Source organism: Polyodon spathula, chromosome 12 (assembly GCF_017654505.1).
Source record: "Polyodon spathula isolate WHYD16114869_AA chromosome 12, ASM1765450v1, whole genome shotgun sequence".
NCBI lineage: Eukaryota > Metazoa > Chordata > Actinopteri > Acipenseriformes > Polyodontidae > Polyodon > Polyodon spathula.
In genome coordinates this window covers 16,806,934-16,927,355 of record NC_054545.1, presented here as the reverse complement: position 1 = coordinate 16,927,355, position 120,422 = coordinate 16,806,934, and the positions used below count along the sequence as shown (strand labels likewise).

Below are 120,422 nucleotides of genomic sequence, written 5' to 3'. Positions count from 1 at the left end.
TTTTTTTTTTAAATAAAAATATATTTCTAAAAAAGTGTCAGAGAGAACTATTTTTTCATCCTCAGCACATGATTCCACACATTGAAAGTTGAGTGGAAACAGTATTCTGCTCTGCTACAGAAGTAAATGCATGTAGCAATGCAATCTTCTCTGATCTTCAAAAACAAAGAATGTAAAACAATTAAAATATCAAGTCAATACTGGTATACATTTTTTTGCACATTATTACTTTATTATTACAATTGTGCAACACTATTTGGCATCGACACTATTTGGCACACCGGGACTGAATAGCCTAATTCCATTCAAAACATGCAACAATATGGCTGTGTTAGGCCCACCACCTGATTAATATAGATAGGAGAGTTGAAAGCTTGCATGATACCACATGTTTTAGATGGAGGAAGGTTGTTCAGTCCTGGCACTTATGATTGTGCCGACGAGCTCAAAGCAGCTCAGAGCCAGGTATGTAGATTTAGGGAAAATTCTAATGGTAACTTAAAGGGGGTTCTGAAAAATATAGCATTATACATCCCCACTTTTCTGTTCCGTACCACATCATGGATCGTCTTTACCTGTGTTACCTGTCTGACCATGTGGGCAATAATCCCTACACTATCAGTGCAGTAGAGTGGACATTTTCAAAAGACCTTTGAAAAAGACTTTCAAGTTTAAGTGTAAAAAGTTGTCAAGATGTTATAAAAATTCTAGGTACATTATTTAAACAGTTGTAGCAACACATAGGGTCATGTAACACTATTTTTTTTTTCAGAATACCGCTACTTACTCTTTAATTTTGGAGCAACAGAAACCTCAAACCACTGAGAATGATTCCAAACACCATAAAATAGTAAAGTGAATATGAAAAGGCAATTACAATGATATCTGAAGTGACTAACTCTCTAAAATGAACTGATGAATACTTAAAATAGCATACCGGTATTGTCTTTTAAAGAACAGAGTTGAAATGTAAGACTGTAATGTGAACCTCTGACAATAATTAACTTCTGATGGAGAGTGATTGTTTCCTACAGGGAGACCAAACAAAATTGCACCTGCCTTTCTGAGATGTTCCTTCCACACAAAACCCATTCCAGCCTGCCACTTGAGCCTGAATTGAGTGCCTGTTGTAGGAGATGACATTCTGCATAAAGTATTAATTATGTATTTGATTATAAGTTTCTTGTATGTTATTTTCATATTTTGATATAGCTTAAAGCACGTGTAACTAGCTAAGCAAGACATTTGCAGTTTCTTGTATCCTGGCGTCTGGGCAGATAGCCAAAGTTAGCAGGTATCTAATCACAAAGTGTGGACACAGTGTGAAAACAAAACACCACAAACAAAGAACAGATTAGGTGAAGACAGTCTGCAAAATGCTTAAATGTGACGCACAATAGAATGTTATAGATTAGGGCGAGCCCCCCCTTACCAGATGTGCTGAAGGTGTGGGATAGTAAAGTGGATCCATATTGATTGAAAAAAATGGGGGTGGAAATGCCAATATTCTTAGTATTTAATGTAATGTTTTTGTTTGAATCATCAGCTGCTTCCTTTAATTGACTCCACATGACGTCTGTGTTGTGATGCAAGCGTATGCATTGGTTCATGCTGTGACCTGCGTGTCTTTCCTTGCTTGTATTTAATGTTTATACGATTGTATTAACAGTATTTCTTTTATGCATATGAAGTTTTTTTGATCAAAAATCATTTGTTGATTCATTTTCCCTACACTGTTTTGAAGCGCAAAGGCAAATTACCTGCTAGACAGGTTACAGGTGAGTGCACTTAACAAAAGACAAAGTCAGATATCTACAGGTAATGGCCGCTGCATTGGATATTAATGCTATTATAAACTGAACAAATGTCTTTATGTATGAAAACATTTTTTCAGTGTGTTTTTTGGTTATTAAGTTTGAAGAGTCTAAAGTCCCGCTAGTTTTTTTCACCTGTGGGACAATGTCCTCTCTGCTCAGAAGCTGATCATCTGAGGCAATCCTTGAGATTCATAATTAAATGTATTGACTGTTGAAAACTACATTACCAACACAATCTGTTAACAATTAGATTAAACACACTAGGTAATATATACTGTATTAACCTACTTATGATAAAATAACAAAGAGATAATCAAGTAAAACCTGGTCTCATTTGTTAAATATTACGGCAGAATCATCTTTCAATGAGCCTTTAAACAAAATGTAACCCCATTTCATTAATATGATCGAATTGATAATCCCCAATTATTCAGCTGCCATTTTGTATTGCAATAGTTTATAAATAGGTTACTAAATACAGGTCATGATGGGGTTTAATTTTACAATAGTATAATTCACTAGAGCCTGTACATTTTAATCCCCACACACATGCTTCCCATTCTCTACTCTGAATAGATTAGTGAAATCTTTAAATGTATTTTCAAAGACAACAGCAGTTATAAAAAGTTTATAAACAGCTAATAAAAACAAATATAATTTATTAAATTGTTCATTAGCTGGTTCTTATTGTTTAATAAACAAACAACTCCACTAAAATAAAGCATGAACCAAATGGCTAGATTTAGCTGTCTATTGGTTTCCTTGGAGATACCTGGATTATGAAAAAGCAGACCTTTTTGAGAATCTGGTTTATTTACATTTGCTAATGCTTGTCTGAAGTTGTGGGGGGGTGTGGGACAGCGTTCACCTCCTGTTGAAATCTGTTGATACTCTTTAAACCAAACAGTACTACTATCAAAACAGAAATAAAAAAAAAAGGTTATTTGAATTTTTCTTTTCACATGGTATGATAACATCAAACAGGAAACTGACATTTTAAACATACAGCTCTGTTTTATGCCAAGGAAGCAAGACAGAAATTCAATTTAAAAACAGTGTACAGGAAGCAATGTCTTTCACTGCCCCTTTCCCTTTCCCTTTCCTCCCTGGAGCCACACAAGTAAATTAAGGTGGAAATTGTTGAGAAAAAAGCCTTGTATCACTCCACCCCAATGTAAACACCTTTTAGACTCGTCACATTGAATCAGAGCTGTTCCGGCTCCCCATGGTGGCCCTACACCCTATTGACAATGTTATGGCAGGTGTTTCTATTGTTTTCGTTGAGCACCTTGTGCTGGAAGAGAATATTCACATTACAGGGACACTGCGTCTGCTTTCAGCAAGGCAGTGAAGAAAAGCAAGTTAGTCCAGATAGGTCTTCAGAAGATAATGTGTGAAAGAGATAAAAAGAACAGGTTAGTCCACATATCTGTAAACTTACACTGCCTGTACGCTTTATTAGGGATTGTTCACCCGACCGGATTTGGCATCACCCTGGTGTGGGGCATGTTTTCCTGGTATAGCCTGGGTCCCTTTACTTAACCATTTGAGCAGATCAAGTCCACCTAACAATGCTGCAATGCATGGCCAGTTTAAACCCAGCAACCATCTCAGACCAGTGCTGGTCACTGCTGAAATTTGTAACAGAACAGAAAGGTTAAAGGATCTACAAGTCCCTATTAGCCCTGAGGTAACCCCAGCAGTGAGCAGCCCTGGTATATGCTGGTCAGCTGGTGATATACTGCTTTTCAGCTGGTCATGATGGTTCAGGAGACTAGGTGCTGGGTGAGGAGCTGGGTAACCTGGTCCAAAAATAAATAAGTCCATTAAAAACCTCTTCAATGTAAAGTTCATTTTAAATGCTGTAAACCTTGTCTATTTACCTACTGGCTGCCAGTAAGAGGCCAGCAGATGTTTGTTCCAATTCCCAACTTTGCTGTTCATTTCAGCAGGGTATCACTCTAAAAACAATGCCTCGTGAATAGTCCAGGTAGCAAGGATGATACCATATTTATATTGAGCGATTTTCATACTAGGATTCCCATCACATGTACTGAGACATAACGAAAATATCATGTTAGTGTTTATTTACTAAATGGCGAAGACGCTATCTGACTTGAGAGAGGGAACACTAACGGCGACTTCTGCATCAAAATGATGAGTACAGATACTAAACCCGTTTGATTTCAGGTTGTTTCTTCTCCCCTTCACTCCACCCACTTCTTGCGTCGCATTCATCGATGTTGACAACGGCTCCCTACATTTCTTGTTTCCAACGAGCAGCCTCATAGTGAAACAACGCTGGAGGATCCTCCCTTCAGCTTTAACGAGAGAAAAACACAGTGTGATTAATATAATACACCGGCGAGAACCCCAGGCAGTATTGAGAAACCATGCAGTGAGCGGCTTCCAGTTTCATCCGTTGAGCAAATATGGGAGATTATATATTAGCTACAATTAGTGCTTCGTTGCAGAGTTAACAACCCTTAGGGTTCCGCAGCTGATCATGGCAAAGCAGTATGATGTTTTATTCAGACTGCTTCTGCTCGGTGATTCTGGGGTTGGGAAAACGTGTTTGCTGTGCAGATTCACAGATAATGAATTCCACTCTTCGCATATTTCTACAATAGGTAAGTAAGGCTGCACTTTGGTAATGATTAGATGCTGTTAAAGGCTTGATGTATTCTAACGCGTTGTGCATCTTGTTTATGTTGGCTGCCGACAATAGCACGTCTCAAAGCTTTTTTTAAAATTGAATTCTCTCTCGCTCTCTCTCTCTCTCTCTCTCTCTCTCTCTCTCTCTCTCTCATATCTATATATATATATATATATATATATATATATATATATATATATATATATATATATATATATATACATTATCTGTACATACATGTAGTTCAGTATATTGTTTTCTTTAGGTTTTGCTCACGCATCAATTGCGAAGATTCTTGTTTGTTGCGTAGTGTTTGTTGTCTATTGGCTATATGACACTTTTAGTAAGTATGTGTTGTGTTTGTGTTACCTTAATAAATGAAAACCTCTTTAGAAAAATAGACAACCTTTATTGTCTATTTTTCAGTCTTCTCATTACAAATTGTCTTTAAAAAAAAAAAAAAAAAAAAAAAAAAAAAAAGAAGCGCAATGTCATTTTTTTTTAACCTGGATAAATATAAACGTTATTCAAATTAGAATATGCGTAATTTAGGAATACTTCGGTATTTCATAATGGGAGTTCTTTACATATAGCTTATGGTATATTATAGTTTCATCAGTGTCATCGGAATTTGCTACTGTCAATGGGAGACACTAGTGCGTGCATTATTGATAAAATGATGTGTTCTTGTGGTGTGATAGTATGGTTGTATGATATATAAAAACGGACTTGCGGATTGCTGCAGATTTTTTTTTTTTTTTAAGTTCTATATGCTGTCAAATAACCTTTACACGTTCATACAGTAGCCTGTTTAAACAGTTTCGCTTTTCTGTCGAATACATAATATTTCAAGCCAGAGAATCAAACTTATTTAATTTTTACACAGAAATATAATTAATTTGAGTCTGTTTTAAGGAGACGAAAGCGATGAAAAGAAACAAGTTGGTACAGATATTTGTAAACTAATACTTCTTGGACATTTTATTAGGACATGTCTACCCTTTGATTTCTCTGGAGGAATGAATGCTGAAGTTTACTTCAACGACTTTAGTCGTCTCAGCAAGGCTGCAACCTGATGTCAATAGCTTCTTTCAAGAGGCACCCACCCAGCCCGCCAGAATTGTGTACAAATAGCTTGGTAAACTTACACGGTCACCACCAACCCTGAATCTCAATCCTGTGCTGTAGGTCACTGAATCTGATTGCAGCTAGACAATTGCATTGAAACTACTTCATAATCATTGAGCAAACACATGTCCATAGTTGTTAGATATATAAATTATTATATATATATATAATATATATATATATATATATATATATCTATATATATATAATATATATATATATATATAAAGCAAGCAAGCAAGCATCATCCACTTTTACAATACGATTTAGAAGTAGGTGAAATGTTATGTCTAAATCTTCATGTTTTCTAGTTATCCTTAGTAAGGATCGTAGAGTATAAAATGTATTTCTAATACAACTTATATTACATTCTGTCTGGGTTAGGTCATTTCTAGCATCATGTTTTCACCCCCTCCCCCTCCAATAATAATATTATCATGACAATTTCTCGTGCTGCAGTACTTTCTAAAATTAAACACAAAGAGAGAGATACTGAGCTGCATTTGGTTGTGGTGAAATGCTTTTCTCACACAGTTTGTCACATGTTCCAGTTCAGTTGGATGAGGTTCAGAGGAGTGCTAAACAAGGCTTTCAAATCCATGTTCCTTATGTTAAAATGCAGTTTTTTTAGGGTAATTATTAGAAAACTAGGGGCCTTATGTGCTTAGTGAACAAGTAACTTTTGATTTTACAAGCGTTTATCACATGCTGCGCTGGTTATAATTAAATGCTGTATTTTTTCATGGTTATCACAGATTTCACAATTGCTGTTAAATGTACCCACTGCCATGTAATAAAGTATATATAAAAGTATCCAAATACTATGAAAGTATTCATAGAAGTAATTAAACGTCTGTTACAATTAACCGTTGAACATGCTGTTTTATATACACTGCTACAAAAAAAAAAAAAAAAGTTTATTTTACAGACTTTATAAATCGTGACACACCCTGCCGTCTTCTTTGCTGGCCTGTGCAGTTATGCCAATTTGTCTTTGCTTCGGTCTTGAGAAACTTATGTCTTATAAGTAGCTTTTAACATATTTCTTGATTGACACTAATTAGTTTGATTTGCATACTGTATCATTTAACACCCCTTTAGATATGCAATCTACATTGGGCAACACTTTACGTTGTGTCTCTAATTTCTGTGTATTTACATAGTAGTTACTTAGTAAATACAATGTACTTGAAGTGTATATCAGTGTGCTGAGTAAGGTAGTAGCAGAGTAATTTATTATTTTGTGTTAGTGCCATTCAAAATTAAAATAAACAGGGGCTCCCGAGTGGCGCATCCAGTAAAGGCGCTCTGCGTGAGTGCAGGATGCGCCCTATAGCCAGGATGTCACCAGTTCGAGTCTGGGCTATTCCACAGCCAACTGTGGACGGGTGTTCCCAGGAGGCAGCACTCAATTGTCTGAGCGTCGCCAGTGGGGTTTAGATCAGCCAGGGTGTCCTGCGGGCTTTCCTGTTAGCTGCCCAGGAGCTGCGTTGTCCTCCTATGCTGTGGCTGCATGGTGAATCCGCAGTGTGTAAACGGCACACACTTCAAAGGACGGCACACACTTCAAAGGACAGCGTGTGTCCGTCTTCGCCACTCCCGAGTCATTGCAGGGGTGGTAGCAGCGAGCTGAGCCTAAAAATAATTGGGCATTTCAAACTGGGAGAAAAATAACAAAAATAATTGGCAACAACTAAATTTAAATAAATAAATAAAATAAACAATTTTCTGGATTATATGATTAATCATTTTTATTATTTATTATTTTTTTATTTTTTATTTTACATTCAACATGTTTTGAGATGACAATATAAAGAAAATAGTGAGTTGTTATGATCTGCAATAAATACACCAATGTTTACTTTTTGAAGTATTATTGGACTGTTATATACTGTTATTTTAATAGCTTCGGAGTTGGTATGGTGTCAGCGAATCTGGAAACTATGAAAATCTGGTAACCCAAATTACATGGACAGTATGAGAAACTAAAGCTCTGATATAAATTTGGTTAGACACCAAAATCCAACTGGACAAAAATAGTAAAATATAGTGTCTTTTCTCAAATGAATGCCTACAGTTGGAGAACAGTGCAGTGTTGCGTAACTGACTACTGCACTATTTTCAACACATGTGCTAATTAAATTAGTGAAGTGCTCCCCCATTCCCCTGCTTCCTAAAACATGCTATATTAAAAATTGGAAAAATACTTCCATAGCTGCCATCTTTCAATATGCCTTGCAAGATATTGTAAACATCCACTTCAGATATAAACGAACCGAGTGCACGTGAGAACTCCATTGTGAACGCAAACATGGTCCTGAAAAAAATTGAAAAGGGTGGGGGCTCCCGACTGGTGCATCCAGCAAAGGCACTCTGCATGGAGTGCAGGGTGCACCCTGTAGCCTGGAGGTCACTAGCTCAAGTCCAGGCTATTCCATTCTATAACCATGGACAGGAGTTCCCAGGGGGTGGCTCACAATTGGCCAAGCACCACCCAAGGGGGGGAGGGCCTCAGTTGGTGTCCTCAGCTCACCACGCACTAGCAACTCATATAGACTGGCATTTTTTCAAACAACACAAACCAGTTCATCCATTTGAAACAGACCCAGTGTGAATGCAGCCTTACTCTAATCTTAACCCTTTTCTGACACAATTGTGTACTTACATAGATCATGCAAAAAGATGTACACGTCAAGTACATTGTAATTATATATAATAACATTGTTTTCAATTGAGACCCATGTAGCCAATAGAAGTTCAAAACAGATTTACACAATTATTTTGAGCCTGTAATATACAGAACAATGATTATAGAAATATATGGTAACTGTCTGAATAGTGTTTGCTGCCACTGTGCAAGTATAAAAATAGATTTACCACATTCTTGCTGACAGATATGAAAGAAGTCATTAATAATTTCACTGCATAGCCTATTCTGATTTACCACTGAGGACTGCTGGACACTTTGATCTGTCCATAATTGCAATACTTAATCCAGTGTGTGCTGCTGTCTCATTAAACTGTGTTAACAAAGATACTGTAAAGCTTTTATTAGACCTCTTTACAATTCTTGCCAAAGCTTTAAATACATTTGCTTGCTTCTTTTTTAGCAGGAGCCATCTGAGCTTTCATTAATTTCTTTGCACTTTTAAATATTGTTATTAAGAGCCATAGCTCTTATTTCTGTGCTGTTCTTAGTAAATTCATTAGGAATCTTAATACACTTGTAAATTCCTATGAGTTTCGAATACATTAGCTGCTAGTCCTGTGGTGTTCCACTTGAATTCATTTTTTGTTCTTGATTTCAGAACCACAAAAATCATTACCAAATAACAACAAAACAACGACCGTGTTTGTACATTGTGGGAAAGATACGTGTGTTTATTATTTGGGACTGCAACCAGTTTGTTTGTTTCCAGTGCATTACACTTTGTTGTGTATTGCCTGGATTTATTGTTTGGTCACCAGACCAGGATTATAATTAAAAATGGATTACAACTCTCTGTCTGTTAATTCTGTACTTCATCACTCCTGCACCTGTGCACAATCAACCACTTTGCCACAGTTATCGATTATGAAATAACTTGGGCGCACTGTACTAAAATCTGATGCGTTATCATAAAACTCGCAAACGGTCTCAGCTAATCAGGATCTAAGTAGAGTGGTCGTTATCCTACGTGTAGGTGGCGTCTAACAAAAGCAACATACGTTTCAACCAGCCCAAGCGAATCATTTCAAAATATAACCCAGAAGTACATTTAAAAAATGTCTTTATACAGAAAACTGTTTTTTTTTTTTTTTCGGTTGATAACAGCATTAATATCTTTCACAGCAGTATTTGCCAGTACATTACTGACCTTGTCTTTCATTAACTGCCCTTACCGTCAGCTTGGGATGCCTAACTGTCGCCACTGTCAATTATCTGTCAGGTAATGATGGCAGACATTGATGCCTCAATACATAAACAGCGTTGAAACCGAATGACTGCGGCAGCTACATTTATTTCTCATTTTATCCCACTCAGACCCCTTACTCACTAACTTGGTATCATTGAATAAAAATATGCATTTTTAACGCTCAAGCCTAATGCAGTGATACCCAGAAATCTTATTTGTTTTTAGGGTTGTAAAAAGATTGTAGGTGGGACTTGTAACATCTAGTTTTTCCTACTCAAAACAACTTCCTCACTAAATTTGTTAATATCGTTTGTGTCTGTATAGTTTCTGTATGTAGAGCAATATGGTTCTGGTGGCCTTTTTCTTGCTCAGCATCAACACAGCGGGTTTATTATTAAGCTGTATTGCTCGGCCCTCCTGGGTTTTCAATATGCATCCTTCCAGCTTTTTATAGATACCTCAGATGTAATCCAGCCATGCTTGTCTGTAGTGAAGCCGATTCAAGAGAAATTTAATGATTCACGCCTCAGCTATTGAGATAGTATGCAGAGCTGCCCTGTACAGAAGGAAACAAATAGGAAATAAAACCACAGGGGCTGGGGGACGAGAATGGGGGGCACACAGGGAAGGAGCGAAGAAAAGGTCAAAGGAAGCAGTAAAGAAGACACACACACATTAACATGTTTTTAAAGGTGCAGTGTCATGTTGTAAGGGAATGCATTTTTATAGCGTCTTTTATGTAGTACAGCGTCTCAGGGTGCTAACAATTACGAGCGTTGGTTTCCGTTTTAATTTCCTAAATGTTTACACTAGTAGTAACTATGTTTAAATGTTTAAACTGTAACATGTTGTGAATGTGTATCCAATCAGCCTTGATGAGAAACCCTCAATTAGAGTGCTGCTATCGTTTCATGATGCACTGCAACGGGAGTGTCCAGTCACGGTCCTGGAGGGTGACTCCACTCCAGGTTTAACAGGTAACATATTACATAATTAACTACTTCAGCATCTTGATGGAGGATTAATTGGGTTCAGTGAAACGATTCAGAACAGGGTTGGTACAAAGACCAGGAGTGGAAGGGCCAACTTTGGCCACCCCTGCACTTCAACATTATTATGGATGACACAACATGTGCACAATGTGTAAGTGGAAAAGACTTTGAGTAAATATTGAATAAAAACCCACTGTACACAAACTACTGCATACCTGTAAAACCTACAGCTGCCTCTGTATTTGACATGCATATCTTTGACAATGGGTAAACATTTAGGAAGAATTCTAAACTTTTAAAACTTGTAAAACATTTAAATTCATAGCACCCTTAACTACAAAATAACAACATTTTAAAAGTAGCATAAAAAAAACAAAAAACAAAAAACATTTAACTTAAGATAGACTAAACTAGAACTAACTTAAACTAGAGCATTGAAACTACAGTAGGGTGACGTAGTGTGAAACACTAACCAACTGATCTCCAGGTTTGAGATTTTTCATGTGAGATGGACATGTGTGTGCTTAACAGACAGCTTCGTTAAGCTCCTCAGCTCACCTCATGGGCTCGGTTAAGTACTTGTGCGCTACTCCCTCAATAACTAGCAGCTTTCAGGGGAGTGACAGCACACAGAAATACTGTCTCCCATGTAACCCAACACCATGTTCATTTACATGGTCACTGCTGTTGCTGGAGGTTATTTCGAACACGGCATGTACTACACTGACCTCAGCAAGGGTCTGCTTGTAAGGAGAACGCTATACATTAGGTGGGGCTCCTCAGTCAGGATACCTGTGAGACGATAATGTTTGGGAACCTCAATTTGAAGCTATTCATGCAAGTACACTGTATAAGGCTTGGGTAGCTGTGTCTGCCTGCTGTACCAGAATACCTACAAAAGTGATTTTTTTGAATAAAACAAATAATGTGCTATGTTTCCAATTTATAGTCCAGCCCCCAGCGCCCAGCTTGTATTTTCTTTTCATTTTTGCAGTACTATCATAGTCTTTGCTTGTATTTTCTTCTCTTTTAGCAGCATTATAACAGTCTTTGCTAGTATTTTCGTACCTCTTTTAGCAGTATTATCAGTGCTTTATTTTCTTACCTCTTTTAGCAGTATTATCAGTCTTTGCTTGTATTTTCTTACCTCTTTTTAGTAGTATTATCAGTCTTTGCTTGTATTTTCTTACCTGTTTTTAGCAGTACTATCACAGTTTTTGCTTGTATTTTAAGATGTGAATCTTGCCAATAAATGAGTAATTTCTTATGGAAGTTGTTTTACTGTTGATGGAACTGCTATTTATAATCATAGCTTTATAGCATGCGTTATTAAGAGTATCAGATTCCGGGTGTTTAAGGAGTGTTGATATTAACATTATTTAGCTGCTTTATTGAAAGCATCACATTTTGTGTATCTGGCTGTCTGTACGTCAGCCAGATGGTGTCAACTATTAAAATATATTCACTTTTAATGAATCCCAGTGCATTACTGTGAAGAAAACCTTGAAGAGCCATTTAGGTGATAGCTTTCCCAGCAATGTGATAGTAACTGGATGCTATTATTCTGCATTCTGAGGTTGCTGTTTAACAGCACAAACTAAAACGGCAAAACTGATTAATGTTCTTATTAAAAAACAGCAATGCTGACAGCAGTATAAGAAGCGTTTTCTTTCAAAACAAGAGTATGTAATAACAAAGTATGAAACACCCTTGAGCATGACCTGTCTGGGTGATTACTTGAATGCCATTGCCTTATAATACTACTTACCTGTGAATATGAAAATTAGCATGTACAGTTCAATTTTATTGGACTGAAGCCCAGCATTGATGATAATTGTGTCTGAGCCATTTCAGCTGCATTATGATAGATTGTATATCATTTGATTCGAACGCTACGTCTAAACCAGCTATAATGCAGGGGAAGGAGTGCTGCCACCACCTGCCTTGGGCAGCCCATTGGTCTCAAAAGTGTTTGATGTCAATGTGGTCTTCTATGGTATCGCTTGTTACGGAGGGTGATGTGTGTCAGAGGAGGCCACATAAACTGTTACCTGTTTGTTTGACTGTAGCCTGGAGGTATGTTTGCTCATTTTGTCAATATAGTATAAAAGAAAGTAGGGAATAAGAGTAAAATTCAACCCCATTGTTTTCATGTGCATTCATTTCACAAATTGTATTGCATCACCATGCTACCCTGGACTGTATAACATGTTGGCACCCACTTCCGTTACTGAATCATAAGCTTTGGGCCTTGCAGCATACTTGTAAGGGACATTCACACGAATGGGAATTTTCAGTACATGCAAAAACTAGACATCCTGTTTGATTTGTATTGATGTCGGGCTTGTATTAAAAATGCTTCTATAGTTGTTGCTGTCTCTTGCACATTTTCTCAATTGTATTAAAGAAAGCCAAGCAATTTTTGTATGGCTTCTGATAAATTCATGATATCGCCTTTTGTAAAAGACAGCAAGCTTTTGTTGATTTTCTTTTCAATGTTTTAACAGAAAATCCCTTTGTTAATACAGTAGATTAAAATGGAACTCCCTGAACAACTCGTGCTTTTGTGTTCATTTGTAATCCTGGATAGGTGTCCATGGAAACCGTTGGAGGCAAATGCTAAAGTACTTGAGCAGACATGTTGTTAAAATGAAGCGTATTCTTTCTGTTTTAGGGGTTGACTTTAAAATGAAGACGGTAGAAGTAGATGGAATCAAAGTAAGAATACAGATATGGTAAGTACAAAATGGTTTGAGAACTAAAATTGCTTGTTTTTGTTTTAATAGGAAAAAGTCTCTCCAGGATAAACCCTTAAGTTGTAGCTGTTCATTTCCAAGAGGTGTTCCTAGAAACATCAAACTAAACTATCTGTTGCAACAGTTGTCACACATCACCTACTTTATAGAAGACACAAACATTGCAGGACATCAATGACAACAGTGGTCAATAGCAACTTGCAGAGAATCTTAAAGCAGTTGTAGCTAGTAAAATTATTCCATAAATCTTGCCGGTCGTGCACTTCCATTTCATTCATTATAACAAACATATTTTTCAAACATAATATTTCTGGGTTAAAGAAACGTCTTGTTTTGGAAGCCCTGCTTTCAGGTAGTCCTGCACTTCCTCACCATGTCACCTTGTTAAATTGCCCCCATCCCTTCAAGAACTTCTTCATTGTTCTTAGCCAACCAGCTGCTTCCCCTGTACAGCCAGTAACATGCCACTAGTCGAAACATTTGTCATTGAGTTTATTACATTTCTTAAAAGGTACAGCTGTCAGCATCATGTTTAAACCCTCAGTACGTCATGTGACCATTAACTTGTCCACCTTCAACACTCTGCTTCATATGAGTCTGGAAAAATGTCGGTAAGAAATATACCACATTGAATAAGTGTGCTTCTAACATTCACTAGGGACAGTGTTGCACACTGTCGTTTACCTGATGCCCTGAGTTTAAACATGATTCTAAAAGCTCTATTGAGGCCAAATGGGTGCTATAAAGTTATAGGATGCGATGACACAAACAGATCCAAAGTGACCGTACCATACCCGTTCCAAGTTGCTCTTTAAAGCTAAGAGGGCTCATTTAGTTTTTTTAGGATGTTTACTGGGTGATGCTACAATATATTATTGATGGCACAAATTCAACCCTATTGCACTCAATATTTAAGATTGCCTTTTGCACAAGATAACAAGACTTTTGAACAGTTACATTCTCTGTTCTCAAATCTGGAGTATTGTAGAACAAATAAAACAAAATCCATCAAACCTGTACAGATGCCTTAGTGAAAGGTTTTTAGCAGGTGTAACTACCGAACCAGAAAAACAGGTTCAGCAGAACGATGGCATGTCGTTGCAGTTAGAGACTCTTAATTGGGTGGGTTTGCGAACTGCAAGTTTGACATAAATACAAATATTCCCTTCCATCTAGTGTCTTTTGTATAACAAGATAATTAATTTCTGTCTGGCTCTAAAGCACAGGCTTTAAGTAATACTCTACGTCTATCATAACGGTTATGTTTCTAAAAATGTAATGTTTGTAAAACACAAATGCACACACATATGAATTCACAAACAGTGAATTCGTGATCTTGGTATGATTAAGTCATATTTGGCCCACAAAGAATATACAGTTTCTGGCTGCTTTATAATTGGAATCACTTAAACTAGAGATGCAGTTCACTTTGATCCTGTCATGCCTGCAGCACTGTAAAGCCGTGAGAGCAGCACAGTTACAAACAGTCTACCAGAAATAGGGAAAGGCAAAATCGAACAGCATTCGAAAGAGGTATGATAGTGGAGCAGGTGCCACTGAAGCAAGGACAAGTCATGTTGGTTAGGCTGCTGCAAGAGTCGTCAGAGTGTATCAGCAATAGAAAAACAGTGGTCACTGTGAGAGACAGCTGTGATAGCAAGCAGTAAAGGATAGAGGGGCAAAAGACAGCTATAGGTGTAGCTATAGCTATAGACACCTTCCAGCACCTTGTGGAGACTATGCCTATGATACGTTTTTAAACATAGAGTCAACTCTCATTAATACGAATTTCAAGAGACCAGAAAAAAAGGTCATCAGTAATTCTTATGCTCTGGAATCTAAGAGAAATGTGTAGTGTCAGTTTTTATTGAATTTACAGTAACACTGAAATCAAATTTTAATTACAGTACAATGACAAGTATTATATATTTAAAAGTACAGTGCATTTTATTGAATGTAAGGTTGCAAATGAACTGCGCTTGAAATCTGCATGTCCCATTCTGATCACAGGCATTTTTAAACCTCCAAAACAAGGGTAGTGAGAATCCACAGTTTAGCTGTTCATAGGACAGTATTGTTCTATCCCGTTTTTTTTTTTAGAACGGTTGAGGAAGTGTACATGGGAATGTTGAAATCTTTCTTTTTCTTGTAAGGTGGTCCACTTTTGTCTACATGGATAACAATTGCTATCCTTTTTTGCTCTGGTCACTGATTTCAATGCTTCATGGAAATTTGGAGACTTGAAATGCATCGTAGGATCAGTAGTCCCAAAACAGCACTAAAATACTGACAGAGGTACTAATCTGGATGCAGGTTAATACAGTCCCCAATATCCTTTACACTCAGCTGTTTGAACTAGGGCAATTTCTTGTATTCACATTTTTCTTCCTTGGGGTCTCCAACAAATTTCGCACAAATAGGAAATTTGTGTAAAGTGAATTTGTATTGTAAGACGTGTTTTACAGTAAGCGACTGCTAAGTTTGGCTGGGACCATGTAGAAAATGTGTTGTCAGAAAATGTGTTTTATCCAAGTTTGTTTAAACGACAGTTGGCTGTATGTAGATTACACTTTAATTTCTTATTTGTATCCTTAGTGTGGGAGTATGTGATCGTTACAGAATTACTAATGAACACAAAAAAGCCGAAGCAGCAAACCTGGTGCCTCAAACAGCTGAGTGAGTTAGCTGGGTTTGTGGGACAGTAACTGGAGCCTAGCCAGGGCATTGCGGCCGGCTCTGTGATCACTGAGTACTGTTTTAAACCTTGAACATCAACAGTCAAGAGATGTAAAAGCTGAACCAGCGGTTTTCTAGAGTAAAGAAGGCAGTGTGATGCACTGCCGTTACGAATTCTGTCACCTTAAGGTGAGAAGAGATGAGGTTAAAAGCTCTAAAACCAGCAATGCAGATAAGCCAGCTCTTCTGCATTGTGGTTAAAATGCTCCGCCCTGTTACACCAGTTATCACAGCGTTGGCGTGACCCACAGATATTGTGAGTTTACTTGTAGTTAGAGGCTAATGTGTTAAATGTCTACTTCAGCTTTACCAAATCTGTATCAAGTTGAGGTTTCTTTACAAACTATAGTACATAGAAGAAGACAATGTACTGCATTTTGAAATGCAATGAAAACAAGATCAAGAAAAGAGACTTTTGTTCTTTCTGAATTTCAGATTTCCCCATGTCTAGATCTCGTTTTGCTAAGGCATTCCATGTAAATCAACGTTTTACTACTGTATGTATATACAGTACCATACCTTTACAAAATTTTCAGTAACTATAGTTTAGCATTTACCATGCGTTAACAGTTTACTATTCATTTTCCTTGGTTTACTATGCATTTCCCATAGATTACGTCACTTTTTACTATGCTTTTCCACGCTATACCATACTTCCCAGTGCTTCATCGTCCTTTACTTTTCTATACTTGGCTATGGTTTTAACCTGATCTACTCCAGTATCCCTCATCAGGGTGCTTGATGAAATGATGCCTTTACAATATCAGTGGTAACATGAGTATTAAAGTGGGATGTTGACTGTGCTTCTTTCTCATTCTCACCTCTTTCAGGGACACTGCGGGGCAGGAGCGTTACCAGACCATCACCAAACAGTATTATAGACGAGCCCAGGTAGGACACATGTACAAACAACCTCCCCATCCAGTCATTCTGCATTGGTTGCAAATGACTGATATATGGGGTAACACTGCACCTGTGGGACTGACTGCTCATTTCAGTCAGCAGCAAATGTCTTCCGGAGACGTTCTGCATTTTGTTCTAATACTTTATTTAATACATTTGGTTGCTTATTACCAATGTATTGCTTTTGTATACCACTCCGTGTGGCTGAATTTCCATAATTCAGTGTTTTCTCTTATAAACATTTACCACGGCATGTGTGCAGTTTTACCATGCATTTACTGTATCATAGTTTACCTTGGTTTGTCATATTTTAAAATATGCTTTACAATGCGTGCTTGTGCTTTATGAAGTATTCATATATGAGAACACTTAACAGAGGAATTTCAAGCACTTTTAGAACACCAGGTCTGAAGATTACACTTCTCTGCATTCAGCTCACCTGTAGGAAGGGACAAGCTTTATACTGCCTACTCTGTACTGCCTTATAAAAAATACAAATAACCATTACCCTTCAAATGAGTTCAGGTCCCTACAGCATGTTCTTATTGATGTATTATTTAACATTCGCCCAAGGGCTTGTATGTTATTTTCATCTCTCACAGTTTTAAGTCAAAGCTTAAAACGGTTTTCCTTAGCTACTATGAAATAATCTTCAGGCCAAATAATTGTCTTCATTATAAACTCCCTTATTGCTTATGCAACCTTAGCTTCTTAAGCTGAAATCCTTTTAAACAGGGAATTGCACTAAAACTAAATCACTATTTTGAAAAGTTGATACTGTAGAGATTAACTGATATACAAACACTTGCTTTCAAGACCTCAATGATCCCTTTGTCAGGTAAGTGGAAATTTAAAGAAACCGATTTTTGTCAGATTTTTGGAATAACAGTGACAATTCTTCTGATATAGATATAAATATCTGTTGTCAGGTTAATAATTACATTTTTGGGGTAATATTTAACCCTATTTTTTATCCACTTTTGAAACTCCTTTTTGAGCCCCATTCTGTTTGTTTGTCAGGGAATCTTTTTAGTCTATGACATCACAAGCGAACGGTCCTTTCAACACATCATGAAGTGGGCTAGTGATGTAGACGAGGTAAGCTTTTCCATTTGTGTCTTAAGTCAGCAGATTCGGCGCGGGTGTGTCTTCCTTCTAATGGGCTTCAAATGCACTGTTTATAAAAAAGCTTGCAAAAAGCCTTTCTTTTTTAATTGTTTTGTAAATTGTTAGCTTCTCGTAGGATCAATTTTACATAAACCACATGGAGGGATGCCTCATGTTTCCTGTGCTTTAATGTAATTATTTGAATTGTAATTTAAGATAACACCTGCAACCATAGGTCACATTTTTACACCAGTGACAGTATACTCTATATATCTATACACACTCTAGTTACAGCTATCACATGACAGGTCCTGGATTTTGTCAATTATGGGTGAGATGGCTCACTGTGAAAAAGCACTGCTGTTTAGAGTGCAGTGTGAGTAATGCAAGCGTGGTTCAGATCCAGTTTGTGCCGAGTTGCTGATGGGGGCGCTGAAGTGACATTTGCACTCCTCCTGAGATAAGATCACCTGACTGCGCTTCAGTGACCCCTACTGGTCACGCCAGACAGATATCCCCCCACCTCCAGGCTCCAGGCTGTAGTTGACAGCAGGAACAGAGGTCGTCTGTTGATTTTCAGTCTTCCTGATTGGAGGTTCAGTGGTGATGTGATAGGTTGGGTATTCCAGGAATGTGTAGCTAAAGAGGTAGGTGAAATAGGTAGTCAGCCTCTTAGGTGGAAGCTGTTATGTGCTTAATATGACTTTTAATATTAATATAAAGAAATTGAAAATATGCAGCTGGGAATGTACCCTATTATGAGGGGCAAAGGGAAGCTTTTGGAACAGTGTAAAAAAAGAAAGGAACAATTGAATTATTAAAAATGCCTTGAATAGGGCTCTAAATATTTGAAATCCGTTTGAATTCTTGATGAATTGGCTCTTGCTCTTTCTTCTGTAGTACGCCCCTGAAAAGGTTCAGAAGATCCTGATCGCGAACAAAGCAGATGAGCAACGGGAAAGGCAGGTGACCATCGAGCAGGGTGTCAAGGTGAGGAGTTCTTCTGAGCTACAGATAGCTTTTTATCTGCACTAGGAAAAGATCACAGTTTTGGATAAGCACCAATTCATAATGCCTTCACTGACCTCCAGGATTCCCTATAGTGATAACCAACAGTTCAAGGTTTAACACCAGCTGCCTCATCAGGGCACCTCCTCCAAGAGGCCAAGGGGCAAGCCAAAATTCTTTAGATTCATAAAGCAGTGGACAAGATTCATGTGGATTTGAAGTGGATTGAAAAAGGATTTGTTTGTCATTTAAAGTGCATGCCAGAAAAATGACTATGCAAACAAATGTGTTTTTAATACAAAGTGATTCCTCAGATTGGCATACCATACACAAGAGTACAATATTCTATTTTGATTCTAAAAGGAATCAGGGTATTACAAAGGACAAAGGCTGCTAAATGACTGTATTGCAAAGGTAAAAAAATAGGCTTGAAACACCAGACAAAGGTGTACAAACCACTACACAACACACAGCTGGATATACCTATACCCCTATACTGGTAGGGAAGTCAGAATAACTAATTTTATTCATGTAACTTGATGGAGGAAGACCAATGGATGCAGAGTTTCAGTGCTATTGGAACAGCTCTACTATGGTCAGCAAACAATCTGTAAACTCTGTACTCTGTAATAAAGTGTAATGTAAAGTACTTTTAATCTATGGTAAAGCACATTTACAAATATGGTAAGTTATGGTAAATGCATAGCATGACCATGGAAAAAGCACTGAAATTCAGTGTGTGTGCATTGCTTAGAAGGAGGAATAGGCCTGTTTGCACATGAGCAACAATTCTAAAACCACAATGCACTTCTGTAATACAGTGAACAGATGTGTAGTTGTATAACTGTATACCCAGCAGTATGTGTTTGCAGAGAGGTGAGGTGAAGCTCTCACAGCCCCTAGGTACCTCACTGCCTCCTGGGCTGTAACCAGCACCATTGCCCCTCACAAGAACTACATTCACTGAAAGCACCAACATATTAAGCAAAATCCTAATTGATCAGCTAGCGAGATTAAAGAGAAGTAGAAGACACCATTGTATCTATTAGATCCTAATTAGCAAACGCATCACTTTTATCCTCAGAGACATGTTTAAGACTTTGATCTAGAACTAGATATGGGTTTGACTCGAGCTGCTTCTGAAGATCACAGACGCGGTATTTGGCAAATGGATTTCATGTAAAGGGTACTCCGATGTAGGTCCATGAGTTTCTAGATTAAAGAAGCACTGATTAAGCAAGGTTATGAAATCCATTTTCATGCTTATTGTGAGCACTAGCAATATTATCTCTGGCCCCCCTTTTCTTTTATTCTTTGCTTTTTTTTAATACTTTGTAAATTGGTGATGTCTCAGAAACAATGCTATAGTTTAGAAGTGTCTGCAGCTTTTTGGAACTCATGCAATCACGTCATGTTTTAGTGATTTAAACTCACTGCAGAGGTCTAGCTGACCATGTGACCTACAGAAACGGTACCAGGATGCAGCAGTATTTTTTCTTTCTGTAGCGTTGTGTTTGAAATATTTGCAGATCCTGAATTGATGAAAAAACAAGCCAAGAACCAAAAGATTGTGAGCACAATAAAAGGGGAACCAGCAATACTGTTAATAAATCTACCGGTAAATCATCTTAAAGTAATTGTAGCTAAAGAATTCATTTAATAAATGTTACCTTTTTTTCTCCTTCATTAGCTAAATAGGTCTTAACAAGTGCAGGTTGGAAAGAACCCCATGTTACAGGACTGATGTATTTTCATTTTAAAACGTGGTATCTGTACTGCTTTAGGATAAAGGAAGTTCTCAGCTTCCATGCCTTATTGTCTAGTTGTTTGTTTGTACTTCCTGGGTCATTTCACCTCAGCAGTGTCTTTTAGGTCAAAGCCTGTTACTGGCTGAAAGCATGTCAGTCAATACGGGAAGCAGCTGACTGATTATTGACAGGACAAACGCCAGTAAGGGTGGGGACAAGACGCAGGAAGTACATGACAGTCAAAAAGCAAGGCTTGCAACCAGATTTTTCCTTAACCTAGTGTACGACCAGATATTGCATTTTAAAATGAAATGACATTTGCTAAAACAACTGTTTAAAATTTTAAAGGGCAACACATCTAGTAGCTTCAGATTTAAATGTCTTAGTTTTCAAATATTTTCCCATCCAGCACTAAAAGTGTATTGCATGACATGTTAGACAGTTTTAAAGGAACTATGTCCAAGGCTTTCAAGTCAATTATTTGACCTTCTATTGGCATTTATTTCAGAGATAATTTACAGTCATTTATACATTCAGCTAAATTTATACATTACTCAGTGATGACAGCCACCTCATTTATTCTCAACACTTCAGTCTTTAGCACTCAGATATATGGTGCTGAGTTTATTATTTTTCCTTAAGTTGTGTATCAACACCTTTAACAACATTGCAATAAAATTTTTTAAGTGTTTGCAATGGGCGGAGCCTTGCAGAATAATACCACAGTGGTAACATCACATATACAGTATACCCCATGAACATTACTGGAGTTATTCCACAATTAGGATGGCTGAATTAATTGTTTCCAGCCTACCTCAAGTGAAATAACCACAGCAATCTGATCAATGCTAATGGCTCTGCTAGGGGTTTGTCATGGTAATATGCTGCTGTTATAAAGAAATAGCCAGATGCCTTCTTTTAATTATTATTTTTATATGTTTCTGTCTGAGACTATCACTTGTACTAGAGATTACTTGCTTAGAGGCCGCTCTTCAAGTTCTATTAATTCTTATCTACAAACTGCAGCCCAGTCCCAGTGTGGATCCTCCTCTTATGAATATTCCTTTTGGTTCTCTTTGCTAATCCTACCTTTATTACAAAGTGGCTGCACACCAATAGCTTTGATTGCTCACTAACTATTTTTGCTTCGTGTCTGTTACAGCTGGCAAACGAATATGGGATGGACTTCTTTGAGACAAGTGCCTGTACCAATTACAATATTAAGGAGGTAAGAAAAGCATGTTAAATGGCAGATAAATGTCCCTCACAGCTCTTTTAAGCCTGACATTCAGTTCTGAGCCACTCAAGCAGACACACAGAGGATACGCCATGAACCAGACAGAGACAGAGACTGCGACCTTGACCTTTCTTCCCTGAACACCCCCCTGCCTGCTATTCAGTCCTAGGCCTAAAACTAAAATTACTACCTCACAAATGAGAATGCTTCTCTTGTAACAAATGTGGTGGTTGTTTTGTGTATTTGACTTGCTGTTTTGTAATACAAATCCAGGCCTCCATTAGAGGAAAGCTAGTAAATTAACCTGTGGTGCTGCCTAACCCCCTTTTCAGTTGAAAAAACAAACTGAAATATTATAATTTTTAGAATGTTTCAAGTTTTGCAGCTTTCTTAAGCCCTTCTCACATTACATATGTTGTCACACGCAAATGTGACGATAATTATCTCCTCGCCCAACAAAATAAACAAATACGTCTTAAACCTTCCTAAAGGAGCACGCAAAACATAGCACTCTGAGTCCTTCCAGCATTAGACTCTCTCCAAAAAAGAACCGACTGTGTGAGGGAGTCTCATTCAAGTAGGCCCTGACTCCACCCCCCAGTTACCATTTGACCTGAACATTCAGTTTGACTTTGTTTATATTATATTTATAGCCATAAATAAACACAATCACAATTGCTAACCTCTTTTGTGTTTCCCACAGTCATTCACTCGACTGACAGAACTAGTTCTACAGGCCCACAAGAAGGAGCTGGATGTGTTACGAGTGTCGATCAATGATGAACTGAGCATAGCAGACTTGGAGGATGAGGAGGGCAAAGGGGATGGAAGCGGCAACTCTCAGAAAGCCTGCTGGTGTTAGGAAACAGACTGGGAGCACTGGGGTACCTCTGCCACTGCAGCTGCTTTCCAGCTCAATCTCACACAAGCTAAATCAAAAATTTGATTAGCAATGTTTTTCTGTGTTTTTTGGGGTTTTTTTGTCCAGAGAATTAGGTGGGTTTTTTTAAACTGTATGTTCATGCGCTGTCTATTTTCTTGTAGTTATTTTGGTGTAATTTCTTTTCAAATCAGTTAACGACTTTAGCACACTTACAACTACTACTGCCATTTTAACCTATGTTTGTTTTTTCCTATAATGAAATGTATACACACATTGTTCATAAAACAGAAGAACAGTAATCCCTCAGCAGAGTGCTCTCGGATTAACCGTGTTCTCAGCTATAACACACAATCTCTTTGCAGTTACTTTCGGTGTAAGTGTGTTCCACGTTATTATCAGTGTTTTGGGAAATGGAGACTATGATTGAAAATACATTCTTCAGTCTTGATGTATTTTCACAAATATTGCAGTGTTTTTCATAACTGGTTGTCATAAGTATTATTCATATATATATATATAATATATATATATATATATATATATATATATATATATATATATATATATATATTTACTTTACATTACAGATGGAAGCAGAACGACCAGTAAATCTTCTACACTCCTACCTAGATCACTTCCTTAACCAATTAGTGTTTTTCTGCTTATTTCTGACACTTCTTTCTGTGTTATACCAGCAGCGTCATCTGCCTTCACCACAGGTTTGTCCTAGACATTCTATCCTTGTGTGAAATGAAATGTCATGTTCATTGTGTAGTTTGTCTCTTGTCTCTTGCAATTAAAAGACACATCATGAAAAATGTTAAATGAGCAATTTATAGAATGGGTACTGGTTATTCTGTATTAAAAAAAACAAAAAAAACTTTATATTGTATATCTGTGTCGTTACTGCTCATTTGAGAACAGAAAACCTCACAACGAGCTTAAATTACAAATACTTGTTGATTTGTTTCTCTCAGTCTTTGTGAAAATGTAAAACTGAACCTGACATGATTGTATACCTTTATTTTACCTGCAGCTATTTACAAATAAACATATTTAAAGCAAATTATTGAAGATTAAAAAGTTAATTAATCACTCCCAGCGAATTAGAGTCACAAAGATTCTGGTACTAAAGCCAAAAAAATTAATATGACACAGACTTTGTGAAGAGTCTAGTATCCAAGTTTACTGCCATTAGTGTAAATAGAATAATAAACTCTTGGACCGTCTGAAGCACATTCTAGCTCTCTCGCTCTTCTCTCTCTTTCTCTCTCTCTGCCCCACAGTGTTCTCCTCTACAGTGAGCTATGGCCAAAAGTTTTGCATCATCCTATAGAATGAACTAATTTTGCTTCATAAAGTTGAATGAAAACAGCTGAATAATGTTTTCGTTAACATATTGACTTGCAAAATGAAAAACTGACACACATTTTAAAATGTGATATTTTCAAAATGTAACATTCTGTGCTGGTACTATGGCTTCTGACAGACTGCAATATCAGTTTGTAGTTTCTTTGGGGAGTGGGTAAAAGCCGGATGGAGGGAAAAGTCCCCAGACTAGACAGTAAAACTACTCGGATTGTCTTCAATCATACATCAAATTATTACTCCCTCCCCATGCATTACATACCAACAGGAATGATCATTATGGTTTCCCTAAATAAACAGACAAAAACAATAATGATCACCTGTGGTGCTGAAGACATCTCCCAGTTCCAGTAATGCAAGATAAGAAGGCTTTACAATCTCTGCACCCGTCATATGCAATTAAAGTAATCGTTGTTATAATAATAATAAAGCAGACAGAATGGCAGTCCAGTGTCAGCTACCCTCCTGACCGACAGTTAATTCAGACATTTCTGTGACGTCACCCTTCTTTTGATTGATTAATCCTACGAATCTTCTAACTGAAAGTGACTGCGGGGCTTTGAAGAGACGGGGTAGTATTGGTAATTCACTCACTAATCCACCGTGTGCTACGAATCCACAGAAAAGTATTACACCTTTCAAGCGTAGCGTTGCCATTTCACTTTAGCATTGAATTTGTTTGCTACAAAAACGGTAATACTTACAACTTGTGACAAAGCTTCTTTATTTATAGTAACAGTAAGAATGGGTTTAAGAGGACGGTGCCTGTTTGTTTATTTGTTCAGCGGTGTCCCTTTTCCAGTAGGAACACGGCTTCTTTTAACAAAAAATACAAAACAAAAATAAACCCTAGCTCCTGTTTTGTAGCGCTAACTAAACTATGCAGGATATCTAACTTTCTGACGCTATCCGGCTTACTGACTTTAAATATCATATGCACAAATGTAATATACTTTGTTTTAACGTACACAGTATTCAGGTCTATAGGTCAACATAGGGGACCGGGGTTCGTTTTCACAGTGCTATAACGTTAACATTATAGCATGATACAAAGACTGAGATGTATGTTTAGTTGTACGGAAGTCCACAATCTTGGAGTTTCATCTCTATGATGTCACGTCACATATACGACTTAGCGCTAGTTTTTTTTTTTTTTTTCTTTTTTTCATACTGTAAGTAATATGTTAAGCTCTTGATATTCATGTTATATCGCTGAGCAGTATTGAATTTTGTTTGAAGTGATTATCCTGTTGAATAGAACCAGATATGAGCTATCTATGGTGTAAGAGCAAAAACAGTGGGACAAGACATGGGTCTGCAAGAAATACATTATTATTATTATTATTATTATTATTATTATTATTATTAATAAAAACCTTTGTAATTGGAGTCAGTATTTCAAGTAAAACAGAGTTTAGTATCAGAATTTTCACGTGGAATGGAATGCTGCATGTATACACCAATAAAAGTTTCATTGGTGCATTTACACATTTATTAATTTTAACATACAATTAGCATATGCACTCATTTACTTTTTATAGACAATTATATCCATTACATTTAATTGAATTACCACTAGCTGGGAAATACAGTTAGCTTTGCTGCTCATGTGACAGTTCTGAACTTAGTCTGAAGAATTGCTGGACTTTCTACCAATTTTACATACCTCTAGGGGGCAGACTGATGTCACATTGTGTTCATTGCACTGAGATAATCTTTAAAACCCACCTGCAGACTGTCTGCAGAAGGTTAGTTCATTGCAGTTGGTACTATCTTGCAGACTACTTTTAGCCCTGTCCTCCGTACTCACTACGAGATGATCTCCAGTTAGTAACCTGTCCTCCGTATTCACTACGAGATGATCTCCAGTTAGTAACCCTGTCCTCTGTACTCACTATGAGATGATCTCCAGTTAGTAACCCTGTCCTCCGTACTCATTACGAGATGATCTCCAGTTAGTAACCCTGTCCTCCGTACTCACTACGAGATGATCTCCAGTTAGTAACCTGTCCTCTGTATTCACTACGAGATGATCTCCAGTTAGTAACCCTGTCCTCTGTACTCACTACGAGATGCCCTCCAGTTAGTAACCCTGTCCTCTGTACTCACTACGAGATGATCTCCAGTTAGTAATCCTGTCCTCTGTACTCACTACGAGATGATCTCCAGTTAGTAATCCTGTCCTCTGTACTCACTACGAGATGATCTCCAGTTGGTAACCTGTCCTCCCTACTCACTACGAGATGATCTCCAGTTAGTAATCCTGTCCTCTGTACTCACTACGAGATGATCTCCAGTTAGTAACCCTGTCCTCTGTACTCACTACGAGATGATCTCCAGTTAGTAACCCTGTCCTCCGTACTCACTACGAGATGATCTCCAGTTAGTAACCTGTCCTCTGTATTCACTACGAGATGATCTCCAGTTAGTAACCCTGTCCTCTGTACTCACTACGAGATGCCCTCCAGTTAGTAACCCTGTCCTCTGTACTCACTACGAGATGATCTCCAGTTAGTAATCCTGTCCTCTGTACTCACTACGAGATGATCTCCAGTTAGTAATCCTGTCCTCTGTACTCACTACGAGATGATCTCCAGTTGGTAACCTGTCCTCCCTACTCACTACGAGATGATCTCCAGTTAGTAATCCTGTCCTCTGTACTCACTACGAGATGATCTCCAGTTAGTAACCCTGTCCTCTGTACTCACTACGAGATGATCTCCAGTTAGTAATCCTGTCCTCTGTACTCACTACGAGATGCCCTCCAGTTAGTAACCCTGTCCTCTGTACTCACTACGAGATGATCTCCAGTTAGTAATCCTGTCCTCTGTACTCACTACGAGATGATCTCCAGTTAGTAATCCTGTCCTCTGTACTCACTACGAGATGATCTCCAGTTAGTAACCCTGTCCTCTGTACTCACTACGAGATGATCTCCAGTTGGTAACCTGTCCTCCGTACTCACTACGAGATGATCTTCAGTTAGTAATCCTGTCCTCTGTACTCACTACGAGATGATCTCCAGTTAGTAATCCTGTCCTCCGTACTCACTACGAGATGATCTCTAGTTAGTAGGCCTTTAGGCCTTATTTACTTCTATGGTCGTACATGGACACATTTATGATAGTTCACACACCCTAGTATTGTATATTGTAAAGCACTTTGTGATGGTGGTACACTATGAAAGGCACTATATAAAGATTATTATTATACAGACACTATTATAGTTCCAGTCTGGCTTTATTTACAAAAGTCATCAGTCAATCCCTCAACCAACAACTCAATAAATACAATACAAATTAAAAAACATAGAATGTATAAATCAGTTTAATATAACAAACACATGTGGGACCCAAATCTTGGATGTGACTGGTACAGACTCATATTAACAGGTAGCGCCAGACTTTGAACTGGAGAAGGATCACAGGGATGTTTATACAGATAAATAAAGAGAAAGTTTAAAACGATAAAACATATTTTAAAAATGCCAGCAATCTCAATCAATCAAAAGACCAAAGGGTGACATCACAGAAATGTTTTAATCAACTGTTGGTAAGGGTAGCTGACATTCATAAGCCTTGGCTGTTTCTTACATAAAACAAACTATTGCCCTCCTAATGTCACCATATTAATATGGAATGACCATTAATATTGTACTCTGATGCTATTGACAAAATGTTGACAACAGCTGTTGACTTATGAATCTTACAAAATCACAAAATGCAACCCATATCATGTTTGTTCTTACCTGTTTACTGTCATGTAAGAGAGTATCAGCTAATATCAGACTGTTCTTTTCCTTCAAGTCTGAAGAAGTGCACCCAGTTATACCTGATTTCAGTCCAACAGTGTAGGGGTGACATCTGCTGGATGCACTTTGTAGTTTTCTTATAATTTTATTACTGCAAGTTTACACTGAGACGCTCATGAGACGTGGCTTTAACCTTTGGTGGCCTTAGATAGTAACAGACGCCAGTACTATTTATACATATTTATACTATTTATATATAGTTATACTATTTATTCCTATTTATACACTTCTGAGGTGGAAAAGACAGGAATCCCCAAATCACCAAAATTAAAGAGAGAGTTAGTTCCAGTTTATAACAGATTAAAACATCAAGCATGAGCAAAAAGCTGTTTTGAGTCTATCACCCCCAACTCTTGCAGTTATTTCTAAATGTAATTGTTCATTACATTACTTGGATTCAGAGCTGGTTAAAAAACAGAAAGCAGAGAGCAGTTGTAAGAAGTGTAGGAGTGGGGGGTGTACTTGGTGGGGCACCACGAGGGTCTGTACTTGGACCCTCACTGTTCCTCATTTATGGTATGTAAATGACTTGAACCAAGATACATATTGCAAGATTGTCAGATTTGCAGATGACACCAAACTTGGGGGAGTAGTGGAATCTGAATCTGCAGCCCAGCTAATTTAAAAGGATTTGGACCTTCCCTGTGCTGGGTGAACTTGCATATTGAGTGTAGCAATCCATGCTATAAAAAAAATATCTCAGGGTTATAGTGGAGTCATCATTAAAAGTATCTCGCCAATGTGCTGAGGCAATTAGAAACGCACATAGAATGTTAGGCTATATACAAGTCTAGAGAGGTTATGTTAAGATTATACAATGCCCTAGTTAGACCCCACCTAGAGTACTGTTGCAGTTTGGGTCTCCTCGCTACAGAAAAGACATCACTTCAGTCGAGAAGGTACAGAGAAGGGCAACTGGGCTGATCCCAGGTCTTAATGGCTATGAGGACAGGCTAAAATAATTAAATCTCTTCAGACTATAAAAAAACAAGGGAAAGAGGGGACTTGATTGAATTCTTTAAAATCACAAAAGGTATAGATAAACTTAACCCAAGACACTGCTTCAAATTTTGCACAGGATGGCAAGACCACCAAAAAAGAAAATCCATTAACTAAAACCACTGTTGTGCATAACACTTTATAAAAAAGAAAAAAAAAAGAAACAGAAACGACTTTTTTACAACAAAAAAGAATACGAGGGTCCGCATCTATAATAAACAATACTATATTTTAACAGCGTCGTTTCTATCTGAACTATGGTTGTTCGTTACATTTTGTGTCCAAAGCAAAGCGAAACACTTTAATTAATCTCACAAATGCTGACTATTTTAACTAATGTAATAAATTCAGTTCATTTTTAGATAATATTGCTGACTACTGCTTAAACACAACCACAAGCATAAGAACACAGGGTCATCTTTATTTGTGACGAAAAAATACATTCTTGGCGAAAACGAAAATATAATTTAAAACCATTTTAAATATCTAAAAAAGTCTTTAAAAGGTTATCTTTGCATTGCTCTGCGCATATGTACTCATAATATAAGGTTTGACATCGTTATTCGTTTTACAATACTGTAGCTGATTTGAAATGCCAGGTCTGACTTAATCCACCCCCTACTCCAGCTTGAAAAGTAAGTCTAACTTACGTGTTTATTACAACTGGCCCCAGATCTTGGATAAATCTCCATTTATTTTTTTTGTGGGTGTGTACACTAACAAGTGCATGTGCTGTTTAATATTTTCAAACGTGGGCCCCTTTCTGGCCCGTGTAGGCCCCTTGCTGGCCCGTGTGGGCTCCTTTCTGGCCCGTGTGGGCCCCTTGTTGGCCTGTGTGGGCTCCTTGTTGGCCCATGTGGGCCCATTGTTGGTCCATGTGGGCTCCTTGCTGGCCCGTGGGCCCCAGGAAAAAATTCCTGGCCTCCAGGCCCTCTCGGTGGGCCTGCAAGGGGGCATAAGTGGTTGCTGAAAAGTAAGTTTAGAACAGAAGGTAAGAAGCACTTTTTTAGACAGATTTATAAATGCATGGAATAGCCTACCAAGTGAAGTAGTAGGATCTAAAACACTGGGAACATTTAAAAAAAAAGACTAGATAATGTGTTTTTAAATTCGCTCCCCCAGTCTTGATGATCTGAATGGCCTTTTCTCGTTCTAAAACTTAAAAAAAAAAAAAAGAAGCCACCAGCACAGTGAATGTAATGCGCAGTAAATATGAAAGCAATTGTATTAAAAACAAAACTATTAAATATGTAGCATAGGAGACACTTCCATTATAAAATGTATTTATTCTAATATTGCTTTATTGATTACTATACAGCTATCGCCAAAAGTTTTAGGATTGAACTATATGAACATATTTTAGATATTTTATTTATCATCATGTAATCAAATAAACTACAAAATGATATCGCAAAAGTCTACCTGAAGCCATAACAGTAGTGCAGTATTTCATGTTACATTTTGAAATGTCACATTTTTCAATTAGCCATTTTTTCGTTATGTATACGAAAACTACAAAGCGGTACGTAATTCAATATGCTAACGTAACATTATTCAGCTGGTTTCATTTGACTTTATAACAAAAAATTAGTTAATTCTATAGGGTGACGCAAACCCTTTGGCCGTAGTAGTTTTAAAAGTGTTTTGAAGTGTTTAGCACAGAACTGAGTGAGTTGGCGCCTTGGGTTATTTGCATGATGAACACATTCTGCAGCTGTTCAAAAACGTGTTTGCTTTTAACCTCCCAATGGTTCTCAAGTATAGATTTTATTGAGGAAATGTTTTTAATGCTTTTACTGTCAAGTAGGGTTGCCACCTGGCCCCATATTTCCCGGAACACTTTGGGACGGGACATGGTTTTAAGTTGCCCTTAAACTGAAAGCAATAAACAGGTGAATTGAGCACTAAGCACTTGCTGAATTTATACTGCTTCTTAATTATCTGAATCACTGTGACGTGTAGGTTTATTCAAGATATTTTTTTTTATTTTGTACAAAATGATATTTCAGTTCTCAATATTTAAAAGATGCTATTTATATCCTATTAATTAGTAATATTTATCCCTAAATGACATTGACTCTCCCAATTAAATAACAGCACTGATCCAGTGTTCACGCTGTGTGGTGTCAGGAATAGTGAACAGCTGCTCAGTATTAATGATTTCAGTGGGAGAAGGTGATATACTATTAGAAACTATAAAGAAATGTATGTATATTATATGAAATGTATATTTTTAAAACTATTAATAAAATAAATAAATATTGATGATGTACTTATTTCTTTCATTTGTTAAAAGCTATTATTGTATTGTCATGCTGCCTCAAGATAATTAATCACCAAAATCAATTTAGCAAAGGTTTAGGGCTCAATTCACATGTTGATTTCCTTCAGTTTAAAGGCAACTTCAAAATCCTGTTCTGTCTCACAGTGTTCTGGAATTATGGGGCCAGGTGGCGACCCTGTTGTCAAGGTAATTATCATAGTTCACTTACAATATATTTTAATTAATAAATGTTTTATCATGCTTGAAGGGACAACTATTTTCTATTTAAGGTTAAAAAACTCAACTCATACTAAAGACAAAAAAGTGTAGTACGTTATTTATTTTTTCAAACATGTCTTTCCTGGTTCATTTCCCAAAAGTGCTACTTAATTTGTAATAAGGAAAAGGAGGTTGAGATGTTACCGCTTTTTGCTCGCCAGTTTATACTATATCCCAAATATTAAAAAAGCTTCTGAAAAGTGTGCAGAGTTGTGGGTGCAAACATAATGTCTCTCTTAAAAGAATGTTTCTACATGTAATAATTGATTTGTTTTATTAATTTACATGGTTTTAATATTTTTGGTGACCACACGTATTTCTTGATGATTGCACACTGCTACAACCTTCATGTTTAACTATATAGACACTGCTGTGGAAGTTACTTTTAGAAAGTAATCTGTTACAGTTACAGTTTGTAATGAATTACAACGGTCTGGAATCAACTCTTCAGTAATGTTGTTGAAGCTGACACCCTGGGATCTTTCAAGAAGCTGCTTGATGAGATTTTGGGATCAATAAGCTACTAACAGCCAAATAAGCAAGATGGGCTGAATGGCCTCCTCTCGTTTGTAAACTGTCTTATGTTCTTATGTTCTTATGAATTGGCAACTCAGCCCATTGAATTGAATTGAGAGGCAAGAGCTGGACTTGAACACAATGCAAACCATGTGGTTCAAAGACCGTCTTACTATTCAACTAGAGAGCCAGTTCAGTAGTTGAGAGGTATGGCAAGTACGTGTCTTATGCTGATAGGAGGAGATTTATAAGAAATTACTACTCAGGTATGGTTCACATTTTGCATATATATATATATATATATATATATATACTATCAATATAATAATATATATTATATATATATATATATATATATATATCATTTTTAATTTTTTGGTCAGGCTGCTACCAAACCCACTACAACAACAAAGTATATATTTAGACACGCCAAAACATACAAAACAGTTACGAAAACAACACGGTTCTCCTTCCGGTCGATGACTTAGTGTACCGTAGCTCCGCCCCCTTTCTACATACATCCGGCCGGGAATGAATTGTACCCATCCAGTTTGTTCCTTTTCCAAAAAACCCTCACTAGGTCGGAAGGAATTGTCTGTCAATCAATCCATCTCTTGTTCCTTACATAGTGTTCCCTCCAGTGTCTTCTCTATCTATATATCGACCTGGTCCAGCACCCTCACAGGTCGGGAGAGGAGATTTATCACCAAGAATCATTCTGTCTCTGTCACACCTCCCATCTGCTCTCAACCGTAGACGACATTAAGTAAATGTTTGTTTGGCCAAACACATTCTTATCAGTATATCGATTTATACTGGCCAAAAAAAATGAGAATGACCTTAAATGTCGATTGGATCAGTGTGGAAGGTTTCTGTGATTTGGGACTATGGCAAAGTGGCTTGCCGTGCGCAGATGTAGTTGGTGCAGTGCACAGGGATAACACACACAAGACAGTGAAAGTTAAATAAAACAGCTCCTTTATTTGGCTGGGTTGCGTGTCAATAGCACTTAAATAATAAGCACAAGTGCTACACAGCAATGTGTATCGCTCCATGCAAAACAAGGGTTTCAGTCCCTGCTACCAGACAGCGGTGCCCTTTAACCCGACTTCGACCACTATCGCTTAAGGCTGTCGCAGGTTTCCTAGTTTTGTTACCAACCATGTAAACAGGATATCTCCTTTTAGAACCTCTACTGCAATGCACTTCATGTATATTTAATTCAAGTCCAGTATCAGCTTTGGAAACAAGTAGTGCAGTCTGCTTAATACACATCCATGTTTTATGGTTAAGACAGCAATGCCTGACATCAGATTACACCTTACACCTTGAGCTGTGGCTCTAACTGTGCAAACCAGATGACACATTTGAAGAAGCAATAACTACTGTATGATGACATGAGGCAATTTCTACAACTGTGTTTAAATTGTGAAACGTTGCACTTTCTACAGTATGCTGCCTCAATACACTGTACTGCATTCATTAATGATGATTGTAATTAAACTTTACCACCTGGCTCCCCTCATCTCATTCATTCGCCGTATATTCTACCCACATTAGAAACTGGAAACTGGGTGTGTTAATCAGCAAACTGGAATTATCCTAACGATTCTGAAAACCAACAAGACATACATAGAAGTAATCACAGAAGTAATAATATTTTACGAATTAAATACTGTAATTGAAAACTGAGCATTTCAAGTGTATGTCTCACTCGTTAGCTGTCAACACTTTTACTGTAGTTATTGAACTCATAAATAATGTCATTTTGAAGCTTTGTATGAAATAATGTGACAAAAATGTTTTGAATACTGTATATCAGTCTAACTTGGTAAGGGGCAGCAGGCGCAGGTATATGCTTGTTCTGTTTTGTTCTGGTTCAAGCTACAATTTCAAAACAAATGTAATTTCAATTGAAAAACAATTCTTACCAAATGTAGTAAACGTATAAAAAAAGTATAAGGGAAACCATATATTTAGAGTACTGGTTTTGTACATATGGGTCATCCCTTTGTAGAAGGCAGTAGACAATATTGAAACGTCTTGCTGAAATGTAACCCGCCCTAGAGTTTCTGCATTGTATCATCTATTCAGGTGTATCAGAAACAGTATCAGTTTTCTGCATGGCCATTGTACTGAACACAAGAGCCCTTTGTAACTGTCATCATGTGACTGTCTTCTATCGGTTTTAACGAGGTAGCGTTTCTCAGAGGCCCCCACTCTGCTGTGTCCCTGCACTGCTGAAACAATGGCCTACATCGCAAAGACCTTCTACGACCTGCAGGCTACCAAGCTGGATGGGGACAGCGTGGATTTCAACATCTTTCGGGGGAGAGTCGTTCTGATTGAGAACGTGGCTTCTCTCTGAGGGACAACCACGAAGGACTACACCCAGCTAAATGAACTGCAGAGCAAGTATCCTCATCGGCTCACTGTGCTGGGGTTCCCCTGTAACCAGTTTGGATACCAGGTGAGTGCTTCATGGAAACGCAGAGAGAAGTGTGATACAGCATAATGAAAGCAAGGTGAAGCATAAGTAGCATTGGAAAGCCCAGAGAAGGATGGTAAGGCACGTTAAAAAACATACTACAGTAAATGATATTAAAAGCATAGTGCAACTATGGAAAATTGTGATTGCAAACTTTTGCAAGGTAGAAATGAATTCCTGAGTAATTTAAAGAATCTGTTTTGTAAAGTCTGTTTTGAAGAGTAAAATAGATGACGTTGTTGGGCTGTTACTGACACTGAAAATAACAACGGCTCCCCATTGGAAAGCAATTTCTACAACCTCACAGAACTGCTACAAAACAGTAGTACAATTTGACAGGAGTACATAAGAAGTATTAACAGAACACAAAACAACAAAGACTTCTTGTCAATAAAGACTTCTGCCCAAATTTTGGGGTTGAAATACTAACACTTAATTTATTTACCTAATAATCTCTAGGTCAAATACAACTTATCCAATTTCCATTAAACTATTTATTGCTGTTTATTATTCTATATTATTCTGTACGTACAGTTTCACGGTCATCAACGTACATATATTTCATAGCCATCAACTTTTTTTTCTCTTATTCTTTTAATTTATAGCCAGGGATGTATGTTACTGACATTGTTTAATTTAGTTTACAGATTATTTTACACATCCAATTTTTCATTTTCATTCCGTTTAACCTTTTAAAATGACAAATTCTATCTGAATGTTCCACTGCCATCTACCATGCGGGTGTGCGCTTGAATGAAGTTTCCTTATTGGTGGATAAAAGCTCTGAGGGTTTTCATTATAATAGATACAATATTGTTCATAATTTTACTCAACACATTTTTACTCCACACTTTTTACAAATTTGTTAAAGTTGAAATTTGCCAATGCCCCCATGTTAGGCAACCCAGTTAGCAAAAAGTAGGGAAACACATTTTAAACCCTTGACAATGCATTCTGTTTATGAATATCAAATTGCTCTTAATTTTACAAAAAAATAAGTAAACTATTAAAGAAAGGTAGGGAATATTTGGCCATATAACTCTTTCTACAGGGAGTCAGACATCACAGGCACAATTGTTCATATTGGTCGTCTCTATTTCTTTCAGGTTTGAAATGTCTTTAAGCAAAGAGGACTGAAGTCAGATCATTTTGATGTGTGGTGCACATCGTCAACGGGTTGCACTTTTTACTGTGTACGAAAGTAATCAATTAAAGTCTACTAATACTGTCAGATTACAAAAACGATAATGTAAAAACGTTTGTTTTCTTGCCAGGAAAACTGTCAGAATGAAGAAATCCTGAATTCACTGCAGTATGTGCGCCCGGGAGGGGGTTTCCAACCCAATTTCACCATGTTTCAGAAATGTGTGGTAAACGGAAAGGATACTCACCCGGTCTTTGCTTACCTGAAAGACAAGCTGCCTTACCCAGACGACGACCCCACCTCCTACATCCAAGACCCCAGGTTCATTATCTGGAGCCCCGTGAACAGATCCGACATCGCCTGGAATTTCGAGAAGTTTCTGATTGGTCCTGAGGGAGAGCCGTTCAAACGCTACAGTAAAAAGTTTAAAACCATTGATATAGAACCAGACATCCAGAGACTCCTAAAACTAACCAAAAGAACTTAAAGATTCCTATACTCTGTCATTGTCCTTATTTCTCTAATATGGAATCTAATATATAATACAGTGCCTGATGTTTTGAAGTTGACTAACAGATTATCCATACTTCTGAGCGTTACTGAATGACAGTAATATTCTAAAATATACAGTAATAATACTTGAAGAACTGTAAGGGTTCAGAGGTTGTGGATTTTGTGGTTGGCAACCAATTTGTAATATCATGATATTTAAATAAACAGAAGATTAATCCAACTCGTTGCTTTTTTTTTTTAATGCATTCAAGAATAAATACTATTAATTATACCTTGTTTCTATCTGCACCAAGTTACCAATCTGTAAGACTCTCATCTCATTCCAATATCAAATCTGGGGCTACCTGTCACTGGTTCCATCCACACTGCAACCAGATGTTACACACAGATCAAAGACCTCCAATATTTGTCAAATTATTATTATTATTTTTTTTAGGCATTTAAAAATATCACCTCTCCAATATGTCAGTCCTTAGGTAAGCAATTTGTGAAAGTGTGAGGAAAGCTATGAGTTTGAAACCTTGAGTGATTATTAAGTTAGGTGTATGACCTGTAACATGGGGGAGCACTAGCATGCTGTCACTTATACAAGTTTACCACAGTAAATTTTAGTTTAGTTTTAGTAAGGTTTGGAGGTCAATAAATCACACGATTGTGATAGAAGTGGAAGCAAGGCAGGTAAATAATAATATTTCAAAGTGATATTATTTTGTTCTGTATCCACATGCATCTCAACCCAAGTCTACAAACTGGTCTAACTCCTTGATTACCTTCTTCTGCTGGTCTAGCTGCTTTGTCAGACGGGCTATCGGATCCTGGGATTTGCTTTCTGCTTTCCAGCTAGTGCATTACAGAGGATATTTGAAAACACCTGTTTTTAATGAAACACTAAAACCTAACAACGATGTAATATAATACAAGTTCTCTCAAGTTGATTATTTCTCAGTTTATCTCCCTTCACAAAAAAACATAGCAACAGTTTCTGATACATGCTTTAGTGACATGCTCTTATTACACTGTGTTGTTACAGCCTGCTGCTAATAACTGTATACGTGTGTTTATAACATCCTTTGTAACACATTTATAGAGGCATTATTGATTAGTTGTTATGGATCTTACTCTAAAAACCTGGGTTCAAACAATGAGGAGACAAAGGTGTGGCTTTGGTGAGCGCACTTTTATTTTATAGACAAAAAAAAGTTTTACAAAATATAAAAATACCCATCTAATCGAGTTAAACCAAACTATAAAAACATATCTTAACCCTACCCCCAAAAAATAAATTAGGTAGAGATTCTAAAAGCTTTCTTACTGGAAGAAAAAAAAAAAACACAATTACAAAATCTAAAACAAGCAAGAAAAAAAAAACATTCTCATAGACCCAAAATAGAACGGCAGGGTTGTAGTATATTTCTGGTTTGGTAACTTTATTATTTTCTGAAATAATGGTGCTAAACAATTTAACCTGAAGAGCTTTGAGAATCGTTACAGTTTAAATGGATCCTGTCAAACAATTGTAAAACCAGTGAACAGTTTAGTGTTTGCTTGTATTATAAATGTCCCAGTCCTCAGACCCCTGTATGTCAACAGCACACCTAATTGACATAGAAGCTACATTGTACTGTCACGAGGAGGTCCTTCTAGGGGCTGTATAAAAGTGTGATGGACTTACAGCTTTCCCTTCTGTTTCAATTCTTTCACTTGCCTGACCAGAGCTTCATTAATATCTTCAGGATAGGGCTTATTCCAGCACTTCTGTTGTCAGATTCCTGATTGATGTATGGACTCTTATCCTTTAAATCTTGTCCAATTTCTTTTGCCTGCATATAATTGGAAGCTGCCTCCAAGCAACTGTCCTCAGGTATCTCTTCTGGTCTTTTCCTGATAACTCCATTGGAGGGAAGCTGAATTGGATCCCAGCCTTCATCTTCCTCTGCTTTTACAATCCCTACAGGTGATTCCATTGTCAGATATGTTACTAAATTATGCCTCAAGTGGTTTCTGCTGTCACCTGAGTGGCTTATATCTTCAAGGCTATTATTAACACTTATGAGTGAAGTTTCAGGGGTAGCAGATCTGCTTGTGTCACCGATGCATGGGTTAGCAGTGGCTGCAGACTCTTTCATGAAGCCTCTGTATAAAGGAAAATCATTAGTCCATCTTTCAGTGAATGTAAGATAGGATGAACTTTTTCTAGCATCCCTGATCACTAACATGGAGTTATAGATCTCAGTTTCACTAATATTACTAAAGCAAGTCGTCGTCTCAGTTTCTATAATATTCTCTGTGATCTTTTGAATCCCACATTCATGTTTTTGAACGTCCTCAACACTGCCTTGAATCTGGGGAGGTCGACTGGTACCAATGAAACTCTGCAGGTCAGTGGTTGGTGTGGTTCCTTCTTTTTCACGTGGTGCTTCTTTGAATTTATTTGAGCTATCCAGCACATGTTGCAGAGACTCATTTTCTATTCCCATTACACTGTCTTGTGGATGTTCTTGACTGTCATCCAAAATCAGTTGTAGGTCATTGAGAAGCAGTGATCGACTTACTGGAGAGTTAGTGGCTGAGACTGAAAGTTCACTTCCAGTGTCATCAATTTCCAGAACAGGGAGGACTACTGCAGAATCAGAAGGGTCTGTATTACTGGTGGGAAAACATACCATGTTAATTGATTTATTTTTGTTTTCTATGACTGCTGTATTTTTAGTCAATAGTAATTCATTTTCAGTGTCATCAAACAACTTTCCTTCTAGAATAGCAATAGATTGCATACTATCAGGAGACTCCATATTACTGGAGGAAAAGCATTCAATTTGAAATGATTGGGTTTCGTTTTCTTTCACTGCTTTGTTTTCAGCAAATGACGAGACTACCATTTCACGTCCAGGATTCTCAAGCAATTTTCCTTGTGGAAGAGGAAGATATGCCTCAGCATGAGAGTCCATATAAATGGAGGAAAATGTTTCCATTTCAGTTAATTGGGTTTTGTTTTCTATGACTGCTCTGTTTTCAGCATGTGGCGAGACTGCAGGTTCAATTCCTTGTAGAACATGGAGAGATTCTATATTGCTTGTGGACAAACATTCCACTTTAATTGATTTTGAACCACGAGTTAGTGAATAATCACATAGCATGGGTAATAAGCAACCCCTGTCTTTTGTATCTTCCGAATTTTTAAAAATGCCCTTTCCTTCCATGTTCCCACTATAGATACTGGTTTGGGCTAAATGATCTCTAAACATTCTGTTTTCAGTAAATGGACCAGGAGTGGATGGCACAATATCAGGAGATCTGATATTGCTATGAGAAATACTCTCCATGTAGATTGATTTATTCTCTGGAGTCAGTGAGGAGTTGCAGAGAATTGGTATGGCCAATGACTCCTTCTCTGTTGGGTCTTCGAACACGTTCATGACAGTCACTCCTTTGCTCTTTCCATTATTCAAACCAGTATCTCTGGACTTGCATCTGTGTTCAGCAAATGCAGAAACTGCATTTTCAGTTCTATAACAAGGACCAGCATTCAATAACCATGTATTATAGGATGCTGTGTTCGTATTAGAAAAGCTGTCTTTTTCAGAAGATTGACTCATATTGTCCAGAGTCCTGTGAAAAGATGATCCCACACTGTGCCATTCACAGTCTGACCCGCCCATGAGGGGGGAACTTTTGTCACTTACATTGTATGAGTCATTTTCCATTTCAGAGCTTTCTTGTCCTTGGTCTGGGACTTTGGTTGAAGACATACCTGTGTCTCTTTCATCCCAGGTGGTTTTAGTGGCTTCTTTCTCAGGCAATGCATTTGAATGGCTTTGTAATGCAACACCTTGTAAACATCCTCCTTCTGATTCTTCTGTGAGATGATAATTTTCATCTCTGGCATTGTATGAGTCATCTTCCATTTTACAGCCTCCTTTGCTTAGGCCAAGAACTTCAGTGGAAGACATACCCATGTCTCTCTCATCCCAGGTGTTTTTAGGGGATTTCTTCTTAGGCTTTGAAAGTTTCATGTCTGTTTCATGTATGTCGTAATGTCGAATCACCTGGGATTCTGTTTCTGTCATCTCTTGGGCTTTTTCAACTGTAAGACAAATGCCATCCTGAGCTTCCTGTAATCCCTTTGAGCTATCCAGTACATGTTGCAGTGACTGCTTTTGTATTCCCATTACACAGTCTTGTAGATCTTCTTGACTGTCATCCAAAATCAATTGAAAGCCACTGAGAAGAACAGACCGAGTTGCTGGAGAGCTAGCTGCTGAGATGAAGATTTCATTTTCATCCCAGTCACTCTCACTGGGAACGTAAAACCCACTTAATCTGTCTAAAAATGTTTGTGGTGTAGAACCTATTGCATGTGGTTCAAATACAAAAGCAGAAGAAATACATGTCTTATCAGTTTGTGAATAATCACATAGTGTGGGTAATAAGTGCCCCTTCCCTTTTGTATCTTCCGAATTTGTAAAAATGCCTTTGATTCCTTCCATGTTTCCAATATAGACACTGGTTCGGGCTAAATGATCTCTAAACATTTTGTTTTTAGTAAATGGACCAGGAGTGGATGTCACAATATCAGAAGATCCAATCTTGAAATGAAAAAAACTCTCCATATAGATTGATTTACTATCTGGAGTCAGCAAAGAGTTGCAATGATTTGGTATGGCCAAAGAATCCCTCTCTGTTGGGTCTTCGAATACTTCCATGACATCACTCATTCCTTTGCACTTTCCATTATTCACATCAGTTGTACCTGTATCTCTGGACAATGTGTTTTCAGTAAACGAAGTAACTGCAATCTCATTTCCATCGCAAAAAACAGAGTTTAATATCCCTGGATTATAGGATGCTGTATTCATTTCAGAAGACTGACTGATATAGTCAGGGGTCCCATTAGAAGCTGATCCCACACTGTGCCACTCGAGCTCTGACCCTTCCCTGAGAAGGGATCTTTTGTCATTTGCATTGTACAAGTCATTTTCCATTCCAAAGCTTTCTTGTCTTTGGTCTGGGTCTGTGCCTCTTTCATCCCATGTGGTTTTAGTGGCTTCTTTCTCAGGTAATGTATTTGAATTATTTTGTAATGCACCACCTTGTAAACATTCTCTTTCTTCTGTGAGATGAGCATTTTCATCACTGGCATTGTATGAGTCATCTTCCATTTCAGAGCTTCCTTTGCTTTGGCCAAGACCTTCAGGTGAAGACATACCTGTGTCTCTTTCATCCCAGGTGTTTTTAGGGGATTTCTTCTGAGGCTTTGAAAGTTTCATGTCTGCTTCATGCATATTGTGGTGTCGAACCACCTGAGATTCTGCTTCTATCAGTCCTTGGGCTTTTTCAACTTTGAGACGAATGTAATTCTGAGCTGCTTCAGTTTCATTTTCATCTTCCTGTGTCTCTGAGAACAGGAGGTTATGGTCTGAAATCCCAAAAATCTTCAGTGAATGCAGGTAGGCTATATGGGCGTCCAGTTCTTTATCTGTCTGTCTTTGAGCTGCATGCGTTTTCTGCAACTGAATCTGTGTTGAAGAAGACTGTGTGTCCTCTAATATAAAGAGCTCTTTCAATTCTTGATTGTTGAAATACCGAACTGGGTTTTTCTCATCCCCAGATGCCTGTCTGATCAGTGAATTCTTAAAGACTTGCCTTCGGTATATTTTCTCTTCCACTGTCCCACATGTAATGAGCCTGTAGATCACCACAGCCTTCTTCTGCCCAATTCTGTACACTCTATCTACAGCTTGGTCATCTGTAGCTGGATTCCAGCATGGATCAAAGATGACAACCCTATTGGCAGCCGTCAGGTTGAGCCCGAGGCCACCCACTTGAGTAGTAAGCAGAAAGACTGAGTAGTCTCTATTTTTTTTAAACGTTGTGATTTGTCTCTCACGCTGTGCTAAATGACTGACAGTCCCATCCACACGCATCACCTTAAACCCTCGCTCATCCAAAATGTTCTCAATGATGTCCAACATTTTTCTAGACTGAGAGAACACGAGTGTGCGATTGCCCTCTTCCCGAAGCTTTTCCAGTAAGGAGACGAGGAACAGCAACTTGCCAGATTGCTGAATTAGAGTTTCACTTGACTGCTGGCTCACATCGGCACCCCACATATCCTCATCACCATTCCAGCAGTCAATTCCACTTTTGTCCAGATGAAATAACTCCCTGTAAACTTGGGCAGACAGCAGTCTGGGGTGAGCACAAATCTTCTTTAAAGTATTCAGGTCACTCAAAGGAGAGCGGGATGTTTCAAGACATTCTTTGACTTTATTCGAATAAATTAATTTTTTATAAAGAATCTCTTGTAATGGGCTGAGGTGAAGCCATATAACAAAATCGTTCTTTCTGGTAAACAGTGGCATCTCAACAGCAACCTTGGGATCGTGATTCTCCTTATTCTCTGGACGACGTTCATTCCTGTGGTCTGAATCGTGCCTGTTCTTCTGAACTTCTTCCTTTGTCCTCCTCAAGTAGTAGGGTGTTATCATTTCCCTTAGACTTTCAGACATCTTTAGTCCCAGAGATTTCATATGTGGGCTGGCATTTTTCTCTCTTGCTTTTGATATTGGGTCTTCGTATAATTTTTTAAAAGTCCTATATGTTCCTAGGAGGGTTTCCTGACAGGCTACATTGAACAGTGCCCACATCTCCTTGAGGTTGTTCTGAATCGGTGTTCCAGTGAGAAGGATTCGGGTGTGTGCTGGAATTAAACATGCAGCTTTAAAACTTTTGGTAGTTGGAGTTTTAATCTTGTGGGCCTCGTCAAATATTACTATATCCCAGGTGAACGCTATCTCATTATGTTTTGAAAATTTCTGCCAGTTTTGAGCTAGTGTTTCATATGAAGTGATAAGCACATCTCCGATTGTTTGGACATCATTCAAGTTCTTATCTGGATTTCTCTCACTATGATGAAACACTTTGAAACTGATGCTCGGGGTCCACGTTTTAAACTCCGTAACCCAGTTCCCTAGTAAGCTGCAGGGCATTACCAGTAGCACAGATCTGATCAGGTCCATTTCTAGCATCCCGGAAAGAAATGTTACAATCTGGACTGTTTTCCCCAAGCCCATGTCGTCTGCCAAGATCCCTCCCTTTTTCTCAGGTTGATGTAGGCTGTAAAGGAAAGCTAAGCCTTGTTTCTGGTATTCATACAATCGGTCGTACGTCCCTTTGGAAAGCAACAGGCCACTGTCAAGGACATGAATTGTCTCAAAGGTCTCAGATTTGTATGTTTCCTTCTCATCTTCATCGTCCAGTTGTAGATCTGCAAGGCTTTCCTCTAGATCCTTAGTTCCTTTGCTCTGTGGACCATACCTTAAAGAAAGCAATACAATGTTTAAGTACCACTGACTTTCAACTGACTTCTTTTCTGCAAAATGAACATATTAAATCATTAATAACCCCTATTTTCAGCTTTTAACAAACATTTGGCCTATTTACATTAAAATATCCATGACATTCAATAAATATATTTATGTAAATAATCAGTTAAATTCAGTGCAATCCAAGGCTGTACTATAGTACTGATAAAAGTTAACTTCAGTAGATTCACTGAACCAGTGTGGCAAAGTGGTAATGAGTAGAGCAGGTGCAGTAACACAATAACAAACAGACAACAAAGTACGGGTGAAATGGTTTGTTTTATTTTGTAATCCAAGAGTCTGTTGACCAAGCAGAAAATAACAAGGAGTTTGCAATACAAAACTATGTGTATTGCAATTGTAATGAAAAAGGGTTGCAGTCCCGTAAATAATAAGCACAGTACTAAACACACAAATAGACACATACACATTCACATATCCAAAGTGAGTGCTCTTAGTGCATGTGGTGAAGTACAAGACAATACGTGCTATTATTGGTGAACAAGATGTTAAATGTTGTCCAGGTTTTAGTGCTGGCCGTGGGTGACATCGTGATCGTGTTAGCCGTCTAGTCTATATTAACAAATAACAATGAACAACTAATTAGACAGACAGACAAAACAAACAAAACACTCATGGTTCTTTCTCTATTAATACACAGGTCCTCTTGGTTTCAGCTTAACATTAAAAAGGAAGAGATTGCATAGCTACTTCCCCTCTTTATACTGTCGACCTTGACCCCTTGATTAAGTAGCACATCCGCTCCTCCAATTCGCGGATGCCACACTGTTAATTTTTTGGTTCATTGGTTTAGTATACCATAGCTTTGCCCCCTTTGTAGCTGGGTGACTAAGAATAAATTAGAACCCTAGGAATAAATTGTCAAGCCGACTAGTCCAAGGAACTCTGTTCTCTTTACAAAGCGCCCTTGCAGGTCGGGGGGGTGGGGGGTTAAGGGGGAGATCTAACAAGAATTATTCGATTTCTGTCACAGCCAGTCATACAGGAGATCTGCTTTTCTGCCTGTCTCACAATATAAGTCATGATATTTAACCAGAAAACTGGTACAAATACCTAAAAATGTACTTATAAACAAAAACTAACTGCTGGTTTCACAGTCCCTGTTTAGCAGCGATCCTGTGATCCTGGATTACAGTACCCAGTGTACTGATGGTAATTTATACCCTAGGTGTCCGTGCACATACAGATGCCCTTATTGCATACTTATACAACATAATTGTTTCTGTTAGAGAATCGATGACTAGGGCTGGATGTAGAGCTGCAGGAAGGATTAGTTGGATTGAGCTCTCCACAGATGAGGGTCATTGGGGTTTATTGGACTAATTTACCATTTCAAGTGAAGCAACTGAAGAAACAGCTGCTTGGGTTTGTGTGGATCCCTGCTCTCCAGTCTAAGAAAAGCAGCAGTCAATACAAATCCAAGCAGCTGTTTCTTCACTTGTTTCACTTTGAATGGTAAATAAGCCCAATCAACACCAATGACCCTCTTCTGACTGCCAGCACCTGATTTCTACAGAGAGCTCAATCCAGATCATTGAATAACTGCTTCGTGCAGCACTGGTCGGATGATAATGACATTTTCATTAGTGACTATCGGCTTAAAATGATCATGATAATCACCACTGCGATAAATCATCCAGTTTATTCCTACATAGTTAGTATTTTTCTCACTCTCACATTTTTCTTTTTGGTTTTCTCTTAATGGCTTTTTAAAAAATGTTCTCTCCCACAATAGATAGGGGACCGAATTCAAGCAATTTCAAAGCCCAATTAAATGTATAAAAAAAAACCAACCCAGCATCTCTTTATGGACAAATCAGTTGTCTACAGGAACTGAGAAGAATGAAACAGCAATGGTGGTGATGCTTTCTAGCTTTAGATGACTGAAGTGAGTAGATCCAACAACTCTGTTAAAGAGCTGGGATATGTAAAGCACTCTCCCTGGTCAATGAAGAACAAATATGAGCAGTGGCACTCTAAACTCCTCAGTAAATGTGTCATTTGAAGCCCCTTGTTCTTAAAGAAAGCAGTAACAGAGAACAACAGTGTTACCTTGTTCTCCAGGAATCCATGACTGACAGGACAGGTTGGGTCCCAGCAGGCTATCTGAACAGGAACAGAGAAAGAATCAGAAATCAGAGTAACATTTAAGTATGCTGTTTTGATGTCTTCTCGTGCAGTTCTCATAACTGTAGTTTGATGCAGGTGTGTAAAAAATCCTGGGCGTCTATTTCAAATACAGTAAAATCTGTGTCTCTCTCTTCTTTATTAGCGTAGTCATACACTAAAATATTGCACAATCCTCTATACCAAGGTTTCTCAACCTTTTTGAAACTAGGGGCCAGTTCAATAGGCATTTACACTCTCACCTCAGGGAATAGGGTTGTGAGAGCCCACAGTAAAAGCCCAGAAAAGTGTAATAAAGCAGAGTGAAAGCATGATAAAGCATGGGTAAGCATGGTAAACAATTGCAATGGCAAAACATATTAATAAACATGGCAAACCATGGTAAATGCAGAGTACAGCCACGGGATAAAAGTGTCTAAACTGCAAAAAGGCCATGAAAAAGTACCATGGTAAACTTTTAGATGGAAGGCTTCATCCACAGTACATAGCACACCTAACATTATGTTATTATATTTCTATTTTAAACGTAACCTGGAACTTTTAATCCCCAATTACCATCTATAATACACTGTACATAACACAAACCAGTGCACTGACATTATTGCCTGTGTCTTCTGTGCGAGTGATACCTCTATTTAATATATATATATATATAGTGCATATGTAGGAAAAACTATGATACCAGATCTTTAACACAGACTTATCATAGAATAAAAATAACACAATACTTGAGTAATTTGGATTTCACAATTACCCTCATTTATTACACTCACAAACCCAGCAACCTTGCCTCAGGGCACTGGGTTGTGAAAGGATTGCCACCTAGTTACCAGCTAGAATACACTATACCTAAGACATATAGGCTAGATCAGCCAACGCCAATGCCATATTAGTAGCTGTCAGCACCATCTAGTGTACAGCGGTGTATTCTCAGCAAAACAAAAAGAAACGTCATCAAAAGTGGCTGATCACTAAATGGTGCTGGCCCTCAAAAAACAAGCAAAACTAAAAGTACAGTCTTTCAGTAATTGCAATAGGAACCACCAGAATGATTACAAACATCCAAAAAGTTAAGGAAATAAAATACATTAAAATGTTGAATTTAAACTTATTGTTTACACCAGATGTTTAATACCAATTAAATCTGGAGTGGAATGTCTGTTTACCCCTGGTTTAAAATGTATAAATATTCAGACTACGCCAGTCCTGGTAATGTATATCAGGCTTCTTGCAAACACTAGAAAGACCACATAGCATAAAGCGATATCGACAGAACACAATGATTCTCAAAGCTGTTAGTTCATCTTTAGTTCCCTAAATGTTTCAACTTGAACATACTGAGAATGCTGCTAATGACTCTGATAACCCTGAAGACTCCCTTAGATTGAAAATACATGACCACAATACAAATGTGTGTATGACTACTTGTGTACAACACTAATGTTTGTATAATTGCTTTTAACTAAGAAATATGAAACACATAACCTTACTGTATGTTACCACTGTATAGACACAAAAGCTAAGATCTGTATTTCACCATATATTTCTGAGAACATTTAAAAGTTTAGACAAACACCTCTGTTATTCACATTGTTAAATAAAGGAAAACATGGATAAAGTTGGATAAAATTACAGATATTTGATTCAGGGCTTGTTAACACAGTAGTTCCTTACTGAATAACAACTTTGTGTAAAACCTTTTTGGAACCAAACCGAACTACAGTGAACATCTACCCTGTGTTAAATAAAACATAAAAAAAATATCAAATATAAAGAAATCTGTTTTTTAAATCTTCTTTAAGGTATTCAGGTCACTCAAAGAGAGCGGGATGTTTCAAGACAGATTTAAAGGTTTCAAATAAAACAACTAAAAAAGCAGAAACTTTGATAAACCACGTCAGTTTTAGCAGCATTGAAACAAAATAAAAAGATACCTTGATAAGTCTTGCTTCACCTTCTTCTGTTTTGCAAACTGGTTTCAGAGTCTGTCTCCATTGTATATAGCATTTTGTAACAAAGAAATTCCCCTGATTTAGGTATTTATTTATTTGCCAACGGTTAGGGTAGCATGCCTAGACAATAACACTGATGGGCGGGGATATTTTCAAATTAAAAAGCACACTGCAGCAACAGGAAACTATCTTTGAAGATGAGGTCACAAATTTAAAGCCGCATTGCCCCTCAATTGCTAAAAATGTGCTTTTTGTCTGAATGCTTATTACATTGTTTCATAGCCTTTGTGCTTTGTGAAACCAGGCATTATTTGCTTCCCAGCTTGTTTACCTCATGTAAACAAAGATAATCTCTTCCCAGATATCAGCTGGGGCTGGCTGCCTACTGCTGGGTCCATCTGCAGTCTACAGTCCAATCTGCAACCACACATTATGCAAAAACGTAAAATATAACCTGTATGTAATAGCCCAATTTATCAGTCATTTATAAATGAATTCACTTACCTTTAGTACTAAAATATACACATTTTGAGTGGCACACATTTATTTAGCTTTGACTGCTACCCTTCTAAAAGTTTACCATAGTTATGATTAGTATTTGTCCGGTTTTACCATAGTTATATTATGCATTTACCATAATTTACCCTGGTTTGCCTTGTTTATTATTATGCTTTATCATACCTTGCTATTATTTTTACAATGCTTACCTATGCTTCACCATGCTTTCACTAGGATTTTTTACACTTTCCTTTGCTTTTACTGTGGGAGACTTAAAGGGTATCCGTGCCTTCCAAGTGACTGAAGTAATGTTCTGCCTCACAAACCAGAGGAAGGCAAAAATCAGAGGGTGTGGGGAAGGATCACATTTTCAGGGGTCTGGAAAACATGAATGTAAAGCTATACGAAGTTTCAGACAGGAAACTCTAAACTGACTTGAAAATATGCTCATTTAATTGACAGGTTAATCTTTGCAACCACCCCCAAAAATCAAGCAGGCATTTATTTAAGAACTGAACTCCCACCTTCACATTAACTTTCATCAGTGACAGCTACCAATAGTATTCAAGGCAGATAAATGTAAAACAATTTAGTTCTCACCAGGGATGCTGTACTGTCTCCCTGCCTACATTATCTCCCAAGTCAGCTTAGAATCAAAATTGTGGCAGCAGCAAGTTTGCCAAAAGGCAAGGCCAGGTGCCAAAAGCAACCAGGTCAAAATAATATGATACATGCTTATATCAACCAGGTCAAAATAAGTGATACATGCTCATCTCAACCAGGTCAAAATAATGTGATAGATGCTCATATCAACCAGGTCAAAATAACGTGATACATGCTCATCTCAACCAGGTCAAAATAATGTGATAGATGCTCATATCAACCAGGTCAAAATAACGTGATACATGCTCATCTCAACCAGGTCAAAATAATGCGATACATGCTCATATCTCTGATAAAAAGTTGTTTAAAATGATAAGGGCTGTGCTGACTCAAGCTCACAGAATAAATGAATAGTTCTGTGGTCTTTGCGGGTTCCTAAATGCAGAAAAACAGATTTGTTTTTTAAAACTGCAGAATCCCCTAAATTCCCTGTGCAACACAAACGAACTTCAAACCGAAAGTAAAAAAAAAACAAAAAACACACCAATAGGCTAGTTTTCAATGGAAAACCCTCCTAACATCAGTCCTGTGAATGTCACAGCGTTTAATGGATGTTCGTTTGTGATTCCATCCCCACTATCACTTGGTAATAAAAGCGGTGTTGAAGCAATGCGTATATTTATAGCTTTATTACAGTGTGTTGTGCATGTACAGTATGTTATACATTGTATTACTGTAATCAATTCAGTCCTCTGTCAACCACATCCAACTTGGTTGTTTCTAGTTTGGTCTCCCTAACTAACAAGGTTCCTGCCATCTATTGGAGAATACAGCAAGTACTGTCATGGTGATTTGATGAACTGTATGAGTATCACACTGGTATTAAGCCAGCACGAGTAGCAATTGTTATTATGCTTTTTAATTCTCTGTACTCAGGTCCTGCCTCTGAACAACCAACCTTGATCAGCCAAGCTGCGGGATTTTATATATGTCACCCTCTCCAAATTACTAATAAATTAATCAATCTGGAGACAAGAGTTTAGCATGGACGGGAAAGTTTAACCCCATCCACGCTGCAAAACAATTAACAATAAAATAACGTGTTTTTACACACAAACAATACATTTTAAATAATAATACAACAAATAATATAATACACAAGGGGCGGGTGTACCCCGCCACATGGCTCATTAAGGACACAAGGAAAAAAGTTTATCTGGAGTTCACAAGATAAACTGTTTGAAATGTTTAGGTCACAAGATAATTCACCTCATGATCATAAATCGCGGTTTATCAAAATCCTCAGATGGTTCCCCTGATCTTAATGAGCTACTGTATACTAGCACCGATATTTGAGATGTGTCTCAAAAAAATTAACCCTTTTTAATGAAAACACAGAGGTGTACGTTGCCATGAATTATAAAGAGCAGGAACCTTCACATTTAATTTCCCTAATTTTCTTTTTTGTTTTTTTTAATGCCTCTTTGCTTTTGATGACGTTTGTAATAATTCTGAGTGGGTCCTAATTGCAATTAGTTTTATTTTATTTTCATAAGTCACTGTTCAGGAGCACAAATACCATTTCTGATATTTACAGTAATTGGCAATAAACTCGAAACTACGTAACATAATTAATTGAATCAGCCGCATCTAGTAATACAAAATTGCACTTTATTTTGCTAGTCACCCAGCACACAATGCTTTATCAATGTGTTCAAAATTAAGGTGTGTCAGCATGATCAGCATTGAAAGATTTTCACTGCATAATAAACTACACTTTTTGTGACATTTAAAATATATTTAAAAACAGATACGGACAAAATACTGGCAAGTGTTGCTGTAAACGACAGAATTTACATAAAAAATAACATAACTAGAATAAAGTCATATTTTACAATACAATTCTATTTACAGTGTGTCGTAACCTTACTGTACAGCATCACTTATTAAAATGTATGATAGTATGTGGCAGTGTGGGTGATTCACAAATGGACACGGGAGTCAGACCGTTTTATTTGATAACGCCACACAGATGCACATGATTTAGTTAAACACAAGAGGGCACCCTTGTTTTTGGGGAGTCCTATGCCGACAACGGTAAATACGGGGAAGTATAAGTCCGTTTAAGCACCCACTGGTGCTGCAAAAGAATCCAACAATAGAAAGTGAAAACAAAAGAGAAAATAAATACTGTGAACAAAACTACAAACAAAAATGTTGCTTCTATGCAGTGTCTCGTAGCGTGTGGCTCGAGTGACACGGAGCCTCAGCTAACCAGTGTGGCTCCACGCTCTCCTCCAGCCTCACTTTCAAGTGAGTTGCCCAGATACCCTGAACTGAACTCAGCTATGTTCCTTCCCAATGGGGGTAGGTCTCCCAACTACAGCGGTTGCCTTGTTCTGCCGCCTGTAGTTTCTCTGCCTTGGTACTCTGTCTCCTTTGGGTTATTAGTCCAGTTCCGTGGCCAGAGCTTCCACTGAACTGTATCCTGAAAGGGTCAGTGAAGAAATATGAGAGCGTCATTTTTAGTATCGACCACCCCTCCCCAACACCCGCTGCTCAACCAATCAAAGAGGTTTGCGCGACACAACCTCGCTCAACCTCTGTGTCATCGCCAGGACCGTCAAGACTTGCAGTGCTATCATGCTTTATTACACTTGGCCATGCTTTTACTGTGGGGAACCTTTTGAAGGGAGACTACTAATTTCTGAACGCTATTTTAATTAATGCAATACTCGCGTGGTATTATATTTCCACAGCAAAACAGATGTATTTTTATTTTTGAATAAAAAGTTCTGTTTCAATGCTAGGTTTTTTGTGAACTCCCGAAGAAGTCAACTTCGCGTTGCAGTATCACCATTTCGCAGGAGGTCAAAGGGGACTAAGTTCTGCTAAGTCCCTTTGAAATAGTTAAACGGGTTGACTGTATTAATAACATACATGGTAGATGTTTGGAAATCCAGCAATGGTCCTGTTCAGAGCTGGAAGAATAACTTTTTTCTAATTTTTTAACTGGTGATTCCAGTTTAAGAGATTGAAAGGAGGAATATAAATTGGACGATATAATAAATTAATTACATTCAACAGAAAATTAGGAGTGACATTTTGAACAGCATTACTCCAGTTAAAATCGGAGTCACACTACAAGCGATATATTTCATAGGAGGGATGGAAAAAGACTCCCATTCATACCTGCCTAATTATGAGCCAAAAATATGTTTTTTCTGCAATCCTGTTATTGCATAGTATTGATCTACAGCAGTACTACATTATTAAAATATATGCAAAAAAACATGATGCCAAAAAACTAATAATCAACTAAATTACTATATACATACAACTCAACTGTATTGCTTATCTCCACGAATTTGAGCACTGTTGTAGACAGTTCTCCGTTTATTTTAATAGCCTCATATTTCCGCCCTGGGTATTCAAAAGCAAAAATCAAAACACAAAAACGAGATCGTTTGACAGGAGCATAACTGTAAAATATAAGGATATAATGAGGAAACAGTATTATTTTAAGTACAATGCTGAAGTAAATGTATTTTTAAACTCACGTTAACGTCTCGTTTCAAAAATTGCCGACACCTCCTCGTACCCGCGCTGTTTGTAAAGCGAAGCGTTCGTTAGCGATCAAAGTTTCCACATCCCATTCCCAGTAACTACATCCCTGTTCTGTGAATAGACGGTTTATAGAGATCCCTGATTGTTCAAGTGCCGATCAGAAGAAAATTATTGATTGATTAGTTTGGCTCCCCGTCTTAATTTTACCAATGATTAGCCACGATGCTGTGGTAACATAACAACCTGATAGTAGCACCAGGACTGGATCAAACGGCTATGCGACGGGAGTCTTGTTTCAGTTCCTGGAGAGAATACGAAGGGCATTCATTCATTATTTATTTATTTGTTTATTTATGTATTTATTCAGCCTACAATCTAGTCATCCACTCGCAAGGGGCACTGCTAAACCAAATCACTGCTCGCTTCCCGAAAAATACAGTATTTATATTTATTTACTCATACTAGAAACCCATTTGAAAACAATACGCAATACCGCACTTGGGCCGCGGTGTGGCACCGGCGAGCAAAAGCTAACCCCCAACTATGCAGATCAGCCTCTTGGCCACCAAAATAGCCCGAGAGTACGGATCGCGCAGGGCGCGATGGGATAGGCAGCCTCTCCGTGGAGGACCGAGAGAGCCGTCCTCCGGGTTCTCGGAGACAAGATGGCTGCGGTTTGCGTTTTCAGGCTAGTCTGTTACAACAGAGCTCGGCTCTTGTTGTACCGAGAGGGGTAACGTTCCTTCTAGACCCGGGATTTTATTATTTTTATTTCGTTATTATAAGGATTTAAGGGAGACAAAACATGGGGTGTCAGACTTTACAGATCCTGAGACAGGGCGTGTGGGCTTCAGTTACGGGTGGCTGGTATTATGACCCTCATCAAAACACATTTGTCAATGCCTTGCACCTGTACATCTGGGTGTTCCTCCTTTGTTTTCCGTTTACGCTGTACATGGTGAGTTGTTTTTTTCTGTTTCGGTTTTAATGTGCATGAATTGTAAAATCTAAGTAAGTTTCCTAAATGCGTCTACTTTTGTATTGTTCTTGATGCTGCGTACGTAACTGGGCTAGTACAGTGTCTAATAGTACAGACAGTACCTTCTCTTTGTACAGAGCCCTTGCAATCATCTCGGTGGGTATTCATTATTGTTATGTACTTATAACGTTAGCTGGCATTTCGTCTTTACTCACAGAGTAACGCTAAATTGAGTTGTACTGCTCGTTTTCTGGTCTGCAGCTGGCAGTGGAATGGGGTGTATGAATGACTATGGGTAGAAGACCGTTATATTAATTGCTCGTGGGAAGAGGGGGGTGTATTGTAACTTCACTTATATTACACAAATAGTCGGGTTTGTTGTCACAGCTTTTCAATAACGAAGGGAAGTTTTTATTGTTGTTATTGATATGCATTACTTTGTGAGGGTTGTCTGTTGTAGCAAGACTGTTTAAGTACGATACTGTGACGTTTTGGTCAGTTTTTGACCACTACTGCAAAATGTAATATTTTGTATAGCTGTGGCTGTTGGTGGTTTAGGTTAGCGAATATTATAATTCGCGGAATACAATATAATTGCAATACATATCCAGAACCACACATGCACACGTCTGCCGTGCCCCATAATCATAATAATATTCCATTTGAAACTAAACAGCATTCCAGCAGTCTGTTCACACTATTTTATCAACAACAAGACCTGCTTGGTTTTCCAGTTTGTTTACATTCCCTAGGTAGCTTCACACAAACTGTTTTTCTTCTGATAACATTAATTATTGGCCCCTGTCAGACATTCCTGTTAATTAAAACAGTTTTTGGGAGTTTTAAATGACATGTCTTTTAAAATGTATATGTTGAAAAGAAATGCAGTTCAAATGTTAATTTGTTCAGCTTTAACAAATTAAAAGCTGTTGTACAGTATCCAATGTACAGAAACCTTATTGTGATACTTGAGAATAAAGCTGCTGTAATGTCGGTTTAAGAACACGACAGCTAGAAAACGTCTTACTGCTGAAGTCATTTGGTTTAATACCAATATATAAATAACATAAAACATTTCCCACTGGTATTAAAATTAAAAATGAAAAATTGATTTTGAGGGCTTTTGTTATATCTCCAATGCCAGCATTCGGTCAGTAGGTTATTTGACGCATTGGATCAGTTTGTGCAGCCCTTGTAGTTTATAGCATTCATAAACTGTTTTTTCAATACAGAATGTCTCTCAAGACTTTATAGAACGTGATTGAAGAATAATGCGCTACTCCTGCTTTGCAGCTGAACCAAGGACTTGTATTAAGATAAATGTTGTCAATAATCAAGCGTTAATTTCCATATGGTGCCTGTACTTATAGCCCAATGATGCATGTGGTGAAACCCGCAGAGCTCTAAGTAATGCACTGTGATATTCCACAGAAACACACGTTTGAATATTTAAAATGTAATGTTGAACTACAGGTAGGCTGAACACATGTTGACTTTAATTGAGAGAACATTAATAATTAATAGACTCAAGTACTAAATATATATGTAATATGCAATATGTAATGCATTTATAAAATCAGTTTTTGTCCTGGTATTTTCTTTTACTGAACGTTTTGGGGCCTGCAGTTCTCTATCATGTGTGTGACTAGTTGATTTAATTAATCGCTTACATGATTGTGGTGATCGATTACACCTCATACTTTGAATATATTTTAAAATGTACTAGGCATGATACCTTAAGAATGGCTCACCTGTTGTCCACTTCCATTTGTGATTTGGGTCTCAAATGTGTAGTTTTGAAAGAAACACGTGTTATATCAAATATTAGATTTTTTTAATTTTAAAACATGCTACCTGGTACTACACTAGGTTAAATGAATCTCGGTTTCCAAATATTCCTTACATACTCTTGCACTTCCTTGGTCACCTGGAGAATGAAAGTGACCCCTTCAATGCTTTTCCTGTCATTGCCCAACCAGCTACTCCCCCTATTTAGTTGCATGTTTTGACCATGAAGACGCTGCTGAGGTGAAACAGTAATAGACATCCTGAGACAAGAAAACAACAACTTTCTTTTACCTACACTAGTGTTGTACCAGATAACGTTTTAAAATTGAATATTTTCTTTGTTTTTATTTCAAAATTGTACATTTCAGATAGCAGATAGAAGTGCGTGACAGGTAACATGTATTGAATTAATGTGTTAACTACAACCATTTAAAGATGACTTACCTTTAAAACAAACCAGTACTGTACAGTATGTATTTCTTGTACCAAATGCATCTTGAATCGTGAATACATTGAATCTATAGTTGTTATGAATACAGACGATTTCGCATAACAATTGCAACATAAGTACAGAGGTAATTCAGATTCCTGTCAGCGATTCTGTGTTTGACAGGTGTTTTATGTTTTTAATTGCACTGTGCATTATTGTAGTAATTGTACTGATGCTTGTCAGCCACCATGATAAGGCCGTAAATAGCTTTTACCCTGGGGTAGTTTCTGCTTTACTGTCCCAGATGGTTTTGTGTAATTGGTGTTTTAGATGCAAAGGCAAATGGAGCTAAAAAATTAACTTCCCTCATTTTGCGTAATTTTAAATAGAGTACAAGAAATCAACCAGTCACTCATCTTGTCCTGTGTAAAGGTGTCACACTGTGCATAGGACATACTGTACTGAACTGCACAAAGTTGGAACAACACTTTTGTGTTTAATACTGATTCTTTATTCTGTGATTTTTATTTTTATTTATTTAATACATTGTAGGGTGTCCTTGTATTATAATGTAAAATATGTTGCACAGATTGAGAGGCCAGAACCAAACTGCAAGGGAGCAAGAAAGAAACAAGAGAATCCCAGTACATGGCACATTTATTTATAACACACACTGTGATTCCTGTTTTAAATCTCTAACTGCCAGGCTTTTACCTTATGTGGTTGCCCTTTCCTTTGCCAGTCCCACTTGTTTGTCGGTTTCTCTTTCTACATACAGCCTGGTTGCAAAGCCTCCAGGGCACGAGGCAGCAACACTTGCAGTATTGGTCACAGAGAGAGCGCACTGGAAGCTAGTATTTCCTCATGCTGTGCAACCCTAATTTGCAAAAATGTTGCATTACTGTACAGGAACTAACTTCTTAGTCACGTCCAGGACAGACACCATGCTGAATTCGGAACGGCAAATAACCCTTGTACTGTATGCCTTTATTATGCCAACAAGAACTATGCTGCTGCAACTTTAAGAGCTTATCACAGGGAATCAATAATTACTCTGAGCCCTTGCAGTGATGATGCTCCGATCAGCTGTTTGCAACATGTTAAGAATGGATAAAATTGAAGCAAATGGAAATAGGGTTGGACATCAACTAAGTTTTTAACTAATGATAAAATAAATGATCATGATTAGCTCAAGTCTTGTTTTAACTGTGACTTTCTTCCTAGTGTTAATGCACATCATCATTTTGATTTGTACATCCCCTACAAAATCCTCTCCACTGTCTTTCTTTCTCTCTCTCTCTCTCTCTCTCTCTCTCTCTCTCTCTCTCTTAAGAGGAGGAGTTCAAGTCAATATTATAGTTAACCTATTCTCTGGTTTTGCTTTAAACTGAATATTTATCCAAGAAGACTATTTCTGGCACCAAATGAGAATTCAGTCCATCACATGACCTAGTTTGTGTGCAAAATTGGCCGAAAGTATGTTGAATGCCAATTAACAGGGACAGTGATATGGGTCTACATGAGGCCTACTTCTTTTACAGTAAGCAACAGAGCACTCGGTGTCTTTCCTTGCAGTATACAATTCTACAACCAATAAAACACAAAACAGCGTGCCTGTTGTTTGGAAACCATAAAATCTGTAAATAAGTTGTGATTGCACATGTACAATTGAATAGAGTAGACTAGATGAACATTCACACTGATTGTTATTTCTCAAATAAAGGTGAGAGTCATTTTTATGTGGTATGGTGTTCATTATAAAAGTGCAATGCATAGATAGGAATATACTCCAGTGGTCAAAATGATGGTGTTAACAGCTTTGAAACTTGGGTCGGGGATATTTGTTGCGCCTTTTATCCCACTCAGACACCTTACCAAATACATATTGGTGTCCCTGAATAGCTAATCACCACCTCTTAAAATAAAGATTTTAAAGATCAAGCCATCTCACAAGTACAGTTTACCATAAATGCAGCTAATGGGGATGGTGCATGTTTGCTTATTTGCCATTGGTGTCCTAATAAACTCATTGCTTCCTTGCACCTTCCAGCCTGTTTATTCATTGTCAGGGGAAATTATCTTTTGTACAGTAAATGCATTGCTTCAGCAGCTTTAATATTGCATAATGTTGACAGCCTTGTCCTTGTCATGGCCTCACCGCGGCGATGCTTGGTCCTCACATTCTGTGTCTGTTTTCTCACAGGCCCTGCCCTCCTCCATGTTGATCGTTGGGATCTATTGCGGCGTGATCGCCGCTGTCTTCCTGGTACTCAAGTTGGTGAATTACCGTCTGCACCGGGCACTGGACGAGGGAGAGGTGGTGGAGCGCAGTGCCAGCCAGCTGACCAACCGCGGGGCCAAGCTGGAAGGGGGCAATGACAGCAACGCTACCCGCCATGAGGACAGCAACGGCCCTGGGTACGGCACTTACACTCTTAAGCTGAGGAAGCCACTTTGTGGCTTGGACCTTGGTTTCAAGAGACTAGTATTTAGGCCACTGCATGGCCCACCAGGGAAGACTTGGGGTTTGATACAGCAAAGTTGCCTCAGACTAGGTTTCCTATTGCAATATCTTGGAGTAAAATAATTCAAGTATGCTCACCAAGACATACTTTTTATTGCTAATACTTAGAGCCCCGTGTTTTTCGCAAATACAAGATAGCACGAAATATAAAAAGAAAAATCATTATAAAGCAAACATAGATTGATGTTTTTAAATTGGGAAGTTTATACAAAAAATATAGTTTGGAGCGAGTCGTTTGGGAATTCAGACTGTGATGGAAGAGAAGAGAATTTTGTTTCTAAAATGCCTAAACCGTGTATAACAATTAAACAACGCTGCAAATAATTTGAGCATGAGAGTATGTATGCTGCAGCTGATGGTGACAAAGTAATGATGTACAGATGTGCAGTCGGCTGGGATGGGAGTCGAAAGATACTGTCGTTAAGCATTAGCTGTGTATTACTGTTTTGGGGGAAAATATGGCTTGTTTGCTTTTATTTAGTATTAGTATGCTAATTATTTGTTATTTCAAGAGGTGCACACTTTCCACTGGAGCAAATGCTGTTTGGGTTTTGAATGGATTTGAATGAATGAATGTGAATGTGCTTTGCTTAGTGTTTAAATACTGAGAAACCCCAAGTTTGTATACTGGAGCCCTGCGTCAGTGCAATGAGATTGAAATACAATTCCTATCGTTTTGTTTTTTTTTATGGGTATTTTTCGCTGTATGTACAATTATTATGACAGCCCCACATTAAGGCAGTGTAAATATGTCTTTTCCATATTTTATGTTGTTGTGGGCAGTAGTTAGTGGGGGACTGTATGTTAGTTACTGCCACTAGTAAGAAATTGATAATGTTTAATGAAAAATCTGTATTGTTAAAACATGATGTATACTGATATACATCTATTTGAGTTTTATTAAGGTGTATCTGTAATAAAACGAAATAGTGAAATTTGTGAAAAATAAAAATGAAAATTTGTAAAAAAATTAAAAATTTCATGGGTCTACTAATACTGCTAAAAATACAAACACAGTATAATTAAGTTTATTTTATGATAATATACAACAAATCCTATACATACCAATAATTGTCAGTCTCGTAGGCAAACACCACACACTAAAGTATCATTTAACCATTCTAGTCCATTGATTGGCGTTTAGGTACCAAATGCTGTTTTCATGCTGCATTGAGCACTATTGGCCATCGATTTTGCACTATTTTGAGAGATGCGCATTTGTCAGTGGTTTATTGCTTACACTATTATTAGTGTACATATAAATGTTAACGTTCGGTATTATAAATCTGTCTATTTATGTTTGATATTGCAAATGTATTATATTTTAGTTTGTTTTGGATATTATCGAAATCCGTGCATGATATCGGTATACAGTTTTCATATTGTTGCCCACCACTAGTTTCTAATGCTTTAAATCGTTGGACATTCATTGGAAAGTCAAGAGAAACATGGTCCAGAAACATATTAAGTTGAAGCAAATGGTGTGGTCCAAATATGAATAGAAACTCTTGGGTAACATCAGCTACTGCTGCAGCAGTGTGATCAGGGGTTCTAGGAATGTTCATGGGTGCTCCAGGACCGAAAACATTTTCCTGGGTGTCCTCTTTAGTTTGCTGAATGAATAATAGGTTTAAAAAATACGTAGATGGAATTAAGCATAAACTGATCTGTTAACCACAAAACAATATGGAGTTTTTATGATGGACATTTTGAATAAAACAGTTCATTCAAATATGTATGAACTATGTAAGTGTTTTTTTTTTTTCAGTTAACTAAAGAAAATTGGACAAAAACAAAAAGAAAAAAATATTTATGAAATAGTAATAGAAACTGGAAAATGGTTTAAAAACTAGAACGAAAGTGAACTGAAAAAATAAACATGAAAAACGAATATTCTGAGTTGTGTTTAATATCGTTTTACGAACATGCTGTATAAATAGCACAGCCAAGCTGCACTGTGGCTAACTTGTGTGTTACTGTTATCAATATAAATCTTGATCGAACACGTGACTAAACTCTCAGCTCTGGGTCGTTCCCCCATAGTGATAATGAGTCATGGTGTGATTTCACACTCAAGTACCCAGCTTATATCTGAAATCAGCATGCGGCAGACAAAGATAATGCTCGATCTGGGAGCAAAGTACCTGGCGAGTATATAGGCTATAGATTTTTGTAGTGTCTAATTATATGTTGCAATATGTATTCATTGATTAGCCGCCTTAACTTTAGTGTTTGCAATTAGACATTTGTTGTAAGGCAAGTTGGGTTTATGTTTTCTTATATCATTGAGTATTTTAATGCTGTGTAATATCAGCTGGCAGCGTGAACCTACAAAAGTCTCTTCATGAAAAGATACTGAAACTGAAAAATACTTATAAAAGGTACTTCTAAAGCTAACATTTCTTTTTGAATTTATTTAACTGAAACTAAATAATAATTTATAACGAAACTAACTAGAAACAAAATAATAATCTTACCAAGTAAATATAAACTGAAACTGAATTGAAATGATGAAACACTGCTATGTAATATCCAAGTATCTTTGAGTGGAGAAAAGCTATTATATTCGGGTAACTAGACTCAGTTTCATGAGCCAAACATATAAGCAAAGATTGGCATCGCATAATGTGTTCCTTATAAAAAATATTGGCTTGTGAGTGAATTGGAAACTTGGTATGTGATACAGCAATACAGGGTTAACATTATTATAATAATTTTGGGCGATGCGATCATCTAGAGCTGTCTTAATGGACGTGTTGGTCAGTGCTTCCATTCAGAGTTAAGGGGTGGGACCCAGAGATCCTTCTGCTTTCCCAGGATTGTTGCTGAATAGTTCTACACAACACTCACACAGCTTAATTCTAGTGGATGACATGTCACCACATACATTTGCGTACATTTCAGACTAGAGGACTTGCATTCACTTGTTGTTTCGACAGTCAGTGTAGTGCAGATTTGATGAAATTATACATTTGCAGTTTGTATTCCACTTGCTGTGGCTATAGGTCACACTGCATGTTTGGCACTTGTAATATGTCTGTCCTTGGCGTTAATAACAGGGCTTGCTCCCTGTGTGTTTTCCAGCGATCCTGGAGGGGGGATTGAAATGACTGATTTCATCAGGGAAGTCACTCCTCCAGTGGAATGCAGCTCAAGGAATTCCTTTGCAGGCATGGACTCCATTAACCAGGTAGGAAGTGGGAGTCATCTCCTTAATGCATTTTGAAATCGAGGTCCTGACAGCCTGGTATTGTAGCATTGAATAAAACTGATAGAGCAGTACTTGCAGTAGGTTAGGATAGGTAGACCACATGCAATGGAGAGAAGGGTTCATTGTTAGGTGTTGTGCATATGCAAAAGAATGAAAGGTGGGGATAATGCCTATTTTACCTGTTTTATCTCCATGTCAGGAATGACCTATTCAAAGAAAAAGATTATCATTTGAAGGCTTTTTAAAAAAATGCCAAAGATTCATATTTTGGAGCCAATACATTTCTCAGGCAGGTGGTGAGCTCAGTAAATCAGGATACTAGAGATACACTTCAGAATGCATTTGGATATAAAGCTTAGACAGTTCACAAAATACCGTAATAAACCACTCACTTTTCAGAGTAATGTTTATTTTTTACCTGACACTGGTTCTTTATTGAAACATCATGAAACTTGGAGTGTGTGTGTCTATCTATCTATCTATCTATCTATCTATCTATCTATCTATCTATCTATCTATCTATCTATCTAGCTAGCTAGCTAGATATGATATAATATAATTTGTGAAACCTTCTAAATCAAGCTGTCATTGTTTTGTTTCTAATCAGATTGCATCATTGCAAGGCGGCGTCACCACCACAGCCAAAGGTAAGAAAGTTACACAACAAACAAAAACAAAATCCTATCTTTTATGAAGATATTGCATTGATGTATGCAGTATTTGTCAGTAACTGTCCCCAAGCACCATATTTTGATATGTGCATACCACTATTCTTTAATACTGCAGGTGAAAATTAAAGTAATACAAGTCAACAGTGAACTTATTGAACAAATATGATGCTTCAAATGCTATTCACTCAAGTATTTTATATTAGTTTATTCTATGCACCACATCCTTTTATTTATCTTAACAACTTTATTAAAGTGATCATTATTTAAAGAAGAACTTGACTAGCATCTTGATTGATATTGTTTTTTTTTTCTCGCTTGCTCTTTTTAGTTCAGTTCATTTTCCCTGGTTACTTTCATTTCCAATTTAGTTACCTCGTCACTGTTGGAAGTTGTCTTGTGCATTTGTATTGGATCTGCTTTTTAGTGCGTTAGTTATCCAGGAACACAAGTGTTTTTTGCAGACTATGAAAGAGGCGTGTGCATGGTGATTGTTTAGCTTCGCTCCAGTTTGCTCCAGCATAGTACTACACAACTCTGGATCTGTGACTGCTTTAGAGCAGACTGTCTTTGCACCTGATTCAAGATCTGACACTGCAGAAAGAGCTGCCGTGCAGTGTGTGTCCCACGGAAAGAAAATAAATAAGTAATGAGTTTTGCATTAACTAGACTTGTCGTCTTTGCTGCAGGAGGGGCAGAAATGGGAAAGACCTCAGATGACATTAGCTTAAGCCTGGCTCAGAGCTGCAGCCTCTGCAAGGACGGGAGCCAGGAGCAAGGTGAGGCCTCTACTGCACTGTTGCATCACTGCAGTCACTGCTCAGCCTTTCCTGATTTGCCTGAAAGTACAGATATATAGTATTAGTCAGTAAATTTACATGGCACAAGTATTCAGAATATTAAGTATTTGGAATACTAGAATATTCCAAATGCTCTGTATACATGCAGGCGTAATTCTCTTATTCCTTTCATATTCCGCGTTTCCATGGTAAACGGAATATTCCTTTTATGCCATTAACAAATGCATATCTTTCTTCCCACTGCAAACCACAAGTGCAGATTATAGTAGAGTAGCTTGTTGTTTATTGTAAAGCGTTGGTGGTGTGGACGTATATTTCTGTGTTTTTGTTTTTTCAGATATTGAATCTGATATTCTGAGATTGTAGATGCTAGTGGGTCTTAATTCAGTGCAACATGTTTACGTTCACATGCACGCTTATGTATGTCTTAACCCTTTGCGGTCCATTTATTCAACGCTTGTCAGGTGTGTCAGGTCCAGTTTATTTTTACACGTGCTGTTTTAAAAAAATTTTTCAGAGTAAAATAGGTTTAAAAGGCACTGAATCGCAAAAGGACACTCAATACTGTGTCTCCAGCCAAGCCCCACACCTTGTTCGTTGTATTTTTCACATACCTCTTTATAGACGTGCATACTGATAAGTCCTCTCCTGATCACTGGTTTTATCACCAAACTCCTCAATAATGTGATCCAAGTCATTATTTTATTACTATAACATCTCAAAAAGCTCTGCAAATGTCCATGATATTTTTTGAGCGCTGGATACAGAAGCAGCTGTCTCCTTTGTTTATGGCCGTGTTATCTATATGGTGCATGGGGCTATCAGGTACCCCCCCCCCCCCCCCCTTTTTTTTTTGGCTTCATTCGGCTCCTATTGGTCTCACTCGGCCATTGAAAGGTTTTCTCGGCTTTTTCCTGTGCTTTGTCTTTTTGATGATGTCTGACAGGATAGGGATAATTATAATGTCGGACCGCAAAGGGTTAATATAACAAGGAGACAGATTGAAGATGAGTTGCCCCTGTTTAGCCAAGCACATCGTCAACAGAGCCTACAGTAAACAAATGTACAGTAGAATAATAATCATAATAATAATATAATAGTATCATATGTATTTTGTTAGTAATATATATATATATATATATATATATATATATATATATATATATATATATATATATATATATATATATATATATATATATATATATATATATATATATATATATACATAATAGGTAGATAGCTAGATATCTATCTCGTGTTTTATTGCTTTGAGTATTTGTTATTGCGCGTGTCTGTTGTGGGTTATGCTTCATAACTGGAATGTGCTGTTTACATGGCTTTATAGTCCACTGGTATTCCGCATACTAGTGGAATATGCCACTGCCAATATTCCTCATATGCAGAGGTGGAATATTTCTGTTCATATTCCTATTATGCTATTTACATGGCAGAATATATATATTCAGAATAGTCAGTATTCTGAATATTACTGGCCATGTAAATGCACTCAGTGTCAATTAAAGCATTGTGTACTGAAAAGAGTAGAGAGAGCAAACTTACATAAGACTAATTAAGACACAGATCTAGACTAATGTAAAATGTACAAAAATACAAGAATAATCAAGTGACAAATCAACAAACAAGTTAGTTGATGCAAGCATCTCATGAGCAATATGTTTTCTCAAGTTGTTTGAGGTTCACAGTACATTACATATACAGTACAATGTACACCAAAGCCTGTACAAATTTCAGAGCCATTCAGATTTGACGTTCAGCTGTACGCAAGTTTGAATGTAGTGTACTTTACAGACTGCTTGTGAGGCCATCAAAGCTCCTAAATTAACTGAAACTGCAGTAAAACTGTTTGTCAAATTTAGCTAAATTGTTAATGTCTGAAATTATTGTGAATTTGGGATTTCTGATAAATGTATTTATTTAAAAGGTACGGGTTCATAACAGGTGAGAACCAGTGACCAGACAGGTGCCATTAGAGTGTCCCTTCACAGCTCTGCAAGTAAGAGAGGGATCAATCAGTGATACTATAATTCAGTTGATGTTTGTCAATCAGTTCAGGGTCTCTCTCAAGCAGAGATTGAACATTGTTGGCTAGATGGAGACCAATTTGTCTTGTGGGTTCTAGGTTGAGATCAACACACTAATTTTACTGATCACCAGTACTGGTCTAAATCTAGGTCTGCAGTGGTGAAAGACATCTAACAACTTGTAATCTCTTCCCCTAGATCTGACATCGGACCCAAAGATGTACTGTCTGGTCTCCAATGACTCCTTCGCCTCGATGCAGCCGTCCACCTCTCTGGGACCCCCTGAGCTGGCCCGAGACCCGGTGGAGCTGCCCTGCATCCCCTCCTCACACCACATGGACCAGTCTCTGTCTGCACCCTGTGACACCCAGACAGTCTCCCTCATCCCACTGCACTCCCAATCCTACCGCAAGGACCCTCGCCCCCGAGGAGTCCCTCGCACATCCAGCTCTGCCGGATCTGCCTTCCCCGACCCCTCGCAACCAGACTTTGGCATTTACCCCCAGCCCAGGAGGGGCGGGCTGGACCCTGTGTGTGAACTGGAGGCCTCCAACCCCTCTAACTCGAGAGAAGCTGAGGCAGGGTTGAATCAGCTGGAGCCCACAGCCTCTGCCTCTACCTCGAGGGGGTTGGAAATGGGAGACTGCTGCAGGCACTATCAACTGGAGGCCAGGACGCTTGCTGTCTCCATTTCCCGCGAGTTTGGCGAGGGGAGTTCGGGACTCTATGTGGCCGGGCACGGCTTCCAGAAAGTTCTGAAAGGGAATTGCAGCGCGGATAGCCTGCGGAGTCTTAGTACGAGAAGCAGCGGCTCAACGGAGAGCTACTGTAGTGGCACCGACCGCGACACCAACAGCACTGTCAGCAGCTTCCGCAGCGAGCAGACCAGCTCCACACATGTGGAGAGCCTGCTCTCGCTGTCAGGGGACGAGAAGGGCAAGGAGCAGCCAGGGGACTCCAGCTTCTCGGCCACCACCGAGAGCAGGACACGTGGGGAAGGGGGCTCGCCCAGCTGCCAGAGTCGCAGCAGCAGCTCCCAAGGGCTCAGCGCCCTGGCAGGGGAGGCTAACAAGAACCCGCACGCCAACGAGCTGACAGCCAAGAAGCAGCCAGCTCTCAGTCCTGCGGAACCGGGTGACCCCGGCACAGAGGAACCACGCGCCAGGACCAGGAAAGAGAAAGCCAGCACGAAGGAAAGAGAAAAAGACGACGTGCGGCCTAAATCTGCCAACTTGATCCACCGGGTGTCTTCCTCGAGTCACAAGGCTGGTGGCGGCAATGGTCGGAAGCGCACAGGAAAGAAGCGGGCGAGCAGCTTTGACGCCAGCCGGCATCGAGATTACATCTCGCTACGGGGCATGGCCAAGCCGCGCAGTGCTGTGTTTGCCACGGAGGAGGACTCCAGCGACCAGAGTGACTTGAGTCGCACCTCCAGCCTGCATTCGGCCCACCGCTTCAGCACAGACAGCTCCTCCAGCACCACCTCCCACTCCTGCCAGTCCCCAGAGGGACGATACCGTGCCCTGAAGGCCAAGTATGGGGGCAGTGCACGGGAGAGGGGCCGGGACTCTGATGCAGGGCGGAGGGGAGCGTCCTCGTCCTCCAAGGGCCAGTCCTGCTCGGAGGGGGGCGCAGGAGGGCGCAGGCGTTCTTCTCACCGCACCCCCAGCGCGGGCAGCGCAAAGACTCACACCCGTGTGCTGAGCCTGGACAGTGGCACCGCCGCCTGCCTTAACGACCCCAACCTGCTGGGGGCTCCGGCCAGCACCCGCCCCCTCACCACCTCCAAATCGGACCTGGAGGCCAAAGAGGGGGAGGTCCTGGACGAGCTATCCCTGCTGGGCCGGGCCTCGCAGCTCGAGTCAGTGACACGGTCCCGAAACAGCCTGCCTAGCCATGTGGCATTCCCAGAGAGCGAGGAGACAGAGGTCGCTGGTGGAGGTGGGTTAGTTTTTCTGTTTTCACATGTGCGAATGAGTGTGTACTCTGCATTGGTACCGTAACTTTTAAACCGCTCTGCTCGAGCGATGTGAATTTTCTGAAACCAATAATAGAATTGCTGGCTAAGAGTTAGAATTTGGGGTTTTGTTAAGTTTAAACAAAACGATAGATATTACCAATAATGGCCATAGGTTAATTACATACAACCATGCCACAAGTGTTCTTAGCATGCTCTGCCATGGGTGATTACTTGCTTGGCTGCTTTTTTTTTTTTTTTTTTTTTTGCTCGATTTGATAAAGAACATTGTTTTGACGTCCACAAAATATACTTCAAAAAGGTGTGTGTTTGATCATCTTTGATTACTTTTGGGGTCTAAAGTATTTAGTTATTTTTTGCAGCTTCCAGTCCTTAAAGACAAGAGATACAAATTTAAGACATTGTGATCACAAAGTCCTTTAGAGTGCTTATCTAGAATATCAGATTCTCTCTTGCTTCCCATTTTTATGTAGTTCAGGGGATTTTTCAGAATTATTAGCAGGCTTTATTAAAGCTAATTTCACTATTTTGATTTAATTAGTGACTTAAATGACTGGTAATTGCACTGTACTATTTATTAACAATAACATTTGTTGCATCTACAGCAGTGTACAAATTTATTAGAACACTCCATTGCTTCTATTTTGATTTGTTGTGGTATGAAATCAAACCACTGGAACTGAAAATCTTGGAAAATTGTCATTTTTTATTGATGACTTTGATATGCCACACATGCAATTCAATTATTATACAGTAGTAAGAGAAACATAACACAGCCACAAATGGTAAAATGCATAAGACTTTTTTTAGAAATTGTTTAAGATGCCTAATTAAAGCACATAGTGGTGTAGCATTTTCACACGAGTGTCTAGTGTTTCTATATCACTTATTTATTTACTGACTGAAAACTGGAATTCTCTCACCAAGGTGTTCATGCAGGTAGGTGTATAAATGAAAAATCTTGAGGCGTTCAAAACAATTTGCATACTACTGTAATTCTGAGTTTCTTGGAACTTGCACCATCTTTCGCAGGGGAAGCACTTCAAAGCAAGGGATGTCTGTCATTAAGATTTGTAATTCTTTCCTTTACTTTCTGCTGTTGCTGACGTACACTGTATTGAAGTTGTAAAGGATTGTTTACCAAGTACTCAAAATCCCCTTTCTTACCTCTTGTGTTGAAGACTTTTTGGGAATTGGCTTCTGTGTTATACTTTAATTTAGTATTAATATTTCTATGTGATTTTAAATAAATAAATAGTTATAGGTTTTTCTATTGGTAGTTATGTTCAAACTCTGATTAAAAGTTGTTTCTAGTCCTGCATCCTATTTAAGTGTTGAAACTCTCGTCAGTTGTCAGACCATGTTAAGAATATTTAAATCTTAATTTTCATTGTTAATAAGTTATTTTCTTTGTAGATATCTGTACATGCATGTTACTTTGGGCAGATACTATTTGGTCACACTTTGGTCACTGACCCATTTCTGGAGATGGTTTAAATGTAATCTTTGTTCTGGAACATCAGCCCTTCTATAGACTCCCTAAGGCATTTCAATGAAGTGTAACGGTTGAAAAGGAAACCAAATTTTATTATTATTGTTCCACCCTTACCGTTTATCCGCCATGATCAAGCTCATCAGCAACGTTAGTTTATTATTGAAAAGAGAAGATTAGTTCAGCTATTGTAGGTCCTAGCAAAGTTTTCGTACACTGTGTTGTATGTGCTCAGTACGCTACCTTTGCTGGTAGTGTCACAAACTGTTCAGTGTGTTTACTTAATATGTATATAAATCCTGTTCGCCTGCGGGGCCTATCACCTTCACCCTCCGTCTCGCTGTCCTGCCTGTCACACACCCACACGACAGACTACTACTCTGTCACAAGCATTAATACCCTGCATCTTTCTAAACAAGGGATTTAGGGGAGGTCCCTAATAAAAGCTGAATCTCAAAACAATAATTGTGTGACTATAATAATTGTTACAGCTGTGTATAATGGTGTTTAAAGCAGGATTAATTCATGTTCCTTATCCGCCCTTACTCTGGTCCCAGTGCTGTCAGATATGTGACGGATTACTGTATTGTATGGGTAAGGCAAGCAATCCTGGGTCTTTCCAATATGTCTACTCTTTCTGGGATGTAAATAATGCAGCTTGGATTCCCATTTCTGTCCGTTAGGGTCCTTAATGGGTGGAAGTTTCACTTTCCTGTTTGTGTTTGGAAAAAAAAAAGGATACAAATTTCAGTCCATATTCTATACTTTTTAGTGTTATGTCATTGAAAACAAGAATGGTTTAGTTGCCATGAACTGGAACCTGTGATTCTCCCCTTGGCGTGTGCGTGGTATTTTTGTGGTCCCTTCAAGAAACAAATAAAAAAAGAAAATTCAAAGTGAAGTTGTAGAATTTAAGATCATTTTTTACATTTTGATTTTATCATTCCCTGATTTTCGGATATCTATATTCAGATTTAGTAAACCTTAAAAATGAATTTGCACTGAGAAAGCCATCACATGTTTAAAGGGCAAAAGTGGGATACAGACTATAATGTCATCCAGTATTAAGTTTAGTTTGAAAAAGTTTTTCTGTTTTCTCGAAGTTTCAGTTTTGCACAAAAGGGATGTGGTATGTATTATTGTGTGTGTTCATTGTTTTCCGTTTAAAAGCCTTTCCTAAAAGACACTGATCCGTAATTGTAAAGGTGTGAGTCTCAGCTCTGCTTTGCAGGTTTGGGTTGTATAATTAATGGGTTGGGTTGCGGGACTCTGCAGTCACAGCCCCTATGCTTGCTGACACTCTCTCTTGCTGTAGCTGCCCAGTCGAGAGAGGAGGCAGTAACGTTTCGCCGTGAGCGCAGCACGTTCAGGCGGCAGGCTGTCCGGCGCCGGCACAACGCCGGGAGTAACCCCACCCCCCCGGCATCCCTCATCGGATCTCCACTCAGGTACGCCTCGGACCCTGCCTGGCAGCGCTGCATGCAGCCAAGCCCCCTTCCGCCAATCTCACCCATCGATCCCACTTTTCACACCACGCAACCCAAGTCCATTGCAGTGGAATGGCTTGAGGCTCCCACAGTTCCTGCATGATTCCATTTGCATGTGTCTGTGCTTCAAACTGTCTTCTTTTTTGGGAGCAGTTTTCTTTTTTTTTTGTTAAGCATTGTTTTCTCTTAAGTGTAATTTTATTTTGCTATACTAAAGCCATATTTTGTTGAAATGGTCCAAAGCTTTCTCGTATAGTAAAGTATAGTTCTAAACTACGCACTTTGCTTTATATTGCCATTCAGTTCTGATCCAATAGTACAAATCTCTTTTTTTAAAAGCGGGGTTTACATTGTTCAAGAACAGTTTTGTATTGTTGTTCATATACCTTAGTTCAAAATTTTTTTCATTTAAACAAAAAATTGTTCCACTGTAGTCAGACCATTTTTCTGCATCAAGTGTAGCAAACTGTTACTTGTTTTTTCCTTCTCCATTTCCTTTCATTTTCCCTGCTATGTCTTATCAGCTCATATACTTTTCAGACAGGCAAGCTTGCTCAGGATCTTTGTAACAGGCTTGAACTTTTAATGTCCTGTGATCACTTAATGCTTAATGCTGTAGATAGCTGCCTAAATATTTTTGGGTGCACTAATCAGTGTCCCAAAAAGCTGGCCAAGGGTAAACAGACAAATGTTTATACATTCTTCTATCCAGTATTGGGATGAGTAAATGCAGAAAGACTGGGTGCGGGTTTTATTTCACCTTTTTTTTTTTTTTACAAACCTTAAAAGGAGGGGTGTGCTTTTTCTGTGAACATCATACATGTGATGTAGCTCATGGTGATCAACTTGATCATTCTGAAGGCTCTGATTTAATGCAAGCTGCAGCATCTGTGGACCACAGCTACAGCTGATCAGTGAGTTAATTGGGGGATTTACCATAGCACTACTGTCTTTAGCAAGCTGTCTAGTTTTTTTCTGCAACTGCTGACCCTGGGTTTCTTTTTTGTATGTTTGTTGCTGCTGCTTGTCTCTTGTTCTTTACTAAGGAAACTTGATAGTATTGGTGCATGATTTGGAGGTTGGGTGGTGGGTCTAACAAGGTGTCTAAAGTAACTTGGCTTTGTTGCCGTGGAAAACAAAAACACACACACACACTGAAGCCTGGGAGTCAGGGGCACTGGCCAAAAGAGCAAGGATTAAAGCCGTGGGTCTTGGTCCACTACAATTCCTTGGTCCTTTTTTGACTACTTTAAGGAGAGATAACCTAGGCTTTCAAATACATTTACTTACTACTTACTTCAGCAACTTGATCACTTTCATTATGATGAATATCTATTGGTTGCTTTGTTTTTACTTTTATTTTGTGGTATACAGCTTCTTGTGCTGTAGGTCACATAGACTGGTTATCGGTGGACCATTAGTGGGTGAATTTAAAGTATAAGTGTAATAAACAAGCACAATAGCGATAACAGAACAAGTAAGAACATTGATTTTAAAACCAGTCAATACCAATCAAACATCCTTTTTCTGAATCTGCTAAATGCTGTGGATCACATCATTAGAGCTTGCACTTTATTAAAGAGTGTTTGGAAGTGTTCTCTGTCATATGGTTTGAGAGGGACTTGAGATATTAACTCCAAACATGACAATAGTAATAAGTAACGTGTGACTTTAAAGATTTCTGAATTGGTCCGTATATAAAGTAACTTGTTGGCATCTGATTCAAAAAACACATTTTTTATGTTTTTTACTTTTGTTCAATTTTTTTTTTTTTCCTTTGGCCAACTAAAGCATAAGAAAATATCAAAAAAGACTTTAAGAATTACTTCCATCGGCTGACTTGCTTGTTGGTGATTTTCTTTGACGCCTTTCCTGTACGAGTATTTTTTTCTATCTTTTACTATCAAGTTTCTGAAGGGTCTTCTGTGTCCTGTGATTTTACTAAATTTCCTTTGTTTAATAGTGTTCAAGATTCTTTGAGTGTTTGTTTATTTTTTGTCTCTGCTTTTTCTCCTTTCTTCTCCCTTTCCTCGAAGTACTCTTTCTCGCTCCATCTCCCTCTATCTGTCCTAACTCTTTCCCCTTTCACCATCTTTGTATTACCCTTCCATTCTTCCTTCTCATCCACATCCTCCCACATCCCCCATCTCTAACACACCTCCCGATCCCACCTTATCACTCTAACCCTTTCCTTCTCGCCCTCCTACCTTTATCCCCCACTTTAATCCACTCCCCCTTTTACTAACCCCTCCCCTTTTTACTAACACATCCCCCTCTAACCCCACAGCCTTCAGGAAGCTGCGCAGGGTCCCCAGCTCTCCACCTCCCAGCTCAAACTGCAGTCCCGCCCCCCCTCCCAGTCAGCCGTGCTCAGCGCGAGCTCCTCCCTGCTGGCCAGGAACGGAAGTGTCCACCTGGAGGTCTTTCCAGACAACGTGTCTGCCATGGGCGGAGCCAGTTTGCACGATGAGTTTGGTACGCAGCAGCAACATCAGCGGTGGCAACACATAGACTGACAATTTTTTTTTATGTAACCTTTTTTCCCCCCAGTGTAGGAAGTGCTAGTCTGTGCTTTTATTGTGCTGTGGTTTTTTTTGTGGGTCTTCACTTAATTGAAGATATACAATTATTTTAAAATACAAAACTGCTACATCCTGGTACCTTTGTTGTCACATAGTTCTACATAGCTGTAATCAGACTATTTCAAAGAAACTTTGTAAATGTATTAGATGCTCTATACATTTCTTTTAGTATTTCTAATTCTGATTGCAACTAGTTTGAAGTACATGAAGTGATTAGTTACCAGGAAGCAACTTTGACTCCTCTATAGACGTGTCTATGTCCATGTTAAAATTGCTGTATAAAATAAAACAAAAAGGTCTTTCACAAAATTACAAACACATTTTACATATAAAATGTCTTAATTTTTTTTTTTTTTTATGAGCACTCAATTCAGTTTGCTACACTTATCAAGTCTCAAAATACCTGGAACTGAAGCTTGTATTAAATACATTTTCAATTATATCTTAGTTTATTTTATTCCAATTGTGTAGGTGCAATTTTTTTTTTTAGGCCAAGTGTTGTAATTACAGCGTCACCCCAGGACTGAATGGCAGGCAGGCAGGCAGGCAGGCAGGTAGGCAGGGGGAGTTCACGTCAGGGTTGAGGTGCTCTGTGTCTCTCTGGCTTGCAGAGCTGTGGGGAAGCTCTCAGTTCACAAGCAACAACAAAAAAATAAAAATGAATATAATATAGGGGAATTTAAAAACAGCTTTTTTCTGTTAAAGCACAGTTATTTTCACTAGTTTGTGTATAAATAAACTCCCCAGAACTGGGTCAAGCACATGTTGTGATACAAATAGATTTCATTCATTTCTCAAGGTGGCAGGAAGCAATATTTTTTGTTTTAGTGGTGTGTTTGCCATTTAAGCAAAGTAGTTGTCATTTACAGTAAGAAAACATTATGAATTGATTTGGTTGCATTTAAAGGTAACATTAAGGGATTCCTCATCCGTTCACGAAAGAGATTGGAGTCTACTAGGCTTGCCTACCCACAAGAAGATGTGCGCAAAACAAAATTAATGCTATATGCAGGACTCTGGATAGGACCCTGAAGGATCCAATACATGTGTATGACAAATGTGCTATTCATGTTGCAGTGTTTTTAAAAGTGCCAGACCTCCACAAGACTAAGTACTGTACTTCAACATATTTCAACATTGATTTATCTATTTCATTTTGGAATACATGTTTTTTAAAGATCATGCAACCTTTTAAAATTTATTTTGATTCAGTTTTAACTAGTTGTTTGAAAATCTATATTGTACTTGCAACCTTTTGTAATTGCCATTTACCCATTAACCCGGACTTGACAGTGCATTTGTGTTTTTCTCACTGCTGGTAATTACAGCATGCGTTTTGGTTTATCCATGGGATAAAGGGTGGATAATGCTAATATATTGATATGTTAGCTGATCACAATTTGGCCCTGTGTAGCTGAATGCATCTGCAGTTTGTCCAATTTAAGAGTGGTTGTGTGTCTGAGACAAGGAGACATTTATAAAGCTGTGATGTACTGTTACAGAATTCGTAACAAAAATCCTAAGAATTTGCTTTTTATATTATATTAGGATCTGTTTATTTAAATATTTTTCTACATTGTTTATTAAACAATAATGGTACAGTATGTGCAGACCAAAATATAACCCAAAAAATGTCTTGACAAGAATGGCTGCTCTAATTGAAGCAAATGGAAATCCCAGACAGCGCCCCCTATAGGATACAGTGAAAATCACCAATGGGGCGAATGGGATCACTTTACGTACCAAGTACTTGTTTTGCTGGTTTAGAAGAGGTTAACCTTTGATATGATGAACTTAAAAGGACCAGAAAATATGTTAATTGTAACTGTAGTTTTCATTAATAGAATCGGATTCCTGACATATTTTAGTAATTAAAAAAAGAAACATATGTAGGGTACAACTGTACCATATCCAAAAACAATTAACTTCACCGAACAACAGACACCTTCATCTTCTAAAGTACCTTTAACTCACCACGGTATTATTACTGTAGCAAAAAATATTATCACCGTGGGATCAGAGTCCTGAAGCAGACTTTAACACAATTTACCTGTATTGCATTGCTAGATGGCTTGACTTGACTAAAAAAGGAAAGAAACTAAAAAAATATATATATATATATATATATATATATATATATATATATATATATATATATATATGTGTGTGTATATATATATATGTGTGTGTGTATATATATATATATAGTGTGTGTGTGTGTGTATATATATATATATATATATATATATATTAATTATAGAGGTCAGCTTTCTGTCTTTGTCTGGCATCTGTAATGATTTAGTGCAGTCTGCATCGTCTTCATTCCACCAGATACAGTATGTGTTCTGCTCTGTTGAATTTTATAACTAGTGTGGTGTTTTAACTTCACTTGTATTATGGATTTACACTGCCATAAAACCACTGCTTCGTTGTACATGTTCGGATAAGATGCGTCATTAAGCAAGTGTAATATTCATGGCATAGTCTAAAAATAAATACAAAATCTGTGAAATTAGCCCTTAATTCAGTCGCTAGTCTCAAGTGAAATAATGTAATTTACTAAAATATCTGACCGAAGCTCACTATAGCTTGGACAATTATAAAAAATAAAAAAAAAAAACGAAAAGAAACGAAAAAATAAACATTTAAAGCTAATTAACTAAATCTTTTGAAATTTGAATCACATGTACGTTTTTTCAATTAACAGCTAATATTGTACTTTCTCAGCAGTAGTTTACTAAGCTCATCAGTGCATATTTGTTGGCCGTGATTTGAACATTGTGGAAGCATGCACACTTGCGTAGTGTAGATATGAAACACAATGGAAATAAAATCTAAAATCATTGTGGCCAGCAAATATTAGAGCATTACAGCTAATGGTGTAATCGCAGAATCTAAAATAGACCTCCCAGGCATACTGATTTTTAGCCAGTGAACAGCTCTTTAAGGAAATAGGAGCATCATTTGTTTTTCAAGGGTAGTAAGCCTTATGTAGCAACTGTAAGTATGATGCTTGAGTGTAAATAGCTGAATAAGACATTCATTTGGGTATTTTAGTAGCATAAACATAAAAATACAATTGTGGGTATATTTTTTAAACAATTAAACGGACCCAGATTGACATGGAATCATTCAAAAGTGCTAATACACAACCATAAGGGCAGGCCTTAAAGATGTATTTTTGTGAAAGTTAGCACTAATATAGAGGTCCAGAATCCAGTGGTTTATGGTAGGATATTGGGGTTGGAACATGGGATACAAAATTAGAAATGGCAAGCCATCTTTTATTTTTGGTTTGAGCCATACTGCACTATTCACAGGGGAGTAAGCATATTTAATGGATAAAACACGTTCCTGAAATCAGCCATCATTATAATAAATGACTGGGAATGAAGGAGCTACTGCTGTTTATAGAAGTGCTCTTGGTAATAAAGAACTTGAATCTCACTCTTGTCACCTGAAAGTCAATAGTAAGACTCTGTTTTTATTTTGTAGGGAAGTTAACACCTCCTCTCTACGAGACAGGGGGCTGTGACATGTCTCTGGTGAACTTTGAACCTGCCAGGAGACGTACATCAAACAACATCTGGTGAGTATGAGGGAAACCGAGACTATGTCATGAGAAATCACAGGGAGGTCACCGGCAGACATGGCATTAACAAACAAGCCTTTGGGTGAGTTTGTCATCCTTTAGTTGCTCACCACCCATGACATTAAAGTGCCTATGACATCCTCTGAACCATTTTTAAGAAACATAATGTATGACTAACAAGTATTCCCAAACAAGATTGAAAATTGTTGGCAGTGATACAGTTTTTTTTTAATGTGACGGCGCAACTTCCTGTCTCAGTTTTGAAGTAGCCTCAAGATACTAGTAGTATCATCACAGGAGAAGGTGAACAAAAGACAGATTGACATTCAGAGAGGCCAGTTTTATATTAAAATGGCTCGTATTTGTGTTGTAGCTGGTTGGTCCAATCAGGCAAACGAACAAAAGGATATTAGTATTTATCGTTTTCCGAAAGGCACAAAAATGCAGTGCATATGGGAGAAAAAAGTTAAAACATCCCGAGCGAAGTGGTATGTGTCAAACTGGTAGTTCTGAAGAAAGACCAATGATGATGGCAGAGATGGGCCTGGATGTAAAAAGAATGGTTCTAACCATTCTGAAGTGACAGCAAGCTGCTGGCATTGATGTGGGTCCCCAAGCGAAATGACCAAGAAAGGCGTTTGATGGATTTTTATGACTGATGTTTATGCCACGAATGTTTACATTAGCTGTAAATAAGATCTCGGTAAGAATACTGTACCTACCCTAACTTATTTGAAGGTATTGAAAGATAATCTTTTTACAAAGCTTAGTCAACAGGGAGCTCGTCCATTCGGACGGGTAAAAGTATACTTCCATCTTAAAATAGTCTGTGAATATCAGCGTTTTGTAAATCATTTTATTTAATGGTAGGCAGTATGCTTAGTGTAGGGTCGCAAAATGAAGTGCAGAGATGATCAGAGACAATCGATCACACCGATCGTTGCATCAAAGGTTTATTGCAGTGGTCATCAAAAAAAAGAGCGCTCCGGAGAATAACAGTCACTTCATCAGTAACTAGTGTATTCTGCCGGGGTAAGGCACATACATGGGTTATAGTTTCTACATAAAATTCCCTGCTTCTATCAGGATTTGACACTCAGCAGACAATTCATCCATCCCTACCCCCTAAAATCATATACTCAACCAAAAGAGGATAGCTGTGGGGCATGATTGCCCCCTTCGTTGCGGTTGTTATGTTCACTTCAACCTGGAATTTATGACCTAGCAAGCAAGCAGGCATTGCCCTTCTTCTACCATCCCCCCACTGCCCCTGGACATCTGACCCAACCTAATGGTGTACTGAAACATTCCACCCTTCCACCCTCCTTTCACAAATTCCTTACTAAACATTGTAAAACCGCACCCAAATGATCGTTGGTTGATACTGCTATCCTGTTCGGTTCCTTCATTAGCAATAGAATGTATTTTCAGTGCAGTATGTCCTAATGAAACAAATATCTGGTCACTAACTTTTCATGACATAATGTAAAATAACTTACTGAATATCCACGTGTGGTATAAGAAATGTTTGTTTTCTGGAAGAAAACAAAAACATAACTAACCCATTTCTTTGTGTGGACTTCTGTTCTGTGCAGTGATTTAACTGAATTTGCTGGTTAAGAATTTGAAAAAACTATGTCGCGCATTTCTAAAAGTTTGCTAGTGTCAGCAGATGGCACTGTAACTGCTTTCCAAAACCAGACATACAAGCCGTAAAATAACAAAGCAGTGTTACAGTGAACTTTAACCTTGTGCAGCTAAAATGCCTTATTGTTTGCAGAAAAACTGTATGTGATAAAGATTTCTAGTCAAAACGATTATCTCTGGCAGCATATTACTAGATTTGTTTAGTATGGCTACATATTTGAGTGTTGCGTAGTTAATGGATGAGCAACCAGGTGCCTCCACTTCAAAACGTATGGTAATACAAATAGCCTGACAGTACTGACCTCAAAGACCTGGTTGTTTCTTTGATTGGAGACCAAACAGGTTTACAGTTACCAATTGTGTTCGCAGTTTGAATTCAGATCTGTCCATAGAGCTGTTCTTTACAAAAGGACTCGTCTGATAACCAGTTTTTGTAGTATATGCAACTTGTTTACTGGTCTGCTGTTTTGAGTGGAGTTAACTTAGACCGAGACCTATATTCCGCAGCGCTAAAAGAGTACAGTATATTATTTTCACTCGCCCTCTCCAAACTGAGTTTAAGGATCAAATAAAATGAAATATACTGGCACACAATGGTAATCCAGTTCCCCAACTCCCAAGTCAATTTTGTATTTCTTTATTTAATGTCTTTGTAGGGACACGGACTCCCATCTCTCCAGTTCTACCTCAGTTCGTTTTTACCCACATGACCTGGTAAGTGTCTTGTCTTGAAAACTCTCTGAATATTAGTGTGATGTTTTGGCATTTAGCATATAAAAAGAACATTGTACTTCCATTTGTTGTAAAAAGATAGCATTTGAGGTCCCACTGTTCTTGTGGGTTGTTTTTGAAGGCAAGATTATCTATTCAGAGGTTTTAAAAGGTGTTTAGTGAACTCAAACCTGTTCTTTGAACTATTTTTGGTTGGCTAGGGTGTAAGTCCATGTTTTAATAAGTTAATATATTATGATATAATGAGTGTGTTTATAGGTCAACTTTAATTTAAGGGTGCAATAGTTTAGAGGATAGCAAAGTGGTACTTGTTTAAAACTTTGCTTAACTGTTTAACCATTCAAAACTATATACATGGAAGCCCCTGAGTGACTGTCCTGATAAAGGCAGGACTGTGTGGTGTGTCAGGGGAGTGCAGGGTCACATCCTGTCTGCAAAGTCACTGGTCTTCAATGTTGATTTCAGAAGTAGCAGAGCATTGGCTGTAGTACTCCCGCAAGTTAGGGAGGCAAAACTGGCATGGAATGTTTCTCCTCATCACACTACAGCGGGCCCTACCAGCCAGCCAGCACTGTGGAGCTGGCTTTTATCCTCTAGAGGCTGGTAACTCACTGACATTGAGTTATCTGGTTCTGGTTACAAGCTTTACCAATAAGAATAATTTGAAAAGCTTAAAATAACATTTAAGAATGTATCACCCTGTATTATTAAACCCCTGCTTCTCTGTGGACTCTCTGGCAGCTCTCTCTTCCTCAGATCCGTTTGAATCAGTTACTGACCATCAACCATGACCTCCTGGAGCAGCAGGACACTGACCTCAGCCCCGACCTGCAGGACCCCATGCAGCGCCCAGAAGAGGTTGCCCGCAAGGCCAAGCACTACTACCGCTTCTGGCTGCTGCCTTACGTGTGGATCGGGGTGAACTTCGACCGGCTCACCCTGATCGCCCTGTTCGACAGGTACCCTTCAGCTGCAGCCCGCTGAATAGCACCTTCTGTTTAAAGGGGTTGTAGCTAACAGAAGGATTTAAGATATCTTACCTGTGGTGCACTTATGTTTACTCTATAGGTCTCTAATGTGCAGTTTTGAAAGAAGCACATGTCCGTAAAACTAAAGATGCAAGTTACTAAACATTCTCCAAAAGCTGTTTCGATATTCTTCCAAATTCTATTTTTATTTCACTGTATGACATGAAAAATGGTCACTGATTTGTCATCACTCAAGTCAAGTCATCAAAGTCTTATAGCCCTGTCATTATAAAAGTGGGGACCCTTCTATGCTGATTGTATTCGTCTGTTTGACTAATACACAATAACTACTATTATTTTGTATACACTCTTAGCCTATAGACATTTCAGATTGTGCTTGGCTATAATCTGCTAAACTATAGATTTTATATTTTAAACCTTTCTGGTTCCATGCATTTATTATACGATTATGAGGATCCTCTGTATGCGAGTTCTTAAACACATATTTTAATCAAACATTAAGCTCTTAAAGCTGTTTTATCTAGCTTTTTTCTTTTTTTTTTCTTTTTTTTTTGTGTGCAGTGAATGTTAACCTGCGGATTCCTTGTTCTGCTCTGTTTGTGTTCAGGAACAGGGAGGTGTTGGAGAATGTGCTGGCCGTGGTGCTGGCTGTGCTGGTAGCCTTCCTGGGCTCTGTGCTTCTCATCGCTGGCTTCTTCACAGACATCTGGGTCTTTCAGTTCTGCCTGGTCATCGCCAGCTGCCAGTACTCCCTGCTCAAGGTAAAACTGACGACTGCTTCAGTCAAGCAATCTGCACTGCGGATCATGTGCTTAAAGTGACTGATTCAATAAAAACAATACAGCACCTGTTTATGGTTCTAGTCAATCTAATCCCCCCAAAACGGTATTCCATCAGTAAAAGCTTCAAACATATTCTATATGTAGCCCTTGATATGTGCATATTTATTGAGTCTTCTAAAATCAATTATAAACCTAACATACATAATCAGCTAATCAGGTTTGGAGTACAGTGGCCTTTATCTCACTGGTAGATGCTCGCTAAAAGCTAGCAGGACTTTTGAATCTTAAAACTTGCTTAAACATAAATGTCAAACATCTTTATTGATTTCATTCTAAAATATAACCTAAAACACACATTCAGAAAATGTCTTCACCCAGTTTGTAATATTGATATCCTCTGCGGCGGTCATTACCTTAGGTAACTTGTCTTTCCTGAAGTTTAAGTTATTGCTGGATAGCGTGCAGTATTTAAGACAAACTTGCAGGTAATTTGTAGTTTGTACACTTTGCTCCAAGCAAAGACATCTTTCCAGGTACATTCCCATAGCTCATTATGTCTGTATATGAGGGGTATTGCAGTTGCGATCGTTTAGGCAAGCAGTTAAATTCGTAGCATAGTTCACAACTTAATTAAACAGCACAGAACACACCTGAAATATGGTGTGGATAGCTCACTTATACAGGATGCCTGATACATTAAAACTTTGCTGACTAGTCTGGCCACAGCACAAAGTGAAAACTAGACTTTGGTCTTAGTAAGTAATTGTGGTTTTAGAATATTTAAACTGTAATCCTTATTAATGGTGAATCTTTGTTTTTTGCTTTATTTTAGAGTGTGCAGCCTGACTCGTCATCTCCAAGACATGTAAGTGTTTTTTTTTATTGTTTATTTATTTTTAATCCATTTACAAAAATATGTAATAAGTGTTTGGTATTGCCCTGTCCTAACTGGTTTACAGTGCTGTGCGTTTCTCAGTAAAATGAGACTGCTGAGTATACAGTACCGGCATCCTTGGAAAACTGTCTACAAAAGCAATAGCTCCTTTTATGCCTATTTATACATATCATTGTGATGTGCTGGTCCTGGAAGTATGTGTGACATGTAGAGACATACAGTTGCATTCAGTTCTGAAACAAACAGTGTGCAGAAGCCTCAGTTCTGGATGAATGTGGCAAATGAATACCAAGGAATCATATTTCAGTATGAAATCAAAGGGAGTTGGTTGGGCTGAAAGAGTTGAACACTTAATGTCACATGATTTGAATGGAATAAGGAAGGTTGTTCAGTCACTTGGGTTTCTCTAGATAAGACATTTAGAGCAGCTGAAGGCCAAGTAATGGCAGATTTAGAGAAACATTTTTCAATATGGGATAACCAGAACCACTCTGAAGACAAGCACCAGACAATAAGGGGAAATGTAAAGAAAGTAATTAAACTGACATTTGAAGTACTCATTAAAGTAACTGCATTAGTATCCCCTCTCTATCTTTCTCTCTTTTCTCCTCACTCTAGGGCCACAACCGCGTCATTGCCTACAGCCGGCCTGTGTATTTCTGCGTGTGCTGTGGGCTGATCTGGCTGCTTGATTATGGCAGTGTGAGGCCCAGCACTCCCCGCTTCACACTGTACGGAGTGGCCTTCACCAGCACCCTGCTCCTGACTTCGGCCAGGGACCTCATCATAGGTAATCACAGACCTGGAAAGAAAGTGGGGCTCTGCTATGGTGACTGGTACAACATTTAGAAACCAGCGAAGAACAAGAAGTGTGTTTGTCTAACATGGCAAACCAACCCATTGAGTGCTTTTAATTATGCTCACAGGGCCATATTTTCAAAGTGTTAATACATTTTTTGAATAACATAAACCACCTGTTAATTTTACAGAATTAAAGCCAAACAGCTGAATGATGAGTTCTCTTAAGCACTCTGTGCTTTGTATCTCGTAACATTGGCATGATTTTATTGTCTCGCCTTTCAAAAAATTAGAGTGAATTTAAAGAATGGAGGAAATGCTTTGAAAATTAGGCCCATGGTGTCATAGTGTTTTGGGTCTTTCAGGGGAACTTTGTTACAACAGTCTGCAATGTTGTGTGCTTCGTCTCTCAACCATTATGAAGGCAAATACACATTTTCAAATCAATCTGACAAGTCGATCACACATTTTAAAAAGTCTGATTTCACAGAACCTGATTAGCACTAACCCTGGACTACTTTACCTGAGGGAACATGAAGTAGTTCAGGATTAGAGCTGCTCAGGGCCTGTGAAACCAGCTGATATAAAAAAAAAAACAAAAAAAAAAACATCCATACAAGAAATTGTATAGAACTCAATGCGCACTGACAGCTTATACCCTGTCGTTCACCTTGCATCGGTAGTACGTGGAGAACATTTTGTGGGACCATTACACATAAGGAAAGTAGTTTTGGATTTGAGTGGAAGATTATCTATTCCGGGATATCAAGATCTTTAGTGAACAAGGGATCTCATTGGAGCTGAATGGGCAGTACATAGCCCACTCCTATTTGTTAAGTACAGTCAACCCTCACACAACCTATGTTTGCAAAACATTCAAACTTTTTTTTTTTAGTTCTTCAATTACAGTATCTCAAGGTCATTTTAATAAAATGTTAATCTTTTTTAAACAGTAGGTCTACTATTGACGTTCGATTTCTTTTTCCCATCTGTATGAAACATACATGGTTACTTTTGAGTAGCAGTTTATACTCATAAAAACAAAATGTTTCTTTTTTTACTGTACTGGTCACTTGAATTTCAGTGTTTGTTGCACAGCTGTAAGCCTGCTGAATACTATCCCCATTGAACAGTGACATCTATTTTTCACAAAGCAATTTAAGCTCAACAACATTCTTTTTTAAGCAGTTAAAAAAAACAAAAACAATGAACATGTACAGGCATGTGCTGTACTTCTGCTGTTTGCAAAACTGATGCTTTAGTTTGTCAGCCTTCATTTGTCCAAAATTTGCACGTAAACAAACAAACCTCTTGCCGTACTTTTTTTTTTTTACTATGGTTTATAAAAGTCACTTATTTTAGGCTGCGTCAAGACTTTTTCAGGTTAAGCAAATCGACCCGTTCCATCAAGGTAAGCCATTTGTTTTTTATCCATTACAATGTCTCCAATTGTTCTTTGATTAACAGTACATGCCTCACTTAGGCGAGAAAACATTTGCGATGTCTTGCTGACTTGCTTTCTTATTTTCAGATGCACACATGCAGATTTGTTTCTTTTGCTCTGGTGTTAAATGTAGGGTCGACTCGCCATTTTGTACTTTCTGTTTTGCTTTGGGAGCAGAGTGTTGATGACATTGGTGTTGAACGTTCAGTTAACAACGAACTAGGAAAGAGAGTCAAAGGTTAACTTTGTTGTTTTAATTGACCATGATTATTTCGCTAGTGCTACAAAGAGGGAAACTACAATGCTTATATTTACGTTTGCTTGGCTTGGGAAGTTGGTGTGTGGTGGGCAGCGGGGTGGTGATATAATGGGTTAAAGTAGCACTGTTTTTATATTTAGTAAACAAGTCAGTGGTCTGAGTTGGGGGTAAGACACACAGCAAATGCTCCAGCACCACAATCTAGCAGTTGTTAATGTTTGTACTTCAGCTACATATTCAATATTTGCTTCTCTTTTCTTTTTCCGCAGTGTTTACACTCTGCTTTCCCATTGTGTTCTTCATCGGTCTGCTTCCTCAAGTCAACACCTTTGTGATGTATCTCTTTGAGCAGCTGGACATTCACATCTTCGGTGGGAACGGTGAGTCTGCACCCACAGATACTTCAAGAAGCTGGTTTTTAATGCTGATTTTCCCCAGTGCTCTCAGGAATCTGAACTAAATAACCTGCTTGAAAAGAACTAAAACCGAAGGCTTTCTTAAACCGTTCCTTTCACACACGTAAAAGGTGGTTATAAAATCACTTGTTCACGCTTCTCAAAGTAGGAGTGCAACCAATTATCCAAATTGGATTACATTTTGTACACAGGAGGTTGCTTCTGTTCATTTTCAAGGAAATGTGTGCAGTGCAGGTGCCATGGGAATGTCTTTGTAAGTTCTGTGTTATGGCAGCAGGTAGCAGAATATGTGATTTCTAGTTTTATAACCAAGTTTCTTTTTAGGTCTACCCATTATCTGAAGTTTTGAATAACTAGGGGTTCTGATTTTTAGAGTTACACCCAATGAAGCCTCTACCCACAGAATGGAATAGAGTTTTTATTTTTTCCTTAAATAAATAAATAAAATAAAATAAAATAAAACTGATAACTTATAATAATGTGAACTTGAGTAATTAACCTGGCCTCCTGATTAATGTTGTGTAGCTTTTATAACTAGCTAATGTGTAGCTAGGATACATTCTTGATTTTCCTCAGCTCAGCTGTGTATGTGTGCAAAGTTGAAGCTAATGATTTAATCCAAAAACAAAATGAAACCAGACCCTCCACATATTTTGAAAAACTATCAAGGGCTCACTCTTTATTTTTCTGTCTGACGGTAAACATTGTAAACAGTAATTTAATGAATACAAAACAGAAATAGGACTTTTTTACAATTTACTGTCAACATATCCTAATAGTGATTTAAACAAATGTTATGAATTATTGAATGGTGAAATAATGAAGGAGCACAGTATTGAATATATTTTGTTAGTTCTGTGTATGTACATGTTTTAAATGCCATCTATATTCTTTGTTAATCAGCCACAACCAGCCTTCTGTCAGCCCTGTACAGCTTTGTTCGCAGCGTCATAGCGGTGGCCCTGCTATATGGACTGTGCTATGGTGCTTTGAAGGTAAACCTCTCCTCCTGTCTAACTCTCTGGTTTGGAAATGTAGCAGTTCTTTTGAGGTAGACTGTACAAACTATACACAACTGTCAGTCTCTGCTTGAGAGAGGCCCAGGACTGAGGTGATCTTTCTCTGAAGGGAATGCTCTCATGGCACCTGCATACCTTCCTGCGTGCCTTTCTGACAGCACCGTGCCTGACTGTAGCCAGTGCTACTTTCATATATAAAAAAAAAACAAATCAAGGTCTTAATGTGTCCTAATGCAAGCTGACAGCTGAATGAAGTAAATGGTCTAGATGTTGGTACTGGTGCTTTTGGATAACGAGAGGTCTGATCTCATGCCATAAGTCTAAAATTAGTATTGCAGAAAAGCTACCCAAGTGTCTGAGGATGGGACAATTTCCCACTAGATCAACACTAGGGAGCACCATCTCTCCCTCAATAACTGTGATTTGCAGCGTTAGTATTCACTGTGACTGTTGTATATGATGTGTTTGCAGAGTGGGATGTGTTGGTATTCGCTGTTACTGTTGTATATAATGCGTTTGGAGACTGGGATGTGTTAGTATTTGCTGTGACTGTTGTATATGATGTGTTAGTATTTGCTGTGACTGATGTATATGATGTGTTAGAATTCAGTGTGACTGTTGTATATGATGTGTTTGCAGACTGGGATGTGTTAGTATTAGTATTCACTGTGACTGTTGTATATGATGTGTTGGCATTCGCTGTGACTGTTGTATATGATGTGTTAGTATTTGCTGTGACTGTTGTATATGATATGTTGGTATTTGCTGTGACTGTTGTATATGATGTGTTAGTATTCGCTGTGACTGTTGTATATGATGTGTTAGTATTCTCTGTGGCTGTTGTATATGATGTGTTGGTATTCACTGTGGCTGTTGTGTATGATGTGTTTGCAGACTGGGATGTGTTGGTGTTAGTATTCACTGTGACTGTTGTATATGATGTGTTAGTATTCGCTGTGGCTGTTGTATATGATGTGTTAGTATTCACTGTGGCTGTTGTATATGATGTGTTAGTATTCTCTGTGGCTGTTGTATATGATATTCTCTGTGGCTGTTGTATATGATGTGTTTGCAGACTGGGATGTGTTAGTGTTAGTATTCGCTGTGACTGTTGTATATGATGTGTTGGTATTCGCTGTGACTGTTGTATATGATGTGTTAGTATTCGCTGTGACTGTTGTATATGATGTGTTAGTATTCTCTGTGGCTGTTGTATATGATGTGTTGATATTCGCTCTGGCTGTTGTATATGATGTTTGCAGACCGGGATGTGTTGGTGTTAGTATTCACTGTGACTGTTGTATATGATGTGTTAGTATTCGCTGTGGCTGTTGTATATGATGTGTTAATATTCACTGTGGCTGTTGTATATGATCTGTTTGCAGACTGGGATGTGTTAGTGTTAGTATTCGCTGTGACTGTTGTATATGATGTGTTAGTATTCTCTGTGGCTGTTGTATATGATGTGTTGATATTCGCTCTGGCTGTTGTATATGATGTGTTTGCAGACCAGGATGTGTTGGTGTTAGTATTCACTGTGACTGTTGTATATGATGTGTTGGTATTCGCTGTGACTGTTGTATATGAAGTGTTTGCAGACTGGGATGTGTTAGTATTAGTATTCACTGTGACTGTTGTATATGATGTGTTGGTATTCGCTGTGACTGTTGTATATGATGTGTTAGTATTCGCTGTGGCTGTTGTATATGATGTGTTAATATTCGCTGTGGCTCTTGTATAATGTGTTTGCAGACTGGGATGTGTTAGTGTTTGTATATGATGTGTTAGTATTCACTTTGGTTCTTGTATATGATGTGTTTGCAGACTGGGATGTGCTAGTGTTTGTATTCACTGTGGCTGTTGTATATGATGTGTTAGTATTCGCTGTGGCTCTTGTATATGATGTGTTAGTATTCGCTGTGGCTGTTGTATACGATGTGTTAGTATTCGCTGTGGCTGTTGTATACGATGTGTTAATATTCGCTGTGGCTCTTGTATATGATGTGTTAGTATTCGCTGTGGCTGTTGTATATGATGTGTTAGTATTCACTGTGGCTCTTGTATATGATGTGTTTGCAGACTTGGATGTGTTAGTGTTAGTATTCGCTGTGGCTGTTGTATATGATGTGTTAGTATTCGCTGTGGATGTTTATGATATGTTTGCAGTCTGCGATGTGTTAGTATTTGCTGTGGCTGTTGTATATGATGTTTTACTATTCATGTGGCTGTTGTATGTGATATGTTTGCAGACTGGGATGTGTTAGTGTTAGTATTTGCTGTGGCTGTTGTATATGATGTGTTAGTATTCGCTGTGGCTCTTGTATATCATGTGATTGTGAATGCTTTTTCACATTGTTTCAGGAATCATGGGATGCCCAGCACATTCCGGTCCTCTTCTCTGTGTTCTGTGGTCTCCTGGTGGCTGTGTCCTATCACCTGAGCAGGCAGAGCAGCGACCCCTCTGTTCTCATGTAAGCACCACTCTGTAGGGCTTGCAGCAGGCTACTGTCTAGGGCAGGGATTCTCAAAATGACATTGCTTTGGCGCACCTGTTGAACAAAATAACAGAAATATGTTCGTTTAAACGTGAATCTCAAAGCAAAAAACATACTGTAGTATTGTTAGCATGTCAGTGTTTAAATGCAGTGTCATCCATAACTTGCAAGCACTCGATAGTGGTAAATACTAAAATGAAATTGATCAATTCAATTACAAACTGAAAAGCTGTATTAGAAAATGATTTGTAAAATGTAGTAATATGTAATATAGGCGATATAGATATCGCCCACTTGGGATGCACATTCCTGGAGAGCTATCTGTATGTAAGTCACACTTTTTAGCTACAGAAGTCCTGAAATAGTAAATAAATTATCCAAACTAAATGTTAGCATTATTTGAATGAATTTAATGTGTTTCAGTACACATTTAATGAAGTAAGTAAACAAAGCAAATGCATTTTACAAGACTGTAAGATTCTAATTCAAGTAGTCAAACCTTTTGCTAGTGCCTAATTCAATGCAATTAGTTTGTCTGCTTCTTTTACCTTTAAATTCTGATTTGAGGTTATAGTGATTCAAAAAAGCTCTTGGGCTTGGATAGTTTTGTAACCTCACTTCACTGTGGAGACTACAGCTCTGTTTTGTTTACTGTTGTAATGCAAACAGTGAATGTCGACACAAAGAGACAGCGGAGTGTAAACTGCATTGTTAGTGCTGCCACCTTGTGGTTATTTGGCATGTCGGTTTGGGCCTATCCATATAGTCAATCAAGTGAAAAGAAAAGCAGTGCAGCCACATGGAGGGGGTCCTTATAACCACACAGCATCTGAAAGGGATATTCTGTAACAGCTACATTTATTTATGTATGTTATGTATAGCAATAGACAATGTCTAGATTTGAGCTCAAGTTGGGTTTTAGTTGATTTGATTCAGTTCTTGCACACTGCCTCCCTTCCTCACAGCTCATTGGTGCAATCGAAGGTCTTTCCAAACCTGAGGGATAAAAATCCAGAAGATCCTCTGTCAGAAGTCGAGGATCCATTACCGGAAAAACTGAGGAACTCTGTGGTAAGTGTGTGAGGAGTGCCACGACTACAAGTGCTAACAGTTTAGTCTCTCTGTTTTAAATGTGAAAGTTTGTGCCTAGGTCACACTAATGAAACTGTCAGGATCTTGTAAGCTTTGGCCATTGTATTTGCTTTTTGTCTGTGTCTATATTTATCCCTTCCCTTTCCCCTTGCTGCTATGGAAGTGAAGACTTCCTCCACCCAGCAATCCCCATGCAGCAAGGCTTGAAACCCGCGCTAGCCCTGCACCCAGTCCTGGGTTTCAGAACTTCCCTTGTTTAGATACGTCATTGAAATGAACAGGTTCCAGGAGTTTGAACAATCAGGCTGCTGGTAAATCAGCTGTCAACTGATCACACTTCTCATCACACCGTGAATACCCACTCCTGCTTGTTTTGCAGCTTCCCCCCAGTGACTGTTCTGTTAACCATACTCTCCTCTCCTTTCTAGAGTGAACGCCTTCAGTCTGATTTCATCGTCTGCATTGTGATTGCTGTTTTATACTTCGCAATCCATGTCAGCACAGTGTTCATTGCATTGCAGGTAATTGTATTCAAGTACTTAAGCTGTGTCAGGCCATTTTAGTTTGGGGATTGTAAAATACTAGATTATGTTTAATTTCCTAAACCTTTAAATTTGCTTAGTCTTAAAGTTCAACATATTGGGAAAGTTGGTAAGCACTCCAGCACAGTTCAAAACTGTGAGTACAATATTAATGTGAATAAGACTTCATCCATACAACACTAATGTGTATGTAGAACAGACTTAATGATGAATAAACACTGTTTAGACAAAACAAGCAATTGGATTTCGTGATGAGACAGATTTGGGGGACTTGCCTAACGAAGAGGGCCTTACCTACTTTTAGGCATATTGATAACTTCTACAAAGAGATAATATTATTTGTTTCTGTTTACAATAAGTTGTTGCAATTGTCCTATCTGTCTCTGTCTGTCTATCTATCTTTTTTTAATAATCGTGGGGCTGTCTATTGAGTACCAAGACCAGCAGTCATTTGCCACCAGGCTGATTGGAAATAGAAATAATTAAAAAGATGCTGTTATCATTTGTGTTCTTTTCTCCCTCTCCTCCCCCTTCCAGCCTTACTTGAGCTATGTGTTGTATGCGTTGGTGGGTGTTGTTGGTTTGGGAACTCACTACCTGCTGCCTCAGCTCCGCAAGCAGCTGCCTTGGTACTGTTTCTCCCACCCACTGCTCAAAACCAAGGAGTACTACCAGTTTGAGGTCAGAGGTAAGCCAGGCATTTATTGCCTTAATCACAGATAATGTAGTGAACAGGGAATAACCCTTGTATGCTTTTCTTTTATAATGCTAACAAACATCACCAGGTATCAGTTGAAGCAAATGGAAATCCCATTGAACAGCACTTGGATTAAACCCCTGATTCATGGTAAATGCCCCTCCAGGAGACATAGTGGGAGTTGTGACAATGCTAAGAAAATTATGTTGCAATCTACCTGTTTTAGGATTCTTTGTAATTAATACCTTTTCTCCACAAGTGATGGTTAGTCCCCAGTTGGTTATTAGTCATATGCTACTTTAACAGTTGTTGAAAATACAGTCAGCTACAGTCAAGGGCCATTGATGGCCAGAAACCTTTTCTTCTTCACTTTGTAACCTACTGTATACAGTACCTTGAAATACTGTAAACTTTAATACTGTCCATACAAATCTATCTGGAATTCCAAAGAAATTGAGAGAACCCACAATCAGGATTTCCAGTAGAGCCGCATCAGACTCTGGACTTTGAGAATCTTAAAACTGTAGCTCAACAGAAAGGGGCCATAACATTTTAAAAAACTGAGGTCATTTTTTGGTTAATAATGCAATTAATAACCTCTGTAGTGGATAATTCACCTATTCACCGATACTAAATAGAATATGTATAGGGCTTGAAGTTTTCAGTTTTAACCAATAATTAACAAAAAAAAAACCACCCCATTTTTAAACTGATAAACATGGGTTTTGGCAATATTTTTGAAATCATGTCACTCATTTACTACTCTCTTTCTACATGAAGAAAACAGCTTTCAGAAGGCGGGCGGTGTGCAAAGATATTGCAACTGACCAGTAATCATTTTTGTGTACTAATGGTAAGCGTAATTTGCATCAGTGCATCATTTGCTTAGCAATGGACTTACTGGCCACGAACCCAAACAAACCAACAGCATGGCATTGACCGTTATCTTTTTATGCCATTACGGTTTTATTCAGTGGTGAACTGAATAAATATTGTAAATATAAAACTGCTATACAATGCTCCTACTAATGCATATTAAAGTTTTTCCTGTGTACAGTGACTGGCATTATAACTTCTTGTATGCTGAGATTAATGACTACCTTAGCTATAGTTGTATGATGGGGTGAGCAGAAAATAAAAGCATGAACTGTAGTGTGAAAGATATGCAGATGGTAATGGGTGTAACATGAAATCTGTTCTCACAATTTTCGGATTCAAAATGCATCCAGAGTTCTACATTGCTGGACTCCTAATGTGGACATCCTCACTTAACACAGTTAACGTTTGTATATGTATTAGTATGTATGTATTAATCAGTGTGTTCTAGAAACTAGAAATTGATGTGTTTGAGTGGTGTTTATTTTTACTAACCAAAAATAACCGATTTTGCCAGATACTAATAAAAACTGATTATAACCCCCCCTCCACCCTAACCGAACAAAAAATAAAAACCAAAAAATGAAAGCCCTTAATATTTATACACTAAAACGTGTTCACACAAGTGTTTAACATGGATTTCCAGCCAGTCTGTAGAACCCTGCTCAGTCCCACTCTGATAGCAGTCACACCCATCTCTCTGTTCTCTGCAGATGCTGCGCAGGTGAAGTGGTTTGAGAAGATCCACGTGTGGATGCTGTTCATGGAGAAGAACGTGCTGTATCCCCTCATCGTCCTCAACGAGCTGAGCGGCAGTGCCCCAGTCATCGCCAGCTCCAAGAAACTCGACAAGGAGTGAGTCCTAATCATCATCAGGGGGCTTGCATCTTTGCCTTGGGTTACTACTGGTATCAATACAACTTAGGTTAATTTGTTTTAAAAAAACTCCCATACTTACCTAATGGTATGAAATAAATCTGGTTGGCAGTCAAGCCTAGCTGTCCCTAAGTACATGTGTTTTCAGTAAACCAAGATTTATCGTGCATCTTCTCCCTAAATAAAGCTTTTATTTGGTGTTTTGAAGAATGTTTGTCTGCATTTTCACGCAGCATTTGCAAGCTGAATACCTGATGTATAAATGACAGTAACCGGTAGGCTTGTGTATCGTTTTCATGCTGTCATGGAACATATGTGTGTACGTGTAGCTGTGTATTGAAGCCCCTTGCCTATGTTTTAGTTGTCCGGTAGGTTTAGTATCTGGCAGTACTTGTAGCTGTGTATTGAAGCCCCCTGCCTGTGTTGTAGCTGTCCGGCAGGTTTAGTGTCTGGCAGTGCGTGTACGTGTAGCTGTGTATTGAAGCCCCCTGTCTGTGTTTTCCTCAGGATGGGTGCTTTGATGATCACCATCGCTGGGCTGAAGCTACTGCGCTCCTCGTTCAGCAGTCCCACCTACCAGTACGTGACGGTCCTATTCACCGTGCTCTTCTTCACCTTTGACTACCAGCCGTTGTCTCAGACCCTGCTGCTGGACCTCTTCCTCATGTCCATTGTCTTCAGCAAGGTAAATGCCCTTCCAAGCGTCTTCCACAACCCACTGGCAGTCTGTGGTGACGCTAATCACTTCTCACACTAATCCCCTGGTGTAGTGGTTTTCAACTCTGGTCCTGGCGTTTTTATTTTATTTCATTAATTTGTATCCTGGTGGTTTTAAAAAAAAGAACAGTCTCTGTAGCTATACACTATTTAACCTTTTGCGGTCCATTTATTCAGCGCCTGACAGGCACATCAGGTCCAATTTATTTTTACACGCTCTGTTTATTTTACACACGCTGTTTAAAATTTTTTTTTCCCCCCCAAGTAAAACCAGTTTAAAGGGCATTGCAATGCTAAGCGACATCAGTACTGCATCTCCAGCCAATCCCCACCCCGTGTTCGCTGTATTTTTCACATACCTCTTTATAGGCCTACATACTAATAAATCCTCTCCTGATCACTCGTTTTATCGCCAGAGTCCTCAATAATGCAATCCAAGTCATTATTTTATTACTATAACATCTCAAAAAGCTCTACAAATGTCTGTGATATTCTTTGAGTGCTGGATGCGGAAGCAGCTACCTCCATTGTTTATGTCCTGCTATCTCTGTATGGTGCAGCTGCTAGGGCTATTCCTCACACTGCCCTTTTTTTTCGGTTTCATTTGACTGCTATCGGTCTCACTCGGCCATTGAATGGTTTTCTCGGCTTTTTCCGGAGAAAAAACGACTAGCGACCTGTGCTTTACGTCTTTTCGATGATGTCGGACAGGGTCCGACATTGGACAGGAAAGGGAAAATCGTAATGTTGGACCTGGTCCGACATTGGACCACAAAGGGTTAAACACTGAGGCTCTCTATTTAAACCGATGCCACGGACCAGGCTTGCAAACTGAAGAGACCCTGAAACTGCTCATACTACAGTCGGCGCTACTTTATCGGGACAAAGTAAAAATTACCAGAATAAGTGACTGTCCCAGTTAAACGAGAGGCATTTTAGACTGCCTTAGTCACACTTGATTAAATGTAAACTGCATCATTTAAAACTTTTTTTTTATTCCTAAACAAGCAAAATTAGCTACTGTTTTTTATTTCTACATGAAATGAAAAAGAATGAAATGACATCTTATCATAAGGCGAGGCACCTGCGATGTTTACACGGCAACTTTGCAGCAGCAACCCGAGGAACCACAGGAGACGTAATCACGTACTCGCTGCACTGTGCTACGCGAACCTGTCTTGTTCTGAAAAGCAATCTCCGTTCATCATTTGAAAATACTGTATCCCAATTAAACGGCATAAATAGCATTGGGAAGAACCATCTGCCAGAGTTGCATCTCTTTTAAGGAGAAATCCCAAATTATCAATATCCCGATTAGGTGGTGCCGACTGTATTTGCTATTAGTGTCGCTGTATTTTTGTAACTTCACAAAACTGCAAATAAATCTGATATCGCAGACATTCTACTGTACCGAACAGCTGGGTACCAGGTTTGCTATATTCCTGTAAGATTTCTGTATTGCAACATGGTACTGGTTCTAAACTTTACCCATGTTCGTCCCAGTGCCTGGACTGAACAATCTTTCTTATTCCATTCAAATCATGTGACAGTTACCCTTCAACTCTCATAACTCACATTTTTATTGACAGAGTTGAAAGGTTACACTGTCAGATAATTTGACTACAACGAGGAAGACCGTTCAGTTCGAGCACTTCAGATTCTGTAGACAAGGAAGTGCAAAGCTAGGTAAAAGCAGGTTTACGACAATGACCCACAATTGAAGTAACAGAACCACTCAGAATGATTGCAGACACAATAATAGAGCATGGGAATGTGGAATGCAATTGAAGCTACTTACTCTTACATGTGTCAGTTGGTTTGGTTTTTGAGGGCTGGCCTTTTCTCTTTTCAGCTGTGGGAGCTGTTCTACAAGCTGCGCTTTGTGTACACCTACATCGCACCCTGGCAGATCACCTGGGGGTCCGCCTTCCACGCCTTCGCCCAGCCCTTCGCTGTGCCTCGTATCCTTTCCACTACAAACCAGCCCATTGCCAATAGGAAAATCTGCATCGCTGAAAGTTGCAACATAGAGATGCTGTTAACTGAAGCAATAGAACCCTGATAGAGGACATTACTGTCGTAGTTTACTGCATCAGGAGGGTAAGAGGTGTGGTCAGCTACCAAGTTAATGCCATTAGGAACCTTAATTATTGTTGTAAATATTTTCTATATAATTTACCTTTTCCATATTTAGCTTACCTTGTTTCACTTTTTAAAAGTGCATTGGTTATCTAGTGCCCTCCAGTGGAGCGCCTTGATTAGTGAATGAAACTTCCGAGGTTTCTAATTTTCTATACACATGGGAACCCAACAGTGAGAAGCACAAACCCACCAAAATGGATGTAGAAATATATCGAGCATCAAAAGAAACTTCTAACTATTATAACACATTTATTTTCCGTGGGGGGAAAAAGGTATATAAATGATGGACAATGGCGAAATGTGTTTGGTTTCTTTTTAATCACTCGATCATTCATCCTTCATCATGACACTCTTGAGTGTCTATGACTGAAGCATATGCACTTAATCACCTGTTTAGTGAGACAGTTGATTGGACACTGGATATGGAGTGATTTCCAGTGTTGAATTGCAAGCTTGAATAAAAGCAATAAAGAAAATCACAGAGATAAAAAACAATATGCCACATCTGTCAAGAGAGCAGCGCCTTCATGCAATCGGCATGTTGGAGGCTGGACTAGGGCAGCGTACTGTGGCTGTCCATCTTGGGTGCTTACAGCCAGCAATTTCAAACCTGGCAAAACAGTATAACCAGACACACCCTGTCAATGACAGGCCACGAACTGGGAGACCAAAAGCCACAACATCTGCCCAAGATCGACAGATCATTTTGCAGCATCTTCGTGGTGTCAATTGTTAATCAGCACAATAAAAAGTCACTGCACCGGCTCTAAAACAGATTGTCATTTTTCAGTCACATCTAGTGAATTTTATCCAAATATAAGTTTTTTTTGATGCTCAAATATAAGTGGTATTTTTCTTTTGATGCTCAGTATAGCTTCTAGATTGAAATCTGAAAACTCAGGGGTGGAAAATGCAGTTATTTAGTTTGGCAATTACATGTGTTGTATTGAAATTCTACATTTTAATTTGCTTCATTTATGCAGTTCGTTAGCTACTGTTTTTTCTTTCCCACTCTTGTGGGTAAAACCTCTCTTGCATGCAACGCATACCAGTAAAGTTTTGCACTAGTTTCTCAAAGTATTTCCAGTAACTATTTCCAGGGTTTGATAACCTCATATCTGAGCACAACAGCATTCTTGGTCTCTTATTGTTTTGTTGTAGCTTGTTCAAGGTTTTCCTAGGCTTCGTCTTGCTCAATTGAATCTTTTAATTGGACTATTGAATGAGTTATTGTAGAAGTGCTAGACTGGTGAATTTTTGTCCTTGACACGCTCTGTACAGACTCGGCGATGCTGTTTGTTCAGGCTGTGGTCTCTGCTGTCTTCTCCACTCCCCTCAACCCTTTCCTGGGCAGCGCTATATTCATCACCTCCTATGTGCGGCCTGTCAAGTTCTGGGAGAGGGACTACAAGTAGGTGTTTTCTGGTCACTCCTTACTGGGGTGTTAGAGTTTCAATGTTAGCCAAGTGTTAAAGGTTAACATTGTCAAAACATAGTTTTTATAAAAAAAAAGTAAGTGTACTGTGGAATGCTTATTTATTTGACCATTATTTCGATATGCACATAACATTTTCACAGGACCCTTCAGTTTAACTGTTGATATTTCTGTTCTAACTTTACCACAAAGCAACAAGGTTTTACTTCCTGTGTTACAGAGGAAAAATAGACTTGTTTCAAATCTGAGAGGGGCTTTGCACAGATTTTACAGTTGGGTACAATGTAATCGGAGTCTAGAATAAACCAACAGTGTTTATTTTACTCTACTGCTGGTTGCTAAGCAGTAAGACCTCAGCGGCTGTTACATGTTAAATTGACTTATTTTTTTCCCTTTTCTTTCTCGTAAGCACAAAGCGGGTCGATAACTCTAACACCAGACTGGCATCTCAGCTTGACAGGAACCCAGGTAGGATCAAGGTGTTTCATTAAGAAGTGATCCACTCACTAAAATCACACAAACAAAACGTGATGTTTTAGGATGCCAAAAAAATAATTAAAGGAAATCATTACAATCTGAAGAAGCAACTCTAAGGAAGTCCACTTCATGGGAAAACTAGTAGACAAACCAATCTAGTGCCTCAGTGTAGTGATTTAGGTTTTCATAGAAAAAGGAAACTGGCCCTGCCTGTGTGAATCAGTTGTAAGTACCATAGACTTTTATTTATTTTTTATTGATAAGATTTTGTGCATGTTGTTATTCATACGGTTTCCCTTGACTGTCTGGCCATGTGGACGAGGCAATCGGAGCCATGTTAGGATTAGTAAAGGAAGGGATGGCTACAAGGTTATGGAGGAGGAAGCTAGAGGGATGCGAAGCCAAACGCAAATGGAGGGCGGCATTGGCTGCTCGGCTGACCAATTAGATTAGGAACATTTTCGGAATTTTCCCTCATCCCAAACTATTATCTGCAGGCCCAGGAGGGGATTGAAGGAAGAAGAAAAAGGTAAATAATTATCTAGGGTACATATTTTTTTTGTTAGAAAAGACTTGGTTATAAGATGTGCTATTAATTCATACTTGATTGGGGAATAGGAAAATTAAGTTAAAAAAACAGAACTGTGAATCCTATCAGTCATTTGATTCCTTCATTGTTCATGCATACATTACATACATATTTTTTTGTTCTCCCATGCAGGTTCTGATGACAATAACCTGAACTCAATCTTCTATGAGCACCTGACCCGCTCCCTGCAGAACAGTCTATGTGGGGACCTGCTGCTGGGGCGCTGGGGTAACTACAGCACGGGAGACTGCTTCATCCTGGCATCAGACTACCTCAACGCACTGGTGCACCTCATTGAGATCGGAAATGGATTGGTCACCTTCCAGCTGAGGGGCCTGGAGTTCAGGGGTGAGGGTGCTCTGCTTCTCTTGATTGTGAATTTATTCGTATGAATTTGTAGACTTGCTAGCCTGGTGATGGTGCGAATATAGGTGGATCTGTTTTAATGCAAGCAACTTCATGAACTCTGTGCTGAAGCAGTGCAAATGGTATAAAAACAGTTTTTATTGCAATCAGCTATGTGCTCTAAAAATGAACTGCTTCTATCTGCAGTTACGTTGTTGTTTTCTCGTGTCATAAAATGTATTCCAGTTTTTATGTTTAGTTTTCCAGACTTTCACTTTGAAATGCCCATTTATCCTGCCACTACACTGTAGCTTCACTCCTTGTGCAACACCTGTTGGAAAGAGAATCATAATGGCATGTTAAATGGACTTCACCAATCTGGGGAGAAAAGTGAAAAACTAAATGGTAGTACATAATGGTCCACATTTTGAATGAAAGCTCTAAAAAATTGGGACATGTTTACTGCAAGTATATTAATTTGAGTGTAGACAACAATTCCTTGACTGCAAATTTTAGCATTAAATCTCTTGAAACAGCCCCACCACCTGAGAAAAAACACTGTCCAGGATAGACCAGTGGTTGCCATTGCTGGGATTCCGTACAGAGAGAGCGGAGGCTGGGTTCTGTGTAGCCGTGAGAGACACAGAGAGTGGGTAGTGAGTGACCAGTTCCCCCTGTCCTCAGGTACGTACTGCCAGCAGCGCGAGGTGGAGGCGATCACAGAGGGTGTGGAGGAGGACGAGGGGTTCTGCTGCTGTGAGCCAGGGCACCTCCCTCACGTGCTGTCCTTCAATGCAGCCTTCGGGCAGCGCTGGCTGGCCTGGGAGGTCCTGGTCACCAAGTACGTGCTGGAGGGGTACAGCATCACCGACAACAGCGCTGCCTCCATGCTGCAGGTGTTTGACCTGCGCCGTATTCTCACCACATACTACGTCAAGGTAACTCCCAGTGCCACTGTCACACACTGAGAATCAGTGCCTATGAGCTCTTATCCTGTTTTCAACCCTGTGTGCTCACTCAACCTGCCCTGAGAATGCTTTACTAACCATTCTCCACACTGACACCTGAATGAACCTGCTTGCAGAATAATGCGTTAAGATTTCAGGTTGTAACACAACAAACTGTGAAAATGTCCAAGGGGGTTGAATACTTCCTATAGGCACTTTATGCACAGCCAATGTATTTACTTATATCTAGCACTTACTGAATTTCAATTGACATTCTTTAGCACAAGTTATAGGACCACCAGAATTGTGGGTTATGTATCTCTCTGTCTTTTAAAGCTGTGGTCCGTGACACTACTCCATGTGGTCCGCAAACAACTCCCAAAATCTGGTTCAGCAGTTTTGTGTAAACCCATTCCCATTTGTACTACTACAGTATGTATTACTAAGCAACACAACGAACAGCTTTTAACTAAATTATATATAATTATAAAATTTGTATGCAGTTTTCACCCACCCCCCATCTCTTTTCTTTTAATACAGGTGTGTTTATAATTTATATTAGCTCCCTTTTGAAGCAATACCAAGCAATACCAAAATACCGGCTTTCAAATTTGAAGCAAATACTAACTGTCACACATTATGAAGGCACATTACAGACTATCCCATCTAGTATTCACGTAAATGCACATCTTTCTAATCTGTGCTGTCATTCTACGACTCTTTCACTGTTCTTCTGGGGAAAAAAAAAAACCTTGTCTGTCTCCAGCCTTTTTGCTCCACATAACTCGGTTGGAATGACAAAATATCACAGATTTAGTATTTTAATTTAACAGATTTAAGTTTAATTTTTTAATATGTGCAATAGTATTGCCAGGGATATAGGAATATCCCTATTTCCATATTACATGTTTTTGGAGAGGTTAGCTGCATAGTAACATAAGTTAATGTGAAACATAAACAGGCTGTATTTGTTGCTTGACTTGTGCCTGTACCGTAGTGGGAATTATCGATTTCAGCTCCATGTTATTGTAGGGGTTTATTTAGCCAGGTATAATATCTTCCAAGACTATATGCTAAAAGGAAATTCTCTTAAAACTACTTCTGAAAATAATGTGTTCAGTCTGTTCTTGACACTGTCATGACCCAAAACAGGAACTAACGAATCTCGGCCACCTTCTAAGAAAAGAAAGCCTGTGTGACACATGGAATCCAGAATATTTACATGTACTGGATCTGAGGATGAACCAAAGCCCCAGTGCATTATTTTTTTCAGGAGGTTTTGTCAAACGAAGCTCTTAAACCTTCAAAATTCCGATGCCGTTTATCTACACACATTCAGAACTGGATTTCTTAAAACAAAAGAAACAGAAACTTTGCCATCAGCAGTGTTCAACTGTGCTTAATTAACTGGTAGCGAAGATTCAAGCCCAGGGGTCTTTAAGTTTGGTACATTATGTAAATACTTTACTTTGTACATATAAATATACTCATACAAATTAGTTTGAAAATGCTTTTGTGAAAAAAGTGGTCTGTTGTAAAAATCCAAACACCAAGGTAGTCCCTACATTGAAAAAGGTTGGGAACCACTGATCTAGAGAAATTAAAATGTGGTAAATCTTGGTAATGACATAAAATTAAGATTATGTGAATAAGCTATTTTGTTATCTTGGTTTTAATATATAAAATGGTGTCAAACTGACCCATCCAATTGTTGAGTAGGCCCTACCCTGCTTTGCAACAAGGGGAGAATAAGGTTGCTGTGTCTGCTAGTCCCTCTCCTGCTCTCCTCCATCCAGGGGATCATCTACTATGTTATGGCCTCCACAAAGCTGGAGGAGTGGCTGTCCAGCGAGAGCATGCAGGAGGGACTGCGCTGCTGCCGGGACCGGGGCTATGTGGACGTGGACCCCACCTTCAACCCCAACATCGACGAGGACTATGACCACAGGCTCGCCGGCATCTCCAGGGAAAGCTTCTGCGGGATTTACCTGGGCTGGATCCAGTACTGTGCCTCCCGCCGTGTGAAGGTAACGTTCAGGCTTGGTTACAGGTCCTGCAGTAAAAATGACAGGATAGGCGTTCTTAGACTGCGTTCACGCTGAGTCCGTTTCAAACAGACTCGGTCTGGTTCGTTCAGTTTGAAACAATGTACCACTGTGCTTGCTGTTCACACTTCTCTGCGAGCAAAGGGACCGGGTTCGTTTGGATGCAAACGAAAGTTTATTTTTTTTGGTTCCTTGTCCTATTTTTTTCAAGGCCAAGTCCCTTTGTGTTCATAATGCAGTTTTCAAGTGCACTCGGTTAGTTTTATATGATGTGTGAACCGAACGTTTACAATGTAGTGCAAGTTATCTTGAAAGGTAGCAGCTATTGATGTATTGCTCTGGTTTTTAATATAGCATGTTTTAGATTCTTACGTATTGCTGTGGAAGAAAGCACAGGGGGAGCACTTCACTAATGTAATTAATGCAGTTGTTGAATAGGAGAATATTGCAGTTTACCGAAATTCTGTACAGCTCTCCTACTGTCGGCATTAACCCTTTCCGGTCCTATGTCGGACCAGGTCCGACATTAAAAAATGTTCCTTTCCGGTCCAATGTCAAACCCTGTCCAACGTCATCAAAACGGCGTCCCTAGATTTTTTTTCTCCTGAAAAAGCAAAGAAAAGCTTTCAATGGCCGAGAGAAGCCGGAAAAAAAAAACTGGAGGCGAATCTGAGCAATATGCGCGGTCCCTTCACCACAGACATAACACGGGCATAAACAAACAAGAGAGCTGCTTCCGCATCCAGCGCTCATAGAAAATCGCGGACATTTGCCAAGCTTTTTGAGATGTTATAGTAAAAAAAAAAAGACTTGGATAGTATTATTGAGGAGTTTGGTGATAAATCGAGTGATCAGGAGATGATATATCAGTATGCACGACTATGGGGCAGGGCTGGAGATGTAGTGTCATGTTGAAATGCAGTGCCTTTTTAAACGCGTTTTGCTGTGAACAAAATTACTTTTAAACAACACGTGTTAAATAAACAGCTTGTGTGTAAATAAATTAGACCTGACATGCCTGACAGGAGCTGAATAAATGGACCGCAAAGGGTTAAACAAAGTAATTTAAGAAAAGTGAGTTTTGTGAGTTTTGTCCAGTTCGGCTTGGATTTTGGTGTCTGACCAAATTTCTGTCAGAGCTTCAGACTGTTTCTGTTTCTTTTTTCAATTGACTGATGCCGTAGCAACTCTGAAGCTGTTAAAATAGCAGTATATAGTAACACAGTAATAGTTTAAAAATTCTAAAAATGTACAAAAAGCCAGATTTAAAAACTAGATCTACTATTACCATTTAAATATATGGTATACACAAAATCAGAATGATTTAAACAAATAATCCATATAATTTTGTTTTGTTTTGAATGACGCTAACACAACCTAATACTCGGACGGTTAACAATTTTACTGTTTCCGACCTGGACAACAAGTTAAGGCTAAAACTGTGACAATCCCAGTTTTCATGGAATGTCTTGTAACCCTAATGTAGTTCCAAAAGACATTTTAATTTTTTTGCTATACTTGTTTCCTCAGAATATTAACTAAACTACATGCAAAGTGTTTACTTAACTTGTATGGTTTGTTTCCTATGTGCAAAAGGACGAGTCCCGCAGTTGTTCATATTGATGTTTAGCAAGTGAACCAAGACCACCTCTTTAGGTGAACTCTGTGTGGTTTGTTTCCAAAGCGGACTTTGTTGTTCAGACTTCACATCAAACGTACTGAACCGTACCGGACCAAACCCCTCTAAACAGGCCCAGTGTGAACACACCCTTAAATGGTGAATAACTGCTAACTTTGGGCCCTTCTCTGGTAGACCAAACAGCTGGTGTGTAACGATACGATAATAACTTCCTAAAAACTAAAGTTTCCTCACTACATTTTTATAAAATGTGAAAACTGTTATGCAGTTCTTAAATTTATCAGTTTGGTCTGAAACAGAAACCTAGGAAAATATCTCGTACCATCAGTTTTAAACCTGCTCCTTTGGAACTAAATTTCTTCTAAAATCTGATGGAATCAGAACTGGACTTTACATGACCAGAAAAAAACATTCGTGTAATGTGTTTTTTTTGTTTTGTTCTACATCTGTTTGGAAAACTTAGATAAAGGTACTTTTGATTGACATCAGGACATGCTGAGAAATGTTGTAGTTGGTGGTGAAATAGCTAAATCTGTGCTGACATACACTATGTAACCCCATTCACAATCTGACTGCTTGTTGCATGCTCTTTCCCAGCCTCTGAACTCGGACAAGGACTCTGCTGTGGTGACTCTGTGCTACGGGCTGTGTGTGCTGGGGAGAAGAGCTCTGGGGACTGCCTCTCACCACATGTCCAGGTAATACTACCTGCCCTTATCCAACAGATGAAGCAAGTTTAAATCTCTGCTTTGTGGTACCACTGGATTATTAATGCACTATAGCACCAGAGGTGATTAGGTGTATGTTTTAATGTAGAAAAATTAAGTCATTTTCAATGCAAGGGGCCCATTGATAACGTGCTGCTAGGAAGTAAGACATCTGATTGTAAGGCCTTTAAGTCTTATCTTGTTTTGTTGGTGTGCTTCTCCGCAGTAATCTCGAGTCATTCCTGTACGGCCTGCACGCTCTCTTCAAGGGAGATTTCCGCATCTCCTCGGTCCGGGACGAGTGGATATTTGCAGACATGGAGCTCCTCAAGAAAGTGGTGGTGCCGGGGATACGCATGTCTCTCAAACTGCACCAGGTAGCTGCACACAGCTGGGGTCATCATTGACAGCTATAGCTAGGGCTGGATTTAACCCAGCACTGCCATGCCCAGTAGACCGGTTAATATTTGTCCTTAGCTTAAATTTAGCTTTGTAGAGCCACTTTCATAAAGTGTCTTGGAATTCCGGTGCTTGAAGAACAATATATACAGCAAGTGTTATTGCTGTGGTGTGGTCCTGACCTCTCCCTCTGGCTCTTGCTCTCCCAGGATCACTTCACCTCCCCGGATGAGTATGAGGAGCCGGCGGTGCTGTTTGAAGCGATCTCGACTCACAAGCAGACCCTGGTAATTGCGCACGAGGGGGACCCAGCCTGGCGCAGCGCGGTGCTCTCCAATGCCCCCTCTCTGCTGGCACTGCGCCACGTCATGGATGAGGGTACCAACGAGTACAAGATTATTATGCTGAACCGCCGCTACCTCAGCTTTCGTGTTATCAAGGTGAGAACCACGCACGCAGGCAGGCAGATAGTCAAAGCAGCATGTCAGGAGAAAAACCAGATGGGGCTGCTGTCTTATAGCAATGATGCACTGGTCTGTACCAGGGGATAAATGTATGGGTCAACTTTAAAAGCAGCTTGTTGTCTGGAGTTTAAAAAATTGTTTTTAAGGAACATTTTAGTTTATAGTCATCATTTTAGTTCTTAATTCCCTTAAAACAAAGTTTATTTTTCTGCTGTAACCCAGTCTTTAAAGATGTGTAAGTAGGAAGGAGAGATGCTTTTTTCTTTGTGTATTAAGGACGGGCTTGTGCTCGCTCTCTCTCTGTCTCTCTCTGTCTAGGTCAATAAGGAGTGCGTGCGCGGGCTGTGGGCCGGGCAGCAGCAGGAGCTGGTTTTCCTGCGGAACCGCAACCCCGAGCGTGGCAGTATCCAGAATGCCAAGCAAGCTTTGCGCAACATGATCAACTCGTCCTGCGACCAGCCCATCGGGTACCCCATCTACGTGTCCCCCCTCACCACCTCCTACTGCAACTCCCACAGCCAGCTGCGGGACATCATGGGTGGGGCGATCAGCATTGGAAACATCCGCAACTTCGTTGTCAACACCTGGCACAGGTACAGAGGGAGGAGTGCGCTAACACTGCTTATACCTCAGAAATGTTACCATGGAGATTTTTTATATTTTCAGTGTGGCAAAATCTAACTGCACCCTTCGTTTTGACCTATGACTTAATATGACTGCCTTTTTGATTACAAAGACCTAACCCTTTGAGTTATTGGCTTCATTCTCTGTAGTCTGCTGTATTCTATGGTTTTCTGGGTTGGATATGATAGTGGGTATCGTACAAGAACAATCGGCCCATTATTTCACAAACAATAAAACCAAACCAAAACCAAGTTTTATGTACAAATGAAAATGCATTGGCAGCATTTTTGCATTCTGTTACCATCCCTTAATTTAATATAGCAACAGAAGTCAAAAGTTATAACTAGACTTACCTGATTTTATTTTTGGCAACTCTCAGTATGTTTCTAATTTAGGCTTCATTTTGACCTAATAATTTAAATAAAACGGCCAAATGAATTTATTGAAAGAAAGTAAATGTTAATTGAGGTCCCAAACTGTTGTGAAACCGGAATAAGCAGTAAACTGGGCGAAGTTGCATAACAAGTGAAAGAAATGCTGTGCGGACCAAATTGATAGTTATCTGAGGGACTGTGCTTATGAAGCACCTGGATTCAAAGGGGCGTGCTAGCCTGCTGCGTGAAGTCGTAGTGCACATATCTGGAAGATGCATTACATTGGATGCTCCTGCGAGCAGGTCAGTTTTGTTTTTATTAAGGTAGCTTAATTTACTGTGCATGTATTGAAATGAGTTCAGTTTATCTGATTACTTTGTTACTGCAGTCATTTGGCATATTGCTGAAATTGTGTAAGGGTCTCGTCCATGGATTTATACTGTATGGGCTGTAATAAAACAGCATCTTAAACAATAACTGTTTTTTTGGAGGTTGGCGACAGGCCTGAGTTCTAGCTAATTTTTTGTGACATAAATCTAGAGTACCTTTTTAATTCAATTTTTTTTTTTTCTCATCTTAATGGAATTAAAAGTGCTGGAAATATCTGTGTTATAAATACATGTAAAATCATTTCTATTTAGAAAATCATGAGCTGCAGTGCTAGAGTGACGTGATTTGCCACTTACAAGCGATAACGAGGGTACCAGGAAAATAAAAAATAAAGTTGAATGTCTCTTAGTACAATTATTATTATTATTATTATTATTATTATTATTATTATTATTATTATTATTGTGTGTCTATAGTATAGTACAATTAGTATGAGCAGTGAACTGTATTCAGCTTTTTTGTCAGTTAAATAAAAATATTTGTGTAACAATGGTATGTCCCACTCTATTAGCTGCACAAATTCAGTTAGGTTTTTCAATTTTAAAGTTTTTTAGATTTTACCAAAAAAGGGCTGAAAGAGTTGATAAAAAAAAAAAAAAAAACTGATCATACCCCACTTGGATCCCTAATATGAACACTTCATGGTAAATGTGTCGGTGAACTTGGCGTAAACCTCTCACCTAATATGTCTGTCATATTGAGGTTATGTGACTTGTCTTAAGGTTTGTTAATAATGGAAACTTTATTCACCATTTCTCCCTATTATTGCTAATGGAATAAATAGTAATTGTATTTGAGAAAAAAATAATTTATAAAAAACTTTTAATAATTGTTTTTTTATGCCTGTTTTGGTAGATTTAGTTGGGTCTGCCTAGAACTTCTTTACACTGCTTTAGAAACATTTAATCTCTGAAAACAGTAGAGTATAATGTCTCACATCTTGCTTGGCTCTCCCGAGCAGGTTGCGGAAAGGCTGTGGAGCCGGGTGCAACAGTGGCGGGAACATCGAAGAGTCTGACGCTGGAGGAGGGGTCTCGTGTGGTAGCGGCAATGGGGTGGGGGTAGAGTCACAGCAGAGTGGCATCTCACAGGGAGGGGCAGCTGGACTGGCACCCCCTGTCTCCTACCAGCCCCACGCCATGGGTGAGCACAGCTCTGAACACAGACTGCAGCTCAGCGATGTGTTTCAAAATACCTGTGAAATATAGATAATTTTAAAAAGTTATCTCTTTCTGCACAAAGTAACTTTACAGAATTCAATGGTGTCTTTTTAATACTCACAAGTAAATACAAATAAAGGCATATTGCTATATAGAGTAGTTTACTGGTCTGCAGTTTTTGAGTGGAGTTCTTTTTCCTATACCACTAGAGCACTTTGCTGTGTTGAGTGGAGATATCTTTTCCTATACCTACACCTTTTTTGAGTAAAAATACAGTGTAAAAATGAACGAGTGCTTGGCTCCCTTTGCTTCTATGTATGACCCCCTTCCCACTCCGCCTCTCCTCCTGCACAGGCACCAGTCACAGCTCCCAGTCAGTGCAGTCAGGCCTGGTGCGTCACTCCCCAGCCCGGGCCTCGGTAGCCAGCCAGTCCTCGTACCGCTACAGCAGCAGCCGTCACTCCTCCCTGCGCACCTCTGCCTCGGGACTAGAGCCATGTCGTCGCTCATCCACCAGCCAGCTCTCCCTACGCACCCTGCCCACCTCCCTCCAGCTGCGTCTGTCCGTCGCCACCGCCAGCAGCGACCCGGCCGGGCCCTCCGCCAGCCTGTCCAGCCACAGCATCCCCCCTTGCAAGAGGCATGCGCTGGCAGGGCTGCTGGGGAGCGAGGGGCTGGGCGGTCCAGAAACACACCGCAGAGATGACATCGCCTACAGGGTGCAGGTGAGCCTAAGCCAGGGACAAGATTAAAGTCATCTTGATGTTACTTTAACTGTATTCAAGTACAGTGGTTTACACTCTGAAATCGGAGGGCCTGTGTGGCTTTTCAATGTCAAAACCATTTAATGTTCTGATCACAGGCCTGGGGAGCTATTGCAGTCAACTGTTGTGTAAGGGAGTTTCTAGACAGTTTGTTCAAACCACTATTCATGAGTAGCCAGGTCTCATTGGCATTATATTATACCTTGTGCTAAAGTTACAATAACATGAGTTGCCTCAAAGCTTGGTGCCACTCAAATCCTTGCTTCATAATTACATTTTATTCTCCACACCCAGTCATGGCATCATTATGTGAGTGTACATGTTGGCCGTATTGGGTTTGCAGAACATGAGGTTGAAACCAGGCAAAGAAAATCAGGCTTAACATTTACACAACGTCCTAATGTAGAAAAGGACTGGCAGTTCATAGGGGTAAACCTGTTTTTTTAGGTACTTGATATTAAATAACATACACGCAATCGTATAATACAAATATATTCTCAAATGTATAACTTAACAAATAATATAACTCTAAACCCACACTCCATACCCATGCCTTCAGTGATAATTATTACATAACAGGAATAGTATTATAAGAAATGTTACAACATTGTTTTTGAAGTCACTGTAGTAAGTGGACAGTAATATATATATCATATATTAATTTATAAATGGGCCCAACATTTTAAAGAAGCAATTACATTTTCTTTTAACTGTCTGGTGGATCCTCCAGCTGTAATACAAATAGCATTAGATGTTTCCAGTCTGTGAAAGATGGACATTTCTCTCCTTTCCATTATTTAAGGATTCCCTTTTTTTTTTTAGAATCAAAAAACAATAGCAAAGGCAGTAGTAACTAAAATGCAAAATTAGGTAGGACTGGGTGCCTTTACTTTGTAAATCTCAGAAATGTGTTCATGAAATTGAGCTGGTCTTGTTGGCTGTAACACTGGAGGGTTGTGAGTCAACTTGCTATAAGCCCTCCTCAATGTGTGCTTTGCTGCAGGTCATTGACCCGAGCCAGGTGCTGGAGACTATTAACCTGTCGAAGCGCAAGGAGTTGCAGTGGCCGGACGAGGTGGTGAGGCTGAGAGCTGGGAGGAGCTACTGGAGGGAGTGGAGCCCTCAGGAGGGCATGGAGGGACACGTGAGTCTGCAGACAATCAGCCCTGGATTAAGGGAGAGCTCACAACCAGATCATACGAAATAAAATCAAGTAGAGCTGGGACAAACATGGGCTTTTCAATTATGAATATTCTTTGATTATAAATTAGATGGGAAAGAAAAGTGTTTTTCACATATTACAGTAATGTCTTTCAGGTAGTCATTTATAAATTGTTTTATGATAGAATTGTTGCCATCAGGTAAATTTCAAGCAGTGTTTGTTCAAATATGTGCCCCAGAACTAAAATCAAGACTGTCCTAGGGTGATATTTGCCAAGATTAAAGCATGAAAAACTGACACATAGCAAAAATCTGATCTAGAATTAAGATTTCAAAAGTTCTGGCCAAACTGGCTAATAAAAATGACATTTCTCTGAGTGGAAAATATAAACTACTAGAAAAAATCCCCAATCTGCAACAATTTATTTCAAAATGTTAACCCGGTTGTCTCAGTTGTCTGCTCCTATATAAGTATTGTGGAAATAACTAGAAAGAACATTTATGCTTCTGACTGTCTGTCATCGCTTATATTTTTCAAACACTTTTAATTATTAGCTTATTGTTTGCAGTCCCCAAGCTAAAGCAGTGCTGCTGGGAGGCAGGATGAGTTGCACAGCTTGGACAGTGCCTGTTTGCGTCCAGGCTGTGCAAATAGACCACACTTTGCTGGGTCACATTGGCTCTCTCGCTCCTGAGGTAGGGGATGGGAAATGGGCAACTCTCATCGCACAACAGCAAACCCTACTGGCCAAACACAGAGCACATTCAGAGTGGATAAAAAGCAAGGTTGATCTTTGGGATCGGTAGCCCCCCCACCTCTGCTCGGGGTTGCTCGACGTAAAAGCGATTCTGGCTTTAGGCTTTTGAGAATGGCGGATGCTCACGCGCCCTCAAAACCTCTGTGCTCTGTGTGGACTTGCTGTGGCGAGGAGAAAAAACATAATTGCAAATTGGAGTTAAATAAATAAAAATAATAATTGCACGATAGCCAATACAGACAGACAAACAGACACGGAACAAAACAAAAGTATCGTGCTGGGGTCTAACCAGCGCGTGTAGCATATTTTCTCATATATTAAACTCTTTACCTCCTGACTCGTGTTGAGCGCACCAACTTCGTATCACCCTTGATCACCCTATTTATACACCTGTGGCTGGAGCCTTGATTAATTGTTTAATCACTTATTCAATTCACAGCTCCAGCCACATTCCCCCATGATTTTGCAGGGAGGATTTTATCTTCCTCCCCATCACCCACTATTACACACACAATCACACATCCCCATGCTCACATACCAACATAGCTTTAAATTCACCCATCTTACATAACCCACACTATATACACAATAAACCAAAATACACCCAGGGGCGGGGGTGACCCCTTGACATACATAATTTACTGAAGCACTGCAATTGCTATAGGGTATAGAATGGGCTACCTAGTCATGGTTGAGGCAGACATCCTTTGACAACACAACTTGACAAAGTTTTGGGATCAGTCGGCTACCAGGAACCAGACAAGCTTAGATAGACCAAATGGCCTCCTCTCGCTCATACAGTTTGTTATATTATGTTCTTAAGTGACAACCAGAAGATTCCAATAGAAAAGGTGATAATTTATAATGGTAAAAAGGCTAGTAAGAGTTACTAGATTGTAAAGCATTGGTTAGCGCTCCTTTTACGGGATAAAGTGAGTTAGAGCAGGGCTGTTCAAAGACTGTCTCGTTGAGCTCTGCAATATGTCTCTTTTGAAATATCCCGGTTTGTACGGATAATCTGTCGGTAGAAGCAAATACAGGTAAATACGTCATGTTGATTTTGAATTTAGAGAGTCATACTGTAAATTAGCAACGGACCCTTATACAGTAAAATACATATTTCATGTCGACTTTACTTAACCAAAATAATGAATTACCAAACTGCATATCACTAACGGGAAAATAGTTTTGTTTATTAAAAAGCCGACTAAATCGTAGCAACTATACTCGGACCCCGCTTCAGTTGTTTTCTGCTCATTACAGGTTGCATGTCTAAGAACTCCCTGGGGGTCAGTATGGTTCTTGAAGCCACAGTTGTTGCTCTGATGTGGTTCACCACACTGAAGGGTTTTCTAATTGCGAATGGTCTCTCTCTGTCTGTCTCTCTATAGGTGATTCACCGCTGGGTGCCTTGCTGTAGAGATCCAGGGAGCCGGTCCCACATTGATAAAATCATCCTGCTGGTGCAGATCGAAGACAAGCTAGTACCCATCATTGAGACCGGGGTCATGGAGCTGGGGGCCGAAGTATGAGTTGCCCCAGAGACACGGGGGAACAAAAGGACCAGAACACTCACACAGCCCTCCGGGACGGAGTCGATCTGCAGTGGGATGATGAGGACACGGCAGCATGCTCTCTAGCCCCTTTACAAGATTGTAGGAGAGCATTGCAGGGGGAGGTGGAGTTCTTCCTCTATATAACACAATATGCTGCATGAGGTTACACTCCTGTTAACACACATTCATTATAAGTTGAATATTTCTATGCATCTCATAACCGTGTGACAGTCAGACAACTTTATTACAGTCCAGTCAAGAAAAACACACATACAAGAAAACGACTTGCCAAAAAAGAGAAGATTGTCATGGTTTCATATGATGCACATTTAAGCTGTTTGTTTATGCCAAGACCGTATAGCATTGGCTAGGTGTAGTTAAACAGGAGATTTATTTTTCTGTTTGTCATGGATATATACTTTTTTGCTCTTTGTCATTCCTGTTTAATTTTAGAGTTGCAAAACGTGTTTAAAGAAACCTGCTCTCTCTCTCTCGCTCTCGCTCTCTCTCTCTCTCTCTCTCTCTCTCTCTCTCTCTCTCTCTCTCTCTCTCTCTCTCTATATATATATATATATATATATATATATATATATATATATATATATATATATATATATATATATATATATATAGTATATATATATATATAAGTGGTTTTTACAGCAGTGCACTACAGTTCTGAGTAATCCTCAGACAAAGATTATTTATTGTTGAAGTGAATTTGCCATTATTTTACAGATGCCTTCGGAATGAAAAACATGCAATCAGCATGCCATTCTGCCATCTATAGTACTATCTCCTTTTGTGTTATTTATCGCTCTGTGTTTTAGGATTTTCTTTAACTTGAAAAACTATGTTTCGTTCCCACTATATACACATATATATGTGTGTGTGTATGTTATTGTAAAAAAGGAAGAGAGTTTTTTTTTTTTTTTTTTTTTTTATTTATTACTGTGAACATGGGTTATTTACATTTAGTTATCTTCTGATTGCTTTTTTTTTTTGCATTGGGGAGCGGACGGACGACAAAGGTTTATTATTATTATTATTATTATTATTATTATTATTATTATAATAATATGCAGGACCATAAGGTAACTTCGTGAACTGAAATGCTGTTGGGTTGTTTCCAACAGAGCTTATTTAACTTAATTTTATATATTAAAAAGAAAGAAAAGAAAATAAAGTCAAACATTTTGATTTCCTGTCCAGCTTTTGGTGTTATGCTAGGAACTGTGTATGATTTATTGTTGATCTAGATTAATCTATTATTCCTGTAGATTAGACAAGTTTAGAAGGCTACAGTAGTTAGTCTTGTTTGTTTTCAAGGTTTATTTTTCAGGGGCTCAGTATACTGTAATACATAACGTGTTTGACTGGGGTTCTTCATTGAAACACTATGAAGCCTGTTTAGCCACTTTTAGTTTGAGTCGTTTCTGATGAGCTGAGCTGACAACACGGTGTGATTGAGTGGGGCAGGGATACTGATATCCCAGCTTCATAGGAAAGCATCAGGTTTGATTGGAGATCTCCACCCCAGCTGCATTTGTTCAGCTGCTGATCAGAAGCAAAGAATGCATTAAACATTATCATTAAATAGCAAATGTCACCATAATAGACCCCCCTTTGGCAAATGTGTTGCTGAAATTATCAGAACTAAAAACAAATGAAAACCAACATGTACTCGAACCTATTCACCCTCCAAATACACACACAAGACTCGGAGACCTTAGAAGAGGAATGGAATAAGAACAAGACAACAAGCGCTATCATCAGTCAAAATCCAGAACTGGGCGTTGCATTCACTGCAGGAAATCATCTCGCAAAATCACACACATCATTTTAAGAAAAACCTCTTGATGTGTGAGTCTTGTAAGTGGTTTGAGGCAAGGTATACATCCCCTTTCCAGATACATTTGAAGTCAGACACATTCAAATGGCACGAACCAGATGGTAACCAGTCTGAATTATTTGACATTCTGTCAATGCTGCAACCTCATAAATACAAAGTAATACACAGTTTTAAAAATGAAGTCAGGCTTCTTTGCATGTTCAGAGCAGGGCAGTGGTGTTAGTGTTATGAGCCCTTTGTGGGAATGAAACGCAGAGTCTGTCTAATTGTGCATTCTGCCATATAAAAATCTTTCCTGCCACCCAGCATCTTGGCGTGGTGTCCCAAGATTAGGGCAGCACACAAGAAGCCCCACAAGGTATCCTCTCCTGTTCTCTTCCCAACGGTGCAGGCAGTGTTCAGCATGGAATCCAATAACAGAAATATACATGTCGCAAGAGGATGCATATCCTCAATTGGAAATACATCATCACGATTGGGCAACAAAACGTGGCCGTGACCAAATCTGTGAAACTGGTCTTTGCTACATGTACTGAAGGCTGTAGTCAAGCACAGACAGCAGGTGGGTGCACAACATTTATACAGTTAATGTTTAAAAAATGTGATAAATGCATGTTTTCAGAAATCTTTTTCTGTGGAGTGTGGCTTAACAGAAGCATCTGTAATTGATAGTCCACCAGATGGCAATGTCTCTCCATGGATGAGGGAGGAGTCTGTGCAGGCAAACAGGTTGTGCTTTTTATAGCATCTGCTCATCATCATGGAGCGTTAACAACACATCAGAAATAACTGCTATATGTATCATGTTTATAGCAATGGGGATATAAACTAAGACACTGTCTTGAGTCTTCAGTTTCAGAATCAGGACTGGCTGTGAAATTCCTTTATAACTGTTCTTTGAAAATGGCCATACTGTAGGTACATAAAATGGATACACAGTAAAGACATTGATTTTGCATATTAATATGCTAAATAAAGTAGATGTAGTACTAGTTTTAAAATCAATTGTCTAACCTCTCCAAGATGCTGCAACTGATGGAGGAAATAAAGAAGAGAGGGGTGGGGACACTGATCATGTTAATAAGAGGTAAGAAAATGGATTGTAAGCTTGGTTGGCACTCCTTTAAGATTCATTCTTTAGGGATGCCCAAAGGCCATTAGAAGTTCAATAAAGCAGCATAGAATTCCTCCTTTCATTTCTCGTGAGAACTTTTCTTCTCAGCACTTCAGAATAAGCTGCTTGAGCACCAGGGAAACCTGCAAAGAAATCAGATTACATGATTATAAAACACTGGTGTGGAGTTATAAAGGCTCACACACACACAACTCTGCAAGGAGACTCACCAGCTCAAATATGCCACGCCAGTCATCTGCCTGGAGGTCCACAAAGCATATCAATACCTGCTTGTGGGATTAAGGAACACTTTGTACCCCTGCAATGTACAAATACCCTTTTTTGTATCTGCTTATTACCCCATGAACTGGGTTTTTAATTCTCATTTAATACTGTTTTTTGCACTCATTGAATTTTTGGCTTGTTAAATAAAGTACCCTGCATATTTTACCAGTCTTCTAGCAAGCATGAGCAGTTTCTGTAATGAGGCCAGTATAGCAGTCATCTCTAGGGGTCTGCACCAGTAATTAAAGTTAGCCTTGGCACACAAAGCAAAATTGTGTATGTATATTAGTAATGGCATTACATTAATGGCAGTTTAAACCTTGTAATCACATACTGAAGATGTTTTAGCTGTGTTTTAATCACCTCTTACTAAATACATTGGTTTTATTACTGAACCCTTTTTGCATATGAAAATCTTTTGCTTCATCTTTTTGATTGTAGCTAACAAAATAATTCCATAAATCTGTTGTGCACATCCATTCGTTATATAGGTCTCCAATGTGTGCGTTTATATCATGATATCTGGTACTACACTGTGAAAGAACCCTCTGTCTGAGATCAATGTTTTCAGACAGTGCTTGCTCATTTCACCTGGTGAAATTGTCCCCGCCCATTTAGTGGCTTCTTTCCTATCAATAACCAATCAGATGCTTTCCCTGAACAGCGCTAGTAACATGACCCAGAAAGTGCAAATTAATATATTTCCTGTGAAAAAGAAAAAGGAAATTCTTGTTACCTAAAGATACCACGTTTTAAATTAAAATGCATTTTCTTACAAAACTGCACATTTGAGACCTATGTAGCTAATGGAAGAGAATAACAGGTAAGATGATTGATGTATTATTTTATAGATAAACATCTGGTATCTTTCAAGTCCAATACATTAGCTGCTAGTCCTGTAGTGATCCACTTCAATGTATTATCAATCTATAGCCATTTCATTGCAAAATAACGACATTTGAGATGTAAATGATGCAACCATATGTGCAGTCATTAATTTAGAATGTAACTAAATACCAGGAAACAGCAGTAACTTTTCAACTATATCACAATGCCTGGATTATCTAGTCATGTGCAACTGTATTAGAAAACTGCAAGAGTTGTCATATATTCTTTATATACTTACCTGCATGACAATATTTAGACCACTTCATGCTTTAATTAGGCATCTTACACAACTTCTAAAAAGTCTTATGCCTATTATCATTTGTGGCTATGTGTTCCTTTTCTCTTACTATTTTGAATGAATTGATGTGTGACCTATTAAAGTCATCAATTAAATTATTAAATTAGACTATCACTAATTTGCAGATTTTATGCTACAGTGGTTTGATTTCATATGCACAAATCAAAAGAACAGAAGCAATGGGGGGTTCTAATACATGTGCACACAACTGTATATATTCAAAGTTAAAGTATAAGAAACTTTAAAAAAAACAACAGGATTTTTTAGCACAAGAAAAGGGTGCAGTGACATATTATTAGTGCTAAAGAGAAGTTATTTTTAAAGCATCGGTAAGCATGCCTTTAAATGTTTGCTTTTGAGCTAGACTAAAGCCCTTTTCACACTTGCAGTCCTACCTGGGTCCATACCTTGGTCACAATCCTGAGTAGTGTGAAACCACGTACCAGGGTCGTACCCGGGTTGAGCCAGGTCCCAGCGACCCATGTCAGTATGCATGACGGCCGTTCATACACCAACGAAATAACAAAGAGCCACACCTGTATGAAGGTTTCAGTTCCTCAAGGACTGTTTTTGTTTATTCTGATTAGCCATATTTGTGTTGCTTGAGACATACCACGAGCCAGATTGCAGCAGGGATGAGGAAACATTTGCTTTTTGACAAAATGTTGGAACTATAATTGTACTATTTTCTTTTTTTTTTTATCTATGTCCAGATATCTTACAATCAAGTGTTTTGTAGTGCTTTATTTCTATTGTAACAAAAAAAACTGAACGGGATTGTGGGATACTGCAACTGTAAGCAGAAAAAAATACAGCAAATCCATTATCCATCATGAAATCACCTTGACCTATATCTACCGTATGCACAGTACATGTAATTGTGACAAAGGCATCAGACAGACAGCTCTGTTAATGCCTAGATTTATAAAGAAAACAAACTGACAGACAAACAACGTCAACATACCCCACATTACTCTCAATTATTAATTAATTTTAAATGAATGTCTTTGTCAAGTTCCATCCCAGTTGGATAATCGCTTCTCTAGATATGCAGAACCTAAAAGAAGAGTAATGTAGAGGCTGCTCCACTACAACCCTGTCCAGGGGACATGCATCCCATCTCCATAGCAACATGTACCATATATAAGATTATTCCCAGCATGTATGCTGAGTGTTTCTCTTTCAGACTCAGGAATGCGTCTGTGTTCTCAGGAATGTCAGGATTCCGACTTTATCGAGGGAAGTTGACAGGCACGACTGAGCCTGCTGGAGTTGTTATATTCACAGAGCAGACGAATTGAACTATTAACTCAGGAATTGTTTTTACAGTGCTAAAACCCACTAGGAGTAAGCTTTCACTTTCTCATGCCCTGAGCTGGGGTACAATGACATCTTAGGTTAGGAACGTTGACTGTCAGAAGGGGCAGGGGTTTGCTTGCTGTTAAACTGTTGCTTTAGACCTGGATTTAAATGATTTTAAGATGCCAACACTATTTGGCAGTCTTTTGTTTTAGTATTTCAGGATGAAAAGAGGCATTGCGACCTTACAGTGTAAGCTAGGGACTGGAGGAAGTGTTGTCTAGTAGTTAAAACTCAGGGACTGGAAGGTGGTGTGGCCTATGGTTAGAGCTGAGGAACTGGGAAGGGAGCAGTATGATTTCGATATAAAGTTCTGCTTTTGTTATCCCTTGAGTTTTTTTTGGAGGGGGGGAGAGAGATTAATAAAATAGTTTAATAATTGCCATTGGTCTGGTTGTATGGTTTGCCTTTAATTATTCCAGGGCATGTAGCTCATGATCTAAGATACTGCTGTACCCCGTGCATAACTCCAAACCCATGAACAGTGACTCCTGGTTCCAGTCACTGGGGTAGATTTCAAGTACCAAACCTTTTGGATTTGATGGCAGGGATCCAGCTTGCGGTCTGACACTATGAAGACCCTGGTAAGGGTGTATCTTCAGGTTTGTTCCTGCTCTTATTAACAATAAGGTATGGCTGTTTCAGTGCTAGGCAGAGGGGAGTTAAGTAACAGTGTCAGGGAGCGGCCTTTCTGTCTGTGTTCAGTTTGTGTGAAGGACGGGAGCAGATCAAAAGTCCTCTGGAGTGGAGCCAGCTCTCCTGACTAGCAAGTTAACAACTACTCCCTGGAACAGAATTGGGCTTGGCACTGGTACACAAACCTGAACCCAGTGCCTTGTTTCCATCTAGACCATGAAACCGGCCTGAAAAGGACTAGGACAGATTCACACAAAACAAGAATACTTTTAGGCACTTGTATGTGCTTTTATTGTTGGTTAACAAAAGAATAAATAAAAACACTTTTTTAACCCAAACCTACAGCTTTCCCTGATGAAGATATTCACTGAGCTTTCTGTTGCTTGGATATATTTGCCTATTTGATTATTTAAATGGCTAATTTTAATAAAAAGACAGGACTATGGACAAAGGAGTAAGGATCTTAGTCAAAGATGCCATATTAAGGGATTTAGTTTTTCATATCCTTTTTTTGCAATCATTCTAAGTGATTCTGGATTATATTGCTCTGCTGTTTACTTGACTCTGAGCTTGCTCGTGACCAAGCTCGTGTCACTCTGCTAGTCCCATGCACGATGCTCTACTTGTTGTAATTTCATGTCCACTCTGATAGCCCCACCTGCTCGCCAGTAAAGTATAATAAACCTTCATGCATGTTTGTTAATTAGTTTTTTCTGTTTGTCAATTGTTTTTTTAGCCGCCCAATGATTAGCACAAGCTGACCTGCACAGTGGAATCTCATGATAACACTGTTCGGGTGTTCTTCCCTGTTAGAACTCCTCTTCACACACGCTGTACCAGCCTAGTTCATTGTTGAAACTGGGGGACAGGTGATTGACACAGAGTTCAGGACTTCAAAAGCTCTGTCTGACTTCAGAACACTTTACTGAGGGCACAGGTCCCTTCTTGGTTGTGGTTTCAGTAGTTTGTTCAATTTGTGTCTGGGAAATATCCAAGCTGAACTTAAGTCTTCAAAAGGTGGTTGTCTGCCTGTGTGTTGTTTGTCAACTATTTTTTCACTATAGAAGGGTACACCATCACATTTTATGTTAAAACAACAATGAGTGTGATGAAGTTATTGAAGACCAACAAACGCTTCTTTCCTTTTCATTTTCCTATTTATTTTCCTGATGTTTAACTTGTATGACATATAAGGTGCTTTTATCTGAATTCAAGAGCTGCTCTTTGGTTCTAGTTGCTGTAGATACATGTAACTTGTAAACCAGCCAAAGCGTCTTTGTAGAAGTAAGAACCAGCTCCATCTCGGGATTTTACACTTGGGCTCAAGTTTCCTTTTGTTCAATAGACTGCCATGCACTAAATGGTACTGGCGCTTACTAATATGAAGACATTTTGGCTAATTTAGTCTTTGCTATGTCTGTGGTCAGCAACCAGAACTGAAAAGCAGCTCCTGAACTCATAACATCTTAGCACTGATATAGAAAAGAACAATATTTGAAAAGAAATAGCAAAATTATACTGAGGTGAATAAAACAACAAACAGCTTATTTTATTACAGCAAGTGAGTCATTTCCCTTGGCGCTTATAGTGAGAGCAGCTCCCCCGCAGCCTGTAATTACAAGGGAATTGAGAAAACCACTTGCAAACGAGGTGTTGTGAAGAGCCGTGTGGAAGCAAGCCTTCTCTAATCACCCGCGACACATTGCGCAGGAACATGCTGAACTGCTTTCTCTAGCCCCCACGCCCACGCGTCTCTTGATCCAACAACAGAGAATTACTTAGTGGAGGGCTGTGAATGGGCTGTTCTTTTTACTGGCTTTCCTGCCATGTATGTAGGACTGCAGAGAAGCCCATTTATAAGGGTTGTGGCTAATGAAATAGTTCCATAAATCATACCTGTCGTGCTCTTCCATTCGCTGTGCAGAGCTGAAATGTGCAGTTTTGAAAGAAGTACATTGTATAGTAAAGGTGGATTTTTCATTTTAAATAATGGTATATATTTCCATGCTTTGCCTAGTATAGTACCATATACAGCATGTGTAGGGTGTCTCAATACAAGAGCTTTCATTTCATGCATTTAATCTGATATGACTGCAATCCAAAGCTGAATGCTTCTACACACGGTAACATTAGCTTATTAAATTGTACTCATGAATTACTTTTTAACTTTAGAGCTACGCCTTTTTTGTCCTGTGCACTGGATGAATACACTGGAACCTGGACAAATCCCTTAACAGTGATTTGCTGATTTCTCCTACGTGATTTGAAATGATATGTACATTATCTCTCCTGCAAAACAAAAAAAACCCAAAACATTTACACTTCTATCCAGATCTATGTTAGAATGTGTATAATCCCAGAGCTGAGTGTCTCTATTATCATTTTGAGAACACTTATTGCTGGTTTAAAAACATGAGAAAAGACATTCCAAGATTATCTACAGCATAACAATAAGGACTCAAAGTCTATCACTACCATGTTTCCGGAGCACAGGTCATGTAATTGCTATCTCTGTGGAGTGAGGAGCTCTTCAATCAGTCTGCAGTGTGGAGTTGGACTAGAAACTTCAGCAGACTATGTGTCCTCTCAAGGGCGCTGATGAAGCTGAATCCAGGGGCGTTGCAGTGTGGGGGTTGGGGGCTGTGGCAGCAATGGTTTTCCTGCAAGCCCAATGCAGTGGAAACAGACGTTTCACTGTCTGAAATTAATATTAATTTCAAGTGAGATAAGCAAATGTTCCAGCTAATGCCTGAATTGATGTTATAACAGATGGGATTCAAGTCAGTTAGTTTTTTAAGTTTTATCTCAAACATTATAATTAAGTGTTTAATTGTATGGATGATTTATACAGAATATCCTCATTTTGGTATGGTTCATCCAGAATCCAGCTTCATGCACACCCTTCCTGGAAAAATACAGGATTTGAGTATTTACACCGACACTCAAGAAGATCAATTTCGCCTGACCTGACAGTGTTACTTGACACGTTACAATGTGTTCAGCGACTTGAAATGTTTAACTATGAACAAACACCACCATACAAATCTAAATTGCTTTATAAATATTGTACACTGCACTACATATTTAGCTAAGAAGTGAATTTAGTAGAATCTGGATAAAAGTTGACAGGAATGGTGACATACAAGGCATTTTCAGGCAGGTTTGTCAGTTTCGGTGTTGCTTTTGCATTTCCATGACACTGGATTACTCACGCTCCACTAAGCACAGTGCTGCTGATAGAGGGGCTGACCACCTGACCAGAACATATATTCAGACAGTTACCCGAAGTTTCAGTGCTATTTTACAACTGTATTAACACCTTAACAGTTGCATTAAAAACAGTTACATTTCACCTCATTTGCTGCTTAAGTGCTTCTTGGGGTGCTGCAGAAAGCAACTTAACACATTTACATCAATACCCTAGATAAGGGAAAAATATGCTTAAAGAAATTGTAGCTAACAAAATAATTTCATACATCTTACCTACTTCCATTAGCTACATAGGTCTCAAATGTACAGTTTTGAAAGCAACACATGTTAGATCAAATGTATATGTGGGTGGCCAGATGCAGAAATTGTACACAGCACAAAAAGTATTTTTAAGCTAGTGAGGTCACTTGTTTATTTATAGACACAGTGCAGTACATACAAAGAGGTCAGTAAGTGAGGGCTGGTGCAGGTGCTCTCCAAACAAATTACACTTTAAAACAAAAGCCTGGCATTCTCCCCTTCTCTGCTCCTCTACCCGTAGCACATCCAAGAGGTTCCTCTAGTCTGTAACA

The 120,422-nt window shown here is 38.8% G+C and overlaps 3 protein-coding genes and 1 pseudogene across 7 annotated transcripts; 3 read left to right on the top strand and 1 right to left on the bottom strand.

Moving 5' to 3' along the window:
* Window positions 1-4,065: 4,065 nt before the first annotated feature.
* LOC121324985 (ras-related protein Rab-15-like) lies at window positions 4,066-23,363 on the top strand. 2 transcript variants are annotated; one of them, XM_041267247.1, is made up of 7 exons: window positions 4,068-4,447; window positions 13,164-13,224; window positions 16,812-16,872; window positions 17,905-17,982; window positions 18,892-18,981; window positions 21,910-21,975; window positions 22,688-23,362. In XM_041267247.1, the coding sequence occupies exons 1-7, from the start codon at window positions 4,324-4,326 to the stop codon at window positions 22,844-22,846; spliced, it is 639 nt and encodes a 212-aa protein (XP_041123181.1). In that variant the 5' UTR covers window positions 4,068-4,323; the 3' UTR covers window positions 22,847-23,362. The 2 variants fall into 2 exon arrangements, with proteins under 2 accessions (XP_041123182.1, XP_041123181.1); XM_041267248.1 differs by lacking the exon at window positions 17,905-17,982 and having other exon boundaries at window positions 4,066-4,447; window positions 22,688-23,363.
* A 10,951-nt stretch (window positions 23,364-34,314) lies between these two features.
* On the top strand, window positions 34,315-36,430 carry LOC121324661 (annotated as a pseudogene).
* A 978-nt stretch (window positions 36,431-37,408) lies between these two features.
* Window positions 37,409-47,807, bottom strand: LOC121323951. The gene is made up of 3 exons (XM_041265294.1): window positions 47,695-47,807; window positions 45,686-45,739; window positions 37,409-43,565 (listed from the first exon to the last, which is right to left on the bottom strand). Exons 2-3 carry the CDS (start codon window positions 45,703-45,705, stop codon window positions 37,946-37,948), a joined length of 5,640 nt encoding a protein of 1,879 aa, XP_041121228.1. The 5' UTR covers window positions 45,706-45,739; window positions 47,695-47,807; the 3' UTR covers window positions 37,409-37,945.
* Window positions 47,808-52,985: 5,178 nt separating this feature from the next.
* Window positions 52,986-110,750, top strand: LOC121324019 (pecanex-like protein 1). 4 transcript variants are annotated; one of them, XM_041265401.1, is made up of 36 exons: window positions 52,986-53,338; window positions 57,781-57,995; window positions 61,186-61,291; window positions 61,920-61,959; window positions 62,670-62,759; window positions 65,024-66,766; window positions 69,611-69,743; window positions 72,070-72,257; window positions 75,860-75,953; window positions 78,260-78,317; window positions 79,092-79,294; window positions 79,932-80,085; window positions 80,939-80,971; window positions 81,620-81,791; window positions 83,772-83,882; window positions 84,822-84,913; window positions 87,299-87,408; window positions 88,398-88,503; window positions 88,953-89,045; window positions 89,604-89,754; window positions 91,353-91,494; window positions 92,023-92,200; window positions 94,085-94,193; window positions 95,656-95,785; window positions 96,219-96,277; window positions 97,008-97,223; window positions 97,905-98,158; window positions 99,964-100,194; window positions 102,449-102,549; window positions 102,785-102,935; window positions 103,167-103,397; window positions 103,740-104,014; window positions 105,771-105,952; window positions 106,324-106,694; window positions 107,737-107,877; window positions 110,044-110,750. In XM_041265401.1, the coding sequence occupies exons 1-36, from the start codon at window positions 53,186-53,188 to the stop codon at window positions 110,182-110,184; spliced, it is 6,957 nt and encodes a 2,318-aa protein (XP_041121335.1). In that variant the 5' UTR covers window positions 52,986-53,185; the 3' UTR covers window positions 110,185-110,750. The 4 variants fall into 4 exon arrangements, with proteins under 4 accessions (XP_041121335.1, XP_041121334.1, XP_041121337.1 ...); XM_041265400.1 differs by having other exon boundaries at window positions 52,987-53,338; window positions 79,077-79,294; XM_041265403.1 differs by lacking the exons at window positions 69,611-69,743; window positions 72,070-72,257 and having other exon boundaries at window positions 52,987-53,338.
* Window positions 110,751-120,422: the final 9,672 nt, after the last annotated feature.

Coding starts and splice junctions, on each gene's coding strand:
- LOC121324985 (XM_041267247.1), top strand. CDS start 4,324: ATGGCAAAGCAGTATGATGTTTTATTCAGACTGCTTCTGCTCGGTGAT. Junction 4,448..13,163: donor TTCGCATATTTCTACAATAG/GTAAGTAAGGCT, acceptor TTTCTGTTTTAG/GGGTTGACTTTAAAATGAAG. Junction 21,976..22,687: donor CCAATTACAATATTAAGGAG/GTAAGAAAAGCA, acceptor TGTTTCCCACAG/TCATTCACTCGACTGACAGA.
- LOC121324019 (XM_041265400.1), top strand. CDS start 53,186: ATGGGGTGTCAGACTTTACAGATCCTGAGACAGGGCGTGTGGGCTTCA. Junction 98,159..99,963: donor TCACCACATACTACGTCAAG/GTAACTCCCAGT, acceptor TCCTCCATCCAG/GGGATCATCTACTATGTTAT. Junction 102,550..102,784: donor GCCTCTCACCACATGTCCAG/GTAATACTACCT, acceptor GCTTCTCCGCAG/TAATCTCGAGTCATTCCTGT.
- LOC121323951 (XM_041265294.1), bottom strand. CDS start 45,705: ATGGATTCCTGGAGAACAAG. Junction 43,566..45,685: donor ATGGATTCCTGGAGAACAAG/GTAACACTGTTG, acceptor GCTTTCTTTAAG/GTATGGTCCACAGAGCAAAG.